At 50.4% G+C, this 140,634-nt stretch overlaps 2 protein-coding genes across 5 annotated transcripts; one reads left to right on the top strand and one right to left on the bottom strand.

Annotated features, from left to right (window-relative positions):
- Positions 1-27,679: 27,679 nt before the first annotated feature.
- Positions 27,680-113,021, top strand: MYH10 (myosin heavy chain 10). 4 transcript variants are annotated; one of them, XM_058038536.1, is made up of 43 exons: positions 27,680-27,718; positions 30,189-30,566; positions 41,400-41,556; positions 56,217-56,244; positions 65,166-65,268; positions 69,686-69,715; positions 73,230-73,322; positions 75,874-75,937; positions 77,706-77,804; positions 79,195-79,338; positions 79,615-79,710; positions 83,304-83,422; positions 83,978-84,130; positions 84,526-84,699; positions 85,954-86,127; positions 86,857-86,971; positions 87,979-88,041; positions 90,418-90,611; positions 91,709-91,830; positions 92,227-92,296; positions 92,394-92,554; positions 93,134-93,242; positions 93,328-93,459; positions 94,417-94,623; positions 95,582-95,719; positions 96,192-96,315; positions 98,395-98,566; positions 99,303-99,515; positions 99,616-99,760; positions 101,027-101,233; positions 102,159-102,263; positions 103,239-103,391; positions 103,696-103,944; positions 104,444-104,656; positions 105,597-105,809; positions 106,813-106,974; positions 107,597-107,725; positions 108,406-108,494; positions 108,783-108,906; positions 109,379-109,587; positions 110,337-110,445; positions 110,769-110,941; positions 111,457-113,021. In XM_058038536.1, the coding sequence occupies exons 2-43, from the start codon at positions 30,222-30,224 to the stop codon at positions 111,599-111,601; spliced, it is 6,024 nt and encodes a 2,007-aa protein (XP_057894519.1). In that variant the 5' UTR covers positions 27,680-27,718; positions 30,189-30,221; the 3' UTR covers positions 111,602-113,021. The 4 variants fall into 4 exon arrangements, with proteins under 4 accessions (XP_057894519.1, XP_057894520.1, XP_057894522.1 ...); XM_058038537.1 differs by lacking the exon at positions 69,686-69,715; XM_058038539.1 differs by lacking the exon at positions 87,979-88,041.
- A 1,019-nt stretch (positions 113,022-114,040) lies between these two features.
- On the bottom strand, positions 114,041-140,182 carry NDEL1 (nudE neurodevelopment protein 1 like 1). Its single transcript, XM_058038941.1, has 9 exons — positions 140,114-140,182; positions 130,135-130,232; positions 128,634-128,787; positions 127,270-127,418; positions 125,540-125,676; positions 123,324-123,497; positions 122,352-122,443; positions 120,206-120,357; positions 114,041-115,546 (listed from the first exon to the last, which is right to left on the bottom strand). Exons 2-9 carry the CDS (start codon positions 130,218-130,220, stop codon positions 115,459-115,461), a joined length of 1,032 nt encoding a protein of 343 aa, XP_057894924.1. The 5' UTR covers positions 130,221-130,232; positions 140,114-140,182; the 3' UTR covers positions 114,041-115,458.
- Positions 140,183-140,634: the final 452 nt, after the last annotated feature.

The raw sequence follows: 140,634 nt of genomic DNA, 5'->3' as shown, positions 1-140,634 counted from the left end.
TGCCCCTCTGGAAAGCAGAACCTGCCTGTGAGGGCTGCACAAGCTGCACTCTGCCCCAGCAGAAAAGGGGGTGAACCTGCTTTATCTGCTTCCCAAATGCAATCCCGAGCCACAGGATGTGTCAAGACTCAGCTCTGGGGGTCCAGACAAGGAAAAGACAGAGACTCAACAAGGGAGGACAGTCAATAGAGTCACATCCTCCTTCCTGCTCACACAGGTCTGTGTGATCCCCCAGACCAAGCCTGAATGCAGGAACTACTCCCAGCTGGGAAAAGGCTCCCAGCAGCTCCAGGGAGACAGGAAACATCTGCATTGTCACAGCTGGCGGGCGCTCTGCAAACACAGGATGTGTCCATTAAACAGCCCATTTCCCCAGGCCAGTGTGAGGTGGGCTGTGCTCAGGTGGGAACCGTGCAGCCCCACCAGCTCTGCTGCAGCTCCACTAGCCCTTCTCCAGCTCCACCAGTTCTGCTCCAGCTCCACTAGCCCTTCTCCAGCTCCACCAGCTCTGCTCCAGCTCCACCAGCTCTGCTCCAGTTCCACTAGCCCTTCTCCAGCTCCACCAGCTCCTCTCCAGCCCCAGCAGCTCCTCTCCAGCCCCACCAGCTCTGCTCCAGCTCCTCTCCAGCCCCAGCAGCTCTGGAGCAGCTCTGGGCAGTTTGGGCTCTGCACTGACTCCTTCCACAGGGATGTGGGTGATGATGCACAGGGAGCTGAGGGATGGACAGACGGAGGTCCCCAGTGCCCCTGCGTGGGCAGAGGACCCATGGTCAGTGTCCCACAGCACTGAGAGCTCTGCCCAGGCTGCCTTGGGCCACACTGAGACAGCAAAGGCTGAAACAGCCCCTGGACCTGAACTGATGCATTACAAGAAGCTCTGCTCTTGTTTCTTCCTTGGACTTCACTCTGCAAGGAGCAGAAAGTGATTCCACAGTAGGCACCATGCCATGCAGCAAATGTCCCTTTTGTCCCCACAGGCTGTCTCTCTGTCCTTAAAGCCATCTGGGAGCCCCTCAGACAGGGAGGTTTGCTTGTGGAATCCCATGGCAAAGGGGAAATGGGGACCAGGGAGGTGAACAGCAAAGCTTGACTGAGCTCATCACATTTCAGGCTCTGCTTTCCTAGTACCCCTGCAATGGTTAAAATAGCTTTTGAGGGGATTGCTCATCTCCTGACAAAGCAAAGCTGATGTCTGCACCCAGCACAGGCCAAGCTGCCCTGCTGCTCACCCCACCATGCTGGGACCAGTGTTTGCATCCCTGGGCTTCCCCATCCCATCCCATCCCATCCCATCCCATCCCATCCCATCCCATCCCATCCCATCCCATCCCATCCCATCCCATCCCATCCCAGGGCACTCCCTCATCCAGCCCTGAGCATGCCCCAGATCTGAGCTCCCCAGCTCTGTCCATCGAGGGAGGGATGTGTGGCATGCAGCTCACCCTCTCCAGAGCTAAATGGAGGCCTCTCAGTGCTCAACTAAATTAACCTTGAAAAATTCATTTCACAAATGACTGCAGCAATTAGCTGCTCTTAATGAGCTGCTTCACTCAGGCTGATGTCTGAAGGTCCTGGAGGAAATCAGAATCTGCTGCTCATGGCCCTGACAGCTGATGGCTGATAGAAGCTGGCAGCCCCTTCCCACCTGCTTCCCAGGGAGGAATTCCCACGTTTGTGCCTCCAGTTTTCTGCACACAGGTTTCTAAGCCTGCTCAGGGCTCCTGAGGCCAGAGCTCTGCTGCTGCACCACTGATTGCTAGGGACAGGGAATGGCAGTGATTTTCCATCAGGTGATGGGGGAACAAAGCATGGCAGCATTTTTGGGTCAGATACAAAGGGAAAGAGCAAAGGAATCTTGCTGGAGCTGCAGCCAGGTATGGGATGTGCAGCAGCTCTCTGCTCTGTGCAGAGGGGCAGCACCCAAACCCTGCCCCAGCCCTGCAGGAGCTGGGACTGCCCAGGGAAGTGCCCAGGGCTGGGCTTTGAGGCCTGGGCTGGGCTGGGCTGGCTCAGAGCAGGACCTTGCCCTCCCCAGCTGCTCTCAGGATGAGCTGCATTGTCACAGGAAATGTCACAGTCGAGATGGACACAACACACAGAATGTCACCATGCCATTTCAGATAGATTCAATCCATAAACAGTAACATTACATCACTTCAGAAGGCTGCAAATGTCTGCTCTTCTTGTTCTTTACCCACATGTATGTGGGTGTTCCTGCACTGCCCATTGCCATTGAGGCTGGGCCACAGCCCCATCCCAGTGACCCCAGACTGTGCCACACACAGCCCAGTGACCCCAAACTGTGCCACACACAGCCCCATCCCAGTGACCCCAGACTGTGCCACACACAGCCCAGTGACCCCAAACTGTGCCACACACAGCCCAATGGCCCCAAACTGTGCCACACACAGCCCAGTGGCCCCAAACTGTGCCACACACAGCCCCATCCCAGTGACCCCAAACTGTGCCATACACAGCCCAGTGACCCCAAACTGTGCCACACACAGCCCCGTCCAAATGACCCCAAACTGTGGGTCACCAAAGCCCTACACAAGCCCAAAGCTGGCATTTCATTGTTTGCACTGTTCCCACTTTGGCTGCACCAAAGTGATCTTTAGAAATGCTTCTGATTCTCTCCCTGGGTCTCCCTTCTTGCTGTGGCCTCAAGCAAACATTATCAAATCTAATGTGGATTTTTTCAAGTGTAACCTCCTCTTGTGAATGACCTGGACTCAAAGGCTCTCAATGTTCTGTTTTAAAAGCTATAACCCCATAAACATCTCCTGTAACAAAACCTCAAAACAGCTTAATATTTACTCATTAACCGCTGGAAGAACACCAATGTTTTATTTTATTTCCTTTCCCCACTGCAGTGTGCTCAGCTCTGAGAGTTCCCTGCCCTGAGCTCACAGCTGGGATGTCCCTGTGGAACACTGGGCACACAGCAATTCCTGCCAGGCATTCCCTGGGCACGTGGCTGTGGGATTTGGGCAAACCTTTTCCCACTGCAGCATCCCTGGCAGTGTCCATCCACAGGCACCACTGCAGGGGCAGCAGGGGAGAAAACACCAAATGTCAGGGGCAGCTCCTTTCTTAAATCCCCACAGATCTGCCACCCACAAACCTGAAAGCAGAGTGATCCAAGCCAGCCCAGGGCAAACCTGGATAGGACTGTGCCTTGGAATGTGCTGTGGTGTCCAATATTTGTGCCAGAAGTGTCAGGGAAACAAGGGAAGCTGGGGCAGGATGTTGGAGGATTTTGCTGAGCCGCATGAAAAAAAATGTGTGCAAGGATTTGAAATGTCCCAAGGCAGAATCCAGAACCCAGCCCAGCTGTTTGCCCAAAGCTTTGTCATTTCCTGGGCAGTGTCATTAAAGAGGCATTGAAGTGTTCAGACCCACTCCAAACGGGGTAGATTTTGCAATCCACCCCAGAGCTCTTTCTAAGCATTGCTCATGCTTGGCAGGCAGGAAAAGCACAAATCCTTCCAGGTCTGGCATTTTCTGCTCAGATCTGCTCTTCAGGAGCTGCTTGCCCTTCACTTCCCAGCTCATTCCATCCATGGCATGGAGGGGATGGCTCTGCCAGGGCACAGGAGCAGGCCACGGGCTGGGGCCATGCTGGGTTACAGAGGGCAGGGAAGGGCTCCTGCTTATTCCAGCCCCACACCCTCTGTGTGTGTGTGAGAGTGTGGTGTGTGTGTGTGTGTGTGAGAGTGTGTGTGTGCCCCAGCAGAGCTCCCAGCACATTCCTCGGGATTTCATCATCCTGGGGGTGAGGGGACATTCACAGGGCAGCCAGGGAGCTGGGAAAGGGAGAGGGGAGGAGAGGAGAGGAGAGGAGAGGAGAGGAGAGGAGAGGAGAGGAGAGGAGAGGAGAGGAGAGGAGAGGAGAGGAGAGGAGAGGAGAGGAGAGGAGAGGAGAGGAGAGGAGAGGAGAGGAGAGGAGAGGAGAGGAGAGGAGAGGAGAGGAGAGGAGAGGAGAGGAGAGGAGAGGAGAGGAGAGGAGAGGAGAGGAGAGGAGAGGAGAGGAGAGGAGAGGAGAGGAGAGGAGAGGAGAGGAGAGGAGAGGAGAGGAGAGGAGAGGAGAGGAGAGGAGAGGAGAGGAGAGGAGAGGAGAGGAGAGGAGAGGAGAGGAGAGGAGAGGAGAGGAGAGGAGAGGAGAGGAGAGGAGTGCCTGCATGGCCCCAGCTGGGTTATTTATAAGGGATGAGGTCAGGATCAAACACCCTCAGCTCTGCTGCGTGAGCAAACGGCTCCACAGCTGTGAGATCAACCTCCAAATACAGCCTGGTCCCACAGCCTGGACATACAGCCTGGTCCCACAGCCTGGACATACAGACTGGACATACAGCCTGGTCCCACAGCCTGGTCCCACAGCCTGGTCCCACAGCCTGGACATACAACCTGGACATACAGCCTGGTCCCACAGCCTGGTCCCACATCCTGGTCCCACAGCCTGGTCCCTGGTCCCCAGGAGCCACCCCCAGCCCAGGTTCTGCTTCTCCTCCTGCTCAAGGCAGACAGCTCTGGCTCAGGGCAGCTCCCAGTGCCTGGAGCACAGCTCTGTCCAGGGCCATAGGAATTGCACTCACCAGGTGCTTTCACCGTGGCTCCCTCCTGGAAGGGGCACTGGAGTTCCCATCCATCCCATCCAGCTGGACCTTGGCTGTTTGTCCATCTCCTGGCTGTGGGAAGGAGCTACCTGCCCTCCTCCAGGGCTGGGGCTGCCCCTCATCCCCCGCTCCAGCCCAGCTCCAGGCAGATCCCCCAGTGAATCCTGAGCACCCAGGGCACGGAGCTCCCCTTTCCCATCCTCCTGCCCTTTGCTGGGGCTGCCCCTCATCCCCAGCACCAGCCCAGCTCCAGGCAGATCCCCCAGTGAATTCTGATCATCCAGGGCATGGAGCTCCCCTTTCCCATCCTCCTGCCCTCCTCCAGGGCTGGGGCTGCCCCTCATCCCCCGCTCCAGCCCAGCTCCAGGCAGATCCCCCAGTGAATCCTGAGCACCCATGGCACAGAGCTCCCCCTTCCCACCCTTGCTGTGCCCAGGAGGAGGCAGGTGAGGGTGAGATGGAGCAGAACCAAAGGTTGCATTAATGCTGCTGACGTTTATCAAGGGCTTGCTCAGCCAGGCCAGCAAGCATCACCAGGATCTGTGGGAAAAGTGGGATCCTCATGACAATTCACACTCCAACTGCTGCCTTATCTCCTGCAAGCCTTATCTCATGAGAGCTGGAGCTATTTTCCTTTCAACCCAGTAAAAATGTGTCAGTTTTATATTTATGTATTAGGCCACAATCCCATGAGAAATTAATTTGCCCAAGAGCAGCAATGTTGTCATCGCAGGCATCAGTCAGTCTGGGAATGGGGATCTCCAGACCAGGCCCTGAAATCAGGGAAACGGCTTAAAATAATAACCACAGGAGGATGTGGGAGACTGAGCAAATTACAGCAGCTCCTTCCTGCCTGCAAATGCATTTGAGGCATTTTGTGTTGGAGACACAAATGCAGAGCCAGGGGCTCAGTGTGACCCCATCCTGGGGGTCCCCAGGAGGGGAAGGGTCTGCACAGCAATTCCCAGATCAGTGTGACTCCATCCCCAAGGAGGGGAAGGGTCCCACCCACACAAGCCAGGGCATGAGGAGGGAGGGTCCCCATTCTGTCCCTGAATCTCCTGGATGTCCCCACAGACCCCAGGCAGGGACAGGGGGTCCTGGGCATCACCACCTCCCCACCAGCTGTGCCACAGCAGCTCTGGGAGCCTGCAGTGCTCCAGGGAGCCTCATCCCACCCCTCACAGGGTTCCCACCACAGTCCAGACAGGTCTGAGAGCCAGAGGGATCCCCTGGCCCTGCTGGGACAGTGGGTGGGGGGGACAGAGACCCCTTCCCTTTGGGGCAGCTCCCTGTGGCACTGGCACTGCCTTTCTCTGCTTCCCAGATTTGCAGATAAATGGGATAAATAAATAAATTCTTCCTTCAAATCCATGGGCTTCCTTCAAGACTCAAAGTGTTCATTTGAGCCTCAAAGTGTTCATTTAAGTCTCAAAAGGTTCATTTGAGCCTCAAAACCTTCCTAGGAGCTCTTGTCCTCCCCTCCCTGCCCTGGCCATGCAGAGCACACAGGCTGGGCTCGCTCTCTATTATCTCTCCACTCAATAACACACCCGGGCCCTGCAGGTCCCATGAATAATCCCTGTTTTCTCATGGAGACACTCCCACCATTGAGAGCACTCAGGCTGGCCTGGCAGAATCCTGATTTGCAGCCAAAAGCACCAAAGCCACGCCAGCCTCTTCTTCTCACAATTTCATTCCCCTGGAGAGCAAACCCAGTGTGGGCAGCGAAGGGATGGGTGCCCAGGGAGCTGGGATGGGCTGGGGGGCTGTACAGATAAGGGGGGTCTGAGATGCAGATAGGGGGGGTCTGAGATGCAGATAAGGGGGCTCTGGGGGCCCTGAGCTGCAGTTTCACACGGGGAGGGAGCCTGGCAGCAGCACGAGGCTGGAGCAAAGTTGGGAAGCACAGCCCTGAGTGAGCAGCTCCAAGGCTGACGTCAGGACAGCCCTGGCTCTGGCTCCTTCAGCTCATACCTAATTTTCCCATATAAGGCCAAGGAGAGCAATAACTCTCCTGGCAAGCAGATCAATAAAAACAGATGGTGGGCTCACAATTAGAGATTAAGCACATACCAATCCAGAACAAACAGGCCATAAATCATACGTGAAGGAGGGTATTTATAGTTTAGATCACATTCCTTAATTAATTCAAAATGGCCCAGAAAAGAAAATAATACCAAACTGCTCTTTTTCGGCTTTGTTCCTGCCTTGCTTTTGCATTCTTTCCTTGGGGGTGCAGGGGCAGCCACGGGACAGAGTGAGGGATGCTCTGGGAGCAGGGCTGGGATCTGGGGATTGCTGAGAGCAGAACTGGGGGAACAGCCAGGCTCTGAGGGCTGGAGCACAGCTGGGCCCGAGTTTGTCTGCACACCACTGGGATGCTGTTTGTGCCCCCCACAGCACATCACCTGTGCCAGGTGGCACCAGGGAGCCCTGGGGTGAGGGTGGGGGGGTCCCACGTGTGACAATCAGCAGGGTCCTGCCAACAGGGCACTGGCTGCTGGAGGAGCCATCCAGAGCCTGGAGCTGCCCCCGGGGCTGGGCACACTCCCAAAGATGCCCCTGGGGCTGGGCACACTCCCCGTGCTGCCCTCGGGACTGGGCACACTCCCCCTGCTGCCTCTGGGGCTGGGCACACTCTCTGTGCTGCCCCCGGGGCTGGGCACACTCCCCGTGCTGCCCCCGGGGCTGGGCACACTGTCCATGCTGCCCCTGGGGCTGGGCACACTCCCCCTGCTGCCCCCGGGGCTGGGCACCCTCCCTGTGCTGCCCCCGGGGCTGGGCACACTGTCCATGCTGCCCCCGGGGCTGGGCACCCTCCCTGTGCTGCCCCCGGGGCTGGGCACACTGTCCATGCTGCCCCCGGGGCTGGGCACACTCCCTGTGCTGCCCCCGGGGCTGGGCACACTGTCCATGCTGCCCCCGGGGCTGGGCACACTCCCTATGCTGCCTCTGGGGCTGGGCACACTCCCCCTGCTGCCCCTGGGGCTGGGCACACTCCCCCTGCTGCCCCCGGGGCTGGGCACACTGTCCATGCTGTCCCCGGGGCTGGGCACACTCTCTGTGCTGCCCCCGGGGCTGGGCACACTCCCTGTGCTGCCCCCGGGGCTGGGCACACTCCCTGTGCTGCCCCCGGGGCTGGGCACACTGTCCATGCTGCCCCCGGGGCTGGGCACACTCCCTATGCTGCCTCTGGGGCTGGGCACACTCCCCCTGCTGCCCCTGGGGCTGGGCACACTCCCCCTGCTGCCCCCGGGGCTGGGCACACTGTCCATGCTGTCCCCGGGGCTGGGCACACTCTCTGTGCTGCCCCCGGGGCTGGGCACACTCCCTGTGCTGCCCCCGGGGCTGGGCACACTCCCTGTGCTGCCCCCGGGGCTGGGCACACTCCCTGTGCTGCCTCAGGGGCTGGGCACACTCCCTGTGCCACCCCATGCTCCTGTCAGACAGACAGCAATCCCAAACGTGTCCCATCCCCAGGAATTGTGACTCCTCCGTGCTCCGGGGGTGGCTGTCCCTTTGCTCTGGGCAGCAGCAGCAGCAGCTCCTATCTGGCTGCTTTCATCTGCTGTGAAATCACTGCAGGAATTCTCCTCTAGCACTTACTCATCCTCCTCCTCCCTCCCGGAAAAAAAAAAAAAAAAAAAAGCTGTTTTGTCAGTAAATGTGATAAAAATCTGCCCTTCTCTTAGATTCAAGGTGAAGTTAATCAAAATATTTACACAGTCCTCACGATAGTGCACTCACCAGGGTTTTTGTGGCGTCCTGATTGCAGCAGGTGCCCCTGGAGCATCAGCCCAGCCTGGGGAGCAGATCCTGAGCTGGTCTCTGGTGCCCAGGGGTGTCACAGGACATGGCACAGTCGAGATGGACACAACACACTGAGTGTCACCATGCAATTTCAGAAGGCTTCAACCCACACAGAGCAACACCACATCACTTCAGAGCTGGGAGAGAGTTTGGGAAAGCTGAGAATCAGGATCTAGAACAAGGCCATAGTTTTGTTTTGTGTTGTTTTGTTTTGTTGGGTTTTTTTCTGGGTTGGGTTTTCACTATAAAGAAAACCTGTGCTACTTTGCTCCTGGAGATAAGCTTTTCCTGCACCATTGTTCCAGGCTGTTTTCCTTTATGTGCTCTATTTTTGGCATATGCAAGGAGCCCTAACGTCCTTCCCTATCTCTGCGCTTGCTGGAGTTCAGTTTAAAACATTTCTGGCCTCTATCTTGGATTTTCCAGTGCTGAAGCAACACTGTCTCTCCTCTAGACCATATATTTGTCCTATGAATCACCAAGCTCTAGACAGTGGGTAGAAGAGCCCCAGTGCAGAAGCAGCACTGCTCCCTGGGCCTCCCCAGCAGTAGCTCTGGCACTCTCTGCATCCTGCCCAAGCCCAGACAGTGTTCCTGCTCCAGCATTAGCTCAGCCTCTGCACTTTGCTCCCACACACTTCTATCAAAGCTCCAGGAGTGCATTTGGAACCTCTAAATCTTCTTCTATTAACAGCCCATTTGCAGATGGAAAAGGTATTTCTGCAGTCCTCAGGGGGCAGTTTGTCAAGCAGGTTTCACTGATACTGGCTTTCTGTGAATAAAGCCATGAAACATTCCGCTGCTTTCTCCTTCCCTGGGCATTTCCAGCACGGGCTGTGTCAAGGGGGCAAGCAGGACCTTTGGGCACTGTCCTGCCTCTCACTGACCACCAGCGCCAGGGGCACTGGCTGCCCTTTGCAGGAGAACACAAGGGAAGTGTCCAAGGGGAAATTCCCACTGGAGAGTGAAAGGGGGTCCCAGCTCCCACAGCTGGCACACAGGAGGTCTCTGTGGCCCCTCTGTGGTGTCCCCTCCCCTGTTCCTTGGCAGCTCTGACCTTATCTCCTGGGAGGAGATGCCCAGTGCCCTTTGTGGGCAGGCTGAGCTCGCTGCTGTGGCACTGAGCTGCCACCCTGGGGACACCCAGCCCTGCTGGCACAGGGGCTGCTGCCAGACCCTGCCCTTCCAGCCTTTCCTGCACCACCTGCCCACTCAGGCACACCATTTCCATCATGGGTGATCTATTCAGCCCCAGCCCTGCAGCCTGAGCCACGGTCACAGCAGCAGCACACGATGCTGGGCTGGAATAGCAAAGCTCCCAAAGCCCAGTGCCCATCTCCAGGGCTGTGTGAGCAGGATGCTGGGGAGGTGAGAGGGGCTGAGAGCAGAGGGACAGGGACAGCACTGTGCAAAGCCCAGCCATAAGAGCACTTGCAGGAGCTCCTTTTCCCTGCCCAGGGCTGCTAATCTCATCCTGGCACAGCCTCCAGCCCCCAGCTCTGCACAAAGGCCACCCACGGCCCAGGAAGGCCAGGAAGGCTCATCACACCCGACAATGGCTCTTTGTGCAGGAAGAGTCTGAGCTCCTCAAGAAAGGAGTCGGCTCCTTAGTGAATTAAACTCAACAAGCTTGGACAAAGCAGCAGTGTTTGCCCGTGGGGGCATTCAGCAGGATCTGGGATTTATCCTGTTCCTGCTGGCCCGTGCTGGGTGCTGGTCCCCAGCAATGCTCCAAGAGCTCTGTGGTGGCTGCCCTGAGGGGCAGAACCAGAGCCCTGCAGAGGGATTTCATCCCTTCCCTGAGCTCTCTGCAGACACCCATCACCCCCAATGCACAGAAACTCCTCTGCTGCTTCAGAGAAGAAGAAAATGAGCCCCGGGAGGCTGAAGTGACCTATCCATGCTCACAGTGGAATGGGTCCAGCCACACCTGTAATATGGGAATTATGGGGTGCCCTCACTCTGTAGGCTGGAGATGAAATGTCAGAGTCTTGCCTCAATGCCCAAAGGCCTTCCAGTAACGGAGCAGCCCTAACGAGGCAGGCAGCAGCAATCCAGTTGGTGCTCAAGCAGAGAGCTCTCTGAAATCACTGCCATTGCTTCCAGATATTTTTCTTGCTGATCCTGTACTTGTTTCAGAGCTCCCAGGGTACACCTGCACCGAGTGAAGTGCACTAATTACTGACCTGAAACTGGTTGTGTTTAGGATCCCGAATTCATGCTGCAGGGCCCTTTCAAGTTAACTGTAACAGCCTCAATTAATCCTTTATTTGTGGAGAGTCAGCCTGGTGGAAACAAACAGAGGGGAGGAGGAGCTGGGGCACTTGGGTTGGGCTCTTTGCTCTCACTTCTGCCACTGACCCTTGGCACTTCTGGCACTGACTTGGCAGAAGAAGCCGGGCCTGGTGGAGGAGATTCCAAGGAGATTTAGAAGATCTGCATCCAGCTCCTGGCTTTGTTGCACATGCCCTGGGTCAAGTAAGGAACCTCCTTAAACCCAAAGCCTCCAGCAGCTTTTCCAGGTTTGGGGTGATTAGAGAATGTCATCATTAGGATGGAAGAGACCTCTGAGATCACCAAGTCCAGCCTGTGATCCATCACCATCACACCCAGAGTGCTTGTCCTGTCACTTCCTGAGCACCTCCAGGGCTCATAGATCTCTCTGCTCAGGGATGAGCCAATCTCTGCCTTCCTGGCATTGGGACAGACAGGGTTTGGCCGTCCAGCACAGAGCCTGAGGAGCTCTGCTGCCCTTTGGGTGAGCATCACATGATGCCCTTTGGGTGAGCATCACAGAGCTGAGCTGAGCCAGTGAGACCTTTCAGGGCTGCCACACGGGACTACATGGGTGGGACATCCCCGTGGGTGTCCCTGGTGAGGAGACACTGGTGGCACCAGCACAGAGCTGTGTGGGCACAGGAGCTGCCCCAGTGCCAGGCTGCAGTTTAGGGCAGTAGAGCAGCTCATCCCACATGAAAGCTGCTGCCAGCAGAACCAGAAAATACACTTGTCTCGCCAGCAAGCAGCAAGGCAACACCAAACCAGCTGGGCTGGATAGAAACCAGTCAGGCAGCCCTGCTCAGCCCAGTTAGGCTGGGCTGGGAGCAAGGCAAGGGACAGGTTTAGGAAACACTCACCAGGCTCCTTCTCCAGGCTCTTTGAGCACAGCCCTGGGCATGGGGACAGTGTGTGACCCCACAGTGCCAGCCCCTGCTTCTGCAGACACACAGAGTGTCCTGTGCCCTGGGAGCTGCCCCTGCCCTGGGCACTGCAGGGGCTCAGGGTGAGGCCACAGCCAGGGTGGGACAGCAGGAACCCCTGTGAGTGGGACAGGACTGAGGGACACCTGCACAGGAACCCCCTGTGAGGGGGACAGGACTGAGGGACACCTGCACAGCCAGGGTGGGACAGCAGGAACCCCTGTGAGTGGGACAGGACTGAGGGACACCTGCACAGGAACCCTCTGTGAGGGGGACAGGACTGAGGGACACCTGCACAGCCAGGGTGGGACAGCAGGAACCCCTGTGAATGGGACAGGACTGAGGGACACCTGCACAGGAACCCTCTGTGAGTGGGACAGGACTGAGGGACACCTGCACAGGAACCCTCTGTGAGGGGGACAGGACTGAGGGACACCTGCACAGCCAGGGTGGGACAGCAGGAACCCCTGTGAATGGGACAGGACTGAGGGACACCTGCACAGGAACCCTCTGTGAAGGGGACAGGACTGAGGGACACCTGCACAGGAACCCCTGTGAGTGGGACAGGACTGAGGGACACCTGCACGCCCTGCCTGGGTGGAGCTGGGTGAGCAGAGCCCATCACTCACTGCTCTGCTCAAGCTGCACTGGGCTGGGAGACTCTTTCCATTTTGTTCCCCATCCAGTGATAGCCAGGAATGGACAGGAACCATTTGGGATGGTGACTTGTCTCTGGTTGTTGCTCCCTCAGCTCCCCAGAGCTGAATTCTGCAATAGCAGCGATGCATCTGGAGCTGCTCAGCCAGGATGGAGATGGTCCAAGGGCTTGGAGAACAGAGTTACCCCTAAAAAAGGGGATGAGCCTCCTCATGTCCCCTCCACTGTGCTGCTGAGGGGCCCGGGAGCCAAAGGTAGCCCAAAGGAAGGTGCGTTCGTCCTGGGAAGGGGCTGGGTCAGGAACTCCCTGCTGAGCTTGTGTCTGCAGGAGGTTCAGGATTCCAGGAGACACTGAAGCTGCTTGAAAAGGAGATCTGTGAAGATTTGCTAAACCAACAAACCACACCAGGCTCGGAAAATCTTGCACAACAAAAGAACTTGGAGGGTGGGGAAGTATCGAGGGGACAAGTTGTACCTGGTGATACCAACCTGACCATTCCCTGGTCATTTCTGCCCACTGTTCCCATTGGATTTCTCCTTTCTCCCTCTATCAGCCATCAAAGGCAGTTTCCACAAAGAGAAAATGATGTGATTAAGGGGGAGAAAAAGAGAAAAGTCAAAAGATCAAACCACTTCAACTGGGTGACATGAGCTGGGAGCCAGGTGGCTCAGCAGGGGCTCTGCTTCAGCTCCAGGGGTTATTTCACTTCATTTCACTTCTTGGTGAGTTTTTTACAAAAATCTGGAAATGAGAGCATTTTCTTAAAAAAAAAAAAAAAAAAAAAAAAAAAAAAAAAAAGTAGCAAAGGAAAAAACATTTGGGGACAAAACTATAATGGCAAAGCTTCTGCTCTGTTCTGGAAATTGGAGCTATGGCACAACTGGAGAGGGGAGTGACAGGGCAAAGGGGGAAGGTGGAAATACCCAAATCCAGGGGAAAATATTCACCCCCAGGAATCTTCACATGTCCATGTGCCCCAGGCCAGTAAATGGGGACAGCTCCAAAGCTGGACTGAGTGATTCACATCCCAGCCTTGGCTGGGAGCTGGAGAGAGAGGAGATCTGAGGGCTGTGAACCAGGGCAGGGAGAGCAGGGCCATGGGGTGTAGCAGGAGGGATGGCACAGGGGACAGGGAGTCACTGACAGCACCGGGGGACTGCCGGGCTGCTGGGCACTGGGGACATGGGCTGGGCACACAGAACCTGGGCTGCCTGGTTCAGGCAACCTGGGCTGGTCACAGAGAGATCTGAGCTGGGCACAGAGCACCTGGGCTGGGCTCAGAGGGAACCTGGGCTGGACACACAGGGGATCTGAGCTGGGCACATGAGTCCCTGCTCTGAGCTGCCTGCCAGGGTCTCTCCAAAGGCCACTGCAGGGCCCCTGGCAGGGCTGCCCACAGGTGACAGTGGCAATGGTCAGGTGTCACCCTGATTTTTTTAGGATTTTCTAAGCCTTCTGATGTCAACATTCTTGTAACGAACTTTCTCACACACTTTCTGTAAATAACTCATTGTTTTGCATTCTTTTATGGAGGAGGAGAGAACTGGTGGACTGTTGGTTTGTCCAGTGTCATTGGAGAGGTGGCACTGTCACCCTCCAATCCACTGTCACTTTTGGAAAACTATAATTATTGGAGTCAGAAAATAAACTTCCATTCTTCACCCTGAGAGCAGCGGTGCGTGCTTGTGTTCTTTTGTGTCCTACAGTGACAGTGAGGTGTGGGGCAGCAGCTCCCGGGATGGGTCCTGGATCAACACCACCATCACAACTTCATCGCCCTCCTCCTCCTCCTCCTCCTCCTCCTCTCCAGCCCATCCCCGGCTGGGCAGGTCAGGGGAGGCTGAGCTGCAGCAGGGCGTGGGGGCTGCTCAGACTTGCTGAGTGCCATTCCCCGGCAGCAGGTGCTCCGAGGGAGCGATCCTGGGTGATGAGGAGCGGTTCCAGGCCATGGGAAGCGATTCCGGGCGATTCCGGGCGATAGGAAGGCGCTGAGCGAGCAGGGCTGGGGCCGGGGCCGGGCGGGCCGCGCCGCTGTGACTCAGCCCTGGCCCCGATCCTGCTGATTTCCCACCCATCAGCCCGATGGGCAATTCCTGCTGCCGCGGAGGAAGGGCAGGACCATGGCAGGGATGAAATCGGGTTTTGTGCAGCCTTTCCACCCCAGCGCGGCCCGCAGCCTTCAGCATCCTCCATCCCTGGGGCCTGCCGGAGCCACCGGGCCTGTCCTGCCCAGAGCGGGGTGGGAGCTGATCCACGGTGTAAAACACGGTGTAAAACACGGTGTAAATCACACAGGATCACAGAACTATCAGGATGAAAAGTCTTCCAGCACCACTGAGCCCAACCTGAGCCCGATCCCCACCTTGCCACCCCCAGGTGTTTCTCGGACACTCCAGGGACCCCACCATGTCCCTGAGGAGCCCTTCCCATGCTTGGCCATCCTTTCTGTGAAGAAATTCTCCCTGAGAAGAACTTCACACATTTCCACTGTGGATATTTGCCTTCAAGGGCTTTCAGGTTTCCACCCTTCGCCATCTGCCCCGCAGTTATTCCCAGCAAACAAACACAACTTCTGCAAGCAGCAGAGGCCAGATAAAACCCAGCACAAAGCGGCCAGGCCCTGAGTATCCTCTGGAGCTGCCTCACACCTGCTCATCCTGCAGCTCCTGGGGAGCCAAAGAGCTCTGAACCACAGTTCAGCAGCTTGGAAATCCTGGAGGGAGTTTTCCAGGGCTGAGAGAGAAAAAGCTGATGGCTGGGAGGGAGCCAGAGCCCTCTGGAGGTGTCAAAAAATCCCTGTGGAATGAGAGGCTGGAGGTGCTCTGGGTCTGCATCCCACCAAGCTGCACAACACCTGAGTGTGAGACTGGGAGAGATTTCTGTCTGGAGCCACTCCTTTCAACACCAGATCTGAGATATCACATGGGTTTGAACAGAAGGACAGAGCCAAGGCTCTGGAGGCTGATTTGGCATCAAACAAATTTAGAAGTTTTGTTAAAAAATGGCGTCGAACTGGGGTTATGGAGGGGCTCAAACAGCAGAAGTTTGGGTGGATAATTGTACAAGGTCATTGCTGCTCAATTAAAGCCAAATGTTACAAATCCAGGAAATTTGGATCTGAGGTTAAGCATCAGGGAATTCCAGGCATGCCAGGAATGCAGAGATCAGGCACCAAACACCTGTAGTAGAACCAGGGAGGGGAGCAATGAGGCAGCCCTGTAAAAGTGGATTCCACCTAATCCAGCCACATCATTCCCCTGTCCTGTGGAGCAGGGACAGCACCTCCAGCAAAGCCCAGGAAAAGGGAGGATGGAATTTGGAATGAACGAATCCATTTTCTCCCATCTCCTGGCCTGGGCTGTGTGTGGTCCAGCCTGCCTGCATATGTTCCTCCCCCTACACTTCCAGCTTTTGGTTATTCCCAAGCAGCAGCAAGGATGTTTTAGGAAACCAGAGAGTCAAGTGACTGAAAAAGAGAAAAAGAAATTAATTTTGTGCCTATGAAGGGAATACTGAAAATGTGAACAGCCAGTGTGAGTTGGCAGAGCTGGGGATGGGTGCTCTGAGCCCTGGCGTGCTGCAGTGTCAGATGGAGAACCCTGCTGGGACCAGCCCTGGCTCCATCCATGCCTTTTCCCATGGGATTTCAGCCGGGGATGTGCCCACTGGGGGACAAATACCTCTGCTGCAGGGACACAGCAGCACTGTCAGAATGGGGACTGGCCCAGGAGCAGCCAGCGGGGACAGGGGACAGCACTGTGTTGGGGACAGTGCTGGGGCTGGCTGGGAGCAGGAGCTGCAGGCACAGCCCTGGCGCTGAGGAACATGGGACAAGCCCCCCGAGGGGGTGAGTGCATGGAAAGTGTCGGATTTGAGATAAGGACCGGGAGAGATCTCTCAGCAAATACCACCACGGGCAAAGCAGGCTCTAAGTGGAGCTATTTACTGAATTTATTGCTGGCAAAATCACAGCAGGATAACGAGAAGTAAAAGAAAACCTTGGTCACATTTCCCCGGAGCCCACCCTTCCCGGCGGGCACATCTGTCCTGTGGGCAGCAGCTGCCAGGAGTCCGGGATGTGCCGGGAGCGGCTGGGCACAGCCACGTCCCCACCTCCAGGGTCACCCGCTGTCTGCAGCCGGCCCTGCCTGCGGCAGAGCACCGCGAGCGGCCCCGGGCACCGCGGGGATTCCTGGTGATCCCTGGTGACAGGAATCGCTGGGGAGCACCCTTAACCCCTCCTCAGCCGCGGGGATCCCCGGTAATCCCCGGTGACAGCTCCCTGGCTGGGGAGCGACGTTAACCCTTCCACAGCCTTGGGGATCCCTGGTGATCTCCGGTGACAGCTCCGTTAACCCCTCCGTACCCCCGGTGATCCCCAGTGACAGCTCCGTTAACCCCTCCGTACCCCCGGTGATCTCCGGTGACAGCTCCGTTAACCCCTCCGTACCCCCGGTGATCCCCGGTCACAGCTCCGTTAACCCCTCCGCAGCCGTGGGGATCCCCGGTCACAGCACCATTAACCCCTCCGCAGCCGTGGGGATCCCCGGTCACAGCTCCGTTAACCCCTCCGCAGCCGCGGTGATCCCCGGTCACAGCTCCGTTAACCCTCTGCAGCCGTGGGGATCCCCGGTCACAGCTCCGTTAACCCCTCCGTACCCCCGGTGATCCCCGGTCACAGCTCCGTTAACCCCTCCGCAGCCGTGGGGATCCCCGGTCACAGCACCATTAACCCCTCCGCAGCCGTGGGGATCCCCGGTGACAGCTCCGTTAACCCCTCCGCAGCCGTGGGGATCCCCGGTCACAGCTCCGTTAACCCCTCCGCAGCCGCGGTGATCCCCGGTCACAGCTCCGTTAACCCCTCCGCAGCCGCGGTGATCCCCGGTCACAGCTCCATTAACCCCTCCGCAGCCGCGGCTCCGCGGGTGGCTGAGCGCGGCAGAACCGGCGTTAATCACATCGCAATCCTGTTTAATTGCGGCCTGCCCGTGATCCTGGCTGCCTCTTCCAGACTGATGGAAAACGACAAATATTTATCCCCTCTCTGGCAGCGGCCCTTTGTCTTCCCACATTGTCCCCAGGCTCTCCATCAGGGAAGGAGTGTGAGCAGGCACTACAGGCTAAAACTGCTTGGGGCAGCTGGCAGCTGCTGCATTCCTGCCAGGACAGGCTGAGGAGGAGCTGGGACATACCTGGTGGCTCCCGGACAGCCAGGTGCTGCCACAGGACCTCCTGCTGTCCCCAGAGCCTGGCAAGAGCAGGTCCAGAGGGGACACCTCGGATGGGGCACAGGAAAAGCCCCAGGGATGGGGTTGGAGTAGCCCCAGGCAAGCTGTGCCTGCAGATGCTGGGAAAGAGGCTGCAGAGGGCTCTGATCCTACCCGGGATGGGATGGGATGGGATGGGATGGGATGGGATGGGATGGGATGGGATGGGATGGGATGAGAAAGGGGCTGCAGAGGGCTCTGATCCTACCCGGGATGGGATGGGATGGGATGGGATGGGATGGGATGGGATGGGATGGGATGGGATGAGAAAGGGGCTGCAGAGGGCTCTGATCCTGCTCAGAGTGGGATTGTCTCCCAGACATCCTGCAATATCTTCTCTCCTGTCAAGCTCTGCCTTTCTCTCCTCCAGCGCTGGGTCTGGCCGGGGGCCAGGGCCTCTCTAAACGTTACCAGAAGGGCTGGCAGCAATTCAGCCCTAACTCATTACAGGTCCTGCAGACGTTCAGCTGGGGGTGAAGATTGGCCTCTTTTGGGACCCTGACAGGGAATTTAAATTGAAACGGGAGGATGGAGGAGAAAGAGCCCTATGGAAAATGAAATTCCTGACAAGGATGTGTATATGAAACCCCCCCTGGCTGTGTGTCCTGCTCTGAGTCACGAGCTCTGTTCCCCCAGCATGGGCTGCCCTCCTTTACAATGCTCAGGAATTGCCTGCACGTGGCACAGTTCCCCCTTTACACACCCTAAACCAGTGGCTTTGCTCCCCCCGGGTATTTCCATGTCCCAGAGCTGAGAGTGGCCCCTGGGTGCAGTGGCCCAGTGGTTTTTGTCAGTGGTTCCTCCTTGCTTTGCTGCAGGGCTGGAATTAGGGATTAGGAATTCCAGGAATTAGGGATTCCTTCACCTCAAAGCTCTGCTGGTTCCTCCTGTGCTGTTTCATCTCCTTTGGTGTTCTTTGCACCAAGCAAACCCATCATTGCTCAGCGCTCCTCAAGCACAGCCCCTGTATGAACACTCCCCCTCTATGCTGATTTCCACATGATTTAACACTGAAAAATCCCTTGACTCTCTGCCCTTCAGGCACAGCAGCACCTGCAGAGGCTGTTCCAGTAGAAAACAACACAGGAAAAGGCCATTTTATTCTCTCCAGAGTCAGGTTTATCTTCCATCCTGCTGGTGATTGAGTAACAGCACACATACAAAATGACAGCTAAGAAATAATTAATAAATAAACCATGACAAAGAGCTGAGCTACCAAAGATACATTCATTTCAGCCTCTTTAAACCCTGGGGTGTAAATGCACGCACAGGAAGGGAGTCTGTTAAAAATGCAGCCCCAGGATCCTTCAGCAGAGCTCGGGGAGGTCCCATGGCTCCATCTGCAGATGCCCTTCAATTCCTGTGCCCGACAGGCTCATCAGACTGGTGCCACTGGGCTCTGGAGGGTTTGCACAGAGCTGGTAGCACAAATCCCAGTGCCAGGAGCAGCACCTGAACCCACCAGGGCTCATCCCTGAGGAGCAGCAGACCTTCCTGCAGTGCCCTCCAGCCAAGGCTAACATGCAGGATAATTAATAGCCTGTTTGTTTGTTTTAAAAACAGCCCTTCCAGAGGCTCAGACCCATCTCATCCATCTTAAACAGGCGAGGAAAGGCACGAGTCCAATTAAAAACTCAATCATTGAATCATTTGCAAATCACCTTTGTCTTGTCATCCTAAAGCTGAGCATGGCCTCTATGGTGCTCTGCCCTCCTCTGTCTGGGAGCAGTTACTGAGCAGCATGCGAGCTTCTCCCTGCCATTGGCACAGCCTGTGCCAGGCCAAGGTGGGATTTGGGAACACTGCCTGTGTGGGAGCAGGGCAGTGCTTGCGGGAATGGGGAGATGCTCACAGGGACAGGGACATGAAAATGTTCCCAGAAATGACCATGGGGATCAGGTTCTGCTGGTGAGAGGGGTGGGATGCCCATGCTGGCAGCACCCTGGAGCCTGTGCTCTACCCTTTCATCCCAATGCCACGCTGCAGGAGCTGCACTCTGCATTTCTGCACCTCCTTCTGTGCTACCCAACAGCTCCAGGCTCTGGGCTGTGGTTTTCTCCCACTCCTCCCATGGCAGCATCTGCATTTTCCACCAACAGAGCTCAATCCATTTGCAGGGTGGGAAGAAGCACGGCAGATATTTCAGAAGTCATTCTGTGGCTGAGCTGTCCCCGCTGGGGTTGGTGAGGGGGTTGACTGCTCACTGTGTGAAGGGGAGGCTGAGGTTGTGCCCAGCCAGCCCAGGCAGCTGCTGCATGTCCCCTTCTGCTGGGCACAGCTCACCACATCGGCAGAGGCACTGGAGCCTCACCTGGGTGTGTTCCTGTGTCCCCTGCTCAGGGTGACCCTGCCTGGCAGGGTGCTGGACTGGGGGCTCTCCAGAGGTCCCTTCCAGCCCTGATGATGCTGTGACCCTTTGAGGGCTGTGCCTGGGGACAAAGAAAAGCTGCAGAGCACAGGGTCTGGAGAGGACAGGCACTGCCAGCAGCATCCCAGTGCTCAGGGCACAAAGGGAACACAGCCTGACCCCCACAGGGACGTGCCAGCTCCTCCTCCCCTGTGAGCTGGGGCTGGGCTCTGCAGGGCCGTGAGCCTGTGGGCTGTGCCGGGGTTAACTGCTCCTCACCCTGCTCATCCTCACTGCCCCAGGGCATCTATCTGCTGGGATAAACTGGGATGTGCTGGGATCGATCCCCAGCCCGGCCAGGGCCGGGTGTATGAGTTACAAACTCAGCGAGGCTGATAGCCGAGTATTGGCTTGGTAATTAACCAGCAGGGCTCAGTCAATCATTAAATCCCATTGAGTGAGACTGAATGAGACGGTGCCTGCGGGCTGCCAAGGGAACTCCTGCTCCACACAGAGCCGGGCGCTGCCACAGGGGTGGGAGCAGAAAATTGCCCTGCCAGAAGTTATCTCCAGCTCGCAGGCACTGCCCTCGGCTGCTGGGCTCTGGGGGAGAGGGCTTCTCCAGCTGGCATTAACCTGTGTGTGGAGCTTGGACCCTCCTGCTTTCAAGCCAAAGATGAATAACCACAGAGGAGCCTTGTGAAGGTGAATGGGCTCCTCCAGGATGTGCTAAAACAAGCTGTGTGTAATAGATTGATAACAGAGACCACCTTGATCCCTTCCAGGCACACTTTATCACACTCCTCACAGAGGGGAGCTGGACCAGGACACGGATCCTGCACACCTGGGAGGCTGAAAGGCAGTGATACCCTGGATGGAGAGTGTGAGCTGCAGCAAAAGGCACATCCCAAGTCCACTGTGCCTGTCACAGTCTCTGCTGGACACAGGAGGGTGGCAGCAGCTGGCACATGCTGCTCTGCCTCCTGTGAGCTGCCCTGAGCTGTCCTGGACTGTATCTCCTGTTCCACAGCACAAGCTGTGTTTTTCCCTCTGGGAGGGTGCAGATCTCCAGGTAAGAAGCCCAGGGCCAGCCCTGCAGGCCAGTAAAGGCACCATGAGCCCAGGGAGGGGCTGAGCAGTGCTGTGGAGCAGGAGCAGGAGCTGGAGCAGGGCTGTGCCCGGAGCGGCTCACACAAACTGGTGCCCCGCTGGGCTGTGGTCAGCTGGCCATGCTCCCTCTGGCCCCCAGGGGCACCCTGAGCTCTCCAGAGCCCAGGGAGGAGCTGTGCTGCCAGGCTGCAGCTATAAAAAGCCCCACTATTGCCTTCTAAGCTGGTGGTTCAATAACAAAATGCAAAAGTAATATTAAAGCTGCCTGCTGTGCCAACTGCTGGCTGTCTGCAGCAATAAAAATGCCATAAATCAGCTCCATTTAAAGTGTGCAGAGCCTAACAGGAGGCTCCAAGAGGAGCTGGGAAAACCCCCAGCACACTGGGATTGCCTGGGCAGACCCTGCATGCCATCGCTTGCTTCGTGCAGGGCACTGGAGCTGGCCAGGGGTGCAGGGCTGGAGCCTGGCTGGGCAAACACTCACTTTGAAGTGTGAGAGGGTTGTGCAGGGTCAGGGCAGCTGGCAGCGCCTGTGCCCCTGCCCAAACACGAGGCAGGCCTTGGGAATGCTCCTCTGGGGTTTTTAGGCAGACACAAGCTCCTGTGGTCAGGTCTCAAGGAGCTGAGGTTGCTGCTGGCCCTGGACACTGCTGGTGGTGTGGGAGCTGCTGGTGCTCTGGGCAATGTCCTTGCCTTCTCAGGGGGGCTCTGAGGAGCTCACACCTTCTCACAAGGCAGGGAGACATTCCAAATGCATTATTTGTCATTATTTGTCATTTGAGAGACATCCCAAATGCATTCTTTGTCTTTAAAAATGGGGCCCAGGCTCCCAAGGCACCCCAGCAGCCATCAGATCTCCACTCCTGCTGGAAGATTCTCCTCTGGGGTCTGTTGATTGCTGTCCTCATAATCTCTTGGCTGTTTGCTCCTCAGAGGGGGCTCTGAAGACTTTTTCTCCTTTTTGGCACATGTTTTTATGTGACAAATGTCAGATAATCCTACTGGAATTGCCTGGGTACAAATGGGGCACTTCTTTCTCCATTTTATGGGGCATTATTCCCCCATTTTCTGGGGCATTATTTTCCCATCTGATGGGGCATTATTTCCCCATTTTCTGGGGCATTATTTCCCCATTTTCTGGGGCATTTAGTTCCCCCAGCAGTGTGGGCAGAGGGACAGGGGATAGATGGGGTTCCCAGCCAGGGTGGGGGGTGCTGGACCAGGACTGAGCCCTGTCAGTGGGAAATGAACATTCTAACAAACCCCACAGCCACAATGTGAGGAGGGGAATCTTTCCCATCCAGAGAGCTCTGCATGACAGGCTCATGCTGCTGGCATCCACACACCTAATCCTGCAGTTGTGCTGAGTAAAGGCCAGCTCTGGGCAAGGCTGGGATCCCTGGGGAAATGTGCCCTTTGCAAGTGGATCCATGGGACACTTCCACCCTTTCATTTTTCTAAGTCTGCAAAACCTAGCTAGCTTGAACTAGGTGATCTTATGATGCTCATTCCAGCTTGATCCACCCTCTGATTCTAAGGTGCCCAATGAAGCTTCCTTCTGGCCTTTCCACTGTGTAATAGGTAAATAATTTCCCTTAAAAACAATATTGCAAGGGAAGAGTGCTTCAGCAGTGCAGGCTGGTGTACTTGGGGTGAGAATTGAAAGCCCTCAGTCAGACACAGGTACCAGGGCAGCTTCCCAAACCTGCACATGTGGTTTTCCCAGGACATTTCCAATCCCAGGGTGTGGTGAGCAGGGCAGGAAGGGCAGATCTGACAGACAAATCCCTGCTTTGGGGGGAGAAGGGAGGTTCAGATTTCTGGAAGGGTTTAAGTTGAGATTTGTGAACGATCCCTCCTTTTCCTTGAGGGAAGAGCCCTGCACACCAAACCCTCGTGGTGAGAGTGGAAAGAAGCTGTGAAAATGTTGCTCTGCCTTCCCAGCTTCCACTCCTTGCCAGTGATGGGTGGAAGGAAGGAAGCCAGGAGCAGCTGAGCACAGGTTCCTCTGCACACCCAGGGGTTGATCCAGCATCATCTGGGATCCTGGTGCTGCTGGCCTGGCTCAGGGCTGGTGTGGCAGCAGGAGCAGGGCATGGATTCCTCCCCTGTGCCCATCTCTGGTGAGGGCACACCCCGAGTGCTGTGCCCAGTTCTGGGCCCTCAGTTTGGGCTGGAGGGGCTGGAGCACATTCAGAGGAGGGGAACAAGGCTGGGAACACAAACCCTGTGAGGAACCCCTGAGGGAGCTGGGGGTGCTCAGCCTGGAGAAAAGGAGACTCAGGGGTGCCCCCATCACTCTGCACAGCTCCTGGAAGGTGCCTGTGCTCAGCTGGGGCTGGGCTCTGTCTGCAGCAGCACTGACACAGCCAGAGCACACAGCCTCAAGCTGCACCAAGGGAAATACAGGCTGGGTATCAGGAAAAAGTGTTTTACAGAAAGGGTGATAAAGTTCTGGAATGGCTGCCCAGGGAGGTGCTGGAATCACCATCCCTGGGGGTGTTTAACAAAGCCTGGATGTGGCACTGGGTGCCAGGGTTCAGTGGAGGTGCTGGGGATGGGTTGGGCTTGATGATCTTGAAGGTCTCTCCCAACCCAGTGACTCCGTGAATTCTGTGACTCTGGGAATTCTGTGGATTCTGTGATTCTGTGATTCTGTGAATTGTGTGATTCTGTGTGATTCTGTGATTGTGTGTGTGGGGTGGATCTCAGCCTGTCCTCAGCTCCAGCCCTTCCTGCTCCAGGAGGCTGGGGGTGCTCCATGGAACGCCTTGGCTGCCAGGTGTGCTGGGAGCAATGCAGACCCCAGATCCACCCCTCTCAGCCTGGCAGGGTGCTCAGCCCTGCAGAGGGGCTATTTCTGCTGCTGTGACATCAGGGGCACTGCAGCCTGGCCAGCCCTTGTGCAATCCCCTCTGGACAGGAAGGAGCACACTTTCCATTCCTGATTTAGAGAACTTTTAAAACTCTCCAGGACTGAAATATATGCGGGGTGAGACAATGGAGCTGGTGTTTGGTGCTGATCCCTCCTGTTTGGGAACGTTTCCTATTGACACACGAGGTGAAATAAGTGGTGTGGCCGTGGAGGACAGTCTGCTGCAAGAAATAAATGTTAACCTCATCTGACTGCCATTTAGTACAGCTCAGAAAGCTTTGAAACTCAAGCATCAAGCATGAGGCTTGAATTTCCCATTCCTTTCATGCCTCTCACATATAAATGTTTATTATAAAGCAATTTTCTCGTGGAATAATTTATCTTTTATCCCTACACTTCTCTGTTTTGATCCCACACAACAAAGCAGGCACTTTGCACAGGAGCAGTTCTGCCTTTTCCTCCCCCTTCCTTTGAAGGAGTCACAGCACCCTGTGCCTCAGATGTGACCTCACCTGTACCATGGGTATGGTGACATCTCTTCCCTGTGGCCACCCAAAGTCACAGCAGCTCAGGATCTGAACTGGGAAATTATTTCAAATAGATTTTATTTAGGTGTCCCCTTGTCACCACTAAGCTCAAACCTCATTCTGTGCATATGAGACCCTTGCATTAAATACCGAATCTAAACCCTGGCTCAAAATTGCTATGGGGGACAAACCTGACCCAGAAATCCTGAGGAGTTCTGCTCTGCAGGGCTTCCTTGGGGCCAGACCCAGGTCTGTAACTCTTGGAGATGCACCCAAAATCTCCCACAGACAGAAAGGGAGGCACCAAAAGTGCCAAATAGCCAAGGAACGAGGGGTTTTGGCTTATTTGTGGATGCTGCAGGGACATGGGAGAGGACAAACAGCACTGGGGTGCCAGGGGTGTCTGTCCCTTGCAGAAGTTTGTCCTGCCTGGTGCTGTCCCTTGGGAGGGAGGGGAGCATCACCCAGTGTGGAAAGGAGCTGCACAGGACATGGCACCAGCAGCAAGACCTCTACATTAGAAACAATTGGAGCATTGTTTGCTTAAATTCTCTGTGTTGTTTCAAACATATCAAGTGCTGCTTCAGGCTCATGTGGTTCTTATTGACCTGCCTGGTCCCAGCTCTGGAGAACCCCTGGGACAGCCTTGGCCTCAAGCTTGGTATCAAGAGACTTCTGTGTAAAGGTACAGGGCCAATTTTAGGATTAATGACCAGCTGAGTTTCTATTGAAACAAAAATCCTGTATAAAGATGTTTCTCTCTGCTTTCTCCAGCTTCTCCTCTTTCCATTCTCCTGGGTTGGACACAAATATTATCTTTCTCTCCATGGGTTAAAGGCATTGAGTGGATTTGGAGATTTCCTTCCTCACAGGAGCTTGGATAAAAATAATTGTGTGATAAAAATAATAACCCAATGCTATACCCTGACACACTCCACATGGCATCTACAGGATCCTCAAAGATTTTCCATGGAAATAATTTCCTAGAAGAAACTAAACCCCTCAAACCGCTTGTGCCTAGATTAATGTTTTCTGGGTGGTGTTTCCATTTCTCTTTTAAATAGTGCTGAATGTGTAAAAAATGGAAGTTTTCTGGAAGCAGGGAGATGTGGAGGTGCTGCCCTGGAGTGTGAGGGTGTCAAGGTTTGGATGCTGCTCCATCCCCAGCCCTTGGCTGCCTTGGGGGGTGACCACAGGTGATGGTGCTGCTCCAGGTGCTGCTCCTGGTGCCTGTGATCTTTCCAAAGGGAGCAAAAACCTCATCAGGCTTCTCCACTGGAAAGTTCAGGCAGTGGCAGGGAGCTGCTGTTGCTCTGTGAGCACTGCTGAGTGCCTCATCTCACAGAGACTGATGGCTGAGCAAGGGAAACGTGGAGATCCTGGGACATGCCCGTATTTAGGCAACCCAAATCCACGTGGAGTTGCCTCACTCAGTGCCTGGGGCTGCTTGGGGCAGCGGCCACGAGCTGGAGCTGGAGCGGGAGTGGCACAGCCCTTGCACAGCCTAACCAGGGGAGGAACCAGTTGAGCCTTTGGGCTTTCATCTGCCTGCGAGTCAACACCCTGAATTTTCGGAGAAACAGGACGTGCAAGACCTCCCACTGCCATGGTAATTACCAGGGAGGCTGTCAGAGAAACCCGGGCGCCAGGGGCTGTGCAGGGCTGATCTGTGTGCAGTGATGGGCTGGGGTGAGCCTGGCACCCCTCCTTCACCTGACTGCCTCCTTTGGGGTGAGCCCAGCCCTGTGCCAGGAGCCTGGCACCCCACCTTCACCTGACTGCCTCCTTTGAGTGAGCCAGTGATCCCCTGCTCCCTACCAGGAGCCTGGCACCCCACGTTTGTCTGATTGCCTCCTTTTGAACCATGCAACCCGCCCAAAAATTTAAAAGTTGGGCTGTAAAGGCAGGTGTGATTTGAAACACTTCTGCTCCAGATCACAGACAGTCCTGCTTGCCAAGCACGGGGACAAGGGGACACATCCCTGCTCGGGGACAATGGGACACATCCCAAGCACGGGGACAAGGGGACACATCCCTGCAGGGGACAAGGGGACACATCCCTGCTCGGGGACAAGGGGACACATCCCAAGCACGAGGACAAGAGGACACATCCCTGCTCGGGGACAAGAGGACACATCCCTGCTCGGGGACAAGAGGACATATCCCTGGAGCTGTCCCCAGCCCTGCCCGGGATCCCCCAGATTCCAGCTCCGATGCTCCCTCCTGCCGCATCTCCCCGCTCCTCGCCCCGGGAGGATCCAACTCAAACTCCTTCCACACAAAGCCTTTAACGCCGAGGCTCTCGCTCAGGGCAGCAGCCCCGGGGCTCCGCAGCCGGGCCTCGGGCAGGGGCCGTGCCCACCCCGGGCTGCAGGCACCGGGCGGGCCCCGGGAAGCTCGGCCAGGGAGGAAGGCTTTGGAAAGGCCGGGGAAGCTGTCCGTGCTGGATCGGGAGCGGGGAAGCTGTCCGTGCTAGACCGGGAGCGCGGGTCCCCCGAGGGATCCATCCCTGGCAGAGCGCAGCGAGCCCCGGGCGCTCGGAGGCTCCGCTCCCGCCGGCGGTCCCGCATCCCTGCCGAACCGCGATCGGAGCCCCGGGGACACGGCTCAGGAGCGGAGAACGGGAGTCGGGCCGGACACGGGGCCCGAGCGCTGCAGAGGCGGCCCGGGAAGACTCGGCCGCGACACGGCGTGTCTGCGACCGTGCGGGAGTGACCCGGGGGCGGTCACTGAGGGCTGCGGCCGGCTCCGCGGGACGGGCCGCGTGGGGAGCGAGCCCGGGGCTCTGCGCAGGCCGGCTCCGATCCCGGCCGCGCTGGCGGTGCCTGGGACGGGGACGAGGATGGGGACGGGCGGCGGGGGCGCGCGGACGGGTGCGGGGGAGGCGCGCTCCCGCCGCTCGCCGCAGCACCGGGGACGCGCCCCCGCCGGCCGTGCTGCAGCGCGGGGCGGGGCCCGCCCTGACGGGCGTGGCGACCGCCGAATCAGAGCGGCGCTGCGGGGTGACGAGAGCCAATGGGCGCTGAGGGGGCGGGGCGCGACGCGGGGGCGGGCCGGCCCACGGCGTGCGGAGGTTGCTATGGCTGTGGCCGGAGAGCGGCCGCGGCGCGGACCAATGGGAGCGCTCGGAGCCGCTGACGGACGCAGCTGCGGACCAATGGTCGCGCGGCTCTCGGCGGCGGGGGCGGGCGGTGCGGCGGGGGGCGGCGGGGCCGGCGCGGCGCTAAAGGAGCGCGGCGGGCGCGGGGCGGAGCGGGCGCGGCGGAGCCGGCGGGCGGCGGGCGGGCGGCGGCCGGCGCTGCACAGGTGAGCCGGCGGGGCCGGCGGCGGGGCCGCGGCAGCGGGAGGGGGGCGGCGGCGGCTCGGCGGGGCCCGCCCGCGGCGGGGATGTGGCGGGGGCGGCGGGCCCGGCACACAAAGACCCCCTTGTTGGGCCGCCCGCCCGCGCCGCCCTTCCCCCCGGTGCTGGTGCCGGCTCCGGCCGCGAGAGGAGGGGGCCGTTCCCGGCCGTTTTCGGCCATTTTCTGCCTTCCCCGCGGGCCCCGGGCGGGGGGCGCGGGGCCGCGGCCGCTGCGGGCGCAGCCGGGCCGAGCCACGGCCGCCTCTTTGTCCTTCGGGCCCGGCGAGCGGCAGCGCGGGGCGGCCCCGGGGCGCTGCTCGGGCCCGGGGCTGCCCGCCGGCCCTGCCCTGCCCCGCCGCGCCCCCCGCCCCCCTTTTGTTCACAACGTGTCCGAGGGTTTTTCTTGGTTTTGGTATTTTTTTTTTTTTTTGCCTTTATTCGCACGTCGTCTGTTGGGAGTGCTGGATTCCTGCATGATAAATGTGCTCATTTGTGTGTTTCATTTGAATGCCATTGTTAGCGGAGCAGCCCTGGCTAAGGAGAGCTGCAGCTTGCCTTGCTTCTGCAGAGGGTCTTTTGTGCTGGTCTTTGTGGGGCTGGGAGCCCGGCTGGGGGAATGACCCTGAAGGTGTTAGTGCTGCCCGAGGTTTGGGTTTAGCTCAGAACTGCTCTCAGTCACTCACACCGTTGGTGTGTGACTGGTGCGTGCACTCTTCTATGAATGCGTTCATCTCCGTCTGCGCCCTTTAATTCCCTTGGGTGCAATGATGGTTCATTTCGCTGTATGAGCTTTATGTGACCTTCAGGTTCCAGGCCCCTTGGTGTGTGAAAGCGGAGTGCTGGCTGCCCCGGGCTGTGTCTCACCTGCCTGGCACCGCTCAGGAGCTCACACCGAGGGCCATTGGCTCGCCAGGATGGCATTGCCGTTCCAGGGCTTTGTTAGACCTTGGGCTGGAGCCTGGCACGGTGGGGACAGTCACCTTTCTCACGTGGGTTTCAGAGCTCGTCTGTTTCATCTGTCGGTTTCTCCAGCCAAACGTGGCATTCATTGACTAAACCGTCAGTTTCCTGGCGGAGGAGCCCAGCTATCGCTTAGAGGTGTGCCCTCGACGATTCCATCTTTGTTCATGGAAATTTTCTCTGAGAGGCTCTTCTAAAATACTTTAAATGTTGAGTCATCATCTCTTGATTTGAATTAAGCCATCTGTGCTAAGGGATCTGCTCCTCACACCTCTGAAGGGTTCAGTGACTTCAAGGCTTGCTTTGCACTAAAGTTGGACAATGTAGCAAATCTCTCTGCTTTAGCTGGAGACACAATTATCCTGTTTAATTACACGTTCTTCTCGGGAGGGTTGGGTTGCAGAACTTCCATCGGGGCGCGTGCCATAGTAGGAAAGGTGACAAATGCAGTTTGGGAACCTCCCTGGCTTTGTTCCCAAACTGGCCTTTGGGTTACCTGCTGGGAAAGGATTCCATAGCCAGTGTGGAGTTCTTCAGCAGGGAAGGTGGTGTGTGTTACAAACCAAGACGTTTAAAATCCTGAGGACCAGGGGTCAGGCTTTACCTTGGTGCTCTGTGGGCAGCTGCAGCTGGATCTGGCAGCCCCAGGAATCGTGGCTGTGATGGCAGGAGCCTCTCTGGGTAGAGGCAGCTAGGTAAAATGAGTGTGCAGGGGCTCTTGTCAGTCAGTGGTTTTTCTCTCTGCTTCAAATTACCCATGGAGCTGTTGGAAAATCCAGCATCATTCCTTGCAGTGCTTTGAGCCTGGAGGTAAGCTTGAGATCTGGAGACATTTTTTGGAATATGGTGATGTCAGCACTCAGGACTGAGAACGGGAGCAGGCTGTAGAAATGCAAAGCTTTTCAGGGAGAATATGAGCAAGGTTTAGCTGCCTGCATGGCTTGCAGAAACCCAAAGTGTCCCAAGTTCTTGTCTGTAGCTGAAAATCCATTTTTAAAACTCCTCCTTGCTGCCTTCTGGTTTTTGCAGCAGAATCCACTGAGCAGATTTATGGGTTTGTATCTATCTCTGTATTTTTGTTTTTCACTGTTCCATCACAGCTGAGTTTACTGCCAAGCTCCTGCTCTGTTTGCTCTCGTTCCTTATCTAAGCCCAGCACACAAGTGTGTGCTTTTCTTGCTGTGATGTCTTTGCAGCAGCAAGGCACAGCTGGAACCCTGCTGGCTGTCCTGCACTGGGTTTGGGTGGCACTTGACAGGTAACTGAGCTTTGTCTGCGCTGGGTTTGGGTGGCACTTGACAGGTAACTGAGCTGTTGTGTGGCACAGGTGTGTGAGCAGAGCCTTGGTTGTGCAGCAGCTCCTCCAGGCTGGGAGCGATGCCTGGTGCTGCTGGTGCTGGAGCAGGAGCTGGTGCTGGATCACTGGCTGGTGATGCTGTGTGTAACGTGCTCCTTGCTTTCCCCTCTCTCTGGCAGGGTGACTGGGAGCAGAGCCCTTCTCTTGCCGGGATGGCGCAGAGGTTGGGCCAGGAGGATCCGGAGCGCTACCTCTTCGTGGACAGGGCTGTCATCTACAACCCTGCCACCCAGGCTGACTGGACTGCCAAGAAGCTGGTGTGGATCCCCTCGGAGCGCCATGGCTTCGAGGCAGCCAGCATCAAGGAGGAGAAGGGGGACGAGGTGTTGGTTGAACTGGCGGAGAACGGGAAGAAGGCGCTCGTCAATAAAGATGATGTTCAGAAGATGAATCCTCCCAAGTTCTCCAAAGTGGAAGACATGGCAGAATTAACCTGTTTAAATGAAGCCTCTGTATTGCATAATTTAAAGGATCGCTATTACTCTGGGCTCATCTATGTAAGTAGTAATTATGGGATCCATTCTGGGTGCTAATTCAGCTGACCTTACCTGATTGCCATCCCTGCTGTCAGAGTAGGTCCTGGCTTTGATTTTGGCAGCCTAAATACTTTGTATCCCCAGCATTTGCATGAGTCCAAAGTCTTTTTCCGTGCTGTGTACAGGTCAAGAGTTCTGTCATAAAACAAATAATATATTTCTGTGAGCATCTTCCAGCCACAGAGTGTGCCATGGCAGCTGGGAGGGGTCTCCTGTGCTGCTTCTTGGAGCACTTGCCTCCTGCTGAACTGATCCACTGAGCAGTGGCGAGTGGCTTCCTTGACAAACCCTCGCTTTGCTGGATTGCTGAGGTGAACTGCTCATGTGAATGAGCACATCTCTTGTTTTAACTTGCTGTGTGTTAAAAATGGCAATAAGAGGCTCTGCTGGTATTTAAAATATGAAGTTTGGGAGTACTGCGAGTGCAAAATGTCTTTTTGGAACTGAATATCAGCCTAGTGGCCAGGAAGGGATGTGTTCAAGGGCTTAAAATAAACCTATAAGATAAAGCTTGTTTTTTTTCCAGTGGTTTTGAAGCACTGATTGAGCATCTGGCTTATCAGCATCTTGCTCTGGAGTTGGGAATCGCAGTGGCCTTGGTGCTGTGTCTGACCCTGCTCCTCCCCTGGGCTCTGTCCCAGGTCTGTGCCTGCAGTCAGAGGCAGCTCCTGCTCTCTTGTCAGCCTGGCTGCACAGTGACTGTTGGGTCAGGGAGTCAGGAACAGCTACAAGGAGACTTTCTGTCTCAAAAGACACTGGAACATCTGCTTAAATGCTTGCTTCACTTTTTATAAACACTCCATTTTATTTAGTCCTGATAGTTGGCTCATATTCCCCTCCATCTGGGGATTAGGGGGTACATTTTTAGCTTGACCCTTGATAGTATTTGGACTTATTAAAATTATGTTCAACTACAAAGTGTTTTTTCTGTATTTGTGTGTTGTTGTCAGCTTCCTCCTCCAAGGCCTTACATCAAGGTGCTCATAGCAGAGCTGAGTGAAAAATACTTCTGGAATGATTCCTGCATAAGGAAACTAATGGCATAATTAATGGATTGAAAATCAAAAGTAAACATGTTGATAGGTCAAAAGTTTCCAGTCTATGTATCAATCCTAATTATGGCTGTTAGGAAATTCATTACAATTATTATAGCCCTATTTCATGATGGAAGTTAAAAACCTGCAGGCCTTGAATGTCACAGCAAGCTCTAGTGCAGGGCCTGCAAACACAGGCCCAGGTGTTTGTCGGGGTGCTGGCACACAGGGCACGAGATGTCACTTTGGGTCTGACAGTTCCCCTGGCTGCCTGGCTGCTCCTGCATGTGGGGTTTGTGAGGTCCTGCAGGTGCCTGACCTTATTCCCTTCCCAAAGGGTTCGTCCTGCTCTGCTGGGGCACACTGGAGCTTGTTCCTTGTGTGATGCTCTGCCACAGGGGGGTCACTGCATGTGGGGTTTGTGGCCTCCCTGCCCAAGCTGGGAGAGCCTGGTTGGGCTGAGAAGCTCCAGCATTTGTTGGGCTTTGCTGAGTTACAGGGATGTTGCTGGAGGATGCTGCTCTTCCCAAGAGCCCTGGTTCAGTGCAGCTGTAACACTTGGCTCCTGGGGTGAGGTGTAACCTGGCTTGCTTGGTGAGGGTGTGCAGCAGGGCGGTGTGGGGTGTGTGGGGGATTGGATGCTGCAGGGATTCACAGGCCAGAGGGACCCTGCAGGAGCTTGAGCTGCTGGGGGCTCTCTGTGGCATCCCTGAACTTCATGGATGTGGCACTGCTGCTGCTGCTGGCACAACCCAGAGCCATTGCCCACATTCCTGTTTGCCTGGTGTAAGGAAAAGAGCCCAGGTGAGCTGAGCTCAAGTGAGTTCTGGTGGTTTGGCCGTGCTGACAGGAGCTGGTTAAAGCTCTGGTTGGATTTCCAGGTTGTACTCCCATAATAACCAAATGAAAATTGTGTATTTTGGTGTTGGTCTCAAGCAGTTGTGCAGGTGGTGAATCTGATCAGGTCTCCTGGAATTTCCCAACAGGCAGCCTGGAGTGTTGCCTTTCTAGGAAGTGAAAGATGCAAGAATGCCGGGTGAAGCAGACTGGCCACATGTTTCCTGTCTGTCCCTAGAAAGGAAAGGAGCGAGCTTTGGGTGGCTGCAGTCATCTGGCTGTGATCTGTGTCCAGGAACAGGAGGCTGACTAAGGCCCACGGTGCCCTGGGCACTGATGCTTCCTCCAAGAGTTTCATGTAACATCCAAGTAGGGGTGGCCAGCAGTTTCTGGAACTTGCAGCATCTCTGCTGCCTGCCAAGCGTGGTGATCTCAGGCTCTGAGCACCACTGCTGAGCTGGGGGAGGTGAGCAGAGTGGAGAACATGGAAGGTCAGGGATTGTGAAGGCATGGTGTGACTGCTTGGTCCAGTCCCTCTGGGGTCTGCTCGTGGCAGCACAGAGCATGGAAAGGAGCAGGATTGTACAAGAATGCTGGGAAAGGTGGTTGGAATGTCAGTTATGGTAATGCCATTTTGATTTGGAGATGAAATAACTTGCTTGCTCCACTTCAACATCATCTATTGCATTGGTTGTCACAAGGTTTATTTGGAGTGTTAGTGCTGTTTCTGTGAAGGTAGAGCCACCTACAGCAGGTAGTTTGGTTGCTTTTTTATTGTTTCTGCCTTTGCTTGGGATTTTCACTCTCCCTTGTGTTTCATGGCTGAACTTCCCCAAGTCCTGTGCTTTTCTAGGGATATCAATGTTTCTTACCTATCATTTCAGTCACTAATGCTCTGAATTGATCTTCACATCCTGCTGGAGTGGGTTTTACTTCCTGTGAATGCTTGTGAGTGTTGATTCTCCAGTTCAAAACTGAGCTGCTGGGGCTGCCCTGCTTTGGAGTGGCCACCTTTAATCCTGGCTCCAGGCTGCATTAGTGACATCCCTCAGCTGCAAATCAGGAGCTGGAGGTGGTTCACTGGGAGGGCACCCAGGAGGAATACCCACAGGCTTAGGAGGCCATTTGAAGATTTGGAATAAACATGATTTTGCTCAGACTGGTTTTATGGTGCTTCCTGAATATCCTTATCCCACGAACTGAGTTCCAGGTGACTTTCTGGGGGTGTTGCTTTAAGAAAGGAGCAGTTCTAGTCAGAGGTTTTCGCTCACTGGAATCTGTACCCTGGCTGAGGAAACATTTTTATTCTTGTAAGGCCTGCATGTCAAATGCCACTGTGGAGGTTTCTAGATATCAGCCCTAGAGCTTGGTTTGTGCTCAGGTTGTGTCTGCAGAACATGATTTCATGGGGGAAGAAGCCTTTGGGTCAGAGAATGAGATGGAGAAGTGAAATCCACCGGGAAGAGGGGATGATGAGGGTCCCTCAGCTCAGCATGCTGCTCTTTCAGGACCACACTTAGTTCTTTGTCACAAACTGTGACAGGCATTAGGTGACACTTTACCCAGCAATTTAAAGCTCTTTTGATGGCCAGAAAGACTCTTCAATCCCGCTTTTAAAAATGTATTTTAAATTTAGAAACATCACCTTATATACTCCTGTGGACAGAAATATCCAATCAAAGCCAGTGGGTCTCTCATGGCTGTGCAGGTTTGGCACAAAGTTCTGATTCTGCAGGGACTCCAGGACGTGAGCTGCAGCTGGCTGCTGTTAATGGTCTGACTGGTGAGTGCAGGTGAACATGGAGCACTTCTGGGGTAAATGCACATTTCCCACTCCCTGGGTCTGTAAATTTGAAGCCTGAGTGCCTTTTCTGATGCTCTGGCAGGGCACAAGTCTACCCTGTGCACTCAGAAGTTCCCAGTGCAGTGAGATGGGATGAAGGAATTGCTCACACACAGGGTATAATTAAGCTTAGGTATTAACCAAGGTATCCCAAATTCCATGTACTTTATAGTGATTTATTTTAAAACCATTGCAGTTGCCACATCTGTGGTAGGCCCAGCTTTCCTGGATAAGCCCTTGCCCCCAGGTGCTTGTGTGGCTTTGTGATAGCCCCAGAGATCATTGCAGCTTCTCCTTAACTGCTTCCTGCCCCATTGAGCCAGAAGGACTGAAATGAACAGAGAATTTCTCACATGGTGACTGTGCCAGTGTCCAGATGGTCCCTTGTGACTGGAGGGGGCTGTGGGGAGCCCTGGGGGGCTCAGGTGGGGACAGGTCCCCACGGTGTGTGTGCTGTGGGGTGAGTCAGGTTGGAGTGAAGAGTTCTTGAGGAAGGACAACAAGCTGGTGAAGCTTGGGGAAAGGTTTAGATACAGCTTCAGAGTCCCCCAAGCTCCAGTGAACTGTGCATTATCTTCCCTTCTCACTCCCCCATGGTTTTTTTTAAGCCAAGAGTTTTGAAAAAGCGTTGGAAGCTGTTTGTGTGAGGCTTTGAGTTCCTGGAAGCCTCCTGCTGGTTCTGCTCTCCTGGCACAGGGCTGCTGTGCTTTCTGTGCACCAGTGAAGTAGAAAACGTGCTCAGTGTTGTGCAAGTAAAGCACTGCAGCAGGTATTTGTTGGTAATTGCAACTGTTACCTCTGTAATGAGTCTGCAGCCCTGTTATTTCACTTCTGAATGTACTTTCTATTTTATTGTAGTAGGAGAGGGAAGGAATGGAGCCGTGGCACAGTCCCCAGCTCCAGAGCCTGCTGTGGGTGGCAGCTCTTACAGCCCTGCACTGGAGGAGCTGTCTTTAAGCTGTTCCTTCTGCTAAGCTGCTGCCTCCTGTGAGGCCTGAGTGTAACCTAGAACAATCTCTGCTATTATATAAGCATCTGTGTTCTAATTGCTTTAATTTTCCTGCTGGTCCAGTTGGGAATGTTTCACGTTACTGAGTGTCAAAGATTGGTATTAAAGGAAACCTGCAAGGAATGGAGTTTGTTACTTAAATTCTCTTTCCTACCACAAGCCAGTCACTGGATCTGATACCCAGCATGTGGCTGAAGTGCTGGGGTTCACTGGTGGAACTGCTTTGGCACAAGAACTTTTATTTATGTTGACTCTGATTTTTGGAAGACTCATAAATGTGCTCAAGTTGAGGGAGCTGTGTGCAGGGTTAGAAGTGTCTGAGGGACTGCAAGAAAGTGAATTGGACAAGCAGAGGTATGAGTAAGGGCTTGTTCTTGTCAAAGTGTGTTTCTGTAAAAAAGGGTGGGTAAAAAGGAGCAGCAGTTTGCTCTGTTCTCTCCTGTGCAGGTGCTCAGGGGGCTGCATTGTGCTCAGGACACCCTTCCAGCCCTGTGCCCGGGTCAGAGCTGCTGCAGGGCTGTGTGTGGGGCAGTCAGGCTCTGACATGCAGCTCTCCAGGAGCCTGGTGGGTGGATTTTAATTCTCTTGTGGCCCTGCTGCAAGCTCAGCTCGTGTTTTAGCTCTGAGCAGTGCTGAGGCAGTTTGAGCCCAGGCTGTGACCCTGAGTGTGTCTGTGTGAGAGGAGGAGCTGGCAGGGCAGGGCACTGTTGGGCTGGGGGTTCTCTCTGAGCACATCACCTGAGGGCTGTGAGTGTGGGAACTCGGCCCTGCTGAGCCTCTGCTCAGCCCCAGCTCTGCAGAACATCCACAGACACATCATCTATAGTGTGGGCTCAGCTTTTCCATTCCTGCCTGCTGGGTGTGTTGGGTTCCTTCTCTTTCTCACTCTCCTGCTGGGCTGCCCTGAGTGGATCTGTGGCTGTGATCCCCAGGCTCTGACCTGAGCTTCCCAGGCTGCTCCTTGCCCTTGCTGAGCACCCCTTGATTCCAGTGCTGTGCCCACCCCAGGACACAGCCTCACCTTCATCCCCTCTGGGGAAGAGGAGTCCCTGCCCTTCTTTATGGCTTGCCTTAGATAATTCCAGGGAGAAAAGGTGAGAAGGTGTGAGAAAACCATGTCTAGGTCAGGCAACTCAGCTTGGAGTGTGAAAGGTGAGTCTGTAACCTCAGGAAGTGAAAACCAGACAAAGAAAATGCTCTGTTGGGGCAATTTATCAACTGGAGAGTGAGCTCCACTCCCTTAGTTATGGGATAATGCTTAAAGCAGTGCTGGGCTAGGCATGGCTGGTTTCTGTTTCAGCTAATAATGAGAGCTGGCTAGATGCTTACTTCAGCTTAATTATTTATGTAGTAATAGAGTGGATCTGTCACTTTTCATATGTGAAGAATTGCAGATAAACATTAAACCTGTATTTTGGGGTTAGATCACCACAATGGTTGTTACAGTGCCCAGCTGTACCTGCATGGTGCTGGTGTCTCAGTGCTGCTTTGAGGAGGCCTCTGCATGGCCTGGCAGAGCAGAGGTGGTTTCACCTTGGAGTAACTCCCCCTGTTTGCCAGTTGTTCACTCCCTGCCAGGCTGCAGGGATGGAGTGGGGTGTGAAACAGGCCAATGCCAGGATCCTGAGCTCTGCAGGTTTGGACAGCTTACCAGAACCCAAATTACTGCATGATAAACTACTGGATACAGGCTGGAAGCATCTGGAAACCTTCAAGCTGCACATTTAGTGTCCTGGAGGGGAGCTTGTATAACCCAGCCCTCAGTCAGAGTGTCCTTTACTGCTGGTGTCTGGAGCCCTGCCTGCAGAGTGCATTCCAGCTGTCCTGTCCTGTGCTGGGCTGGTGCTGGCTGTTCCTGAGGCAGGAATGTGTTCCAACAGCTGATCCATCAGCTCAAGGTGAATCAGCATCTTTGCTTGCCTTTCAATTCTTAATGTGCTCATCCACCTCTGTCAGCTGAAAAATGAATGAGGGCTGGTTCTCCCTCCAGCCTGGGCTGTTACTGGAGCTCACCCAGCTGATGCCAGCTCTCATTCCCACCTGACTATTCCATCAGAGTGCACAGGATAGAGTTCATTCAATGGGTGTCCATTTGTTAAACAGATGTGTGTGTATTGCTGATAATTTCTCCTGGGGCTGCTCACCAAGAAGCTTTTTTGAGGGGTTTTAAACAGTCCCTACTGTTCATGTGTTTGGTTTCCATGCACAAAGCCCTTTCCTGCTTTTTTAGGCACGGTGATTCACTGTGAGACTTGCAGTTATAAAACAGCTGTGGAAGATTTTGGTACCATTTGCTCCCTCCCAATTAAATTTGGCTCATTAGAAGCATCCTTTCTTTGCTTCTGTGCCTGCCAAGCCATGAAGCCAGCCCACCAATATGTTCATGTGTTGCTTGCTGCAATAGATGACAGTCAGGAAATTGGGAAAATTCAATTCCATCTTCCTGTGAATAAATGAAGGCAGTGCAGGGTGGTGCTGGTTTGGGCAAGGTCTCATTTTGAAATTCTTCAGGGAAACAGCAGGAGAGGGAACTGGTAACACATTCAGTAGATCAGGGTGCTGTATGCAAAGAGCTGCCATGGCACAGAGGGATAGTCTGGGATCCAAGCATCTCCTTTAGATTTAGTTTCAAATAAATGAACCCCAGCACTAACAAAATGTGGAATTTTGTGCTTCATAACTTCTAATTCAGCCCTGTTCAATACAGAGCTTCTTCAATTAACCCTTTCCAGTTGCCCAGGTATTTGTTGGCCTTCTCTGGTTTGGTTATGTTGGGCTTTGCTTATTCCATTCCTTCCAGGTTCACAGGTCCATCAGCTGCTGCTGCAGGAGATAGCTGGACAGGCTTCCAGGTTAGGTGTTATCAATAGAGGTTTCTTAAGTTTATGTTTCTAGGTTATTAATTCTTTATGTAGCTAAAATAGTAACATTTACTCCATGTTTGTGCTGGGGAAATAAACTAAAGATGCCAAAGCAACTGGAGGGAGGAGAGAAGGATCATCTTCAAAGAATTGCTTTATCCCATCACTTAATTTTTTTAAAAATTATTTACCAGATCAATTTATTTATGTCTAGGCAAGGGCAGTGATTCTGGGGAAAGAACAACAGCTTTCCTTTGGGAACATTAAATGCCAAAACAAAGTCAGAGTTCTGGATGAACCTGCAGAGCTGTCAAGGTTGTGTTGGGAGGGAGTCACCAATGCAGGTGGGTTTGCAATAATTCCCTGAGAGCTTTGGGAGTTCTGTCCTTGCTCAGGTGAGCAGCAGCAGCTCAGCAGGGAAATGGCCAATCTGTGAGGATGAGGAGCAGCAGCTCAGCAGGGAAATGGCCAATCTGTGAGGATGAGGAGCAGCAGCTCAGCAGGGAAATGGCCAATCTGTGAGGATGAGGAGCAGCAGCCCAGGAGGGACATGGCCAAACTGAGGATGAGGAGCAGCAGCCCAGGAGGGACATGGCCAATCTATGAGGATGAGGAGCAGCAGCCCAGCAGGGGAATTGCCAGTCTGTGAGGCTCAGTGGGTAAGGAGCAGAGCAGAGTGAGCATCCAGACCCCTCCTGGAGGACAGAGCCCTGCTGGCCCCAGCTCCTTGTGGTGCTTTGCACTGCTCAGGGCTGTGCTGGGACAGCTCTGGGATGGACTCTGGCCCTGGGAATTCCTCTCCCAGCTCCCTCCTGAGCTGTGCCTGCACTGGAGGAGCACAGGGGAGGTGCTGCTCCCTTGCTCTGAGCTGTGATTCTGTGCTGGGCTTGGCAAACCTCTTCCTTCTTCTGGTTGCCCTGTCTGGAAGGCTGGGCTGGAACCAGGCTTGTGGCATTCTCAGAGCCTCTGTGTCACTGCTGGTGGTGGCAGAGGGATGTGGGTGACCTCAGCTGGGCACAGGGAGGCTGCTGGGAAGGGGTGCCTCTGTTGAGCAGTTAATTGACTCCTTGCATGGCTGTAGCAAGCTGTTAACATCACTGTCCTGCCTTCCCTCCCTTCCCCAGGGAGCAGGAATGGATTTGGGCAGGGAAGTGCTGCAGTTTGCAGCCAGCTCTGGGTGACATTTGTCTGCAGCACTATCCAGGTCAGTCAGGAGGGGCAGGAGCACTGATGCTGGCAGGAGGGACTGTGGTAGGAAAGAGGCTGGGGAGGAGCTGCCCACCTGCCAAGAGCCCCATGTTATGTTGAGTTAATGACTGATAAGTTGTTCTTTATGCTTGGCTCAGTTGCCCTGATAAGATGTGTTTCCTTTCTCTTGAGAAATAAATACCTTGTTGGGGTGGCAAGGCCCTGCAGTTATCATCCAGCAGATCTCACCAAAGCAGAGGGAGTATTTTCCTGCAAGGACATAAGATGTCCCCATGTCAGGACACCTGGCTGAAAACCAAGTTCTTTTTCTTTGCTGATGGTGCTGCTGGACTCAGTTCAGAGAACACCTTCTGCCTGTCTTGCCAGAGGCTGGTGGAGCTGTAGAAAGGACAGGGGGGTGCCTTTTCCTCCAAATAAAATCTTTTATACTTACAAGGGAAAAAGGAGGCAGATTGCAGCAGAAATACTTTTTAAAATGGACAAATGTTATATCCTGGGTATCCTGCTGAGTACTCTGGGCTCTCAACAGCTGTTAAAGCTTTCTGTTTATTCTCCCCATCCTTTTTCTCCTCTCAACATGCAGAGGTAAGAAATTTGGTTTTCCTGACATTCAGAAGGGTATTTCCTATTTTTGCCAAACCTGATCTCTGTTGCTCCCTTCCTGAGCTGGTAAAGATGGGAATTTCAGCAGTGATCAAAAGGAACTGAGCATTTGAGGAGACAGCAGTGAATGGAGAGATTCTGCTTTCTTCAGAGCAGTCAGGGAATGGAGAGATTGGATATTCTGCTTTCTTCAGAGCAGTCAGGGAATGGAGAGATTGGATATTCTGCTTTCCTCAGAGCAGTCAGGGAATGGAGAGGTTGGATATTCTGCTTTCCTCAGAGCAGTCAGGGAATGGAGAGGTTGGATATTCTGCTTTCCTCAGAGCAGTCAGGGAATGGAGAGATTGGATATTCTGCTTTCTTCAGAGCAGTCAGGGAATGGAGAGGTTGGATATTCTGCTTTCCTCAGAGCAGTCAGGTGTGGTTGCTGCTGGAGGGGCTGTGGCCAAGCAGATTCCTTGGACAGGGAGCACCCAGGAGCTGTGCTGTGTGCAGGGAGTGGTGTCAGAGCCCCTGATCCTGGGCTAGTCCAGGCTCCTCTGTCCTTGTCCTAACCCAGTGTCTGTGGCTGCCTGTGCTCCTCCTCCTGCCAGGGCTGTTCTGTCATGGTTCCTCAGGAATAACTGCAGGAGCAGGGATGGAGTTTGCTGCAGGAGACTGCTTGGGTCACAGGGAAATGCACCCTGCGGGCACTGCTGGGCTCAGTCCTGTGGCACTCGAGGCATTCTGGCTGATCAGAAATGTCTCAGTGAAATCACCAGTGTCCAATTTGTGTTCCTTGGCACTCTGCTTGTCCACTTGTGTGCAGTGTCAGCTCTGTAGGGAGGGTGTGAAACATCTGTAGGGCAGATCTGTCCTTCAGCTGGGCTGGCAAGGGAGGGAATGAGCCCTCTGTGGGATGAAAAGGGCTGATGGCAGGAAGGATGGACAGTTATGAGACAGGACAGCAGAAATTATGGTGGTTTGACATAAGCTCTTCCCTCATCTAGATTATTTACCAGAGCAATGGATATTATCAGTTCCTTCAAAATGAAACTAACTTGGAATGCACATTTTACTGAAGGAGGTGAACATCAAAAGGTGTCCATAGAGCTGGAACTTGGCAAACGGAAGAGAGATTTAAATGTCTGTGGGAAAGAGATTAGATACTCCTCTTCAAATTTACCTAGACTTATTATCTTTAAATTACTTTTTATGCAGGTAATTAAAGAGCCTTTTAAGAGAACTAGAAACCAATAATTTGAATATAGCATGTTCTTTGAGTTGCTCTACAAAAAGAACCTCAATTTTGTTTTAAGATAAATATTCTAGAACCTGTGAAAAGGCTTTCTGTTCTTTACGACTTTATTTCAATACTGTTTGCTAACAGAAATGTTTGTTATTTTTTTCTTTTCCCAGACCTATTCAGGGCTGTTTTGTGTAGTCATAAATCCTTACAAGAACCTCCCAATTTATTCAGAGAACATTATTGAGATGTACAGAGGGAAGAAGCGCCACGAAATGCCACCGCACATTTACGCCATCTCCGAGTCTGCCTACAGGTGCATGCTGCAAGGTAAGGAGCATCTGGGCTTGGACACTGCCTGGCCACCCCTCAGTGTCCCTGCAGCTGGGGTTTGCCATGTGCAATTGGGGTTTTAAAGAGGGGAGAGAACCAGGTTTGTAACTCCCTGAGATGCACCAGCACAGCCGGGCTGGGCCATTGCTGCTCTGGGACTTGTGGCAGAAATACTTTGTTCCTCAAAGAAAAGAGCTAATTGCATGCCCAAAGATGATGCGCACTGGCTCTGGATGAAGGAGGAGTGAAAGAGTGGGGTTGAAAAGGCAGTGCTATAAAAGTGCTGGTGTTTGGCAGCTGCCAGATAATCCGAGGTGACAATGCAACAATGGGGGCTTGAGTTCAAAAAGGGGTCAGGGAAATACTTAACCTGGAGGAATTTCTGTCTTTTTCTCCTGACTGATGTGTGTCTGTAGCAGAATAGAGTGAGTTCGTGGAGGGCTCATGGTTTGAATTTTGGCTTTAAGGCTGTGCTAGACAAACATGAAAACTGAATCTGATGTGACAGAAATGAGCACGTGCTGTTGAACTCACACACTTGCTTTTCTGACACAGGATTTTGGAAGCACAGCTCATTCCAGCACTGATTCCTGTTTAGGGGGCTGGTGGAGGTGTGGGGACAGCAGCATGTTGTGTGTGTAACCAGCTTGATCTGCACACCTTGCTCTGTGTTGTGCTGTAGCTGAGTTTGGGCTGGAAGGAGGGGAAGAGCTGTTTGACCTACTTCACACAAACTGAGGGAAAGCTGTTTCTGCTGGCAGGTTAAACCATTTAATTGTTAACTTTTGGTTTTTTAGACACTTTAAATACATCATGCAAGTCTTTGTTTCTTGATTTGTGACTTTGTCTTTAGAGCTGCGTAATAATCAACTGCAGGTTGCTGAGTGTCCTTTCACCTCAGCAGAGCTGTGCCAGCAGAGAGGTGATGCAGGGACAGGCAGGGGAGCAGCAAATTGGGGCCACCAGGAGTTGTTCTGCTTCCCATGGATACCTGGGGCTCTGTTTTCATGTGTTTTTGTCAAAGAAACTCTGACTTCTTGACCAGAACAACAACCTCTAACAGCTCAGATCAGAGCACCCCTAATAAGTGCATGTGGAATAATAGCAGGGCAAACCTTAAGATTTATTTTAAGGAGTTTATTGTAACAGTCTCAAGTGGATTGTGATTAAGTGCTTCCCAGTCTGAAAGCACCTCTTGAAATGGTCTCAAGAATGCACTGAAATGTCCTTGAGCCAAATGTCCTCTAATAAAGTAAGTCAATGTCAGCAATCACCACACTCCGGGTTGCTCCATATATTTGCTCACATACCCTGCTGGAATTCATTTGTATCTCTGGAGATCCTGCTACATGCAGAAATGTTACTATTTTTGGAAGGTGGAATTAAAATAAATGCACATAGTGATGTATGTTTGGTTACAGTCCTCTTTTCTTTTGGTCTGATGCATGGAGGTTTATATTTTGTATCGAATCTCTCTGTGCTTGCTTTTTGGTTTTGATAGCCTGAGTTCTCATCTGAACTAAGGCATAGCTTGGAATAAGAGTAGATGAAACCCATGGAATGGGATCCATTATTTAGGGAATAACTTGTTTAAGGGTAACAAAATCTGTGTTTCCAGTGCCCTTCACCTGTATGGAGCCACTCCCTGTTTGTTATTTAGGCAGCATTTGCAGGAGTTGGTGAATTTCCCATTGATGATTTGTCTGCACAGCTGCATTGCAGGGATAAATAAAAACTCCAGCCCAGGCGTGAGTGCTGGTGAGGGGGAGCAGTGAGTGTTTGTGCCAGGTGGAGTGGGGGGCTCTGCCACTGACCCTGCTGCTTCTGTGCCTCCAGGGCCCCTGCTGCAGAGACCCTTCAGGGAACTTTGTCTCCATGTAAATAAAACTTGCAGCTACAACAACCAAGGTTTTGTAGTCGTTAGAGCACCAAATATTTGTCTAAACAGTAACACGTTATTCAGTTTGTTTCTGGTTATCAGTGGCAACACAAGGTCAGCTACTGAGTGTGCCCAGGGCTTGGTGAGGATGGGTTTTCCCTATCAAGTATTTAACACAGTGTGCAAAATGTCTCTCATTACTCCTAACTCTGCCCTGTGTTTTAGTCAGCACTCAGTCTTCAATGCAACAGAGAATCTGTGTCAGGAAGTTTTGCCTGGTAGAAATGTGTCTGTAACCATTAGCTGGGTTAATCAAAACTCTTCAGATTAGTCATCAGAGGTGTCTGCAAGCATTTATGTGCAGCAGAATCCTTGGCCGGGGTGCTGTTGCTGACAAGTTACTGACACATGCTTGTAAAAGTGTTGCAGTGCAGTTCCTGTCTGTTCTGTGCACATAGCTGGGGTGGTACATACAGATAGAGGAGTTTTTCCAGGATTATTGAAGTCCTGCTTCTGCTGCTGCAGCATATCCACAGGTTCCTTTTGATAGAAATGGCTGCTGTGTTTCAGTGTTTGATGTCTGAAGTTTAATTATTAGGATTCAGACCTGAAATTGAAACCGTAGGAATGCAATTTCTTTGGAGAATATGACCTTCCCCTAATAGAAATATCCTGGCCACTAATCTAGATTAATGAAAGTGGTTGGCTGGATTTTCCTGGCCTGTTCAGTGGTATTTTGTGCAGTATAATCATGTTTACTTGCCTTGCAGCTAATCACAAACTACTCATTTCCAGGTGTTTGTGAGCTGTTTACTGTGATTAACAGGATACCTGGACCTGAGCTGTGACTCTGAGCAAGCTGATTCCTGAAACCACAATTTTACTGTGCTGAGAGTTGGGCACAGTGAGTAAAGTGTTACTCAGGCTCTCAGTGCTTTCATGCCTCTAATTCAGAGCATGGAGACTCACAGCTCAGCTTCCAGCTTCTGCTTTGCTGAGGTTTTGTGTGTTTAAATAAGAAAATGGAGATTTTCATTTAGATTATGAAAGCAAAGGGTTTTCTGGTCAGCAGAACTGGTGTGTGTGCATCTCCATAGTTATTCCTTGTGTTCAACATTGCTGGAACACTCTGATTTTTCCTGAGCTGGGGATACAAAGGAATCCCTGCAGTTCTCCATGTGTGCTGTGGTGGAAGAGTGTGTGTGGAAGCATTGCTGCCTGCCAGCCATCAACCCCTGCTCTGACCTTCGCCCCCTAAATAATTTCCTATTTGGGGGCACCTCCTGCCCCCCTGGCTGCCCAGGCCAGCCCTGCCTGTGCCCTCTAGGGAGGGAGGAATAGCTGGAAATGTGGGGCAGTGCTTGCCAAAGACAGAGGGCAGGGGCTGGGGGAAGAGTCTGACACACAGAATAGATTTGAGAGCCCACTTTGGAGGGGATGGACTCCCCAGGCACACAAAAGGATTTCTGGGAGGTGCAGGGTTGCTCTCCATGGCTGAGTGTTGCAGATGAGCAGGGATTTGGGGCAGGTTCTGCAGGGAAAAGCAAACTCGGGCAGTGCAGGGTGTGCTGAGTGCTGCCCTTGCAGCAGCAATTGCATTAAAGATTGAGTTGAAGGAGCTCTTGTTGGAGACAGGCAGGGCCTGGGCTGCATTCTAGTTAAGCCAGTCAGGGTTTCTCTTCAGGAAAAGCCTCATTACTCAGTGCCTGACCGCAGCAGATAGTAACCTCCAGTTCAGCTTTCCAGACTGGATTTCCCCTCTCTTTCCCCCAGTAATTATTTTTCAAAGTGCTGTGGTGGTAGGGTGTTACTTCACAGGTGGTTTAGTGGATTTCTGCTGCACCTTCCCTTCATTTCCCTGAGGGGGAGGAGGTGAAGCAGGGAGTACCCATGGCCAGGGGTGATGGGCTGGGCTGGCCCCACACAGCATTGCTGACATGATCGTAAGGAATTGCTGTCCTAATCCCTGGGACAATGTTGACCTTAATTCTGCTTGGTTATACAATTTGCAAGCCTTGCTAGTGTTCTTCAGTCCTGCCCAAAATTATGGGCCATGAAAATTTGCCACAGAGCAGGATTTTCTTTGAGAAAAAATGAATTTTCTAGGGCTGATAGGGCTGTGACAATACTTTACCTGCAAGGGAGATTTGATTGTGCAAAAGCAGCACTCACAAATTTTCCTCTAGTGCTTTTTCCACAGCTGACTTTCTCTTTTCCCTCTTCCCTTCCAGTTTTCCCACTGGATTTCTGGAGGAAGTGTGGCTTTGTTTTATTGTGCCTGTTTATTCAGTGACATACAAGTACTTCAGAGGAAATACTGAGGAAAACTTGTTGACTTTTTGCTGCTAAAGCCCAGCTTGCCTGTCAATATTACTCTTGTATAATTATGCTTAGTCTCCTTTTTATCCTGTTTCCCTGAGGACATCTTGATGAGCACCAAATTAGCACTGATATTTTAGGCCTGCCTTTAATCCTGTTGCAGAGAAGGTTTATCGGAAACAGCCTCAGAGGGGAAGGGAACACTTGGTGTTGGAGGAGCCAGAACTGCCTACAGGTGCAATGCTTCTGCCTTGAAAACATCTTCTTGAGCTATATTTGTAGTGAATCTTGATTTAAGTCCTCCCTTGGGGGCATAGCCACCCCCAGCTATGGAAGACAAGAATTGAAAGTAAAATAAGACAATTTTTTTTTTCTTTTAAAGGTCTATTAAATCTATTAAATAAAAATGAAAGGGGGAAAAATTGCTCTGAGACTGGAAAAGTTGGAAGTGATGGTTGGTGATCTCTGTTGTGAGGAGCAGATGGAACCTGATAAATGTGCCATTAATGTTCTTGGTGTTTTCATTACATCTTGACTTCCCAAAAGGGTCCCCAAGGCCTTTTAAGGAGTTACAGAGTGCAGGATGATGATCCCAGCAGAACTGGCTGCTTGGTAAATGTCATGTGAAGGATTTATAGGTCCCTTTATGGTTACATTGAGAATTCTGGGCTTTCACTTGGTCCACTCAGGCAGGTGTGGAATATAAATGCTCAGGTGACGACACCATTAACATCCAGATTGCTTGTACACCTCCAGGAGTGTCACATGCAGTGTGTGCATGGCTGAGTGCAGGGAGATTCCTGAAGCAGGAAACACAGTAGAAAAAACTGAAATCCATCATGCTGGAAGTCTCCTGCCTCATTATTTTTGAATTTGAAGTAGAATGATAAATACTTATGTCAGCTGAACTTGTTTTGCCAAATTTCATCTCCTTCCCCTCACCTTTGTGTTCTGGCTGTTGGTATTAAAACTGTGGGATTCAGGGGCTGGGAGTTGTCAGGATTGAAATTACTGCACCTTTCTTGGCCAGCTGTGAATGGCAGCAGGTACCTACTGAGCTTACACAATCTAGTTCTAGAAACTGCATTTTAAACTTTTTTTGTTATTGTTGGAAAAGTTTTAGTGCTCTGCTGACCTTTGTCCTTCTCTGTGTCAAAATGTGACTGGGTCCCTGTTTATTGTTCAGCTCAAGGTTGGGCACTTAATTAGCAATGATGACACTTTAAGTGCACAGCTCTCTCTGAAGGCTTAATTGCTTGGAAGTTGACATCTTTTTTATGTAATTTCAGTAACTTTGTTGTATTTACAAATGTCACAAGGGTGACAATTGTTACATAAGGAATTTTTAGTTTCCTTGGTGCCTGGGTTTTCTTCCCCCTCCTGAGGTGTAGTGCTGCAGTAGATGAGCCACTTCCATGGGCTTTTTTGGTTGATATTCTGAGCAAGCAGAGATTACTTTAATTTTAAAACTTGCTATGCAAGCTGGCCTTATAATTGAATTGTGACTGTGCCTACAGACAGGAATTCAAGGCTAAGTGCTCCCAACTTGGGAAATCATTCATGAGATGAATCATTTTGTGTGATCACTCAGTCAGCACCTGCTCCTGCACCGAAGCTTTTCTTTAAATTAAACTTCTTTTATTTCTAGGTAGTTGTGAAATGGCTAATTTGCTCCTGCTTGGCCCAAGCCTGGGATGACAGGCACAAGCAGCAATGCATTGATGTAACAAAACCTCCAATGTGCTCTAATCTCGGCAGCAGCAGCATGAGAGCTGTGCTGGGCACAAAGCTGGCGTTTGTCAGAACTGCTGCATTCCTGGGCTGCTGAATTGGGAGTGCAGCTGTACTGCCACTGCCAGCACTTGCTGCAGCTCCTTTTCCCTCCCCTTCCTCTTAAATTTGTTGGTTTTTGGCAAGGGAGCAGCAGAGCAGGGTTTATCCCTTGGCCAGTGGGGAGAGGTGAGGGCTGCTCTGTCCTGCTCCCTGTCTGGGACCCCAGAGGTGGGGACTGTCCTGCTCCTTGTCCTGGATCCCAGCAGCGCAATTGCCAATTTCTGTCTTGGTGCATCTCCAGCCTCCTCTCACTTGTCCAGGATTGATGCTCTCGGGTGTTCCTGGCAGGCTTTGGAGCCTTCCTCAAGGACTCAGGGTTGCAAGGTGTTGTGCATCTGTTTTAGAGAAGAAGGTGAATAAAAGCTCATGGCTTTCTGGTCACCCGTGGCCATTCAAATTCATCCTATTCTAGGGCTTTTTCAAAGCCATCAGATGGTGTGGAGAAGGAAAATGCAGAAGAAAAAGCAGGAAAAAATAGATGTCTACCTCTTTATGTGTATCTGCTGTGAAGTTGCTCAGGGAAGTTCTTGCAGAAAATTGGGGGAAAATAGCAGGAAATCATTCTCTGAAGGGTTAGTAAATGGAAAATACTGAAAATAGAAAATTTGCAAGAACTAAATCCTTGATCTCAGAGATGGAATAGCTGATGGACTGTGCTGCACAAAAACATTTGGCAGCAGAGCAGCCAGATGAGAGCTGCTGGAGCCATCTCTGAGGGTCCTGCTCAGAATCTGGAGACCCTGTGCTCATGATGAGCTTTGCAAAAGGAGTTTGATAACAATCCTAAGCAAAGGGGGCTGTAAGCAGTGTGAGGAAAGGCCTTCGTATGAGCAGAGAAGTGGTTAAAGATTGGTCAATCCTTCCCATTGTTTTGTGCTTTTTATGGTTTGGGAGTTGCTGCTGCAGACCCTGAAACCTGCATTCCTCTGTTTGTGCTTTTTGTGCCTGAGCATCTTGGGAAAGATGAATTCCCTTGGTAATGCTGGAGCTGCTGCTGCTTGAGCAGGAGCAGAAGGGATGAGGGGTCTGGGGACATCTAAAAGCAGCAGTGGCTGTAAATCAGGTAGAGAGTGTGAGGAGTGAGTGGGAAAGGGATCCATCTAAGAAACATTTTTGCCATAGACTGGACACATTTTCTTTCTAATACATACAATCTTTTCATAATACATACAATCAATCTATAATAACGTAATACTTTTAGAATACATAGACTTAGAATGCCAAGCACAAACACAGGTGAGAGCCCACATGCAGAGCTGCCTCCAGCTCAGACAGGACCTGGAGCTGCTGGAGCCAGGCCAGGGGAGGCTCCAGGTTGATGCTCTGAGGACTGGAGTTATTCAGCCTGGAGAAGAAAAAGCCCTGGGGAGACCTCAGAGCCCCTTCCAGTGCCTCAAGGGGCTCCAGGAGAGCTGGAGAGGAACCAGGGATGGCGTGACAGCACATAGGGGAATGGGTGTAAACTGCCAAAGCAGAAGTTTAAATTAGAGATTAGGAAGGAATTGTTCCCTGGGAGGGTGGGGAGGTCCTGGCACAGGGTGCCCAGAGCAGCTGGGGCTGGCAGTGCCCAAGGCCAGGCTGGACAGGGCTGGAGCAGCCTGGGACAGTGGAAGGTGTCCCTGCCATGGCAGGGGTGGAGCTGGAGGATCTCTAAAGTTCCTTTTAAATGTGCACTTTCTACAGCCCTGCTTTGAGCAGAGAGGAGATGGAACAGGAGACATTGAAAGAACAACCAGAATGAACAAAACTCCAGTAAGGAAATGACCATTCAGATGTAACAGGAGTCTGACTCTGAAGTGGCACAGGCAGAGGGAATGGGGAGCCTCTCCATCCTTCTCTTCCTATGCAGGAACAATCATTACTTGAAATTTGCAGATAATGTGTCCAAAACAGCAAAAAGAAGCAAATTTTTTTAACAGCAGAGCTAAACTCTGTGCCTCAGGATGTAGTGGGGGCTTAAAGCCTGGGTGAGGAACACATGGACAGGAGTGCATGGATCAGGAAACTGCAGGAACACATGGACAGGAGTGCATGGATCAGGAGTATGTGAACAGGAACACATGGATCAGGAAACTGGAGGAGGATTTGGTGGCTGCCATGAGTGTCCATGGCAGGAGGATTTGGTGGCTGCCATGAGTGTCTGTGCCTGGCCTTGCCCTGGGGGGTGATCTGTGCCCTGTGTGTGGCTGGACATAGCACTAAACCATGCCCTGCAGTGGCCCTGCTGTCACATTGCTGTCTCTCCAGGCTGTGGCTGGACACTCAGGGCACAGACCAAGGCATGGCCCTGCTGTCACACTGCTGTCTCTTCAGTGCAGTTGAGGTAGGATGAAGCAGCTTGGGAAGGAGGTCACTGCAGTGAGAGTTGCCAGTCCCCTTTGTTGAGTGCTCGGTGCTTGGTTGTTTGTTTGGAAAGGAGAAGAGCAGAAGTTAAACGAGTGAGCTTACATGGCAGATCTTAAAGCTAAAGGGCCTCCTTGAGTCATTCTCTCAGTGGACAGTGTAATCTTTGTCTAAACAGAATTATTCCACATGGGAAGTAGAACAACTTAAGCAGGGCTGATGGAGAATGGAAACCACTGCTGTGCTGAGGCTCTGCAGTCCAAATAAACCCTGTCCAGCCTGTGGCTTGCCAGCTCCTACTAATCTTGGGTTAGTGCTAAACAGAATGCAAATAAGGGCTGAAATGTAAGTGTGGGGATGGCCTGTGTGGTTTTCGTTTCTCCTGGGAGGGCTCCTTGTGTGAATGAAGGGCTGGAGGAAGGCAGGGATCTGCTCCCCTGTGTGCCCATGGCTCTGTGGGTGTCAGGGCAAGTCCTGGCAGCTCTGGCCAGGGCACTTTTCCCCTCTGGATTGTCTCTGCCCTTCAGCTGAGCTGCTGAAACCCCTGTGAGCCCCAGGGCACTGAGCTGGGCACTGTGGGCATCAGGAGCCCTCACCCAGCCCATGGAGCTCCCCTGGTTCTCTCCAGACTGCAGCTGCCCTGTGTGCTCTGCTCATCTCCTGAATCACAGCAGATCACTCTCCCCAGAGCTGCTGGGATTTGCTGGGTGAGCAGCACGTTACCCATGAACTGCTGTTCACAAACACAGCAGCTCTGCTGCAATTTCTGAATTAATTCTGCTAAAGATTCATTAATGGTCCTTAATAAAGGGAGTGAGAGACTGACAGTGAAAACTAAACCATATTTGAGGTTCTTCCAACTTAATTAGGGCTAAAAAGTCAAACCAAGTGCCAGTTGTGGCTGCTGTGGTGGGGAATGCTGCATTGGGCAGGACAGAGTCCTGTTTGCTTTGTCCTCTCTGCTGACTCAGCCCTGGCTGCCAGGCTGAGCACGGCACACTTTTCTCCTCAGGAATTTGGGGAATTTTGGGCTAATGTTGCAAATACCTCTCTCGTGATTTGTGATTTCTAAACCAGTCTCAGTTCCCAGCTGGGCCAGTCCCCCCAGGTTGGGGCAGTGCTGGGTGAGGGAAGAACCAGTGTGGCCACCTCGTGTGCTGGGACAGGCACACAATCCCTGTGTGTGGGTCACTGGAACAAGGGCAGGGTGAGCCAGGACTGGGCTTTGGGTGACCTCTGCTATGTATCCTGCTAATTATTAACCCCATGTGCTCAGCCAGCCCAGACCTGGAGCGTGGCTCTGTGATTTATCACAGGAAGGGACAGAACCACATCCAGCCAGCAGGACAGACAGCATGCAGAGGAAAATGGTTCTGATTTGCAGGTCGTTATTGGTCCTTCCTCAAACCCAAGCACAAAATTCCTGTGGATCATTCACTCTGGCACAGCCTTTCCTTTCCCTGTCCAGAGCAGTGATCAAATGCCACCCCCATTGCTGGAGCTGACATTTAAAAATTCCTGCTTTTTTGGGAGGTGGAGGAGGCAAGTTCTTTGGCATTTCTCAAACAGGAGAAATCAAAATCCTTGGCTTTCTAAAAGGAGCCCTGTGAAGGGAGCAGAGGGCTCTGTTTATTTATTTGTAGGTGGTATTTCATGCTCAGGTGCCACTCAGCCCACCCCAGGAAAAGCCTTTTTTCCCCCCCTTTTGAATAAAAGCTGTTGTTATTTTACCTTCCCAAATAGCAGAGACACCTGGAGTGTTTCCATCAGTGAGGAGGCGTTTGACTGACCCAGCCCTGGAGATGCCCTGCAGCTGGGGCACGAGGGAGATGCTGGTTGTTAAGGGTGTGTGGCAGCAGGGGAAGTGCAGGAGGCTCTGGCTGTGCCTGTGCTGTGTCAGGCTGTGTGGGGACACCAGGTGAGCACAGGGCTGGAACTGCTGGGTGATTGAGGGCAGCACTGTGCAGTGGCCTTTGGGACAGGGTTGATGGAATTGCCCATGGAGTGATGGCTGAGCAGTTTCGGTGCTCTGAGAGAAAAGTGTCTGAGCACTGATGGAGCAAAGCTGATAAATATTATTTGATAAATATTATTTTTCTAGGACTTTAAACCACTGGATACCCATGAGGAGTAGGCTGCATCTGAATTTGGTATAAATTAATGTTACACCTTTTAGGAGAAATAATAATAATTTCTGGGAGTTCATCGCTTCACAGTTTCAAAGCAATAAGGGTTGGATGTAAAACCAATATATGAATGAGCTGGTGATGACAAGGCAAGAAGAAAGAAAATAAATGTAGTCTGAAGGTGCACCAAGAGAGATGGCTTCTCATGGAGTGTCCTTGAGAATTTCTCCGTTCCAGAGTTCTTTCAGCTGCTGGAAGGATAGTGCAGTGATCTTGCTCACCTTTCTAGGAGATACCTGTGGTGTTTCCATCCTTCAGTCACCTGAGCCCTGCCAGGGAGGGTGACAGTGACACTGCTGAGTGTGTCACGTCAGGGGCCTTGGCTTCAGCTTCTTTAAAACTTTAAACACTTGTAACTTGCTGGAATTTTGGTGTTAAAACTCAAAATATCAATTTTGTGTTATTAGCAAGTGTCCTGCTGCCTGCAGAGCTCCCTGGAGTGTTGGATGGGTCACTGGGGGCACAGTGCTCATTTATTCCTGCAAACTGGCTTTATTTATTTATTCCTGCTCATTTATTCCTGCCCTGGCTTTGGGAAGCTGCAGAGCTGCACTGAGGAGGGTGAGCTACCCATGGAGCTGAAATGCAGAATAACCAGAGATAACAATGCAGAATAACTCTCGTGGTGCCCAGGAGTGTGCCAGGGCACATTTGGCCTGGTGGGTGTCCAGCACACCAACTTGTGCCTGTCACTCTTGCTGCTGGCTCTGGGCAGAGGTGTTTGTTGGGAGTCACTGTCACAGTGCTAAGTGTTTGATGATAGTTTAGGCAGTAACCAGGCAACATTTTAAAGGCAAACACAAATTATAAAGGCATGCTTCATCTCTGTAACCAGATCTCTTCTCATGTTTATCAACCCAGCAGGAAAGTTGGAAAAATAAAATAATTGGACTTGAGGAGTGGCAGGTTGGGGACACCTGTGTGCTCTCCTTGTCATGTGGCATTCATGGAGCAGTGCTGGGAGAGCTCTGGCAGCAGCAAATCTGTGCTGCTGGGAAGGTCTTTGTCCCCCAGGCACTGCCCTGTTTTCACAGAACTTGTCAGGAATGCAATTTTTAAATAACCTTGGCTAGATTGATATCTGAGCCTGTTCACCTAGAGCACAGGGCACACACACAGCAGCTCCTTGGAGCTGCTTCCACAACAAACAGGAGCCAGGAGCTTCTCCTGGGCTGGGCTGCGTGGCACCTGAGCATGAAACACCACCTACAAATAAACAAATAAACAGCAGCCCTCTGCTCCTTGCACAGGGCTCCTTTTAGAAAGCCAAGGATTTTGATTTCTCCTGTTTGAGAAATGCCAAAGAACTTGCCTCCTCCACCTCCCAAAAAAGCAGGAATTTTTAAATGTCAGCTCCAGCAATGGGGGTGGCATTTGATCACTGCTCTGGACAGGGAAAGGAAAGGCTGTGCCAGAGTGAATGATGTACCAGAATTTGTGCTTGGGTTTGAGGAAGGACCAATAACGACCTGCAGATAGGAACCATTTTCCTCTGCATGCTGTGTGCTAGCCTATTGCTTTCCCTCCAGCCTGAGCTGGGAAAGCAGATTTAACTGTTTTCACGGGGCACACTTGTTTCATTAAAGAAGGGATTGTGCGACAGTCAGTGTCTGTATAAAAGTCACTGTTTGATAAGAATTGCAATCCGAGACAGGTTCAAGCCCAAAGCAGGTAAGGCGCCTGTGGAATTGTTTTCCCAGGTCTGTGAATGAGTGATAATTCCAAAAATGCTTTTCTGGCTGGGCACTTCACCCAGGGAAGCTCTAAATGCCTTCTCCCATTCATCCCCAGTCAGTTGCTGAGGGGGATCTGGGCATCTGCAATACTTTAAATATCAGTGTAGTGCAGGGTGATTGGAGCACAGCCAGGCAGAGAGAGGTTGGGTGTCTGTGTGCCTGGGAACTGTTCTGGGACAGAGCTCCTGTGCTGCCCTGCAGACAGGCTGGGGAGAGGCAGCACCTGCTCTGAAATCAGGGCTGCAGGCACACGCTGTTATCTGTGTTATCTGGGGGAGAAGGAGCTAAAGAAACCATACATAACCCTTCCACCTTGGTCATTTGTCAGAGAGCACCTTGTTGGAACCCAGGAATTGCAGATAATTGACTTTGTAAGGGTTGTGGCAGTTTAGGCTCCTGGACAGAGAAAGTTGAAGAGCATGGCTGCACTTGCTGGGGCTTCTGGTAGTGGCAAATAAATACAACTTTCTGGACTTGTAGATTTTCTTTAAATTTAAATAGGTAAGAAAAGTCACTTATAGTGTGTATTGTGGCACAGTAGGACTGCATGGCAAATGCACAGATAACAAAAGTCACAATACAAAGCATTGACAAACTCACACTGTCTTTAAATAAATTAAACTTCAAGGCAAAGCTGTGTTTTTTGAAGTGCTAAACTGAAGAGGTCTGGTTTAGAGGAGGCTGTGCTTTTTGAGGTAATGGCCCAGCTACAGTGCCAAAATTAGCGTGAAGTTATTTCTGGGAAGTAAGAAAAGGTAAAATCAACTTGTCACTTTACAGAAATGCCTCAGTAAATACTAAAGCTAAGAAGTTCTAACTTTCAGCTCTACTCACAGTCCCAGCCTGGCTTTCATTCAGCTGTTTCTCCTGCAAGAACAAATGTTCTGTGCTATCCTGGTCACCTCGAGCCTGTGCTGGCCAGAGCTGCTGCAGAGCCACTGCCCTGGGAGCAGCCCAGGCTCAGAGCTGCACCCCTGGCTCTGCAGGACCCTCAGCTGCACCTGAGCCCTGCCCTGGCCCTGCTTCTCCCACCAAAATCTTACTTTGGACACGTCTTGCAGGACCTGCTGCCTGATATCAAACCTAAAAGAACATAAATAAATGTTTTACTAATGTTTCTCTTGTCGTACTCCCACTGCTTTTGCCCCCTCTCATCTTGCATTTCCTGCAGTACCAGGCTTCCCATTCCTTGTTTTGGTCTTGCAGCTGTAGGGAATGATCCAGGAGCATCCCGGCAGCCTTGTCAGGAGGGTCTCCAACACTTGGAATTTTTCTCCCCCACTTTTAACGATCTGAACTAATATTCTCCAGTTCTCCTGCACTAATTCTGCTGTGTGTTACCCTTAGGAGGGATTTTTGGAGCTCAGTCTGCCTACAGGACACAGCCATGGGCTGCAGGGTTTGCCTGGTGAGGCACAGCCAGTGCAGCTGCTCTGCACAGAGCCCAGCCCAGCACTCCTGATCCTTGGTACATTTGAACAGCAGGCCCCAAGTACAGCTGACTGCATGTTTTTAACATTTTTCAGCCAGAGAGCATCTCCATTTTTTGTCATCCTTGGTGTTAATGTAGTCTGGAACTTGGCAGGGGTGGCATCTGTGGCTCAGCCTGTGCTGGCACCTGCCTGCTCTGAAAGGCTTCAGCTGAAATGTTCTCTTGCTGCAGGTATATTCCCGTGTTCTGATGATAGAATTTTTAATATGGTACTGAAATACACTCTGTGAAGCTCTTGGCATGGTGAAATAGCCCTTGCAGGCTGCACCTGACCTTCAGGAGTTCTTCCCAAAGGTTGTGAGTGCAGCACAAAGTGCTGAGCAAGTGCTGCAGCATTTTGCTTTCCCTGGGTGTCCTTTAGACAAGGCTTTCATGAATAAGCTGAATTGTGGGAGCTCTTCGGGCCTGCATGTTTATTTAAAAAAGAGAACAAAATGCTGGGGAGGAAAGCATTTGTTTGCTGGAGATGGCAGTGCTCTTTCCAAGTGTGTGCTTGTCAGTGTTGTGTGCTTGAAACTGCTTTTCTGCTTGTGTAAGGGTTTATATTCTTACTGCATTCAGAATGAGAAGTGTTAGGGCCACTTTATCTGAAAATATAGTTGAAAGCCTTGTTGTGGAAGATTATTAAATTTAACCAGAATTTTGATTTCATTATCTGAAATGTCAGGACTTTGAGGAACTTCCAAGCTGTTGTTTGAGGGGTGTGTGCATGGGAAATGGGGGACATTATTAACATTGCTTCAGAGTGTCCTTCGAATTGTTAAATTGAAAAGATGAATGTTAGAAATACTCAATTAAAAGGAGCTGTTTTGCAGATCACAGAGCAGTGTAAGCAAAGCCCTATAACCATGTTTGTTCTTGTTTTGCAGACCGTGAGGACCAATCCATTCTCTGCACGTGAGTGATCATTTTTCATTTGGCACTTTGGGGAATCTGTGTTGTGAGAGGGGCTTTGATGCAGCTGTGGGAGGCAAAGCTTGGTCCTCAGTCTTGACAGGCAGTGGGAAAAGATGTAGCATGTAGTGATATTTAATGTGGGGATATAGTCAGTGATGTTTAATATGGGGATATAGCCTTTTAGTACTGTAATTCACATTATTGAGTTTCCTAGGCATGTTCTGCTTAAGAAATGTGACTTTAAAATGTCAGTGAGGAGCTCTGCATCCAACCCAGAAGCTTTAAGGAGTTCATCTCTGCACTGCTGTGCAGTAACTGCTCAGGGGGAAAGGCCTGGGGAAGACAAGACCCAAAAGTGGGTCTGGGGACCCTGAGCAGCAGCTCACTCTGGGTGTGCCTCCAAGGGATCTCTGAGGAGGGGGACACCAGGGCTGCCTTTCACCTGAGCAAAGCTGTGCCTGTAGCAGAGGTTTCCCTGCTTGGGAAGGCAGAGCACAAGGGGGGTTTGAGGCTCTCAGTGCTCAGATGGAGCTGGCAGGGGTGAGCCAGCTTCCTGCCCTCTCCCCCATGGACTGTGTGTTCCTGCAGCTTCCTGTGCTGCTGCAGGGAGTGTCAGCAGGCAGATAAGGATTCCCTGGGCTCGGGGAGCCAGGCTGGCCCAGCCCCAGCTGCACTGGACAGAAACAGCTCAGCTCAGAGCGCTGCCCTGGGCCAGCACTCCCTGTGCCAGCCTGGGCTGCAGGGGGACATTGTCCCTGCTGGGAGCAGCCTGGGGGTTAGGGGGGCTCATCTGGGCTGGAAACCTCACTGTGGCTCTATGTGCAGGGTGGACACAGCAAATGCAGGGTCTGAGGCACAGGGCAGCTCCAGTGCTTGGGGCCCTGGTGTTGGGGATGTGCTTGGGGGGACCCTGCTGCCTGGAGCAGCGCACTGGGACACTGACTGCTGCCAGCAGGCCTGGGCTCAGTTCCTTCCTGGCATAGGGGATTCAAATCTCCATCTTGTGCTCCCCACAGAGGTGCCTCAACTCCCAGAGTCTGTACAAGACTGAGGCTGGATCCTTGCAAGCCATGGATACCATGGATGCAGGATTCCCAGGGCCTAAGGACACAGAAGCAGAAAGAGTTCTGTGCTTCATATCTGGTTGACCTGGTTAACTCTGGCTTGGCTGGGTCTGTGGCTCCTGGTCCTAGCAGGACTCCTGTTTTGTGTGCTGCCTGTTCCGTGTGCTATGCACAAAGCAGCCCTCAACGCAGGGTGGGATCCCAGGGTGAGGAGAAAGGCTTTGTTCCCCTGTGATTGTGGATGCCTTGGCAGTGTGTGCTTGCCCCAGGTGAATGTTTGGAAGTAGCTTCATGTTCTGTGTCTGCCCATGAACTTTCCTCTCCTTTGCATGGTCAGCCAAGCCCACAGGGCTGGAATGGCAGCGCTGCGGGATTTGGTGAATGTCCAATCTGATAATTTACGAACTGGAAAGCCTCAAAGCTCTCCTGCCTTCAACTTTGTCATTACCTCCCCTCTAAGGTCCCTGTGAGCTCTTGATCCACCTGCACTGAGTGGACAATTGATCCCTGTTTGTGTCTGGTACAGAGTGTGGAGTTTGTGCATCACGTGCTGGGTTCCCTCTTGGCTGGGCTTGGCTCTGCCGTGCAGAGTTGGTTCCCTCTATCTGGGCTTGGCTCTGCCTTGCAGAGCAGCTGGAGCTCAGGTGATGAGGGTGAGGAGGGACACATATCCTCACATGCAGAATGCCACCACACCTCTTGAGAGAGCCTTGTTCTTTTGTAGGTCTGCATTATAAACTAGGATTTTGGGGATTAAATCCTCCTTGGGAGTGGGACAGGGCCATGGGGAGCTCCCTTGGTTGGGAAGAGATCCCATGGTTTGATCAGGAGGGGGAAAGGGTCCAGGACTGCCCTTCATTGCTGTTTCTGGTGATGAAGTAAATTTAAATTGTGTTCCCCTTCATGGCACTGGTTTTGCAGGTCCTGGACTAAGGCAGCAGTAAATAAAGTGCAAGCAGAATGCTAACCAGCCCGGAGGTGCTTTCAGAAACTCCTGTGGCACTTCATAAAGAGTCATCTTCTCATCCCAAACTTGCTGTCTCAGGACCTGCATCACCTGATTGACCCTGATGTTTACTGAGGCTGGGAGCCCTCAGAATAATTTCTCATTTCTCCAGTAGGAGTGGTTCAGGGTAGCTAATGGGGAAAAAACCACCTCGTCAGTGGTGCCCTGAGCTGAGTGGACAGTTTGGTGTGCCTGTCATTTCCCTGTCTCCAGCTGCCTAGCAGGAATTGTCTGGGACAGAGCTGTGCCTCTGCTTGCTGAGGGTCTGCCTGCTTTGCACCTTCACCTCCCTCCCCTGCCTCTGTTGGTGAAGTTTCCTGGGTTTTTACCTTCCCCTTTCCCCCCTGCCTCTGTTGGTGAAGTTTTCTGGTTTTTTACCTTCCCCTTTCCCCCCTGCCTCTGTTGGTGAAGTTTCCTGGTTTTTCACCTTCCATGGCCTTCAGAGGAGGGGCAGTCACTTCTCCAGCAATGCTATTTGAAGGACACTTTAGCAGGTCTCTGGATCCATCCCCTTTTCTTCTTGACAGCCACGAGTGCTGGTTTTGGGGGGATTCCTGGGTTTGGGGCTGTGACAAGCCCTTGGGTTCTTGTTCTTCACAGTTTGTCTCTGCAGTTTTCCAGGTGCCTTCCTTGGGTTCTGGCCCAGTGAGTGTCTGACCCCTTTGTACTTACCTTGGGAACCTTTGCACACTCTGGTCTTCAGTTCTGTTCTTCTCCCCTTCCCCATCTGCTTGTATGAGCTGGGACTGCTGAGGCCAGGGATGAAAGCTGTAGAAGGAACTTCTTGATGGAATTCTTATTATGGATGGGCTTTTCTCACAGTGAACCATATCCAGCAGCCTCTGCTGCTCCAAGGCATCCCCCTGATTTCCTCAGGAGCAGGGATGGGATTTCTGCTGTGCCCTTTGGCCTTTCACCAACTGAGAAACCCAAATATGGTTTTTTAGAGACAGGAACAGCTTCAGCGCCCAAATCCATTGGACAATCCATGGGTGAAAGCCAGGTTATTGCCTGGCTGGAGAGGAGATGGGAGGAGCTGAACAAACAGCAATGGTGAGAATTTCTTTTTAGCTTTGAAGTTGGATGGTTTAATCTTGGGCTGCTAACCACTAACAGATGGTGAGGAAGGCTGCTGGAGCTCTCCTCTGCTCTGGAGTTTGGTTCATCCAGCTTTGCAATGAAAAGCAAAGGAGCAGCCCTCACCACCAGCACTTTTCTGGGGAGCTGGACTCAACTGGCTTCCATCTCATCATTCCCCCTTGGTGGGACTGCAAATGAGAGTTTATTTTGGACCTTCTCTCTGTAAATTCTTAGTTTGCTGAAAAGAAAGGAAAATATATGTAATTCCAGAAATTTCATGTTCCTTCTAGCTTATAAGTAACAAATATATAATATAAGTGATATATTTGTGTCTAGAAGCAGTGGCTTTCAGTCTGTTGACTCAGCATTCATCAGTGGTTTGTGCAGAGCTGTGATGCCAGCACTGTAACATTCCCAGACCTTCCTGCACATTTTCCTCTTTCTGTGGGATGTGAAGCTGGGCTGAAGAGCTTTTCAGAGTGTTGGATTTTTTTAATATTTTTTATTTTATTTTTCTCTTGGAGAAGCTGCAGCTGCTATTTTGTGAAGTTTTGGTGTTTCTCTGCTCACTGAGCATGCCAGGCTCATGACCAAGATGAAGAAATTTTGTTGTGGTAATTAGGAATTTGGGAAACACTGAAGAAAGCGAGCTCTGGAAATGTGCTGCACTGCACTTTGAAACACACCAGTGTGTTCTGGAGACTCTTAGCACAGAGCTCTGGCATTCCCCGGGCTGGGCCTGGCCTGATAAAGAGGTGTCCAGCAGATGCCTGCAGCCCTACAAGGTTATCTAATCTGAGCTGCCTTCCGTGGGAGTGATGGGCTGTGCAGGGAATAGAGGCTGCTTATTAAAGGCCAGCAGCAGCAAATACCAAGCATTGCTGTATACAACCCCTGGCAGGGCTCCAGCTGGGAACATTCCCATGGCAAGTGCTGGGGAGATGATGGGGAGCACCAGGAGGGAAGGGAAGCAGCTCCAGAGCAGCCACTTAAACTGTAAAGCCAATTAATGACACTTTTCCAAACTATCAGTTATACCTCTTGCAGAAAATAAGGCAGGTGATTAAGGCACCCTTTAATTACAGGTCTTGTCTGTAAATATCTGTTAATTTGTAACTGGCAGATGATGTGCTCAGTTGTGCCTGAGAATAAGTGTCTCCTCTGTTCTTTGCAACTGCTGTTGTCACAGGACAAAAGGCCATTGTTGGGGCTCTTACAGAGGCAGTTACTTTCTCCTCCAAACAATTTAAGTGCATATTTCCATATTTCCGTGGTTTGGGGCCTTCTGTGAGTGGCTGCTTCCATGGCAGGAGGTGTTGATGGCAGGGGAGCTGTGAGCAGCAGGGTGGGCTCTTGTGTGCTGGGACCTTGCCCAGGTGCCACTTCTGCACAGGAGGACCCAGTGCTGCCACATCAGCTTCTCATCCCAGGGCTTGTCTTGACTGAAATCCCTGGGCCAGAGGAAGAGTTTGAGAGACCCAGCCATCCAAAATATAAAATCCTGATTTTGTTTGGGTTAGTTTTCCAGGAATTTAAATCACAGAGATGATCTCCAACTGCAATCTGGCCATGCTAACACATTCCACATCTTCAGGAATAATTGTTAGAATGGAGACTGTGCCCAGGCAGGGAGATAAAGCACGGCCTGCCTTGGGACTGCAAGGCTTTCTTTGGGTTTGTGTCCCTGTGTCCTGTGCTGCTCATGGCACTTGGAGCTGCAAGGCTTTCTTTGGGTGTGTGGCTTTGTGTCCCTGTGTCCTGCTGCTTGTGGCACCTTGTGGGATGGAGTTCATGGCTCTCTGGGAAGGCAGCTGGAGAGGGGCCAGTGGCCTTCAGCAAGCAGCTTGAACCTCATCTCATTTCCCTGCAGCCCACAAGGCATTTCCCAGGTCAGGGAGGGGTGGTGGCCCTGCCATGCTGGGTGCTGTCACTGTCACAAGGTGTGTGAGTGCTTCAGACCTGCCTGGCATAAGGAAAGCAGCTGTTCCACTTCTCTTTCCTTCAGAAATGGTGTTTCCTCCTGGAACGAACCCCTAGGAAGGGCACTGACCTGTTTTTGGGATAATGCCTGCCCTGGGAGTGGTGCTGTGGGGGAGAGCAGCTCCATCCCTGCTCTTTGCTGTGAGCCCTCCCCTCTGTGAGCTGCCTGTTCTCCAGGGAGAGCCCATCCAGTGTGGAAGTGCTTCTTGTACGAGGTTTGGGCTCAGGCTGCTCAGGGAAAGAGCTGCAGCTGGTTGAGTCAGTGCCTGCATTTTCCTAAGCAAATTGGAGCTGGGATGAATTTGCCTGCAGAGTTCTGGGCTTTGCTCAAAATGACACTCCAGTTTTACATGCAGTGAATTCAAAACCATGTTCAACTTTCAAGTGCTCATGCTGGCTAAACTTTTCCTCTTTTAAATGTGCATGAAGCTGCTTCAAAGCAGGAGCTTTGCTGCTCCGGGGAAGAGCTCTTGGACATGGGATCCTGCATGAATTCACCAGCCACTGGCAGGCTTGGTTTGACCTGTCCCTGAAGGTGGCTTCCAAGGGAGAGATCCCTGAGTTAGAGGATGGAATAACCTCGTGCTGCCAGCTGGAGCCAAGCAGGGTTTGCTTCCTTGGGAGCACAGTTTGGCATGGCCCATGGCTGGAGCTGAGTTTGGGATTCTGCCAGCCTGGAATGAAGGAGATGAAATCATTTAGCAGAGCTGCCACTGGCTGAGGTGAGGCTGCTTCTCAGCCCAGGGCTTTAGTTGTTTAATTTATGGCCACAGATTGAGTCATATTAAAACAAGGTTTAGAAAAAGTTAAGCTTAACTTTGTGATTCCATCCCCATTCTGTAAATACTGTATGCGGTGTTACTCAGCGTTTACCTTTTTTGGGCAGGTTGATAGAGGTAGAAGATTTTAATTTATTTTTGTAATCCGTGTGTTTGCACTCCTGGGAAAGAACCAAAAGTATGCAGATGTCATTATTCCTGTAAATGCAAAGGACTTTATCCTAAATCTTCTAATTCTTTCATAGTATGTGGCAGCAGAGCTATTTGCCATGATGCTGCAGGAAATATTTGGCATTCCTGTAAGCTCCAGGGAGAGCAGGACTGGGATGATAACATCCTCTGGTGCTGCTTTTCAATGAGCTCTTGCACAAAGACTCTCTCTAAAATACCCCTCTGATAGATTTAGAGGGTTTTTAACACAAGGAATGTGTTTCAAGCTGCTGTCTTTCCTGTGCTTGTGCTGTCTGACTCCTCCAGCCCTGTGCTGCCCTTTTCCAGAGCTGACATCTGAGCTGTATTTATTGTAGCAGCTTCTCTGCACTGCATGTGTTACAGGAGATTTTCCTCCTTTAAAATGTAATAAACTTTCTTCTTGTGATTTGACAGAAAAGATTATTTCTCCAGCTTTACAGGCACAGCTAATAGTGCATTCCCAAGCTCTGCTGACAATAAGAACAAATTGTATTGTTTTAAAATGTAAATGTATATTTTGCTGTGCTTCTTACTTCTCTTACCTGCTGGAATGGTTTTAGCATTAGCATTTTTTAATACACATCCAGAAACAGGCAAAGCTGCTTTTATTATTGCTCATGGTCATGAATTATGTTAATGTAAACACTGCAGTGAAAGGGAAATGAGAAATAAAGACTTGAGAAGCAAGAATTGGCACCTGATGGTTTGGGGCTTTTTTTTCTGCTTATCAGCATTCACATTTGCCTCATTTGTGGGGATTCTGGGCTGAGTGGAAATGGGATTTTTCATTAAGTCAGAGGGTGTTGTTCCACTTGTCCATTTGTCCCAAAGTGCACCCAGGTTCTGGGTTTCACAGTGATGCTATCTTGGCAAAAAGGAAACCCAGTTATCCATTAGCCAATTCTCAGAGTAATCTCCTTTGCAACCAGCTTTTCAGGTAGCACCTTCCAGGTTTTTCCAGGCACTGAGCAAAGCCAGCCCAGCCAACAAGTCTGCAGGGAAACTCCCCTGTCTCCCTGGAGCTTTGGGGAATGGAGGGCAGAGCTTTCTTATCTTCATATTCTCTGCTGTTTTCTGATTGTGAGGAGGATGGAACCCAAATGGTTTTAGCCAGACTGATGGAGCTGTTTCCAAGGAGCAGATGCCATCAGGAATCCAGGGACCCTTGGTTGGGTTTTAGCCAGGAGCAGATGCCATCAGTAATCCAGGGACCCTTGGTTGGGTTCCACCTCTGGAGCTGAGGCCACAGCTGGGTCACTGGGGCTGTGCACTGTCCTGCAGCACATCTGCAGGACCTTTTTGCCTGGGGTTTTCATCTGTGTCACCTGGAATTCCTGTGAAGAGTCCCATGAGTTGCAGTGAATGCAGGTTCTTGCTCCTGGGTGCAGAAATGCCCATCCCACCACGCTTCAGCAGAGGTTCCCCTCTCTTAGGGCCATTCCCTGTAGTGTTTCTGGGATTTTAGAGTTTTGGAAGGTGAGGAGCAATGAGAGTGTTTGTGTCTTGAAAATCTGGGCCAGTGTCAATATCCCTCCTGTAGTTCCAGGGGCTCTCTGCAGCTGCTGAGTGCAGGGTGAGGACAGGGATGGTCCTCAGCTCTTATCTGATCCACAAGTGCAGCTCTGGAGGTGCTGAATCCCTAAGCAAATGCAGATTAGCTAAAAACTGGGGTGTATGATGAAAAAGGCTGCACAAGAATGTGCCTGAATTCCCCTGCTAAATGAACATTTCCATTCTAAGTAGCTTAGAGGAGAAATAAGCGGGCAGGGAAAATGTGTGCTTGTCATTCTCACAAAGGAGCTGGCTTCCAAACTGTTAATTTTTGAACAACTGTTGAATGGCAGGAGTGCTTCCACTCTTTCCATGCAAATCCCCATCATAAAACCCTTTTTAGCTTCCCACACTTCAGAGCTGCTCACGGCAGTCTCTGTCTCCCTGGAAATCTGCCTTGCACTGCTTGAGCCCTGCCTAAGGCACCCCTGAATCTCTCTGGGGCTGGATTTGTCTGAAGATCAGACCTAGGTTAGGGGAAAAACCCCAAACTGTCATTTTTAGAGCTGCAGTAACCTCATTTGTGATTGCAGGGACATGAATCTGGTCACATTTCCTGCTTTGAATATCTCCTGTAAACCTCTCCATAAATTCTATCTAAACATGGTCTGCTTTAAATCCACCTCTGGCTTAAAAATGAAATGTTCATTTGCTATCTTTATTGATCTGTGAACTCTGCAGTGATAAATTCATTTCTTTATGGTTTCGTGTAGGCCCGTGGCCTTCATAATATTTTTAACCTAGCAAAGACTCTGAAGTGAGTCTGGAAAGAGAAGAATCTCTTGTTTAAGGTGTGTTTTACTGCACTCTGTTTCTGGCTCCTAAAGGTGCTGAGTGTTTCCCTTAACGTGGCAATTCCCATAACCAAACCCTGGAGTATTAAAACGGTGCTAAGTGTAAAAGTGTGTGTGTATATCTCATGATTTAAAAATAAAAACGTTTCTGCACCCTGAAAAATTCTGTCTGCAGTGATCCAGGCAGGGCACAAGTGTTTCATGTCACCTTGGCTAGCAAAGGGCTTCAGGCACAAAGCCAGAAGCTCTTAATCAAACTGATGTCACACCTTGTATCAACACCTTAAAGCTCAGGAGATCTTTGGGATGGAGGAGGGATTTTAAACAAACACCTTGTGGCTCCCTGCAGCATCCCTGCTTTTGGGTTTTGGTCTGTGCACAGCCAGAGCCATCAATGGGATGGGTGAGGGATTGTAAACAAAGGATTCTGTTGTGGAAGGTGAATTTTGAAGGAAATGTGTGCCCTGTTTTGCAGAGGTGAATCTGGTGCTGGGAAGACTGAGAACACCAAGAAGGTTATTCAGTACCTTGCTCATGTTGCTTCCTCCCATAAAGGAAGAAAGGACCATAATATTCCTGTAAGTTGGGGTATTTTCTCATTTCTTCATTGCTCTTTTTGCAAATTACCATCTTTGCATTTGAAAAAATGACTTTTTTATTGAACTGTAATATAATCTGTGCAATTTTGTCTCAACCATTATTTTCTCTTTAGCAGTGGCTGAAATGAGCAGTTACATCAAAATTTCTAGTCCATGTCAGCTGCCTAATTTCTGTTGTGAAATTAAAGGCTTTATACAAATAAAAGCAAAGCTTTCTGATGCAATAAACCCCATTTTCCAAAAAGATTCAATAAACCCAGGCAATTCTAGCTGAATTTAGTTCCCACTAGATGCAGTTTTTGGTATTATATTTGTGAACAAGCTTTCTGTGCTTTCAGAAATTAACTTGTAGATGGGAAAATCATCCAGCTTAAAAACTGCTGTAGAGGTGCTATATCTAGGAGCCAGCATCTAATTAAAAGCTCAGATTTTATTACACTATAAACAAGTGAGTATATACTTTTATATCAGAGAATATTGGCTTTTTTGGTAGCTTGAAACCAACTCTGATTTATATAGAATTTTTTTCAGATTTCCTGCCAGGCTTCAACATTTTCACTGAATTTGGAGTGATTCTTTGCTTTTAAAATCCAGGAATGTGTTTGAATATTCATTGTTAGGGTCATTTGGATATGTTTGCAGTGAAGTTTTAATTCAGCTTTGCTCCAAACAGTGTCTTGTTGTAATCACAAGTGGTTTTCCAGTAGCAATCCTGGTGTCTGTGGTGGCTGGAGCCTTCAAACTGCATTATCTTATGGAATTATAGAGTTAGAGGCGTACAGAATTACAGCAAAGAGCTCTGAGATCAGCCCAGCCTTTGCCCACACCCCATTCTCACTGAAGCATCCCTTGGAGTGTCACCTCCACTCATGTTGTGACTCTGGTGACACTGGGACATCACCAGCACAGGTGATTTTCTGTGAGGTTTGCAGCTGTGCATGTTCTTGGTAGTTCCACTGTGCAGCCCTGGACAAACCCAGTGTTTTTTCCATTTCTACAGAAGCAAAATTGCCAGTAGGCTTTAGGAGAGAAGGGAATTGTGCAGGGTTTGCACCAAGTATTTCTAAATACATTGTTGACAACATGGAATACCTCAGACACTTGTGGAAGCCTCTTGCCCCGACACCTTTCAAAATGTGCCTCCCTTCAAAGTGAGATTGCATTGCCCAATCCCCACAAAAGCTGAGTTTTCAAAATCTTGAGGGATTTTGGGGATGATGCAACTTCTCAGGGAGTCTGTGAAGGCACAGAAAGAAAAGGGAAAGCTGGGATGTGAACAAAAGGAACAGGGAGTGTCCTGAATAAAAGTCTTGGATTGTGCTCTTTATTCAATGCAGTACCATAGTGGACACTGGATTTGCCACGTCTCCATGAAAAATGCAGAGTGTTTGTCACCAAACTCATTTTGAAAATACAAATTAGTCTCCCTTGTTGTGCAACCATTAGTTTGTGTTTATGTATTGGGAACAAAGAATGTCCAACCCTCACAGTGCCACTGGGAAGGTAGGAAGGGTCAGAATGGGGGTTACAGAAGCAGCCCTAATTTACCCTGTTAGCATATTCATTAGAAAGCTGCAGAGGGCTGGTGGTGATCCACAGTGTGTGCAACCTGTGCCTTGCCCTGTGCACAAGGAGATGCTAAATAGACTTGTTAAATTAATCCATGGCTTGCAGTCTGTCTGTAGCCATCCTGTTACAGGTAGTTATCAGTGACATGTGTGTTTCTGAGCCTCTTTGAATGCCTCATTGATTATTTTTTTAAACAAAGCAATTTGTATGCTAAGCCAAGGGTTAACTGTGATTTGCCTGACCTAATGCTGTAAAAGCAGAACAAAGCAGAGGAGCCCCAGAGTGACACCTCAGAGCACACTGGGGCTCAGCAGGTGCCTCCTCCAGCTGGGGTGGAGGGGAGATGTTCAGCTTTTGTGAGAGCTCTGCTCAATGGCTGGCATCCAGCTGCTTGTCCAGGAGGCTTTTCTGTCCCCAAATCCCTCTTTCCTTAGAGCTGACAGAGTCCTGCACAGCCCTGAGCACGTGGGCCTTGCAAATGGAGTCAGTGACACAGGGCTGGAGTTCCAGCCTGAATTTCAGTGAGGATTCCTGGGTTGGGAGTGTGGGAATCTCATTTCCTGGGTGATGCCAAGGTGGTGTCCTGGGCACTGCACTCCAAGTGTGGGGAGGAGGAGAGGTGGCAGAGGAACCTCAGCACCTGTGGGGCTTGGCAGAGCCAGCTGAGGCTGCAGCAGCCCTAAAAGAGGGAATACTGGGGAGGGAGAGCTGCTGGGCAGGGCTGGAACAGGAGCTGCTCTGAGGGCTGAAATAAGGCAGGGTGCACAGTCTCCATCAGCAGAAACCTTTACATCAAGTGTAGATCGCAGAATCCCAGAATGGGTTGGGTTGGAGGGGATGCTAAAGATTATCCATTGCCACCCCTGCCATGGCAGGGACACTTCCCATGTCCCAGGGACACCTTCCACTGTCCAGCCTGGCCTTGGGCACTGCCAGGGATCCAGGGGCAGCCACAGCTGCTCCGGGCAACCTTCAACCTTCACAGGGCACAATTCCTTATTCCCAATATCCCATACAGCCCTGCCCTCTGGCACTGGAGCCATTCCCTGTGTCCTGTGCCTCCATGCCTTGTCCTCAGTCCCTCCCAGCCCCATTTTAGGCTCTGGAAGGGGCTTTAAGCTTTCCCCAAAGTGTTCTTACCCAAACTGCCTCTGTTTTCACTAAACCCAGCTCTCATGTTGCTATTTTAGACTTCATAACTCATTACTGGTACTTTAGATTAATGATTGCTTTCAGTGGCTGCCTTGCCTTGGTAGCTGAAATGCTAAGTTGCTTAATTTCTTTTATTAATTTCTAAAGGAACAGAATTAGTTTTTGAAGGACAGGATCTCAGGCAGGCTCACTCAGGCTAAAGATCCCCTGGGTTTCCCAAGTGGGTTTAACTGCCCTCATTTAACACAAAGAAGTTCAAGCTGTGCCTGCTGGTGCTCAGTTCTGTCTCTGGTAGGGCAGGAATGGACACCCAGGAGTGCAATTCATCATTTGTAAATATAAACAAACAAAACTCCTCTGAATCCTGAGGTGCTCCTGTCCTGCCCCATGGTTCCAGGAAAGCTGGTTCTCTCCTTGGCAATTTGAAAATTCACTTTGCTCACCTGAGCAAGCCAGGCCACTGCCAGCTGCCTGACAGACCTCTGTCCAAATCTGCCATCCTGCCCTAATAAAATAAGAGTCACAGACAGAGGGAGCACATTTAGCTGCTGTAAAAACCTCTTGTTGTGTGTGTTTCTCCACAATATTTTGCCTCAGGCTCTCACATATGAACCTTAAGATTATTAAACTCACAGACTGAGCCAAGGAAAAGAGTATGGAATTGAAAATTTCTGCTGAAGCTGTGCAGATTTGAATTTTGAAGGGGTTTTATTTTACTTTGTTACCTTCATGTTCCCTCTGTCCTTCTTGCTGGCAAAGTGTCCAGTGCAAGGTTGTGCTGCTGCTTGAACGAAAGAAGCAAAGGTTCTGTCTCGAGTGTGGGTTTGCATTTTTACATATTTGCAGTAGGGTGCAAATCCAGCCCCCCTGACTGCTTTGAGTGGCTCCCCTTGGGCTGTTCCACCCCTATGGGAGTGCTCAGGACAGTGATTGTGGTGTTTGAGGGTCCCCAGGACAAGGTGAGAGATGAGAATCTGACTCCATGTGCTCAGAAGGCTGATTTGCTATTTTATGATATTGTATTATATTAAATAATGCTGTACTAAACTATACTAAAGAAAGAGAAAGGAGACATCAGAAGGCTGAACAAGAATGATGAAAGTTCGTGACTGACTCCTCAGTCTGACACAGCTGATGGTGATTGGCCATTAATTAGAAACAATTCACATGGAACCAATCAAAGATGCACCTGTTGGTAAATGATCTCCAGACCCCATTCCCAAACAATCAGATAATTATTGTTTTTGTTCTTTTGTGAGGCCTCTCAGCTTCCCAGGGGAAAATCCTGGGCCAAGGGAATTTTTCAGAGAATATCGCAGTGACAAGTGATCCCTTCTCACCCCAGCCACCCCACAGTGCCCAGGGCTGGCCACAAGGGGACTCAGGCTGGGTTAATTTTGGAAGCAGTGCCCAAATAATGCAGCTCCTGCCTCTCCCTGGTTCTCAAGAGCCCTGTGCCACCCTGGGCTTCATTAACCCTTGCATAAACACAGAGTGCAGCGTGTGGCACATGCCAATAACCCTGTTCTGAAATCTGGGCAGTGTCTGTGGAACTCTCTGTGTGACTTTCTGTGAAGTGAGTGTGTTAAAGGTGCTGACAGTGCTAATGTGGGATGTGACATGCAGCTGGAATGCCTGCTTGCTAACTTATCATCTGTTTGTTTGCAATGAACAGCCCGAATCTCCCAAACCCGTCAAACACCAGGCAAGTGGTTTTTCTTAATGCTTTTCAAGTTATGTAGGAGAACTGATGTGTATTCTGCTCTTTGTGCTGATAATGTGGGAAACCTTGAAGGAACACACAGCTAGTAGAGAATTTTGGAAATATTTAACTGGCTTTGAGAGAGGGAATAGTGAGCAGCTCGTGAGTTTCTCAGCATTGCAAAGGATTTTAACCACTTTTATTGCAAAGGATTTAAACACTTTTGAGCCCTGAAATGAAAGGTTTGCCCTCTCTGCAGCCATTACTTTGTGTATATTGGGTAATGTGCTGCTGAGAGAGTGCAGAACACTTTGTAAATATTAAACAAAGCACTAAATAAAAGATTCGATTAATGGAAGCTACAAAATTCTTTTGATTAAGTGCTTTGTCTGAATACTTTTATAGCTTGGCAAATCACCAGTGAAGACTTTGATCTCAAGTGTGAAAGGCCTGGCATAACCAAAAGCCTCGAGAAATGAAGGATTTCCCCAGCCTTTGTAGGACAGGTGGTGTAAGCAGAGTGGGGTGTGAGTGAAGTGTGCTGATGTGAGCTCCAGCTGCTGTCAGTGCCCAGGCTGGCACAGTGCTGGGCACATCCCCTGCCCATGGCACACTCCTCATTCCCTGCTCTGTCTGATCCCAATTTCTGGGGCACAGAAGGGATTGCAGGGCTCCAGGTGGAGCTCACCTGGAGGAGGCTTAGGTGGAGGTTGAGGGCAGGACTGTGGGGAGGGATAAACAAACAATTGCAGCCACAGGGGAAATGCCCCAGTCTAACCCGAGCTGGTAAGGGATGCCTTTGAGCTTTTAAATAAAGCAAAGCTTTGTCCCAGCTCCCATGGGTGTGACCAGCCATGGAAACTGAAGGGTTAATTCAGCTGGGTGAATTGCCCCCTTGCATTTCTCTGGAGCTGATGAGTGCAAAGGGAAATAATAAAGGGACCTTCAGGTGTGATCTGTTGGGAGCAAAAGGCAGTGCCTGGGCAGCTGTGATGCCCTGGGAGTGTGTGGTGCAGTCAGACCCAGCTGTGGGGCTGTGCTGTCCTGTTCGGAAGCTGCAGACATTCCCAGTGGAACACTGAATCCTCCCTCCTTGCACACATCAGTCACTTCTGAGGGTTTTTACTCAAATATTTGTCAAGTCCAAGAATAGACAGAGTGGTGTTTGGTTGGACCCTCCTCTTGCTTGGAGCTGGGTGCCAGGGTGGACATGAAACATTTGCTGGTGAACATTTTGACTGTGGCTGTGGAAAATGCTAATCCCAGGCTGTTGATGCTGCATAAGGCATGGAATCATTAACATCTGTGTTTCAATGTCACTTGGAAGTGCAGAGTGGATCCCTGCTGTATGTGAGTAGCATGGAGCATCCCTGCCTGCCCCAGGCCTCCCCAGAGCCATCCCCTGGGCTGCTGCTTTTCTGGAACTGAGACAGTCCCTGGCCCTGTGTTCGTGGTGCTGCATGAGCCATTGCATGCCCTCACTTCTCCCACAGTTCCCATTCTGCTTTTTCCAAAAGTTCTGGGGAGATGCTGTGCAGGGGCTGTGCCCAGAGGCCGAGCTGGAGTTCAGTGTCTGTGTAGAACCCTGAGCCCTCCCCAAAGAGGGTTGGGTTTGGCTGAAAGCAGTGCCTGCAGAGAGGAACCCCCCAAATCAGGAGCCTTTTGCAGAGTGAGGGCTGGGACAGGTCTGTGTGTGCAGCACTGAGCTCTGCTGGTTCCAGTGGTGTTCACCCTCAGCTGAGCATCCCCTGCTCCCTCAGCCCCTCAGGGTGATGGCAGCAAGGAGCAGCCAGAGCATTTCATGGGTAAATGTGTTTATCCACATCCTCTGCTGCTTTATTCCAGGTTTATCCCAGGTTTATTGCAGGTTTATCCAGCCCTGCTGTGCCCTCCCAGCCCAGGCAGTGCTGGTGGCACACAGCCATGCCATGCAGCACTCACTGGGCACTCAGGGCATTTCTTTTCCGAAATAACATAAATGGGACATGCCAGCTGTGCCACACTCCCTGCCCTGGCTGGGCACTGTGGGTTTATCCCAGGAGCAGTGCTGATGAGGGAATGCTGCCCTGGATCTTGGTGTGCCTACAGGAGCTGAGAGAGGGGAGGGGAGGTGGGAGCATTCCAGGCTCTCTGAAGCTTTTACTTGGGAAATTTGGAGAATATAACAGCACAGAGTGGCTGTAACAGGCATCCAGTTTCTCTCCAGTTGCAGTTTTTTGTGAGTTTAAAAATGCTTTTAAGCTGTCACCTTGGCAGCCCTACCATGGCACTGCTGGCTCTGCTCTGGGCTGGGACTCACATTTATTCCTTCTGCATTTATTCCTTCTGCATTTATTCTTTCTTATCCACCCCAGCATTTAGGGAATGTGTTGTCCCAAAGGGAGAACATTTGGAACTAAGCAACTTCTGAGCAGATAACTTGAGGTCACATTAATGAAGGTGCAGCCATTTATTTCCAGGAGAGCTTGAAATACATTTCAATATACAAATCAAACTCTTTTAGGTGTTAAGTAGTGAATTTTAAAAATTCCTGTCTAAGAATTGACCCCATGTGGAAGCCTTAAGAGACTTAATGCTTCCTGTTCTTTGATGCTTGATCTGGGCCTTTATTCACCAGGACTATAAATAATTGGAAAAAGCAGGTTCATGAACACAAATGTCAGATTGGAGACTACATTCCAGACAGGTTCACTTAATTTTTTTTTCCCCACACCATCCTTCAGAGCAAGAAGACAATATATTTATATATTTTCCTGTGTACATTTGTGCCTCCTGGGCTCTTGGAAGCAGCACAGACTTTTTTTGTTACCAGACCTCCTCATGGACAGAACTTGCAAAAGCTGTTGTGCAATTTCCTTGAGATAAGTACTTCAAATTCTAAACTCATTGGCCCGAGCTGACAGAAGCATTTAACAAATGCATTAAGTACCCTGAGCAGTGCTGGCTGGATTGAGCAATTTGAAAGCAGTGTTTGTAATTGGGGTTGCTCAGTGCTGGTGTGGCCAGGTCAGAGGTGATGCAATGAGATGAGTTTCAGTCTGGCTGACTGAAGGGGAGTTTCACTCACCTGAAAGTAAGCTTGAAAATAGGTATTTCTGAGATTGGAAATAGCTGTTATGAGATAGCTGTGTTGCCAGCACAAAGTTTAAACCTAAAACCTTAAATTAGTTAAATTGCTTTCTTCCCTAAGCACTCAAATGTCTGTGCCTGATTTCATTAGCCCTAAATGTCAATTTTCTTTCCCATATTCAGTGACTTTCAACATCCATCAAGTCCTGTCTGGTCCCTGCTCTGTCTGTGTGTGTCTCTATGTGGTTTGATAAACAAACACCACCCAAATCCAGCCACGTTCACCCCTGGATGGAGGCAGCTGCAGGTTTGGGAGTGAGGGCAGGATGAGAATCCCCTTGGAGGTGGTGGCACTGTCACACCCGGGGAGGCGACTGCAGGACAGGCAGAGCACCTGGGCCCTGTGCTCTGGGTAAATGTGTTGTGTTTGTGTCTCTGTGGTTTGCAGGGGGAGCTGGAGAGGCAGCTGCTGCAGGCCAACCCGATCCTGGAGTCCTTTGGCAACGCCAAGACCGTGAAGAACGACAACTCCTCCCGCTTTGTGAGTGCCCTGATCCCTGCAGAGCCTGTGCCCCTACCCCTGCAGAGCCCCCTGATCCCAGAACCTCGACATCTGCAGAGCCTGTGCCCTGATCCCTGCAGAGCCTCCTGATCCCGGAGCCCTGACCCCAGAGCCTGGGCACCTCATCCTGCAGAGCCTCCTGATCTCTGCAGAGCCTCCTGGTCCCAGAGCCTGGGCACCTGCAGAGCCTGGGCACCTCATCCCTGCAGAGCCTGTGCCCTGATCCCAGAGCTGTGCCCTGATCCCAGAGCTGTGCCCTGATCCCAGAGCTGGTCCCTGATCCCACAGCCTGTGTCCTGATCCCAGAGCTGTGCCGTGATCCCAGAGCTGGTCCCTGATCCCACAGCCTGTGTCCTGATCCCAGAGCTGTGCCGTGATCCCAGAGCCTGTGCCCCTGATCCCACAGCCTGTGCCCTGATCCCAGAGCTGTGCCCTGATCCCAGAGCTGTGCCCTGATCCCAGAGCTGTGCCCCTGATCCCAGAGCTGTGCCCCTGATCCCAGAGCTGTGCCCTGATCCCAGAGCTGTGCCCCTGATCCCACAGCCTGTGCCCTGATCCCACAGCCTGTGCCCTGATCCCAGACCCTGTGCCCCTGATCCCAGAGCTGTGCCCCTAATCCCAGAGCTGCTGCTGCAGAAATGCCCTGTGCCAGGTGTTCTCTGATTGTATCAGGACATTTCTCTCTCCTCATCCCCCATGAATCGAGGTTTCCTTCCAATGCCTTCTGCTTTCTGGGCTCACTGAAGGTACCTTCTCACTGGCTCCTGGCAAAGGGATTTTATTCTGACTCTAGCCATCCCTGAGCTGACAGCAGCTCACAATCTGTCAAATAGAGCTGTGCTGGGCTTGTGTGCACAGATGCTGCTGGCTTGCTGTCAGGTGCCCAGGACTGGGGCACCCATGGGGCTGGCAAAGCCTGCAGCCTTCCTGTGCAGAGCCGTGGCTTTATCTAGTGCTTGGGTTGGAGAGGACATCCTGAATTTCTGCAAAAGCACACATAAAACCCATCTCAATGTCCTGATTTACTGCAGGAAAGTCAGAAGGCCACTGTGTGACCTGGCCCAGGTGGCAGGCACTGCTGTAGCTGCTCCATGTTTTTGTTGGGTCCCTGCTTGCTGTTCACAGTGTTTTGGTGGCTGATAACCACTTCTGATGGGTTCTATTGTTTTAAAAATTGTGGTGGAGCTCAGGGTGAATAAATAGCTTTTTACCACTTCTTAGAACTTCCTCTCCTTTGAAGGAAAAAAAGAGTCATCTCTTATTTCAGGGGGAAGATGTTTTTAGTACAACTTCAAAAGTGTTCAGGAGGTATTAAATCATTTTGCTTGTGAGAGCAGCACTAAAATTTACAGAACAAATGAAAGATTTCTTGTCTGCCTTTGACATTTCAACAGTTGCTTGGATTTATAATGCATGAACTCAACTCCATGATAAGAACTCTGGAAAACTGTATGACTAAATCCATCAGCCCCTTCAGCTGAGGAGGGAGAGCACAGTTCTGTGGAAATTCAGCTTTTTTAATTTTACAGCCCTGTTATTTATAATGTTTCCTGATGCTTATAGAAGCTGGGTACAGGATTTATAACATCAACAGGTTTCACTGCACAGTGATTCCCCTTTGTTACCTGTCTTGAATCCATCAGAGGCTGTACTAACTTAATGAGAATACTTCTTTCCCTAAAAGATGTCAGCATCTGTTTTGTGTTATTTTGAGCTCTGCATTTCCATCATGAACATAATCACTCTGATGGCTCCAGCTCTGTTTTCATAAAGGGACCAGTATAATTCATTCCAGATGGTTTCATCTCATGCAGAAAAAAATCATCTTTAACAGCCATTTCCAAACCTGATTTCGAAATCTCTGTCCTCCCACAAGGTGAGAGGTGGTTCAGCCTTGCCCTGCTCCTGGGAACCCAGGCAGGACTCAGAGAAGCCCAGTGGCCAATGTATTTGATTTTTTCCCCTTTTTTATTCTACCAAAGGCAGTTCTCTTGTGTTCCAGGGGATCATCAGTCTCTGGTTTGTATTGGCCAGGAGAGTGGCCTTGCTGGATTGATGTGGCAGCCCTGATTGCTTCCCTCTGATATGGCTTTTCCAAAGCCCTGGGCTCAGTGCTGTGATGGTGTCAACAGAATTGAGCCCTTAGATGAGCTGGAGAGAGACCACGGAGGCCTTTTGGAAAAGGAGGGAGAAATCCTTTGGGCCAGGCAGCACCAGAAAATGCCCCAGAGATGTGCACACCTGGAATCCCAGCCTTGCTCCCCACATCACAGTGTTTGCTCAGGGAAAATGCAGCCTCACCTTCAGCCTCACCAAATAAATCTGCCCTAGGAGTTCCCCAATCCTGGAGGGTGTTTGTGTGCAGTGTGCTCCCTTGGAATGAGCCCATGGAAGGGAAAATGTTTCCTCTGAACCTGGGAAATCCTTGAGCCATAAGTGTATTTGGGTTATCTCTGGTATGGACAGCATTGTTTTAATTTAAAAAAAAAAACAACAAAGTACTTATGAAAAAATCTTCTTTCCTTTGCAGGGCAAATTCATCAGGATTAATTTTGATGTCACTGGTTACATTGTTGGGGCCAACATTGAGACCTGTATCCTTTTTCCTGCCACATCCTTGCAAAATGCAGCTGCCCTGCTTTGTTTTGCTTTTAACCCTAGAATTCACTGGAATGCAGTGAGAGGTTGCCACACTTGGACATTCCTTTGACAGCATCCATCTCTCCCTTTGTTTCAAAATAACTGCTCAAATATCACAGACTCAGCAGCTTCTGTGTGCTCAGAAATCCTAAACTCCCAAATCCCACCCCCTGGAACCTGCAGGGTTTTCAGGCTGGCCTTAAAGACAGGCTGTGTTAGAAAGGGAAAGCATGTGAAATGTGCTTGTTCTGGGAACATTTCTGAAAATCCCCAACGCCTTCCTGAGGAGGAGCTGAGCCTCTGTGTGTGCCAGGAGCTCTTCTGGCTACCATGAAGGTTCAGTAACACAGGGCCTTCTATTAATTGTAATTAATACCAAAGCGAATTCAGTTTTAGCTCTAAGAGTTGTTCTTGTTTATGAGTGTAAAACCAAGTCAAAATAGTGGCACTGAAAGCCCTTCCCTGAAGTTGTTTTCTCTGTGCTGAAAATGTATTGTGTAATTTTGAGTTTTCTGGGAGAATAGCAGTGGAGTGGTCATAAAAGGATGGAGTTGGGAGTCTTGCTAAACAACATGAAGTGAATATTGATCATAAACAATGCTGTAGTTAAGTTTCCATTTGGTTCCTGTGTTTTGAAACTGCTTGATCTGAACATTAAGTGTTTGGAATTGTCAGAAAATGTGATTTCCCAATAAGGCTGGGAAAGATCTATAGTTATTCAAAATATGCTGCAATAAGTGTTTTTTTTTTTTTCATTCACCACAGCACAGGAATGAAGGCAGCCTTTAGGAAAGTTCAGATGAATTGTTTTGCCCAGAGCTTTGTGAAAACAGGAGGGTTTAACTCTTGGGGAATTTCTTCTTCATCACAGGAACCCATCCTTGGCATTGTCAATTCATATCCCTGTCCTGCATTTGCTTTACAATATAGGATATCAAGAAATAAAAAAATGAAATAAGATTACAGCTTGTGGCAGCTAATCAGGCACTACCTGCTGCAGAAAGGGAATCTGGGAGCTGTTGAAAGGCAATGTGGATTGTTATGGAGAAAGGCAATGCTTGGAAGGAATGGCAAATGCACTTTGGATAATAAAGGACTTCTGAGTTCAGCAGCTGCTGCTTTTTGGGATTAGGAGTTCAGCTGGGACCTCAATAGAAGTGATGATGGAGAAGGATGGAGCTCCCCCTCAGCAAAAGTGCAGCTGGTCCATGGCAGACCAGCAGCTAGTCCAGGCAGTGGTGGCTACAAGGAGCAGGGGATGCAGGGAAATGTAGGGATGGAAATGTCAGGAATTGGCTGAGATGAACAGTGGGTTTCTACCAGCTGGAAATCTCCTATTTAGTCACTAAAGTCCATGTTGGACCAAGTCCAGTCACAGAATGCCAGCCTGGTTTGGGGTAGAAGGGACCTCAGTGTCCATCCTGCCATGGCAGGGACACCTCTCACTGTCCCAGGGACACCTTCCCCTGCCCCAGGGACCTCCCCCTGCCCTAGGGACACCTCCACTGCCCCAGGGACACCTTCCCCTGCTCCAGGTGCTCCCAGTCCCAGTGTCCAGCCTGGCCCTGGGCACACCCAGAGATCCAGGGGCAGCCCCAGCAGCTCTGGACATTACTCCTACAATTCTCTTTGGTCTCAGACTGATTCCCTGGCCTGCTTTGGAGCTCTCAGTAGATTTTGAAGCAGGGATTGCAGGTGGCCCTTGACTCCAGGTGACCCCAGACCTGCTGGAGAAGTCCCGAGCCGTGCGTCAGGCCAAGGACGAGCGCACGTTCCACATCTTCTACCAGCTGCTGGCTGGAGCAGGAGAGCACCTCAAGTGTAAGCTGGGAATGTCCCTTTGACACCTCTTGGGTGCTGACTTTGTTGTTTCAAGGGTACAGGGTGGGTTTGGGTTATTCTGTGGTTGTGAGTGGTGAGCTCTAAAAGGAGAGGCTGGGTAGGTTTGTCCTGAAATCACTGCTGGGTTGTGCTGGTGTTCGCAGGGGTCCCAGGACGAAGGAAGAGATGAGAATCTTGACTCCATGTTCCAGAAGGCTGATTCATTATTTTGTGATAGATATTATATTATATTAAAAGGAAATGATATATTAAAACTATACTAAAATAACAGAAGAAAGGATTTCATCAGAAGGAGGAAAGGAAAGGGAAAGGAAAGGGAAAGGGAAAGGGAAAGGGAAAGGAAAGGAAAGGAAAGGAAAGGAAAGGAAAGGAAAGGAAAGGAAAGGAAAGGAAAGGAAAGGAAAGGAAAGGAAAGGAAAGGAAAGGAAAGGAAAGGAAAGGAAAGGAAAGGAAAGGAAAGGAAAATCTTGTGACTGCTCACAGCCTCGACACAGGTGGCTGTTATTGGTCATCAAGTAAAAACAATTTCACATGCTGGGTAAACAATTCTCCAAATCACATTCCAAAGTAGCAAAACATGGAGAAGCTGAAGCTTCCCAGCTTCTCAGGAGAAAAGATCCTAATGAAAGGATTTTTCAGAAACTGTGTCTGTGACACTGAGTTTTATCAGATGTGCTGGGGAGCCACTCTGCCATTCCAAGGCAGTGTCTCCTCCCTGCCAAAGCCCAGTTTGGGAATCCCTGGATTGGAGTGCAAAGTTCCCAGCTGGAAACAACCAGCCCCATCTCCTCCAGCCTACAGAGAAATTGAACCCAAACCCAATGAAACCCTGGGCTTTCTTCAAGCCATGGCAGTGCTGGGATGGTTATCTCAGCTCTGTTTGGCTTTTTCCCCTCCTTGGGAGTTCCTGGTGGGTTGTGATAAGTGAAGCTCATAAAGATACAGACTTCAGAGAACTGGTCCACTCCTCCTGTAGGAGATAAGCTGTGCTCATCATCCTTGATAGGGTCATCAATCCCCAGCTCCATTTCTGCCTGGGTCTTGTACCTTTCAGTAGAGATTTCCTTTTAAGATACTCCAGATGAGGATTTGAGATGGATCTGGGCACTGTTCTGGGGCTGGTTTAATGCATTAAGGAGCTCGTGGAGGTTGCTGCAGGGAGAGTCTGAGTCTGGCCTCAGCTTGGGAGGTGCACTTGTATTTTTAGGGTATTTTTAGGGTTTCAGAAGCTGCTCTCCTGGCTTGTAGCCATTTCTGAGGGACTGGTTTCCCAAAGCAGAGCTGGGGAATTGAGTGAGAACAGAGCACGGGTGGGTGTGAACAGCATTGCTGAGTTATTTTTCTGTCTCTTCCCCTTCCTCCAACACAGCTGACCTGCTGCTCGAGGGATTTAACAATTACAGATTTTTATCTAATGGCTACATCCCCATCCCTGGGCAACAGGACAAGGACAACTTCCAGGAGACAATGGAAGCCATGCATATCATGGGCTTTTCACACGATGAGATCTTGTGTAAGTTATTCCAGGTCCTTTTCTCTCTCACATGCACACACTCTGCTAATTTAGTGTTGCTTCAGTGTCTCTGACAGCCTGAAGAAAATGTTTGCTTAACTCCAACTGGAGTTAAATTCAAGCCATTTGCCCAAAAAGCACAGTACAAACTGTATTTCCTCCCTGAACTTCTTTCTCCTTGCAATCTGGAGGAAGAGTGACACAAGAAACAGGAGGAAAATGTGTTCAGCTGAGCCCTGTGCCATGGAACTGATGCAATGTCTCTTGTTATCACAGCCATGCTGAAAGTGGTGTCCTCAGTGCTGCAGTTTGGAAACATTTCCTTTAAGAAGGAGAGGAACACAGACCAGGCCTCCATGCCAGAGAACACTGGTGAGTTCCCATGTCTAGGGGAGTCCTTGGGCTTGTGCTGAGCTCTCTGCCTACCCTGCCCTGTCCAGGGCAATCTTGGCAAGCACAGAGCAGTGCTGAGCATCCTTGGGAGGGCTCTGGGCTGATGGCACCAACAAACAATTCCTAAACCTCTCCCTTCCATCTCCTGCTGCAGACAAATGCAATGTCCATCAGGGGAATTGATGCTGTTTGCATTGCTGCTAAGCTTGGAACAAGTATTTTGGTTGTAATCTTGTTTATTGCTCTCTCCAAAGATTTAAGCCCTAGCAAGAAGTTCATGCTTAAATCAGTTTGTTTGCTTTGGTTGCTGAGAGCAGTTTTGTTGCCAATGATAAGAGCCCTGGAGCCAAGCACAACTTCCCTGGTGCAGTGGCTGAGGACAGGAATGCTGCATTTAGAGCAGGCTCATTGCTGGAGTGTCCTGGCAGTGTGGCTGACACTGAATTTATCAGTGCCTGCAATGCAATCAGCATTTGGAAGGATACATTTCTTCCCCCACCCAAAAAAAAAAAAAGATGCTGAGAGGCACATTTGAGGTTTTTATTGCAGGCTGCAGTGCCAGCCCTTGAAATGTTCTCATGAGAGGCAGTTTGGAGAGCTGGCATCGGTGGAGAGGCAGGGGAACCCCCATTCCCAGGAGCTGCTGACATGGACAGCTCACCTTCTTGTCTGGTCTCATTCTGTGGCTGCCCCAAATTCCTGAGCACCTGGGTCACTTGCAAAGCCCAAAATTGTCATTTCTGAGGGCAGTGGTGCTGCCCAGGTTAAAGGTCAGTAGTTACTGACCTGGCTTGTGGCACTTTCTGTGTTGCAATGGGGAGAAAAGGTGGGTGAGGGGTTAATTTTTTTGGCTTTTCCTGCTGGTTTAGAGAATTCATCCAGGTCATGTCCATGTGGAAGGTGTGATGTGGAAAGACACAGATGCTTCCTGGCTGTCTTTAGTTGCATTATCATTGGTTTTTAGACATCAATTCTGAATTACAACACTGACTATAAATACATTGATACTCTTGGATATTTATAGTACTGGATCCAAAATTCTGACTTCTAAAGCCAAAAGGATGAAAGGCTCAGATTACAATTAAAGCATATTTTTGCCCTCTTGTGTTTAAGAATTTGGTGATATGGTTTAAGTTATTGCATCTTTCTGAAGGAATTGAGGGTAACTGATCTCTCTTTTCTTGTCACATCCCATTGTGAGGGTTTCCCTGCATTCTCTGCAGAAATCAGGGTGTTCCTGCAGGGACTGCCCTTGCTCAGAGCCTGGGTGTGACACAGTCAGGCACTGCCTCTGTGGGTGGGAGTAGTTTGTGTGGGCCTGAGATGGGAACCCATTCAAAGAACACGGCAAGCACATTCTCCCCTGGAGATGGGAAATGGAGATAAATCCTGGGCTCAAGTACAGCTGTCAGAGTAGCCACAGAGCCTTTGTGGCTCAGGAGGATGGAGAAGCTGTGCTTGGAGAGTCAGTTCATGATCACCAGGTTGGGAAGGGACCTTGCAGCGGGGAGGGCAAAAGTTCAAAGAAACCTCATAAAGTTCATGTTCACCTCTGACAGGAGCTCCTCAGTATCTTGGCTTTGTAATTAATTCAGAACTTTCTGTCCAAACCCCAGCAGTAATAAAACATGGGTCAGGACATCAGGGTTTTCTCCAGTCCCACTTTTTAAATTGTCCTTTCTCATTACAAACAAACAAGGAGGTGCCCTGCCTGTGGCAGGGGGTGAACTGGGTGATATTTGAGGTCTCTTCTACCACCTGCTCTGGATTATTGGCTGTGATCTCACCTGCTGTGGTTTATTGGGATCATTCTCACCTACTGTGGTTTATTTGGATTAGTGGCTGGGATCTCACCTGCTGTGGTTTATTGGGATCATTGGCTGGGATCTCACCTGCTGTGGTTTATTGGGATCATTGACTGGGATCTCACCTGCTGTGGTTTATTGGGATTATTGGCTGGGATCTCACCCGCTGTGGTTTATTGGGATCATTGGCTGGGATCTCACCTGCTGTGGTTTATTGGGATCATTGGCTGGGATCTCACCTGCTCCTGCTGTGGTTTATTGGGATCACTGACTGGGATCTCACCTGCTGTGGTCTATTGGGATCATTCTCACTTGAAGCACAGTTATGACTGACTGGAAAGGCTGGAACAATAAATTCCAAGCCCCTGGGTTATGCAGGGAGCTGAGTGTGGTATTTGGGGTGCCCTGGGACCCTCCTTCCTTGCACTGCAATATCCTTTACAGCATCCCCTGGCTACTTAATATTTTCAAGTTCTTGTTTTATTTGTTTGTTTTAAAGATCCTGAGAGCACTTCCTGCTTGGCCCCTGAGGCTGTGAGTTTTATCTGATGTGCTGGTGCAGATTTGTGTGCTCAGAGCCCAGAAATGTTCCTGTTTGTGGCTCAAGTGAAGGAGTGCTCAGTTTGTGACACTCCCCTGATCTCACTGCTTCTGTGTCAGGTCATGAACCCTTCTAGTGAGCATATGGCCAGACAGAGAATCTCAACATTAAAGAGCAATAATAGTTTTCTTAATACTAAAGAAAAAATAATGCAGCAAAACCTCACTTATATTAGTATGAACATCTGTTTTCCAATGCTGGTTTGAAAAAACAACTTTTTATTTTCATTTTGACAGTAAAAGAAGCTATCAGATGATAAAGATAAGGGGCCAAGTTCTTACTGGGTGGTGTGGAGAGCTACCGGCTAAAGGGCAACACTTCCCTGGACCTAAAAATACCTTCAGTGTCACTGTCATTTTTAGAAGTGTGGAGTCACAAACACCCAAGCTCCTGGGCCTCGTGTTCAGGGGAGGGACTGATGCAGCAGGAGCCTGGAGGGCTGGGGTGGGTAATGCACATTTAAATAATGAAATTACATCAGGAGGCTGCTGCTGTTGAAGTGCCCTGCTGCCTGTGGTGTTGTTCTGTGTGAAATATTGGAATCCCAGGCTGGTTTGGGTTAAAGATTATCCCGTTCCAACCGCCTGCCATGGCAGGGACACCCCCCAGTGTGCCAGGCTGGCCTGGGGAGTGCTCAGCTCCCTGACAAGGTGGCACAGCCCTGCTTTGGGCTGGCACAGCTGCCTGCCCTGAGCCAGGTTTTAAGGCACCTTTAGGATGGTGGATTTGATGTGTGATGTCCCAATCCTGTCCTTTTTTCCTGGGCATCAGAAAAGGGATCTAAATGAGCTGTTAATGAGCTGACCCCTGATGAATTCCAGCCTTTCCCTGCTCCCCAGGCACATCCAGCTGTGTTCCTGTGGAGAGCTCTGCCAGCCTTGGGGACACAGCCCCCGAGGCTGGCACTGACCTGGGCACCGACCTGGGCACCTGTGCTGGCTCCTGAGATGCCACCTCCTGGTGAGGAGCTGCTCCAGGTGTCAGGGCAGGGTCTCAGTGCTCCCTTTGTCCCTCTGTCCCTCTCTCCCTGTGTCCCTGTGTCCCTCTGTCCCCGTGTCCATCTGGCCCTGTGTCCCCGTGTCCCTCTGTCCCTCTGTCCCCCTGTGCCCCTCTGTCCCCCTGTGCCCCTCTGTCCCCGTGCTCCTGTGTCCGTATGTCCCTCACAGTCGCACAGAAGCTCTGCCACCTGCTGGGAATGAACGTCATGGAGTTCACCCGTGCCATCCTCACCCCCCGCATCAAGGTGGGCCGGGACTACGTGCAGAAAGCCCAGACCAAAGAACAGGTGAGCTCTGAAAGGGCCACAAAGCCCAGACCAAAGAACAGGTGAGCTCTGAAAGGGCCACAAAGCCCAGACCAAAGAACAGGTGAGCTCTAAAAGGTCCAGAGAGCTCAGACCAAAAAACAGGTGAGCTTTAAAAGGTGCTTTAAAGACTGAGGGAAGCTGCCTCGTCCTCATTAGCTCCTAACAAAGACAATTGGCTTTGAGTGTTTGCTGCTCTCTTAAAAGCTTCACTGTCTTTGTGAAATGTTCTTATATGGTAAAAATCATCTGTAGAGTAGAAGAAACCTTTCCATTTCCTTGACTTTCTCCTGGTTTCGTCCTTTCATGTTGTGACATTATCAAATACTTGGAGACCTTTTGTTTTTATGGAGCAGTTTAGAAAGAAATTTTTGTTAACATTGATCAAACTCCAAACCATTCCTACTGCTTGTTTTCATTCCTCACTGGTGTTAACTCCATCCAGCTTCTTCCTTTACTGAGTTGTGATAACATCCATGTCTGTGTCCTTTTGATGGCTTTTCCAGGGTAAATAAATGTTCCTGTTTGGGTTTGCAGGCGGACTTTGCAGTGGAAGCCTTGGCAAAGGCCACCTACGAGCGCCTGTTCCGCTGGCTCGTGCACCGCATCAACAAAGCCCTGGACAGGACCAAGCGCCAGGGAGCCTCCTTCATTGGCATCCTGGACATTGCTGGCTTCGAGATCTTCGAGGTACAGGGAGATGTTGCTGCTTAGGTTTTTGTTTTCCTGTTTCTGTGGGGTCAGGGCAGCTGCAGAGGCACTGAAAGCAGCGTAGCGTGGTCTGAGGTTACACATGGGGTTGGTTTGGGGTGTAAAGGCTTTGACAGCCCAAAGTTACAGTGCCAGAAAATCATAATTTAACCTTTAATCCTTCTTTATGTGTGGTAGTTGTTCCTACCATAATTTAATAATTCCTACTATAATTTATGTCAGGGAGATTGGTAGAATTGCATTCCAGTTTTCTTTGTGTTACATTCGAACTTCACAAAGTTTTGGAGAATTTCCTTATAAAGTCAAATTTTTGCCTCCCAGATCTGCGGTACCTTGTCACTAACTCATTCTTGAACACTGATGTTGTTTTGTAGCTGAACTCCTTTGAGCAGCTCTGCATTAACTACACCAACGAGAAGCTGCAGCAGTTGTTCAACCACACCATGTTTATCCTGGAGCAAGAGGAATATCAGCGAGAGGGCATCGAGTGGAACTTCATTGATTTTGGCCTGGACCTGCAGCCTTGCATTGACTTAATTGAAAGACCTGTAAGTTTGCACATGAATAATGCTCTGAGGAGGAGAGCTTGGAGTGCTGACTGTGTCTTTTGCTGCCTGCAAATAAGACATTTCTTTGTAGAGCTGTCATTAAAAGGGAATTAACTGGAATGCTGAAGCTCAAATCTAAAATACCGTGTATTGTTAATAAAAGGATTTATCCAGAGGGGATTTTGCCCTCATGTCAGTGTAAAACACTGAGCTCAAGATATGAAGCTGCTATTTTTATACCTTTTCCCCTAGTACTAATGAAGTCATTAATCCTGTCAGTGTCATTAAACTGTGCCATTGTGGTGTAGGAGCTTTTTGTGGTGTAGAAAGTTTTCCCAAGACTTGTGGTAGACTTCCTTCATTGGAAATCAATAGCAAAATTCCTGAAACTTTGTGTAGAGTAGAGTTTCACCTCAGAAAATTGCCTTGTAAATAGGAAAACAGGATCTTAAAAGTGGTTTTAGTCACTGTGGTTTTTAACATCCTCCTCTGGCTGCTGAATCCATGGAAGCTGAGGAGCAGATGGGGAGAACAGAGACTCCTGAAAGTTTGTTCTGTCCATCTCAGAACCTTTTAAATGAAACCTGGGCCAGTGCAGGTACTCTCCTGCCTGTTTCTGTGTATCCTGGGGTGCAGGGGAGCTCCCAGTGCTGCTGTGCATCCTGACCAGCAGAAAAGCTGCATTCCTGTTTCCCTGGGGGAAAAGGGAAATTTGGTTTCACTTATCAAAGGTCTTCACTTTGTGTGTGGAACTGAGAAAGTTCTGCCTCCTTGGAAGGTAAAACCTCCTCCAAAGGAGGACAAGTGTGGCTGCCCTCAGTGTGCACATGTTTAGGTGAATATCCTAAAACACCTCAAGTTATTTATTAACTTCAAAGCAAACCTCCGTACCCTCCCAGTTGTTCTGTAAGTGTGATGCTAGGTACATGGAAACATCTCTCACCAAATGGGTGAACTTTGCATTCCCTCAGAACCTTTTAAGTATAAACCTTTGCAAAGCAAGGCTCTGGTCAGCAATGACCAGCTCAGTGGTGTGCCCATGGATATTGGAATGGGTTTGTTTGAGTCAGCCATAGCATCCTTCTTGACCTGGACTCCCCCACAGCTTGTTTTAACTGAAATAAGCCTTGGAGTATTTTGGACTACCCTTATTGTGATGTTCAGTGGTGCACGGGAAATATTAAACTTAAAAAAAATTAATATATATGTATATACATCTATAAAACATGAACACGTTCCTTACCTGCTTTTCAGGCAAATCCTCCTGGTGTGTTGGCATTGCTGGATGAAGAATGCTGGTTCCCTAAAGCTACTGACAAGACATTTGTGGAGAAATTGGTCCAAGAGCAAGGAACTCATTCCAAGTTCCAAAAGCCAAGACAGCTAAAGGACAAAGCAGACTTCTGCATTATTCACTATGCAGGGAAGGTAAGGGCTCACCATTAAATTCTATTTGGAAAGATTGGTTTGGGGCAAGTTCTCTGCTTTCCTGCCAAAGCCTGGATGCAAAAATAGACAGCTTCTGCCTTGGTTGGAGCAGAACCATGCTGGTCTACAGAGATTTCAGAGAATCTCTGTAGGGAATTAGGGAATTTTAGGGCTCTCTGGGTTGGGATGAAACCCAGTGTCAGTGATTTTTTAGCTGCTGAGCTGGGGTTTATTTGGAAATCACAGGTTTGGCCCTTTAAAGATAAAAATTTGTTTTCTTTATAGAACCAAGTGTTTAAATGTAAATACTGTAGAGAAATTCTAAAAAATCATGCTGCAGCACATCCTTAGTTTACTCTCCAGTAATTTAGATAAAGTAATTGGTGTCTATCCTAGAGCTGGTTTTACATCTTCACAATGAAACTTACTTTGGCAATAAAGTGGGCAGCAAATAAATACCCAGCTGTCAGTAAGAAAGCAGTCAGATTGCTGAATTTTGAAGAAAACCCCATTTACTCTTCCAAAAGCAAACTTGTGGTACTTTGAGCTGTCCTAAGGAGGCTCAGCCAGCAAATGTGAGCACCAGGCAGGGCTGGATCTGAGCTTGGAGCCAGCCTTGGTGGTTCTGAGCTTGGGCAGTGAGAGGAAAGCACCTCTGATGTTTGATGCTGAGAAATGGAAACCTGGAGCTGGTTTTGCTCTGAGCCTGAGCCCTTGGCTGCCCTGCAGGTGGACTACAAGGCAGATGAGTGGCTGATGAAGAACATGGACCCCCTGAACGACAACGTGGCCACACTCCTGCACCAGTCCTCGGATAAATTTGTGGCTGAGCTCTGGAAGGATGGTAAGAGAGCTCTGAGCACGGATTGTTGGTGATTTCACCTTGCTGGATGAGTTGTTTGGGGTGGTTTTTTAATGCCTGTTCCTTCCTCACCCTCCACTTCTCCATTGTAAATCCCTACAGCATTTTCTCTCTTACTTAGTGCCCAAAGTCCACCAAGGAAGCTGAGTTGCACCTCTGGTCCCTTGCACATGTACCATTTCTGAGTAGCTGCTTCTCATGTTCATTACTGGAACTGATACTCACTTATTTCTTGTTTCTCTGTGTCCAATTTCATGTGGAATCTTGTCCAGAACTCTTGGTTGGGACTTGCTGCAGTGGAGTCCTGAGTGTGAACAGCTGGGGTGGTTCTTGCTGTTGGTAAAGCACTGTAAACACTGTGTCTGTGAGCACCAGCACAGTTATTTCCTGTGCAGTGGTGGGTGGTGCTCTGGAAATCCACATCTCCTAAAATTCATTGCAATAGCAGCTGTAGCAGTGCTGAGATTAAAATCAAATCCTGTTTTAGCTGCACACTGCTGCTCAGCCAGGTTACCTGCCCATCACCTGCAAGTATTTATCAGTACTTGCACCAAATGACTCCAAAAAGCAGAAATAACCACATAAATACTTAGCAGGGACTTTTCTATTCTGCTTTTTAACATCACAGTGTATATTTACATGTCACAGGATATAAACCCTGCAGTTTGTTACTTGAGGAGGAAATGCAGCTTGTGATTTAGGTGGTGCTGGAGGTTAATGCTGAGTTTCCCTCTTTGGGCAGCCACAGAGAGCAGCTTTAATGAATCTGTAAAGAACTTTTTGGTTGGGGATCTGCCCCTTTCCCACAGAGCAATTGTGTTTTGCTCCAAATCCTCACACCCTCTTCCCACAGACCATTGAGATGTGCATGGGATATGTTGTGGCACAGTGAAGTGTGTTTGCAATGGTGAACCTGTTGTTTTTACTAACTCAAGTGTCTTGTGTATCTGCTCTTCTGTCTTTGTGTTTTTGCTGTTTCTCTGCCTTAGAGATTCAGAATATTCAGAGAGCCTGTTTCTATGACAATATTTCTGGTCTTCATGAGCCACCAGGTGAATGGATATAAAACACTAGGCCTACTAAAGGCAGGGCTGTTGTACCTCCAGGAGAACCATTTTTGCTCGTAGGCTTGCATGAACTTCTCATTTCATGCTGAATTTAGGTAAACCCCCCCCAGCCCCCCTGGGGCCCCCAGTGCATTCCTGTCCAGCTGCTGCTGCACACACACAAAGCATCTCCAGTTTTGCATTGCCGATGAAAAGGTTTGTTGCTTCCTGGTTCCATGAGGAGATGTAGAATTGCCTCTAAAAGTGACAATTCTGGTAGCTGCAAGCATTTGAGAGAATGCAAAAGCTTTGGAACACTATCAAGCTTCTTTCTGCAGTCCAACATTGACAAAACTCTGGGATCTTTAGGACGTGGCTGTGTCCTTTTTGGAGGAGAACTCAAGAATGTTTTGAAGTATCAGGATGAGTGCTGCAGTTTTAGTGGGGGTAGAAAGTGAAATAAACTTCTTCCAGCCTTGTTGGAATTGTTCTTTTATTTAAAAGCCTATTAATTTTAATATTTATATAAGCTGCAGATGTTTTTTGGGGTATTGAGAAATCAAGAAGTGCACTTGGAATATCTTTGAAGACACTTTAGATATTTAATTCAACTTCCTCCTCTTTCTTGGATTCCTCTCCCCAAGTTTAGAAGCACAAGGATGTGAAGGTTGTGCCCTCAGATTTTGGGTTTATCTCTCACCACTCCTGATAGATCCCATCCTTGAGGAAACCAGGGATATTCCTAAAGGAATTCCTGCAGAGCTTTGACCCAGGAGCTCCAGCCAGGGGTGGTGGCCCAGCCATGCAGTTCATGCTTTAACCTATAGGCAGAGCTCACGTTTAACTCCAGTCATCCTGTTTCAAACATAAATCACCCTCCTAGAGCTGGAGCGCAGAGGGGAGGAGCACAAAACTGCAGGATCAGATCTGTGTGCCAAATTGTAGGAAGTACAAGGTGAAATAAAGCTGAGTGGTTGCAGTCCTTAGCGGGGCCTTGTGGCTGCAGGTTTCTAATATTGGCAATCATTTAATTCTCTAGAAAACTGACTCCTGTAGTCTCTGTCTCATGTCTGATTTGGGACTAAATTCTGCTTCGAAACAAATATTTGGGATTTGAACTTATAAACACCTTACCACCTACTTACTTCTCCAAATTTAATAAGTTTAATTCTTGTGTTCAAAACCCTGTGGAGGATCCAGACTCTGCTCTACACACAAGACTCAGATTTGCTGCCCTGTATTTCTCTGCTTTTAATTTTCCTTTTTTTTAATAGACCTTTGACCAGTTGAACATTAGGAAGAAATTAAATAGAATAATGTCCCTTAAATAGAAAATTAAATAGAAATTAAATAGAAATTGTCCCTTACTTGTCAGATAATTCTAGTAGCAAAGCGTAATTCCCGCTGCTTTGGTTTAAATGAATTTGAAAATAATGTGACAAAAGTGAAGATGTAGCCTACAAATAGATTCTTGTTTCTGGCTGCCCAGCTTGGATTTCATGGAGAACCCCCAAATGTTGGGATCTGCTCAGTCCTGAGAAGCACCAGCTGTAATTACGGAGGTGTTAAACCACCTGTGTATCTTTTACTGAACTGTGTAACCATTCTTGACTTGCACATGGAATCACCTTCATGGTTTTAATAATGGCACTCGCATTTCTAATTGTGCTTCTGAAAAACAAACCCTTGAGATTCTTGCCCAAAATGTTCCAAAAAATCAAAGACAAGTCTCTATTCTGATGCTTTATTAAAGGCAGCTTGGAAGTGCTTTGTGTGGAGTTTTCCTGGTTGGAAACTTGTCTTTTGGGCAGGGAGATTTTTCCGGGTGTATTTAAAAGTGAGAAGAACTCTCCCAAATAGGAGCTGAGCACAAATCTGGCAGACACTTTTTTCCCTCTTGTCATTGAAATAACACTATTTCCAACTCTTCTGGAAATTTATATTAAAACTATTTTTATGAAGTGAAGTCAGGTTTAAGCTATTCTATTTAACCTGTTCTATTGTCATAAGTGACTTTTCACGCACAGATGTGTAATTGCAAATGTTCAACCCATGAACACTGTGCACTGTAAGGACTCAGACAGAGAGCTGCCTGTGAACTGGCATTTATCTCTGTACAAAGTGATTTAAACACAAAACAGCTTTCCTGGTCATGTAGAACTGCAGGTAAAGAGCTGGATATCTCAGCCTGTACCTCCTGAAGCTGCACTCGTGTGCTGGATGAGTCTGTGGCTGTTGGTCCCCGAGCTTGTGTCGCGGTCCTGCTGCGCCGCCTCGCCCGCCAGCGCTGCCCCCAGCTTCTGCTGCTGCTCCCGTGCCACCAGGGCCACCCTGGCAGCCCCTCGGGGCGGCCGCTCAGCCCTTGCCTCTTGTCCTCTGCAGTGGATCGCATTGTGGGGCTGGACCAGGTGACGGGCATCACGGAGACGGCCTTTGGCTCAGCCTACAAGACCAAGAAGGGCATGTTCCGCACCGTGGGCCAGCTCTACAAGGAGTCCCTGACCAAGCTGATGGCCACGCTGCGCAACACCAACCCCAACTTCGTGCGCTGCATCATCCCCAACCACGAGAAGAGGGTAGGGTTTGCAGGCCACTCCTGGTGCCTGCTTCTCCTTGGTCTCACCTACCCTGAGCCCTGCGGCCTGCCCGGGCCTTCCCCCTCCACTCAGGGCTGTCACACTGGGCACTGGCTACTGAGAGTTCCCTGCACGTGCCCTGACTCACCCAGATGGCTTCTGGCCTGAACAACTGAAAGTACACTTTGCCACTGTAATAATTGATTTAATAATAGAATTTAATTCAATTTATAATTTATTAATTAATAATTTATAATAATTATTATAATTATTATTATAATAAATTATAATTATATGTTAATTTAATAATTTATTAAGATAATTTATAATTCAATGATATAAATTTATTTTATAATTAATTTAACAATATAATTTAATTTATTATTTATTTATTTAATTTATAATTTAATTAATTTAATTTATCATTTAATTTATTTATCATTTAATAATATAAATTCATTTTATAACTATTTTAATAATTAATTTAATACCAATTAAAAGAATCCCTGTTTTATTTTGTCCAGGCTGGAAAACTGAAAGTACACTTTGCCACTGTAGTAATTAATTTAATAATATAATTTAATTTTTAATTTATAATTTATTTAATCTATAATTTAATTTATAATTTAGTAATATAAATTAATTTATTAATTAATTTAATAATTAATTTAATACCAATTAAAAGAATCTGTGGTTTGTTTTGTCCAGGCCGGAAAACTGAAAGTACAGTTTGCCATTGTAATAATTAATTTAATAATAAAATTTAATTTTTAATTTTTAATTTATTTAATCTATAATTAAATTTATAATTTAGTAATATAAATTAATTTATTAATTAATTTAATAATTAATTTAATAATTAATTTAATACCAATTAAAAGAATCTGTGGTTTGTTTTGTCCAGGCCGGAAAACTGAAAGTACAGTTTGCCACTGTAATAATTAATTTAATAATATAATTTAATTTTTAATTTTTAATTTATTTTATCTATAATTTAATTTATTTAATTTCTAATTCAATAATACAAATTATTTTTATAATTAATTTAATAATTAATTTAATACCAATTAAAAGAATCTGTGTTTTGTTTTGTCCAGGCTGGAAAACTGGACCCACACCTGGTTCTGGATCAGCTCCGCTGCAATGGGGTTTTGGAAGGAATAAGGATTTGTCGGCAGGGATTCCCAAACAGGATTGTGTTCCAGGAATTCAGGCAGAGGTAATAGCAGCAGCAACACCCTTTTCAGTTCCTAGGAGCTAAAGTTCCTTTTTAAATAATTGAAGACCCCACATTCCTCCCTTCTCCCCCAGCACAGCTCAAAGAAAATCAAAACCTGATTGTGAGGCCTTGAATTTCATATGTTTAACTACTGCAGTTTATTCTGAAGGCAGTAGGCAAGGGGAACAATCCAAAGCTGGCTGCTGGAAAAGATTCCTGGAGGAATTCCCTAACTGTGCACTTGGTCACTGTAGTTCATGCTACAAATCACTAAGTTTATACTATAAATCACATTGCCCATTGCTGAGTGTAAAGGTGTTTTTGCATTTATAAGTTTATACTAAAATCATATTGTTTATTGCTGAATGTAAAAGTGTTTTTTCATTTGCCTTCCAGGTATGAGATCCTCACTCCCAATGCAATTCCCAAAGGTTTCATGGATGGTAAGCAGGCCTGTGAGCGTATGGTAAGTGTCCATAGCTAAATATTGTCTAAACATTGGAAAATTTGCCTAAATTGTCCTTTTCTTGGTGTAACAACAACGCCCTTGCCTGTGTGTTCAGATCAGGGCCTTGGAGCTGGACCCCAACTTGTACAGAATTGGACAGAGCAAGATCTTCTTCCGAGCTGGAGTCCTGGCACACCTGGAGGAAGAGAGGGACCTGAAGATCACAGACATCATCATCTTCTTCCAGGCGGTGTGCAGGGGATACCTGGCCAGGAAGTGAGTGTGCTCTGGGATTAGGTCTTCCCTTGGCTCTCTCAAGGCCCTCTGATGGCGAGCTGTGCTTTAAAACTTGAATTTTAGGAGAGATTTTCTGAGTGTGCTGCCTGAGGAACTGTAATTGTATCCTGGGTATTAAGAGGATTTTTGCCTGGGGAGAATTTGCACTTTCATTCCTTAAGAATATCTCCTTTCCCTGCTCTTGCCTTTGTGGCACACACAGCCCTAAACAGTGGCTGCAAATTCCTTTGTCTCTCCTCCTGTCCCACTGGAGGTTCCTGGAAGTTCTTTGGAAAGCTGCTTTTTAAAAATTAAAGTAGCTAATCCATCCTGGTTTTGTCTTTTTAAGAAAAAAACCTGTTGAGAGTAAGAGCAAACAGACTTTTTATTGGAAATTATGAATGCAGCTCTTGCTCTGACTCTGTAGGAACAAGAACTCATAAACTCACTGTAGTTACTGAAACTTATAAATAAGGCTATTTACTGTCTATAAGTGTTGTAGGGTTGTGTAACCTAAAAATTAAATGATGGTCAGCTGTATTTAACACATCTATTTATTTAACTTCTTGCTGTCCTCAGGGCCTTTGCAAAGAAGCAGCAGCAGCTGAGTGCACTGAAAATCCTGCAGAGGAATTGTGCTGCATATTTGAAGCTGAGGCACTGGCAGTGGTGGAGAGTCTTCACCAAGGTTCCTCCTGTTCTGTCTTTTCTCTTTCATTCACCTATAAATAGCTGAGGGCAGGCTCTCACATCTTCATTTCCCACCTGTGCAGGTGAAGCCTCTTCTGCAGGTCACTCGTCAGGAAGAAGAGCTTCAAGCCAAGGATGAGGAGCTGATGAAGGTGAAAGAAAAACAGACAAAAGTGGAGGCAGAGCTGGAGGAAATGGAAAGGAAGCATCAACAGGTTTGTGTCCAAGATCAGCTTTTGATATGCAGGACATGGATTATTGTGCTGTGTCCCATGTGAGGGAGCCAAGGAGGGTCAGGTGAGCTGATTCCCACTCTGCTGGAGTGTGGAATGGGAAGATACAGCACTGAAATGTGGAATCGGATGCAGGAACATGTTACCAAAACAAAACCTGATTTTGTGGCCTTCCCTGGTTTACAGGAGAAATTCAGTGGCAGTGTCATTCTGTGCCTGGGCTGGGCAGGCTGTGGGCAAACACTTGGGGCAGCTGTGCAGATCTTTGGTGGCTTTCTGTGCTGGCAAAAACTTGGTGAATAAAGGAAGAGCAGTTCCAGTGTCACCTGGAGAGACAAGGAGCTGATGGATGGACCCTCGGTGGGTGGGGGCACTCCAGGGCTGGCAGGCAGTGCCTTCATTCCAGTGACAAGGATGGGGACTGGGACTGGCCAGAAGTGCCAAGATCAGCCCATGGCACTGCCCGGCCACCCTGCAGAAAATGCTGCTGGAGCCAGAGCTGGTGTCCTCTGAACTGCTGCTAAATTATAATTATTTTTTATATTGTAGCTTTATGTCTTTTTGTAACTTTTATCTTTTTGTTTTCCTTGTGAGAGGAATTCTATGAACAAGATATGTACTAAGGTTGATAGCTACAAGGGAAATTCTGGGTGCTGCAAGAAATCATGTTAGCAATTTGGTAGATGTTTGGCCATTGTTTCCTCAAATTTAAATTAATCTCAGCATCTCAGCAGATTGTTAGGAGGCAGTCAGAGATGTCTCTCTATAAAAGTAGCAAAAGCCTCTTCTGGAAGCCCTTGGTGTGGGATGTGGACATGGGAGGCAGGAACTGGAGCACAATGTGGTCTTGAAGTTCCTCTGTGGCTGTCACAGGTGTAATCTCTCACCAGAGTCTCTGAAGTATCATTTTTAAAGCTTCACTGCCTTTTGTATTTGCAGGTGCTGGAGGAGAAGAACATCCTTGCAGAGCAGCTCCAGGCTGAGACAGAGCTCTTTGCAGAGGCTGAGGAGATGAGGGCTCGCTTGGCTGCCAAAAAGCAAGAGCTGGAAGAAATTCTCCATGATTTGGAGTCCAGGGTTGAGGAGGAGGAGGAAAGAAACCAAATATTGCAGAATGAGAAGAAGAAGATGCAGGGCCATATCCAGGTATGGTTATCAGTGACTGGAGGTGGGGAAGTGGGATGGGAAAGCTCCCTCAGCTTCTCTACAGGACAGAGGAATTTTCTCCTGAGTGGAATAAAATGATTCTCCTCTCCTCTCCTGCCCTGCCCTGCCCTGCCCTCATGTCACTTGTGAGAGAAATGTTCCTTTTGGACTGAAATCCAGGGAACATCATGAGGAAATGACTCCTTTGACTTCACTAAGACAATGTCATTTCCTCCAGGTTACTTGATTGAGGTGTTTTTGAAAATCAGATTATTTAGATGCTTCCTTTTAAATAATGGTGGCCCTGAAAAAGGGAGCAGCTGAGAACTTACCTGTCTTGAAAAATATTAAAAGTAGTTGAAGAGGGAATAAACTCCACTTCTCACAGCTTTTGATGCAATAAAAAATGTCTGTTAATCATATTTAAATGAATAATGTTTAAACCCTCAAAAGCACAGGGCATTATTGCTTTTTAACTCTTGTGTCAATAACTGAACTGGCTCAGCTGTGATACTGAAATAAGGAGGGTTGTTTCCTGTGGAATCTCTTCCCAGATCCTGCTGTTTTTCCACCAGGTGCCCCATTCAGGTGCAGTGTGCTGGGAAGCCTCTGACCAATCAGCCTGATCTGATTGGCTGTCATTAATTACAGATTTTTTATTTTATAGTTGGAATTAGGAGGGTGAAGCCTGTGGCAGTGAGTTTGTGTTTCCTAGAGAGCACATTTCACCTGAAGCTGCAATCCAGAGCATCAAAAATTCCATGTGCATCCCATGGCCCTTCATTCCTCACCAGATCATTCATCCTGTCAATGAATCTAACAAAGCAAATGTGGGTTTGGTGTGTGTTAGGGCAAAAGGCTTTTCAAAATAACACGTCTTTGTCACTGAGTTAAAAAAACCCAAGTTACCACCTGGATAACCTGGGAAATGCTCAGATGCAGTTGTCTCTGTTCCCAGGACCTGGAGGAACAGCTTGATGAGGAGGAGGGAGCTCGGCAGAAGCTGCAGCTTGAGAAAGTGACAGCTGAAGCAAAGATCAAGAAGATGGAGGAGGAGATCCTGCTGTTGGAGGACCAAAATTCCAAATTTCTGAAGGTGGGAGCAGTGTGCATGGTGGAGGTGCCAAGGGACAGCTCCCAGAGCTGCTGTCACAGGGTCTGAGGCGCCTTTGGGGTGTGAGACACTGGAGAGAAGTTGGGGCTGACATTCCAGAGGGAGTTTGTCATGCACTCTTCCCAGTTTCATGACTCTCCCAAATCTTAGAGCTGGAAAAATGGTTTGTAGCTGCCATTGTTCCCTGCAAACAGTGCTGTCCTAAAGGCAGGCCTGCTGTGTGCTGAATTGCAGGTCTCTCTTGGAAAATAAATGTTCATGGTTCCAAACAGTTCCAGTTGATCCTTGATATTGACAATCACTTGAAATAATATCTGTATCAGAAACAAAATATGTAATAGAACCTTGTGCTGTCTGACAGCCCCTGTGGGTTCTGTTCATTCCTTTATTTGCACTGCTCAGGGACTCTGGGAGCTGTGTTGAAGTTATTTTCCCTCTCCTCTCTCCTCCCCAGGAAAAGAAGCTGATGGAGGATAGGATTGCTGAGTGCTCTTCTCAGCTGGCTGAAGAAGAAGAAAAAGCCAAGAACTTGGCCAAGCTGAAGAACAAGCAGGAGATGATGATCACTGATTTGGAAGGTTTGTAGTGCTTTATTTTATTGAGCAGCCTGCTCTGGTGGAAGGTGTCCTGCCCAAGGAATGAGCTGAGCTTTAAGGTCTCTTCCAACCCAAACCATTCCATGTTTCCACCTAAAATGGTTCCATTCCTTTAGCCATTTATTTCTGGTTGTTTTGCCAGTGTTGTCACAAGTTAAACCTGACCCATATGCAACCCTTCTTGATTTGGTGTTGTTTTATTTTAATTACTATAGATACTGCACAACATTAACGAGCTGCCAAGTGAAAGTTGCAAAATAAAAGAGAAAGTTGTTCTCTGAGCCCTAATTTGGGAATGCTTCCTGCACTTGGTGTGTTGGGGCCTGTCTTGGTGCATATTTTGAGGCTGATGTGCTTCTGGAAGGATGTCAGAGTTTTACCTTATCTGTGCAGGCAGGTGCTGAGCTAACAGGGGTAGCAGTGATTGATGAGCCTTATCTTTAACTGTTCATTCAGACTCTTTAAGGTGGGTCTAAGCAAGCTTTACTCACTGGAAAATAATGCTGGAGTAGCTTTGTGCTTAAATCAGGACTAGGAACTTGACAGATGTGGTTGGTTACAGAGCTAGTCCAAGACTGATGGCCTTAGAAGTGGAAATTAAAGCTTGTATTTAAGGCATGCAATTTCTTGGCTAGGAAAGCAGAGTAAAATGATATTTACTCTTGGAGATGACTCAAGAAGCCATTAAGGTCTCTCTGCTAGAGTCTTGTCACTGCTAGGCACTGATATTTGGGGAAAAAATTAATTCAGTTTGCTGGGAACTCCCTCAATTACAAAATTGGGTCTTGTGACACTGCTCTCAGTGTCACTCATCAGGAACTTCATGTAAAAACAGAGGGAAAAGTACAAATCTTTGGGAATGTGAAACTGCTTGGAGAAAAGCAGAGTTACCTTAGGTTGTCTGGAAACCCCAAACAGCCCAGAGTGGCCCTGAGGTGGTTCCTGACCTTGGCTCCCTTTCCATCCTGTCCAGGAGCTTTGGAAAGGGTGTGAGGGAAATCCCTGCACTGAGGAGCCACAAGGGATTGAACAAGGGAATGAACTCCTGCTGTCACTCAGAATTGTACATTTGTGCCATTGATGCCCTTAGAACTGGGCTGAGGCTGTGAACATTACATCACATCATATTACATTACATTACGTTACATTACATTATATTATATTCTATTCTATTCATGCTATACTAAAACTATACTAAAGAAAGAGAAAGGATACATCAGAAGGCTGAACAAGAATGAATAATAAAAACTCACGACTGACTCTTCAGAATCTGACACAGCTGATGGTGATTGGTCATTAATAGAAAACAATTCACAGGAAACCAATCAAACATGCACCTGTTGGTAAAAAATGTCCAGCCACATTCCAAAGCAGCCAAGCACAGGAGAAGCAATCAGATAATTATTATTTACATTTTTTTCTGAGGCTTCTCAGCTTCCCAGGAGAAGAAATCCTGCAAAGGGATTTTTCAGAGAATATCCCAGTGACAGCTGAGGTTGCTGTGCCCTGCTGGGGGGTGCCTGTCCCAAAGAGCTCCTTGGGGCTGGATATCCCAGCTGCACAATAAATCCCTGGGAGGGAGCTCTCAGGGCTGCAGAGTTTTGCTAAATATTGATGGGACGTGATTAAACAGCCCAGACTCTTGTAAAATGGTTTATTCAAGTTTACTTTAAGCTATGCCATTTTCCAGCAGATTTTTGGAGTCTGGCCTAGCCCTTCCAAAGCCATGCAATTGTTCCAGCCCACAGTTTATCTTCTTTTTTGGGTGTTGATGGCTGGGATTATCTGGCCTAACAGCTCAAGCTGCTCTGTCAGATCCCACTCCTTATTTTCTACCAAGATGTTTCTGTTTCCTCATCTCGAACTATTCACAGTTGTCAGAGACTTTCCCTGACTTTCTGACTAAGTCATGCAGTTCTCCTTTGCTATTTCATTTTTCTGCCGACTGGAGAAAGAATTGAGCAGCATAAATTAAACTTCCCACCCTTCCTGCCACCCCAGAGTCCCTGAGGGTGACGAGAGGGACAATCCCACAGGAATTTAATTCTGTGCTTCCTTTAGAACGCCTGAAAAAGGAGGAGAAGACCCGCCAGGAGTTGGAAAAAGCTAAAAGAAAACTGGATGGGGAAACCACAGACCTGCAGGACCAAATAGCTGAGCTGCAAGCCCAGATTGAGGAGCTGAAGATCCAGCTGGCCAAGAAGGAGGAGGAGCTGCAGGCTGCTGTGGCCAGGTCAGAGTGGGGCAAAGCTGCTCCCCAAAGGGAATTTCCCCTGCCTGCAGTCAGGGCTGGGATAATCCAACAGCAGCCAGCTCTGGAGCCCTGTGCTGAGCACAGAAATGGCAAATTTACAGAAATTCAGGGATCCCTCAGCATCCTGGCTCTGCAAACCTGCACAAAGGAGAAGTTTTATGTGGTATAACAGTGTTTCGGCTCTGGAAGCTTTTTAATCTCCCAAATTCGGCCTCGGGAGGGAAAATGTGCATTTCTCAGTGGATCTAAACAAACTGCTGGGCAGGAGAGACTTTATCTGGGTTTGTGTGATACTCCTGCAGTCCCACGTTGTGCTGAACACCACCTGGATTTTTTTAAGTATAATTTTGTAGGAAGAGAAAACTCCAGAAATGGAACATTTCTGGGGCAATGTTGAGGTCTACAAAATTGGAATACCTGACTGTGAACTAAAGCTTGATAATCCTGATGGTGCACCTTGGTTTATCTGTGGTACTTTTCATCCATCCCTGGAGCTGTCCAGGCTGGACAGGGCTTGGAGCAACCAGGGAGGGAGGAAGGTGTCCCAGCCCATGAAGGGTGGGAATTTGATGATGTTTAAGGCTCCAACCCACCCATTCTATAAATGTTGATATTTATTTTATTCCAGTGGCAGAGCTGAGCTGTGTCTCTAGCTAATTTAAGCAGGAGGTTCTGGGGAGGGGCAGCCCCAGTAACTGTGGTGCCTGTTTGACAGGGGGGATGAGGAGGCAGTACAGAAGAACAATGCCCTGAAGGTGATCAGGGAGCTGCAGGCTCAGATTGCAGAGCTCCAGGAGGATCTGGAGTCTGAGAAGGCATCGAGGAACAAGGCAGAAAAGCAGAAAAGGGATCTGAGTGAAGAGCTGGAGGCTTTGAAAACTGAACTGGAAGATACCTTGGACACCACTGCAGCACAGCAAGAGCTGAGGTAGGGTCATGGTCTGTGTAAGAAAGCACCACTGAAATTCAGCTGTGATTTATAAAAACTTAAATGCTGATTTTTGGGTAACCCTTTGTGCTTCCTCCAGGACAAAGCGAGAGCAGGAGGTGGCTGAGCTGAAGAAAGCAATTGAGGAGGAAACCAAAAACCACGAAGCCCAGATCCAGGAGATCAGGCAGAGGCATGCCACTGCCCTGGAGGAGCTCTCTGAGCAGCTTGAACAGGCCAAAAGGGTGAGAGGAAAAGGAACTTTCTGCTTCAGGGGTTATTATATGTAGAACAGAATAGAATAGAATATATAACATATGACATAAACATATAACACAAACATGTAACATATAACATAACATAACATAACATAACATAACATATATTATATTATATTATATTATATTATATTATATTATATTATATTATATTATATTATATTATATTATATTATATTAATAGTATATTATATTTATAGTATATTATATATAGTATATTTATAGTATAATATATATAGTATATTATATTCTAAATACCATAGGCAGCATGGTTCCTTCCAGGAGACCTGAGCTGAGGCTTTCCATCATCACAGAGCTAAGCTGGCCTCTAAAAATCCATCCCAGCTCTTGAGATTTCTCATGTTGGTTTGACAATGCTGCAGATATTCAGCAGCACATCTGTGCTGTGTCCTCTGGTGACCAGCAGCAGAGGCACAGGAGGATCCCAGCTCCTGGTCTTGTTCAGAAGGAGAATTATTCCATAAAAAAGAAGTGTCTGGTTTTTGAAATTACACCTGGGGTCATTCACAAATGTGTGTGTGGACAGTTCCTGTCCTGTGGTGATGTTTTTATGTATTGTGAATACTGCACAATCTTCCTTAGCATTCTAAATTAGGTGAGAAATGTAGTAGTTAAACTATGATTTTCACCACCTTTATTCTCCCGAAAATCTTCTGCATGTCTTCTGCTCCTTATTCAATAAATATTCTCAATAAGAGCATGAAAAGATGGAAAAATACCCTGCAATCTGAACAAAGCTCCTGTGACAATCTGGTGTGATGTAGCAGAAATGACACTTAAACATCCCTGGTGCCAGTGATTGCTGTGTGAAAGGCTTCTGACAAATGTCAGTGCTGAGAATTACTTTGTTCTGCACTTCCAGGCTGCTCTGCCCACTCAAATCAGGGCAGCCTTGGTTCACATCTTCCCTTTATTTCTGTGAGATGAGCCATGCTGAGCTCTTAATGGGCACATTCCTTCCTCCTTGCAGTGCTACCAAAACAGTCATTTCCAGGGCTGCCAGCCCAGATCCTGCCCTGCTGCTCCTCACCCTCACCTGGGGCAGAGCAGCCTGGCTTCCTCAGCCTTTGCTGGCACCCAGAATGTTCCACAGCAGCATTTCACACACTGCTGAGCACCTCTGAGCATGGAACCTGATCTGCACAATCATCTGTAGCAGGAAACATCCACCTGCACTACAGAGCTGAACTTCTCCCCTTTTGTCTCCCCCAGTTCAAAGCAAACCTTGAAAAGAACAAGCAGGGCTTGGAGTCTGACAACAAGGAGCTGGCCTGTGAGGTGAAGGTGCTACAGCAGGTCAAGGCAGAGTCTGAGCACAAGAGGAAGAAACTCGATGCCCAGGTGCAGGAGCTGACTGCAAAGGTGTCAGAAGGGGAGAGGCTCAGGGTGGAGCTGGCTGAGAAGGCAAACAAGCTGCAGGTAAGGCTCTGGGAATCCTAAAATCCTGGAAAACTGTGTGCAGAAATGGCCTGGTGTGGGAGGTGGCTCAGCAAGGGCTCTCATGGACCTGGGAGGCCTCAAAGTGGTGCTGTGACATCAGTCCTGGGCAGTGTGACATCAGTCCTGAGCTGTGTGACATCAGTCCTGAACTGTGTGACATGATTTCTGGGCTGTGTAACATCATTTCTGAGCTGTGTGACATCAGTCCTGGGCTATGTGAGGGTTCCAGTGGCTTTGAAGGGTTTTCCTTGGCTGGGGACTGAGCAGACTGGGCTGAGCTTTTCCACAGGGATGAACAAAATTTGGTGGTGGCCTCAGATTTGGTTTGGTGCTCCAGGCTGGAGCCTGGCAGGGAGGGGGTGCAAGCACAGCCCCATTTTCATAGCAAAATGCAGCCATGGCTGACTCTGAGCCCCAGCAGTGAGGACTTCAGGTGAATCCAGGTGAAGCACTTCCAGCAGGGAATGGCCCTGCTCTCTGGGGAAGCTTTCAGGCTGTCTCTCAGTGTGTATAAAAGCAGTGCAACCCAAAATAATGAGCTGGCACCTGGCAGTGACCTTTCCTCTCTCAGTGTTGCTTTAGACCCAGCTGCCACCCTGCTGATCCCTGAATTAATGCTTGCATGAAATAGATGGTGCTGGAATTAAAAATGGCATTAAAGTGTGAATGCAGGATCAGAGCAAAGTGCTGAATTTTAGAGCTCAATAGCCTGGCTCTGGTTTTGTTACTGCACTTCAGGACTGACACTCAGTTTCCTTTTTTGTGGCCAAACCTCAGTGGTTTTAGCTTGCTGTCTCCCTCTGTTGGGCTCTGTGCCTGGAGTCTGCTGAGGTTCTGTGCTGTGCAGCTCCAGCCCCAGTGGGATTTGGGCTGAGCTCTCACCTTTGGGCTGCTTGCCTTGCAGAATGAGCTGGATAATGTCTCCAGTCTGCTGGAGGAGGCAGAGAAGAAAGGGATCAAGTTTGCCAAGGATGCAGCCAGTCTGGAATCCCAGCTCCAGGATACACAGGTGTGTGTGCAGCAGAGCTGGGCTGGCCATGGAGCTCTGCTCCTCAGGGAGCTGCTGACAGAAAACACATTTTCATTTCATGCTTTGGAAAGTCCCTTTGGGCAGCAGCTGAATTTCCTGCTCAGCCCAGTGAGATGGGATGGGTTGGGATGGCTCAGCCACGTGGGGAACCAAGTTTTCATTATCTGAGCTTCACTTCTGAGAGTTGGGAGTTCTGGTTTATGTCTTTGTCTCTGAGGGAGATAAGAATCAAATAAAAAACCCTTTCCAGGCAGAATTTAATGTCAATATCCTTGGGATATGTGAGGAACAGGAGTCTTCTACTGACAGCTTCAAATTCTTACAGCTCAAGTTCAAACTGTCAGATTTTGATTCTTAATTAAGAAAATGCAGCTTTGTGCAGATATTCATCACTTCAATATATTTTATCATGCCTGTATTAAAGTTCTAATGGTGACCACTTAACTGTGAATAATGTTCATCAAACTGGAGGGGTTTGTAGGGAGCAGGATGGAGGTTGCACCTTCCATTACTTTGTTATGACAGAAGTTTCCACCTTTAAAGTGACCTTTATATTGAACCAATGCAGAAAACCTGGAAGCATGCTGCCATTGCAGGATTTGCTGCTCCATGTTCTTCTCAGGTGGTTTTTAATAGGTGCTCTCTGTTTGTCTGAAAAAAGAAAAAATCCATTTTGCAGGTGACTTCTGTGCCAGTCCCTTGAAAGATGGGAAAGTATCATCCCTGAATTTCTAGAGCAGACTCTGGCAGGGGTTCCCTGAGCAGAAATCTGCTTTATGAAGGTTTAAATGTGCCCAAAATGAATGGTCAGTGGCTTCTTGAGACCCCAAATAACATATATCTTCATAAAGCATGTCCTTGTCCCCAAATCTGAGGGAAAATAAACCTGGGAGTCCCCGTGAGGAGCTGTGGGGGTTTGGGAGCCCACTCAGCCCTGCCCATGCTGTGTCCCAGGAGCTGCTCCAGGAGGAGACCCGCCAGAAGCTCAACCTCAGCAGCAGGATAAGGCAGCTGGAGGAGGAGAAGAACAACCTGCAGGAGCAGCAGGAGGAGGAGGAGGAGGCCAGGAAGAACCTGGAGAAGCAGATGCTGGCCCTGCAGGCCCAGGTAGGCTGCTGGGAGTGGCAGCCCTTGTGTGAGGAGCTGTCCCAAACTGGTGTCCCAGAGCTTTGGGGGACACATCATGGCACTTCCACAGTGCTGGGGCAGATTTTGGAGCCAAGTTCCCATTGAAAATTCTGTGTCCCCTGAACTGTGATGGGCAGGGCTGGGGCCTCTGGGAGCCTGAGAAGTGCCAGGTTTGTGTTCCCTTAGCCTGCAGGAATTGCTCCTGCTGCTGCACTGTGCCCCTGTGCCTTTGCTCCCCCTGGTGATGCTCTAAGGGGCTCCACTTGCTCTTGTTGAATTTCAGTTGGCCGAGGCCAAGAAGAAGGTGGATGATGACTTGGGAACCATTGAAGGGCTGGAGGAGACCAAGAAGAAGCTGCTGAAGGACATGGAGTCCCTCAGCCAGCGCCTGGAGGAGAAGGCCCTGGCCTACGACAAGCTGGAGAAGACCAAGAACCGCCTGCAGCAGGAGCTGGATGACCTGATGGTGGATCTGGACCACCAGCGCCAGATCGTCTCCAACCTGGAGAAGAAGCAGAAGAAGTTTGATCAGGTACTGCAGTCTCCTGCCACCTGCCTGGCTTTTTGGGAGTTTTAAATGGCACCTGGTTATTGCTGCTGAGCCTGGTGGGAAGGAGGGTCTTGCTGTGGTTATTGGTAACTCTGTGAGCAGCTGGCCTTTGCTAGGAGCAGGCTGTCACTCCCAGTTCTGTGAGCCAGGTGCCATCTCTGAGGCTTGTTAGAACAAGTGATCATGTAGAAAAAGAAAATTATGCTGGAACAGAAACTTTAGAGTTTTATTGTAGTCCCTCAAGGTAGACTAAAAAGGATCTGAAAGATGAGACTCATGAAACTCCAGTATTGATGAGTGGCTTGCTCTCCTCCTCTCACCCCAGAGCAGCTGTAGCTGTTCCCTCACTTGCACTTTGATCAGACAGCTCCTGAAGGCCAGTTAAGCACTGAACATGAACCTCTTCCTGAGTAAAACACCTGAGGCAGGGAGGACCTGGCTGTGGAGCTTAGGAGATGGATTCATTGTTTCTCCTGTCCAGATGCTGGCAGAAGAAAAGAACATTTCTGCTCGGTATGCAGAGGAGCGGGACCGTGCTGAGGCAGAGGCCAGGGAGAAGGAAACCAAAGCCCTGTCCCTGGCCAGGGCCCTGGAGGAGGCCCTGGAAGCCAAGGAGGAATTTGAGAGGCAGAACAAGCAGCTGCGGGCAGATATGGAAGACTTGATGAGCTCCAAAGATGATGTGGGCAAAAATGTGAGTATGGTTCCAAAAATGTGAGTATAATTCCAAAAATGTGAGTATGGTTCCACAGGCTGTTTGTTCCAGCCTGGGGATAGCAGGGAAATCTCCCTGCCTGGAGAAGGGGCTGTGGTGGTGTTCACAGGGGCTCCAGGACCAGGGAAGAGATGAGAATCTTGACTCCAAGGCTGATTTATTATTTTATGATATATACATTATTTTAAAACTATACTAAAAGAATAGAAGAAAGGATTTCATCAGAAGGCTTGAAAGGAAAGGAAAAGAATGATAATAAAACCTTGTGACTGACCAGAGAGTCTGAGCCAGCTGACTGTGATTGCCCATTAATTAGAAACAACCACATGAGACCAATCACAGATGCACCTGTTGCATTCCACAGCAGCAGATAATCATTGTTTACATTTTGTTCCTGAGGCCTCTCAGTTTCTCAGGGGAAAAATCCTGGCAAAAGGATTTTACATAAAATATCATGGCTACATGTCTGTGCACTAGAGCAGAACTTTCTGAAGCTCACCCAAAATGCTGGAGGAATTAATGCCCAGCATAATTGTTAACATTTTCAAGAGCTGTGTTCTCACCCTCACGGGGATCCCACATATCAGTTTTGTACTTTAGGGTCAGTGGAGGTGGGACTGCAGTCAGACAGAGCTGGTTTTGTGTTGCAGCTGTGACAGATCAGCCACTCCCGATTTGTGTGTTGCTGGGTATATTTATTGTGTGTAAATGAGGGATCATGAGGATTTCTGTTACCTTTGGTCAAGCTGAGTTGCAGGACATGGTTGGACCAAAGGCAGAGCAGAACTGTGACCCCTTAGTGTCCTCCCTGCTGCACCCAGCTGAGGCAAAGGGACCAGGGGAGCCACTGCCCTCCCTGCTCTCAGAGCTGCTGCTGGGAGAGCCCCAAGGACAGCTCTGAGCAGAGTTTGTGCTGCAGGTCCATGAGCTGGAGAAGTCGAAGAGAACCCTGGAGCAGCAGGTGGAGGAGATGAGGACTCAGCTGGAGGAGCTGGAGGATGAGCTGCAGGCCACAGAGGATGCCAAGCTCCGTCTGGAGGTGAACATGCAGGCCATGAAGGCCCAGTTTGACAGAGACCTGCAAGCCAGAGATGAGCAGAACGAGGAGAAGAAGAGGATGTTGGTGAAACAAGTACGTGTGCTTTACTCTGTGTTGTAGGCAGGAGGGGAGGAAGGGCTTTGAGCACAATTCTGGGCCTCTGTGCTACCAGAAAAATAAACCCCTTTGCTTAAAGACTCCATTCAGTGGAAACCCCAAACCAGAGCATTTTTACAAACCATGAATAGTTCTGGCTGAGGGGTGGCCACTGTCCCCAGGCAGGGTCAGGTGGTGCTGGTGGCCTCCAAAGCCACTCCAGGAGTTTGGCTGTTGCTGCCTGGGTGTATTCCCAGGACAGGGATACCTCAGGTGCATTTTTAAGCCCATCCTATTTGATGTCCAGCAACAAATCCATGGATGCTGAGATAGATTTTTAACAGTTTCCTAAATGCAAATCATGGCAGAGCTTCCAAGTTTCCAGACTTGAGAATTCTGGGAACACAGAAATCAGAAAAGCCTCAAGAAATGCCTTTAGGGGACAAAGTTGTTGTTATCTGAACTGGACAAGAGCTCCTGACCTTGCACTGGGAGGGAGATTTGCTTCAAAACAGAATATTCTTTCATGTTGGTAACCTGTGGCACCTGTGGCATTTCTGGTTCAGTTTGTTTTTGCATCGGTTTGGCCCAGCCCATGTTGCCTGGCTGTTCACACACTCTTGTTTTGTTTCATTTTGGGAAGAGAAGTTGCTGGTGTATGAGTGCCAGTAACAGGGTGTTCAAAGGGAATGCCTTCATTGTTGTCTTGAGACAATGAGGTGATTCTACTTCTTATTTTCCATCAGAGTTAGCTCCATCTGCCCTGGAGCCATCCCATGGGGTGGATGGCAGCGTGGGCACGAGGGCTGAGATGGAAATGCTCCAGAAGCTGAGTCCCTTCCTGAGGTTTCCCTTGTGCTCAGTGCACAGATCTCTCATCCATTTGGGACCTGGCCTCGGCTGCCTTCCCTTGGGCTGTGCCATGGGGAGGGGTCCCTGGATGCCAGCCTGGCCCTGCCCAGCCTGGCAGGGGCTGATGCTGGTGCTGTCCCCACGCCAGGTGCGGGAGCTGGAGGCAGAGCTGGAGGACGAGCGCAAGCAGCGCGCTCTGGCCGTGGCAGCCAAGAAGAAACTGGAGATGGACCTGAAGGACCTGGAGGGGCAGATTGAGGCTGCAAACAAGGCTCGGGATGAGGCCATCAAACAGCTCAGGAAGCTCCAGGTAGGCACAACTGGTCAGGGGGCTGGGGCTGTCCTGGGGGGTGCCCAGGGGCTGCTTCTATTCAGTACAGCTGCAATTGAGGGCAGGAGGAGAACCAGACTCCACTGATGGGTCTGAGAGTGTCCAGCCTGGATTTATCATCTGGGCAAAACTCATCCTTATACAGAATCACAGGATGGTTTGGGTTGGAAGGGACCCTGAAGCTAATCTTGTTCCTAACTCTCCTGCCACAAAACCACTTTCCACATCTCTGGCAGTGCCCAAGGCCTGGCTGGACAGGGCTTGGAGCAGCCTGGGACAGTGGAAGGTGTCCATGCCATGGCAGGGGTGGCACTGATGATAATTAAGAGGGTGCTTCCAGCTCCGGTAATTCTAAGATTCCACTCTAATTCTGTGGAACGCTTGAAGTCTTGGAATGTGACATTTCTGACCAGGCTTTGAGGGGTGGAAAGATGAGAAAATGAAATTTAAGAATACAGAATAACTGGAAATGCCTTTAAGTGAGATGTAGCCACTTTGGGAGAACAGCCTTATCTCTTAGGGGCTGAAATGCCTCAGAGCTGGAATGAGCTGATTGTCTTGATGCAGTCTGGCTGTGCCTCACCCTGCTCTCCACCTGCAGGCTCAGATGAAGGACTACCAGCGGGAGCTGGAAGAGGCCCGAGCATCCAGGGATGAGATCTTTGCCCAGTCCAAAGAGAGTGAGAAGAAGCTCAAAAGTCTCGAAGCAGAAATACTCCAACTCCAAGAGGTGAGATGGAAATCCAAGAGACTGGTTTTTCTTGTCCCTATGCCTCTCCTGTCTGCTTTAGCTGCAGGGCAAGGCTTGCAGCAGTTGCCCAGACCCACCACACTTCCCTTGGATCCTTCACAGATAACCTGGCACTGCCTGGAGCTTCTCCAGGTGGACTTGAGTGGCCTTCAGACCTCAGTGTGGCACTTGTGGAGCATTTCATTGTCCTTAGGAAATGCTTGAGTGTTTCTGCCACTTAATGCAGATATATAATCTGTGGTTCAGTGCAGTGTGTGCTGTTGTGCTGAAGCTTTTTAACTTTTATGCTCCTTGTCTTCATGCTGAGAACTCTGTGAGAGCCTAAAATATTTGCTTAATTTAGCTCCTACTTTACAGTGACTGTGTCTATCAGAGCGTGGAGCACAGTGGTTTCTTCTGCTGCTGAGGGCTTGAGAGTTACTGATCTCCACAGATTTTTTTTCCCTTTGCCTTGGGTGGGGAACATTTCAGGGACAGGGAGAAGTAACTGCCCTGCAGTCCCAGGGCAGTGAGGGAACATCCAGCTGAGTGTCCTGCTGCCTTATCCATCAAACCCCAGGGATATCCCAGCTCACAGCCTCTCCCAGGGGCTGTTGAGGCCGTGTCCCAGAGGCTGGGGGTGCTTGGGTCTGCCCTGACTCTTTCCCCCACCCTGGCAGGAGTTTGCGGCGTCGGAGCGCGCGCGGCGGCACGCGGAGCAGGAGCGCGACGAGCTGGCAGACGAGATCGCCAACAGCGCCTCTGGGAAGTGAGTCAGGCTGGGCTGGGGCAGGGAACGGCCTGGGCTGGGCCAGGATGGAGCTCAGGGAAAGGTCCTTCCCCCAGAGGGTGCTGGCACTGCCCAGGCTCCCCAGGGAACAGCTCCGAGGCAGCCAGAGCTCCAGGAGATGCCAGGGTGGGAGTGTTGGGGTGTCTGTGCAGGGACAGGAGCTGGATCCTTGTGGGTCCCTTTCAGCTCAGGAGTCTCCCTGATGCTAAGTGACCTCCCAAGGAGCTCTGTTGGTTCTGGACACCCCTGACCCCTTCCCCTGTGCAGGTCAGCCCTACTGGACGAGAAGCGCCGGCTGGAGGCTCGGATTGCCCAGCTGGAGGAGGAGCTGGAGGAGGAGCAAAGCAACATGGAGCTGCTCAATGAGCGCTTCCGAAAGACCACACTGCAGGTGAGCCCGGGGCAGCTGCTGCTGGCTCTGACATGCACTGAGGCCCTGGTGGCACTGAGTGACCCCTGTCCCTCCCTGTGACAGCGTTCACTGGGGTTTTAGGATGAGGGAAGAGATGAGGATCTGACTCCATGTTTCAGAAGGCTTGGTTTATTATTTTATGATATATATTATATTAAAACTATACTAAAAGAATAGAAGAAAGGATTTCATCAGAAGGCTAGCTAAGAATAGAAAAAGGTAAGAAAGAAAACAAAAGCTTGTGCCTTGGACAGAGTCCGAGCCAGCTGACTGTGATTGGCCATTAAGTAGAAACAACCACACAAGACCAATCACAGATCACCTGTTGCATTCCACAGCAGCAGATAATCATTGTTTACATTTTGTTCCTGAGGCCTCTCAGCTTCTCAGGAGAAAAAAAATCTTAAGGAAAGGATTTTCCATAAAATGTGTCTGTGACACCTCCCTGCAGGTGGACACGCTCAATGCGGAGCTGGCCGGCGAGCGCAGCGCGGCCCAGAAGAGCGAGAATGCACGGCAGCAGCTGGAGAGGCAGAACAAGGAGCTCAAGGCCAAGCTGCAGGAGCTGGAGGGCTCTGTCAAGTCCAAATTCAAGGCAACAATTTCTACTCTAGAAGCCAAGATTGCACAGCTTGAAGAACAGCTCGAGCAGGAAGCCAAGTAAGGGGACAAGACCTGGTTGCCTGTGGGGGTTGAATGGCTGGAAGTTCCATGCTGGATGTTTCTGAAGGGCCTTGGGTGTATTGTCTGGAGACTCCTGTTCAGGGAATAAACTTTAACAAGGCAGCTGTAGAGTAACTGGGGCTGGGAGCTCCAGAATGGATTTGCTTCCTAACAGCTGCATGAACTCTGCAAGGTGTTGATGTCCCAGAGCCACAAGGTGCTGCAGTAGTTTCCTGGGACAAGGTGAAATGTCCCCTGGGTGCTTGGTTAGAGGAACAGCTTATGTTGGACAGCTTGAGATGAATCCTGTGCTCTCTAGAAGTCTTTCTTTGGTGAATTACCCATCTGTCCTTGAATCCTATTCTCCAAATTCACCTCTTTAGCTGGTTTGCTGGTGGAGCTTGTCCCTCCACCACCTCTGTCCTTTCTGTGCTCTGGGCTCTGCAGCAGGATTGTGTTACTGGTTAAGCAGCAACTTTAAAGCTGCTCTGTCCAATCTCCTTGTGAAGGCAACCCTCTGAGTCCTCTTTGTGCCATGGTCACATTGCCCCAGGGCTAAGGCTTTGTGCTCTGAGAGCTGCATCCCTGTATTTCTGCATCCCTACATCCCTGCATCCCAGCCAGCCCCAGCACATGCCTCAGTTGCATTGCTGTGTCTGGCACGCCCAGAGCTCTGTACCAGGGGGCAGATCAGGTGTTCCTAGCCCTCAGGCAGTGGCACCAATGCTGGTTTTGGGCTGTTGCAGGGAAAGAGCAGCTGCCAACAAGCTGGTGAGGCGCACGGAGAAGAAGCTGAAGGAGGTGTTCATGCAGGTGGAGGATGAACGGCGCCACGCGGACCAGTACAAGGAGCAGGTGGGTGGGGGCTCAGTGAAACCTCCTGGGGTGGGAAGGGCTGGTGAAGAGGAACTGTAATGGAAAGGGAATTAGAGGGGTGATTAAAACAGCAGGGAAAGCCCAGCAGGGATTGTGTGTGTGTGTGTGTGAGAGCTCTGCTGGGACAGGCTCTGTGGTGTTCCAGGGTCCAGGCTGGAGCCTGAACGAGTTTGTGCTCCATCCCCAGTGAGAGCTGTGCTGCATCCCCAGTCAGGGCTGTGCTGCCTCCCCAGTCAGGGCTGTGCTGCCTCCCCAGTCAGGCTGCAGCTCTGGGGTGACCCCGGGTGCTGGTTTGGTTGCAGATGGAGAAGGCCAACGCCAGGATGAAGCAGCTGAAGCGGCAGCTGGAGGAGGCAGAGGAGGAGGCCACGCGCGCCAACGCCTCACGGCGCAAGCTGCAGCGCGAGCTGGACGATGCCACAGAGGCCAATGAGGGGCTGAGCAGGGAGGTCAGCACCCTCAAAAACAGGCTAAGGTCAGTGCCCTGGAACGCTGGGACTGAGATTGACCTGAGCCCACAGAGCCCCCTGGGGAACATCCAGCTGGGGAGCTGCTGGGGTTAGGGATGGCTCAAACTGGAGCCATGAGAATGAGAACCAGAATAACCTTGTTCTCATTACCATGGCTCATTACCATGAGCCATCAAACTGGAGCCATGGTAATGAGAACAAGAATATTCCATGGGGATATTCCTGACAGCTGCAGGGATGGGTGGGATATTGGGAAGGGAGGGTGGGCAGGCCCTGGCAGAGGGTGCCCAGAGCAGCTGTGGCTGCCCCTGCATCCCTGGCAGTGCCCAAGGCCAGGCTGGACAGAGCTTGGAGCAGCCTGGGACAGTGGGAGGTGTCCCTGGGACAGTGGGGGGTGTCCCTGCCATGGCAGGGGTGGAACGGGCTGAGCTCTAAGATCCCCCCAGCCCAGCCCGTGCCGTGCCCCTGGGCGGGCCCGGGCGGTGCCGGAGCCTCTCCCAGCGCCGCTCTCCGTCCGCAGGAGGGGCGGACCCATCACCTTCTCCTCGAGCCGCTCGGGCCGGCGGCAGCTGCACATCGAGGGTGCCTCGCTGGAGCTGTCGGACGACGACGCCGAGAGTAAAGGCAGCGACGTGAACGAGGCTCCGCCAGCCCCCGCCGAGTAGCCCCGGCCCCGCCTGCATGCAGAGACCTTTCCAGCCCCGCAGGAGCGCCCCAGGAGCGCCCTGCCCTGCCCTCGGAACTGCCTTGTGGCCGGAAAGCTGCCTTACGACCCTCGGCATGTGCTACAAGGTTCCTTATCATAGGTCAACCATGTCTTAAGGCTCTCCAGCCTCACCACACTGTACCCTGCTTCAGATATAGGTACAACTGCTTTTTTATATATAGTAAACAACCGGGATCGTCTCTGTTCAGTGCATCTCTTTTCCAGATACTCATTGTAAAGCCATTTTATAAAGCATCATGTGAAGGATGAAACTTTTTTTTTATCGATCCAGAAGCGTCATTCCCAGCGGGTGGGGGGCCAGGACAGACCCCTTGCCGTGGCTGTGCATGCCTTGTGTCCAGCAGCATCCTTCAGGCTCCGGGCTGGCCGCAGCCTCTCGGATCAGTGAAGACCAAACCGCTCCCGTTTCTTTCTTTTCTCCCAATTGTTGTGATCCGCACACGACCCCTGAGTGAACTGTGAAAAACGGCCTTGGGAAGTGTTAGAGGGAAGTGTAGGGATGAGTGAGTAGTGTCCGTTTTTATCCTGCAATCCCATTTGAAGTGTTCTCAGCTCCATCCGTTCGTGTCCATGCAGTCCAGGCACACTGAGGTGGGTCCCGTCCCTGCACAGCCCGTGGAGCTCAGAGCCCCCCGGGCTGGGAGAATGTGAACACCAGTGGGAAATAAACACACAGCACAGGCAAAACTAATTTATTAATGTGAGGCCGAGCCAGGCCGTGGGGGCCCTGGGTCCTATGGGGCTCCCGCCCTGGATGGATGGATGTTGCCTGCCTACAGTTAACATGCCAGTGGATGTGAATCCTTTTTTTTTGTTGTTGTTGTTTTGTTGTTGTTTTTTTTTTATTTTGAGCAGTATTACAGTGAGTAGTTAGCGTTTTTTGTTTAAATAGCTGAAAACTGACATTACAGAAAGTGCCTTAGACACTACAGTACTAAGACAACGTTACATATATAATTTGCCTATATAACAATGATTTAATGTATTAATTTTGACTGTGCTTCATATCATGTACCTCTCTAGTCCAAGTGGTATTATTGATATTAGTGACAATGAATCAGTGTTAACTAGAAAACTTCCTCTGCCACATGCTCAAAACCCATGGATTTCCCTTTTTGGTTAAAAGCTTTAACATCTGTCGCAAAGGTTTTGTTGTGTGTATTTGGATATTTTTAATCAAACTGGCTGTTGACCACCAGGCGTCTGACTGCAAATATCTTGTTTTCTTGTATACCCATATTTCTAGACAATGATTTTTGTAAGACAATAAATTTATTCATTATAGATGCGGCCGCCTGCTCTGTTTACTTACTCTCCCGAGGCTGGCATAGACCTTAATAAATGAGATATGACTGGAAGCTGCATTTTCCCTTCTTCCTCTTTTGTTTGCTTGCTTTTTTTTGGTTTTTTTTTTTTTTTTTTCTTTTATTTTGACCTAAATACAGCATCAATGGCTTGGTCTGAGCTGAGCCTTTGCCTTTGAATTCCACTGGCAGGGCCCAGCTGGAGCACAAAGAAACTGAGCCGTGGCACAGAGTCTGGGCTCCTGCCTCCTGCAGTTACATCCCATATTTTGGGGTCTTGGGGTGCAGAACCTGCCCTGGGGCTGGGCAGGAGCTGGAGTCCAGGGTGAGAGGTTTTGGCTGGGTTTGGGACGAGGGTGGGACAGATGGGAGGGGAGGGCAGTAATGGGGAGAGGGGGTGGCCATGGGGAGGGTTACCCCACTGGGCTGGGGGGTGAGGCTCTGGCAGGAGCTCCAGAGGAATGGGATGGGCTGCAGGGGTGTTAGTGTGGGGCCAGGGACTCCAGGACAGGGGCAGGACACGGGCACAGCCCCAGGCACTGAGGGGATGGAGCAGCCCTGGAAGGGAAGGAGCAGGCCGGGAAGGGAAGGAGCAGGCCGGGAAGGGAAGGATGGAGCAACCCAGGAAGAGATGGAACAGCCCAGGAGGGGAAGGCGGGAGCAGCCTGGGAAGGGATGGAACAGCCCTGGAAAGGATGGAACAGCCGGGGAGGTGATGGAGCAACCCAGGAAGGGAGGGAGCAGCCCGGGAGGGGAAGGAGCAGGCCGGGAAGGGTCCCAGCCCAGCTCCCGTGCACAGCAAACTCCTTCCAGCTGCTCTAAGGAAGTCAAAATCCCCCGGAAGGCTCAGCTGGAGGCTTCCAAGACTTCCCCAAGTGAAATATCGTGTCTCCTCCTCAGTGCCAGCAGCAAGGCTGGGATGGCCCCAGCAGTGCCCGGTGCCCTGTGTCCAAACTGAGCAACATTCCCAAGGGAAGGGGTGTGGGATAATGTGGCGCTGCTTGAACACTGCCCTCCCCTCCCCAGGGCTTGGCAGAAAACCCTGCTGGACAAAGTAAGAGCCACGGCCACTGGTTCTGCAAAATCCACTGATTCCACATTGAAAGAACTTTATTTTTGGAATATTACTCTCATTTGTTTTCATTCTTTTGAAACCACATCATGTCAGTGGCACCAGGGTGGAACGGTACATCCTATGGAAACATGCCAGAGAGAGGCTGAATAAATAAAGCTACAAAGCCCAAGTTATGTACAAAGACCTCAGGCAAAGGTATTATGTTTACAAATCTATGTACAATAAAACAAATGTAAACAGTCAAATGCAGCAGAGGATGCACAGGAAGGAAGGACCATACAAACCCTAATGGCAAAGGGACAATCCCACCTCCACTGCTGGGCCAGTGGGGTTTTTTTCTCAGCATTTAATTCAACCACCTGGGAGCTGCAGAGCCCCTGACCGATGACTGCTGAACCCTCAGCTGCAACCCTGGCTCCATTTGCTGGATCAGAAAAAAAATCCACTGACTCTGAGGCACATGGACAGAGAAACCACACAAATGTGCTGCCTGAAAGACCCACAAGGTTCAGTCGCCCCAAAGTGTCAGAGCAGCCTCCAGGTGAGGCTGCACAGTCCAGTCCTACAGCACAGGGGTGATGGACAGGGGGAGCAGCAGCTTGCCAAAGCTCCCATGGGGTCGCTGTGAGTGGGGTGAGGGATGGAGGCCAGCAGGGCCAGGGAGCTGTGGGGCAGCCCTGGGCACACCTGAGGGCACAGCCCTGCCCTGGGCACACCTGAGGGCACAGCCCCTGGCCACAGCACTGCCCACCTGCTCCAGGGAGAACAGCTCAGCCATGCCAGGCCCAGCTGGGGGCTGGGATGGGCACAGTGCCTGGCTTTGTGTGTGTGTCCAGCTGTCCAGCGGGGATGGAACTGGCCTGGCCAGGCTGGAGCTGCTCACCCAGCCCTGCTCTGGCTGCCCCTGAGACAGCACCTGGGGCTGATCCCAAGTGCCAATGGCCCCAGGGCCACCAGTGGCCACCCCAGGGCACTTCCACGAGGTCTGAGAGCAGCAGCTGCAGGGCCTGGCAGGGGACAGGGCAGAGGAGGGGACAAGGCTCTGTCAGACCTCAGTGAGAGGAGAGGGAAAGCCAAGGGGGCAAGGCTGGGCCTGGCCCCCAGACAGAGCAGGACTCAGTGTCCCCAAGCACAGCAGGACTCACTGTCCCCAAGCACAGCAGGACTCACTGTCCCCCAGGCAGAGCAGGACACTGTCCCCAAGCACAGCAGAGGTGGCAGCTGGCGGGGCCGGGGCAGAGAACGTCCACTACAGCGAGAGCAGAAAACAAACTGTATTGACAGGACATGGAGGGCCGTGGGCCCGGGGTCTCCTCTCAGGCCATGTTCCAGCAATGGGGTGGCAATGGGGAGGAATCAGGAGCAGTTCTTCTCGAGGTGGGCTGAGAAAAGCATCCAAGTCCAAGCCCTGGGGGCTCATACGCTCAGGGGGAGCATTCCCGGTGCCGAGGACGGGCGGGAGCCCCCCAGGCCAGGGGGGCCTTGGTCAAAGCCATTCACTGCCCTGGGGACAAGAGACAGCCCGTTAGGGGAGCAGCAGCCAGCACAGTGACCCTGCTCCTCCCTCCTGCCCTCCTCCATCCCTGCCAGCAGGGCAGGATGGGCCCAGCTGGATGCCCATGCCAGGGCTGGAGCTGGCACGGCCTGGCTGAGGTCACTGTGCCAGGGGGACAAGCAGCCACAGAGCCTGAGCCTGCTGGGGCTCACCAGGGGCTGGGCAGGGTCAGGGCAGCCCTCAGGGCATCCCCACCTGTCCCTGCCCTGGCACTGAGTGCTCCGTGTCAGAGCCCAGCCACAGCCCTGTGTCCCCATGCCCAGGAGGGGACACACAGACACAGACACAGACACACAAACACACAAACACACTCACACACACTCACACACACAGCAGTGTCCCAGCCCCGTGTCCCTGTGCCTGGGAGGGGACACACACACACACACACACACACACACTCACACACTCTCTCAGCAGTGTCCCAGCCCAGCAGAGCTGGCTCTGTGCCCCACAGTCCCCACAGGGCTGCAGGGGAGGCTCCCAGTGCTGAACCACAGGATGCAGCAGCTCCCCCTCCCCAGTGTCCTGCTGGAGCTGTGCAGCTCCTGCCTTCCCACAGTAGCCTGTGGGTCCAGCAGCTTTTCCACATCTCCAGGAGCAGCATTCCCTGCTGGAAATGTCCCTGCACTGGCTCCTCAGGGATGTTTCTGGCTGCCTGTCCCTGCAGTGCCACAAGCTTTGTGTCCATGTCCAACCACTCTCTGCCCTGATTACTAATTTGGACTCATTAATCATTAATCTGCGTTTCAAGCTGTATTTTGTACTTAGCACCTCACGCCCAAGACTCCCTCAGCTCTAAATATCCAACAAATCCTGGGTGGAAGATTTTCCTGGAGCTGACCAGCCTGGCCTGAAGGAGAAATGGACCTGCTAAAGCACACCTGGAACTGCCCCAGGTGCTCCCAGCTGCCACAGCCGGGTAGGGACAGTGACACCAAGCAGGGACAGTGACACAGAGCAGGGACACTGCTGTCCCCACCCACACTGTCCCCTTCCTGTGCCCTTGTTTGCTTTCCTGCCAGCCACAACCACACCACTGCACATCAGCAGGTCAAGGACCACAAAATGCTGGAGGAAAATCCCAAGCAGAGGGCAAACCTTCCACATGAACTCCATCCATGAAACCTCACTTCCCCTACACCCCTGCTGTGACCAGTTCCATCAGAAACATGCACTTATGGAAGTATTAAACAGAATATTAAACAGAATTAAACAAAGCAAGCAGCACTAAGGCTTATGTTTGCAACAGGTCACAGCAGCAGAGAGGTTTATTTCAAGTCAGGAGAAAGAGCAATTGCACTCAGGCTTTGACCAGGGCCCATTAGTGTGGCACTACCAACTAGCTCGTGCAGTTAGCAGAGCCCCAGCCCTGCCCCAAGCCCCAGGTTACACCACATGCAGCCAATCAGTGCAAATGAATTCATTTACCCATGACCAAGGTGGGGAATATGACCTTCTCACGCCTAGTGGAGAGAAAGGGAAAGTTTATGCACACAAAAATGACATTCCTGAGCACAGAGCAGCTGGGGCCAAGCAAAGCTCTGCTGAGTGAGCTCTGCCCAGTGAGGCTGCTCTGCAGGGGCAGCACAGCACAGATCACTGCACCACACACAGCTCCCCTCTCCGAGGGAACCTTCCAATGGGTCAGGGACTGGGAAAATACAGATCTCCCAGCCTGGAAAAACCCAGATTTCCCAGCCTGATATTGTGGTCAGGGCTGGGGGTACCAGTGCAGACACCTCTGAGTGCTGGGTGTGAGCACAGGCACTTCTCACATTGAACTTCAGCCCCTTCATTAAAACAAAGCCCAATGATTCACAAAACCAGCCAAGAATAAACATCAGCTGTGAGGACAGTCAGGACTGCAGGAGGGGAACAAGCACCTCAGGCTGGCTGTCCTGCAGAGCCCAGAGCAGTTCTGCTTCCTGCACAAAACTGGACTGACAACCAATTAACAATAATTACAACATCAAGATACAAGTATCCATCCTGAGGATCATCCTCAGGTGCTGTTCTGGCATCTGGACAGAACCTGCATGTTCCTGAAGGGACAAATCTGCAGGAAACTCATCTTATACCTGACACTGCTGAGTCTTTGCCCCAGGTCTGCAGCCAAGCTCTGGTGCAAGCCCTTGCTGTGCTCCAGGCCTCCCCTAAAGAGGGGGTGGACAAGAGCTGGAGACACCTCAGAGATTTCAATGAAATGGCAGAGCAAACAGAGCTGTAACAGCTGTAATGGTGTGGCTGAGTTATCTGTGCCCAAGCCAGCACTCAGCCACCAGCTACTCCTGGGGCAGTGACTGCAGAGTGGAGCAGGGCTGTGCTCACAGCTGGGGCAGAGTCACATCTGGAGCAGGGTTACATTCACACCTGGAGCAGAATTACACCTGGAGCAGGGCTGCACTCACACCTGGGTCAGGGTTACACTCACACCTGGAGCAGGGTCACACTCACACCTGGAGCAGGGTCACACTCACACCTGGGTCAGGGTTACTCTCACACCTGGGTCAGGGTTACACTCACACCTGGAGCAGGGCTGCACTCACACCTGGAGCAGGGCTGCACTCACACCTGGAGCAGGGCTGCACTCACACCTGGGTCACGGTCACACTCACACCTGGAGCAGGGTTACACTCACACCTGGGTCAGGGTTACACTCACACCTGGAGCAGGGTCACACTCACACCTGGAGCAGGGCTGCACTCACACCTGGGTCAGGGTCACACTCACACCTGGAGCAGGGTTACACTCACACCTGGGTCAGGGTTACTCTCACACCTGGAGCAGGGTTACACTCACACCTGGAGCAGGGCTGCACTCACACCTGGAGCAGGGTTACACTCACACCTGGAGCAGGGTCACACTCACACCTGGGTCAGGGTTACACTCACACCTGGAGCAGGGTCACACTCACACCTGGGTCAGGGCTGCACTCACACCTGGGTCAGGGTCACACTCACACCTGGAGCAGGGTTACACTCACAGATGGAGCAGGGTCACACTCACACCTGGAGCAGGATCACACTCACACCTGGGTCAGGGTTACACTCACACCTGGATCAGGGTCACACTCACACCTGGGTCAGGGCTGCTCCCCCAGTGCAGCTGCCAGGGCCCAGCCAGGCTTTCCAGAGCAGCACTGGAGCACAGCACGGGCACTGCCAGTCCTGCTGGGCACAGAGTGTCTCAGGGACAGCCTGGGAGCAGCCCAGGGGCTGAGGGGACAAGGACAGGACAGGGGGCCATGCAGCACCTCTGGCCACTTGCAGATAAGCACATGAACACTTCCAGCCCTGTTCCTGTCCCTGCCACCCTCAGCTCTGCTGCAGCATTTCCTTCCAGGCCTTCCCAGCCTGCTCCTCCCTCCAGGCAGCCAGCCCTGGATAAGGAGTGTGATGACAATCTGCATAATTAAAAGTGACCCCCACCCTGAGAGCAATCAGCTTATTGTCCCAGCACACCTCAATATAGCCTTGCTGCCTGCCAGGAGCTGCCATAATCCCTGCCCAGCACCTCCCTGCAGCTGCAGGAGCACTGCTGGGGAGGGACAGCCCACCCTGCAGCTCACACAGCCCCAAAGGCTCTCAATCCTTCCTTTCCAAACACCAGCAGCTGCAGAAGCTCCCAGGGCCAGTTTTTAGGGTGCAACTTGTCCTGTTTCCCTCACAGCCCCGCTGAGGATGGATATGGGGAGCTCAGCTGGCTGCTCTGGCACTTTCAGGTTGAAATATTCTCTAAAATAAATGCAGGATTGGGGAAGTGCTGACTATGAGCACTGAACTGCACTGAGATTTAACATGCAGGGAGCATGGAGGCTGTTTGCCCTCAGCACCACTGGAGAACCCTGTGCTTTCCACCTCTGTGGCCCTGAGCAGTGAGGAACTGGGGAATGCCTCCTGCAGCAGCACTGCCAGCATCCCAGAGGGAGCTCTGAGCACACACACACACACGGAGTCCTTGTTCCCAGGATGGCCCACAGCAGGGAGAAGCCAAACTCCATCACCAATGGTTCATCCTCCCCTCCTGGAGGGGGTGTGAGCTCCAGGACTCCCTCCCTCCCTCCAGGGAACATTCCTGCCTGCCCTGGCTCTGAGGGGGAATCTCTACTGTGGTTGTGCACCTCCCCAGAGCACACCTGCAACTTGGGCACCCCCTCCTCTGCCCCTGAGATGCCCATTCCTCAGTGCCTGGGGTTGGCACAGCCACCAGATCAGGCAGATGCCTTTAGAGGGCTCATTCCCCACTTCCTGGGCTTGGTACAGCCACCAGGAGATGGGGCAGATGCCCATAGAAGGCTCAATGGCACTCATTCCTCACAGCCTGGGGTTGGCACAACCACCAGGTGATGGGGCAGGACTGGCACTGCCACTCCAGGGCACAGCAGTGCCTGACTTACCCCTGGCCAAGGCAGGAGAGGGCACAGCAGTGCCTGATTCACTCAGCCCTGACCAAGGCAGGAGAGGGCACAGCAGTGCCTGATTCACCCCTTGCCAGAGCAGGAGAGGGCACAGCAGTGCCTGATACCCCTTGCCAAGGCAGGAGAGGGCACAGCAGTGCCTGATTCACTCCTTGCCAGAGCAGGAGAGGGCACAGCAGTGCCAGACTCACCCCTTGTCAAAGAAGGACGTGTGCCCTGGGTGTGGGTACTTGGTGCCGTTGCTGCTCAGCACGGCGCTGCTGACGTTCCCTGAAATGTAGGATTTCCGTGATGCCTGGTCCTTTGCAAAGTTCCTGCAAGCAGCTAATTTGGATTCTAAGGCCTGTGAAAGGGGAGGAAAGGACAGTGTTAAAGAAGTGACACCATGAAGAGGGAAGTGTTTTGCTGCTCGTGAGCCTCAGGTTGCCATGATCGGGACTCCAGTGTGATCACCCTTGGCAAACAAACGGGAACAAAGCTGTCATTGCCTCATCACCCCACCACAAAGGAACACACAGATGCTGATGCAGACTGCCAGACATTACTCAGCTCCACGAGGGCTCAGATTCGAGAACAGACGAACTCTGAAATAATTACCCAAGATAATGAAGCCAAATCCCAGCAGAAGTTACCCAAACTTCTTCCCTCTGCAGCTGCCCTGAACTAATCAGAGCACTGAGAGCCTAAAGCAGAATCCTCAAGCTTTGAGAGGGACTGTGCATGTGGAAAGTTATTTTTTTCACCAGGACAATGTCTCCTGGAATTTCTTTCTTAATCTTGGCTGGCAAAATAAAGTCAATTTCTAAAGTTTCACTGCCACCCTTCCAAAGAGGCCTGGTGAGGTTTCTTTCCCCCCATGTAAAGTGCCAGTGACTCCTGGAAGGAGGAGCAACATCCTGATTCTGTCCTTTAGTCCAGAGCATCACCTGCCCTTTCTGCCCTCATCAGATGCTGAATATCCACCTTATCCTGGAGATCCACGTGGTGTACCAGACAGCCCTCATTCATTACAGCTTTCAGAACATTGCAAATGCCTGCACTGGGGACTGAAATCCATCTCCCCAAATGTGGGCTTTGCTCCTGCTCTGCACAGAATATTGCATTAAGAGGGCACTGACATGCTGCCACCGGTGAGTGAGCCCTGGGCACACTCCCATAGGAATCCCTGGAAGTTTATTTCGGGGTTATGGACTATGCAGGCAGCTGTAGGCAGCTCTGGGTGTCACAGATTGTCCCCTGGCCACAGGCAGTGTCACCTGAGCCCTGTCTCAGCTGCAGGCAGGGGAGCAGAGGGGAAACCTCCTGCAGAGACAGGAGGACAAAGCTTGGGATGGGGCACAGCCAGACCCCAAAGAACTGAGCAGCCCCTAAGTGCTCCAGAGCCCTGCCCCAGGGCCAGCGTGGCGCAGGCAGGCTGGAGAGCAGCTTGCTTATTTGGCATTTCCTGTCCTGGCAGAGTAATCACAGGGATTGGCACTAAGCTCCCCAAATCCCCTGCAGCCTCTTGCTCACAATGATCCCCTGTGAAACGTGTCACTGCTAACCCCAGTTGTCCTGCTGCCCTTTCAAACCAGGCTTGAGCTCCAAAGGGGAGCAGCCAGGGCATTTTTCATGTCCAAACCTGCTAAAACAACTGTGTGAGCTGTCTGCAGTGCAGCTCCTGGCAGGCTCCAGGGGCACAGCTGCCCTGAGGTCCTCTCACACTCCAACCTCCGCAGCTCAGAGCAGCTCCTGGCAGCTCCAAAGTCATTTCTGCTTCCACAGGGAGAGCCTGGGTCCTGAGCAGCACTGCAGCAGATGTTGAGAGCAGTTCTTCTCTGCTGACAGTGTAATCCCTTTAAAGGCTCATGCATTTCACTTCCCCACCAGGCACAGATGGGAGCATTTGGCTTTCTCCTCATTTATTTTCTCACTTTCTTACCAAAGGTTTTCAGGCTGGTTTTTCTTTCAGTGTCTGTGACAGATCTCAGTGGCAGAGGAGCTGTCCCACCCTGGCAGGGAGATCCCAGCTCCTGCTCACCCAGGGCCTGAGCTCCAGCTCTGCAGCCCAGGCAGAGGAAGCTGCAGGCCAAGCTAAAGTAAGGACAAGCTGTCCGTGTCTAACCCAGCACTTGAAAAACTGTTATTCCAAATGTGAATTTTGTCATCCCAAATTTGATTCAGAACCATAGGATCGGGCTTTAAAAATCAAAATAATTTTAAAAATAAAGCATTGTCAAATACTAAGCAGTGAATGGATGATCTGGCAGCTCCAGAATGCAGCCAGCAGGGCCCAGGCTGTGCTGTGGCTGAGCACAGGGACAGCAGCCCCAGGGACAGGCAGAGCTCAGCACTCACCCCCACTTTGCGTAGCAGATCTCCCACGATGTTGAGTGCAGATATTCGAGCTGAAGGAGTGAGTGGGCTGGTTCCAAACCCATTTGGTATAGCTGCAAACACAGACACCTCTCATTACTTCACTCCTCCACAGCCCAGGTTCTTCAAAAATTTAAATACATCAGCTTCTACATTAAAAACAAACCCCAAACACATCTACAGTCTTGCTGCAGACATTTCATACAATCACCCACAGTAACTGCAGGATCACTAGGCAGGGAGGATGATAAAGTTTAATTCCTGCCCTGGCTGCCATCAGCCCCCCCCAGCAGAGTTCATGCCCTCTCCATCAGCAAGGCTACTGACTGCCATCCATCCCAGCAGCCAGAGCTGCCTCTGAAACACGCACTGTTAATCCCTGGGACAGCCCAGAGCCCTCCAGATGGAAAAGGGGCTGGGCTGAGATCCCACTGCCCCACACAGACCCCTGGGAAGTCACTGTGGTGACAGAGACTCCAAATTCCTGACCAGGCTCACCCACCACTGCTGCTGCACATGGAGCAGAATTATCAGTCCCTGCACTCCCCTGCACTCCCAAATATCTGCAGGGCCCCAGTGCAGGGTGCAAACCCTGCCTGCCCCCAAAGGCAGTCCCCAACCTTCACTGTCCTCTGAAAGCCATGAAAAGCTTCTTTGAAAGGAATAATCAAAGAAACAGGAGAAAAGGATGAGAAGAACACGATAGCATCTGGCTCTCAGAGATGTACCAAGGATGTGGGAAAGAGCCAGCCCAGAGTTCCTTTTCCCCCAGCCCAGAGCTCCTTCTCCCCTCAGCCATGTTCCAAAGCTGAGCATTAATCAGTAAATTTACTCCTGAAATGCACTGCTGCTACCCTGGGATCACACACACACTTGGAAATGTGTGAGATCCACACCCCATCCACCTCTAGTTCCTTAAGGAGCACAACCAGACCCCATTCCTGTGGATGGTACCTTTTGGGGAAGGAAAACTATTTTCTGATCCTTTTCCAACGGGTGTGGCTGGCAAGGAGAGAGAGGCCTGGACAGCTGAGTCCATCTTCTCACAGTCCAGAGTGGGGGAGCTGGGAGCTGATTTCCGTGTCACCTCCTGCTGCCTTTCCCTCACAGCCAGCTCCTGCCGCAGGTCTGAGGGTTGAGAGAAGGAAAAAAACCCACAAAATCCCTTATTAGTGATTGACAAACTCACAAACAGTCTCTCTGTTCATTTGGGAGGGGCAGCAGCAGGAAATTCCCACCAATCCTGGGTTGGTGCCTGCTGCTGCTTCCCCCAGGAGTGGAGACAGTGCTCAGAGCAGCCCCATCCCATTATCCCACCCCATTATCCCATCCCACTCCATTGTCCCACCCCATCATCCCCCCATTGTCCCACCCCATCCCTGCGTGCCCCACACAGCTCCTGTCCCTGGCATGGGGGCAGCTGATTTACATCAGGATTTTTCCCCATTTGCAGTGTGAGCTCCACATTCCCAAAACTGCAGCTGGACACAAAGAGGAGCTGCTGCTGCTGCTGCTGGGCCCAGCTCCTCCTCAAACCCAGCCTGGGAGAACAGAGCAGTGATCTGTTCCTGTGCTTCCCCTTCCCCGCATTCTCCTCCCAGTTAATAATGCACACAAGCCAAAGGCAGTCCAAGGGTTGCAGCCAATTCCTTGATGCCCTGACAAGTCAAAGATCAGACTGGAGGGTAGTCTAAAGGACTGGGCCTTAGAAAAGCCTGGCTTTATTCCCACTTCCTCCCCAGACTGCAGCTTATCCCTTCCCCTTTCCCAGCTTTTTGCTACCAGGAACACCCAGCCCAGCCCAGCAATGGATCTCTCAAATCCTCAGAAAGATGCAAACAAACATTCCAAGTGAGTTGTTCCTTTTTGGGCCAGAGTAACTTCACTTTCACAGAACTCCTATTCCTTGCCTCAGTCTGGTACAAAAGCAAAATTACCTGCACATAACAGCTTTAAAGCTGTAACAAATATTTAGAGCTGGTTTTAGGTAAAACAGCAGAGCTGAAGTGAAAATCTGCCTGGGCTCCCAGAAGAGGATCTGAGGCTGTTCAATCAGAAATGTCATACTGGAGTTGGACTGTACCAGTTCTTTTAGGATCTGAGGCTATTCAATCGGAACTGTCATATTTGATTTGGACAGAACCAGTTCTTTTAGAGGCTATTGTTCCTGCTTACTGCCAGGGGGAATAACTCACAAATGCTAAAAATGTCCAAATGACTCATCTAAGAAACAAGATGTCTGTTTTACTGATTATTCTGGTGTTCTAGAAAACAGTCCCCTGGGTTTTGCTGGTTTTTCCAGTTTTATTGCTCTAATATCACATTACAATACATATACTCCCTCAGAAAATTTCTTTCTTCACATTTATTTCAAAATCCCTGTGCTTCCAATACAATTTCTGGAGCACAGATTTGCTTCAAAAAGGTTAACAGAGGAGAAAACCAACAAAAAATGCCAGCCTGCTGTCAGGTGTGTTCTTACACTGAGCTCCAGGCCTTAAATGAGGAATATTTTAGAAAGCTTCATTTAGGGAACAAAGTTTCAAACCACCAACCTCTAAAGCCATTATTGGCTGACACAGGCTGATGAGCAGAAACCTCCACTGTTAGAGAAATCAGTTTATAGCACCAGTAAAAATGCTTCCCCAGAATCCTCAGTGTGAAATCCACTGGAGAACTCCTGATCTTATCCGAGGACACCATCCCAAATATTTCCCACAGGTTTAAACACAGCTTTTACCAGAACATCTTAAATAATACATCCAAGGCAATTTCCAAGGGGCTTAGAAGGAACACAGGAGAGATTTTTTTAAGAGTTACTTGATCATTTGTCGTGTATTTCCCTGTCATTTCCTGTGCTTTCCCTTCCTGTAAACCCACAGCAAGAGGAACTTGTGAAGCAACTTCCTCAATTCTCTTACATCTGTGGAACAGAGTATTTTTGTGTTAAAAACCCTGAATTCATCAATTGTTAATTCTGCCCTAAATGAGGAATTTTTTCTTTTTGGCTACACTGGACATACAAAGAACACACTGTCAGTAAAACCTGAAGCATGCAGTTCAAGTCTCATCATGTGAGGCTTTCTAGAAACATGAGCTCTGCTTGTTGCACATCTCCTTTAGCAACCCAGCCCTGCACCAGGAGCCAGAACCAACCAAACCAGCCATACCTCTCGCTTCATCCTTTAATCTCTGTACAGAAACCAGCAATGACTCCTTGTCATCCAGTTCACTTTCTAAAAATGCATTTCTCTCAATAGCTTGGTTCAGCCTTTGTTCAAAGTCTTCCAATGAAACTATTGTTGCCCTAGAAACAAAATCCAGAATATTAGGTTCTTCAGCTCAGCCAGCATAAAAGCTTATTCAGAAGCATAACAGAAGGAAAATGTTAGCAGGGCTATGTTCAAGGGAAGCATCTGAAAGGCATGGAAATGCTGCTTAGGAAGGAGTAATCAAAGAAACAGGAGAAAAGGATGAGAAGAACATGATAGCATCTGGCTCTCAGAGAGGTACCAAGGATGTGGGAAAGAGCCAGCCCAGAGCTCCTTTCTCCCAGCCCAGAGCTCCTTTTCCCCCAGCCATATTCCAAAGCTGAGCATTAATCAGTGCACCAGTGTCACAGACATATTTTCTGAAAAATCCTTTCATTAGGATCTTTTGTCCTGAGAAGCTGAGAAGCTTCAGCTTCCCCATGTTTTGCTGCTTTGGAATGTGATTTGGAGAATTGTTTACCCAGCATGTGAATTGTTTTTACTTGATGACCAACGACAGCCACCTGTGTCGAGGCTGTGAGCAGTCACAAGATTTTATTATCATTCCTTTCCTTTCTATTGCTTTCAAGCCTTCTGATGAAATTCTTTCTTCTGTTCTTTTAGTATAGTTTTAATATATAATTATAATATAATATAATATAATATAATATAATATAATATAATATAATATAATATAATATAATATAATATAACATAACATAACATAACATAATATAATATAATATAATATAATATAATATAATATAATATAATATAATATAATATAATATAATGTAATGTAATATAATATAATATAATATAATCAATATAACAGAACATAACATAATATAATGTATCAGCCTTCTGAAACATGGAGTCGAGATTCTCATCTCTTCCCATGTCATGGTTGCCTGCAAACTCTACATTTGGTGACCATGAGTGAGGAAAATTGGCACACCCCAGCTCAGGTGGTGCTGTGCTCTCAGGGCTCTGCACAGGCCCAGCCCAGCCAGGTGGGCAGCAGAGCACTGGGACATTACCTCAGACCCAATTCCTCCCAAAACCAGTGCCAAAAGTTAGTCACGGGCTTAAGAGCCTTGTGCAAACAGGGCTCAGCTCTCAGACCTTTTCTCCAGATGGCCAGAGGCTCATTGCTGCTCTCCCTGAATCAATGGCAGCATTCCCACTGAGCAGAAGGGAAGCATGACCTCCTCCCAAAGTGGGTGTTGCCAGCTGCAGCCTGCTCATTGCAGCACTAGGACAGGGCAAGGCTGCTCCCTCCAGCTGCTCTGCAAGGCACCAGGACACTCCTCTGGCCTGCCTGATTGAACAGGACTATGGAAAGCAGGAGACTCTGACTTCAAAGGGGCTCTGAGGCAGCAGCACCACAAAATACCAGTCACAAATATCGGGGGCAGTGCAGGGGCCTGGCTGGCTCTGGGCACAAAGCACACTTCCCCTCCTGCTGCAGCAGGAACCAGCTGGTGATGAGGGGCAACTGCACTGCTCAAAGAATCCCAAATCTTGGGACTGTTTGGGGTTTTTCTGATATTTTCCCTTTAAGGAACAATGAAATGCTCGAGCTGAGTAGCAAAGAAAAGACCTTTGTGGTGAAAATTCAAAGGGAAGAGAGGGTTTGCAGCCTTCACCTCTTGGCACGTTCCAGGTCATCGTTGGCCTGCTCTAGCTCCCTCACATACTTGTGCAGCTGGTCTTTGATGGCCCTTGTCTGGCTCAGGTCATCCTCCAACAACGACACCTGCTTGTAACTCTGGGCATACTGGTGCTCCAGTTTCTCCTGAAACAAAGCACAGGGAGATAAATATCAGCTACTGGCACTGACCAAGCCATCAGCACAAAAAGGGGACAAAAAAAGTGTCACTCTGTGTGCAGCATGCTGGCTTGGGAGTGCTGGTAATTCAGAGCAGAAACGGGAGAGGGAGAAGGAACAGGCTGTGAGCCTCAGAGCTGGCCCCAGTGCAGAATGGCACAGCTGCCTGTCAGGAATGCAGCCCTGCATCTGCTGCCATCAGCCTGCACTGACAGCTGTTCCAGGAGGGCAGGGAGACATCCAAGTGCCCTGCCAGCCTCCCCTCTGTGCCTCTACCCTGCCATCTCTCTGTGCCCCTGCCCTGAGAGCCTCCCCTGAGTGCCCCTGCCCTGCCAGCCTCCCCTCTGTGCCCCTGCCCTGGCAGCACACACCCCAAATGCAGAAATTCTGATGTGTCCATTGGCAAAAATGGGCCACTGAAATTGTCACAAAACCTCCAGGCCCACAGAAGAATTCACTGGCAAAAACCCTCTGAGGGCCTATGGAAAAACTCCTGAGCTCCTAAAACACATCCTGACCCTGCAAGTGCAGCTGGGACTGGAGACACCAAGCAATCCCATAAACCCTCCTTCCACTGAGTGAATTTCTAACCTCTGTCTTCACTAAATAAGCCAAGACTGCCCAAAATGATTTTTCAAGATTACAAGAGAGGCAAGAACCTGTTAGCACAGAGGCATCAATTGAGAGCCACCTTTTGCAGATCCTTCAGCAATTCCTGGCTCCACAGATACAGCTGTGAATGGACTGGAGGCTCCCTGAAAATGGGCACAAATCACCCAATTCCTGCTTTCTTTGGGGTCTCATGAAACCAGGGAGACCCTGAGGGCACCAAGACTGGTTTGCAAGGAAAGGTGACAAGGCAGTGGCCTGGCAAACCCCCTGTGCTGTGCCCTGTTGCTATGCTGCTGTTCCCTGTGGAACAAATAAAGCTCCTCCTTGGCACAGCCTGGGGAATTCAAAGCAGCACAAACTCCAGGACCAAGTTTCATGACGTGAACGAGAAAAATTCCGCCAGAAACGTCCCTGGCCTTATTTGGGTACATGCCATGCTTCAGTGTGGATCTTAACCAGACATCTCCTTTTTAATTTGGATATTCAGTGTCCAAGAGCAGCCCAGACAATCCAAGAAGAGATCCAAGACGAGCTGAAAGGAAAAGCAGCGCTACCACACAGAAAACCTACCTTTAATGTTTCCACTTCATATTTCAGTCTTTGGTTATCTGCTTGCAAATCTCTGTTCCTCTGCTCAGCTTGTACTAGCTGTGCCTCCAACTCAGCCTCTAATTCCCTGCTTCCCTCCTGGAACTCAGCCAGCTCTTCACGAGCCTCCTGGAAGCTGCAAGGAGAGGATTGCATCAGTGGCAAAGCCAGCATCTCCCAAGTTACAACAAAACTGCAGCTCTTCTCAAAGAAAAAGCTGAAAAACACGAGTTTTAAAGCACTTAAGTGTCAGCCATAGGCCTCTAAGGGGGAAAAGAAAAATGGGAAAATAGAGAAATTGCATTAAGCTAAGCTATTGAAGGAAATTAATTCTCTTACATCAAACCCAGCAGCCACCTGGAATGCCTGTGTGGAATCAAAGCTATTTACAGCATTCAAGAGAGCCTGAGCAGCACTTTGTGCTCCACTAGCTCTCACTGCTGGCAGACTTTATGGAACAGACAATGAATTAAGCAAACATTTAACCAGATTTTGGTCAGCAGCTGAAGAGAGAACAACATTTTCTGCATCTCTGCACTAGATGGAAAATTCAAGTTAGTAAAAATCCTGCAGAGTCAGGAGGGCAGGACATGCCTACCTCATTCCACCGTGAGTTACTGAATACCAGAAGTAGCCATCCCACATACTTTCCTTATTAAATTTGCATCTTTACCACACATAATGGCTGAGCCCTGAGCAAGCAGCAGAGAAAACCACCGAGGCTCTGGGCAACAACACATCCAGGGGTGCCTCAGATGGAATTCCTGAGCCACAAGAACAGTTCAGGGTTGTCCAGACAGACAGGCCCCTCCACATTCCCAACACAGTCCCAAAAAACCCCAAACCGAACAAGAAACCCCACTTGGACCTTGGGCTCTGTGGGTTTGAGAGGGATTTAACTCCAAATAAACCTCAGCCCATGCCCCAGTCTCTCCAGATGCACAGCACTGCTCCTGAGAGCAGCTGCAGTTTCTCCTGGCACTTTGGGTGCCAAAGCTCTGTAAATTATGCAAACCACGGGCACAGGCAGGACCAGGAGCCATGGAACACTTGGATAAAATGCAGCAGAGACCAAATCAGGCACTTTTCATACCAGTAACTCCACTACAACAAGATTGAGGGAACAGGAATGATACAAGGCAAGCCCAAAGGCACCTTCTTGTGATAAAACACCAAGATACCACTCAAGGCAGCACTTTAATTACACAAGATCATAGAAAGGCTCTGCTCTTGCTCAAACATGCTCAAAACATAGCCTGCAGTTCTTGGCATGGTGACACTGGGCAAGGAACACTCAGCTCCCACAGAGATGGAAATTTTAAAGCTGGAAATCCTTTCCAGAGAATTCTCTTCTCACAGGTTTTCTCTGAAGTATCTAATAACCATCTTGGTGTGGCCTTGCAGAGGAACAGATTAAACAGCCATCATTAAGATCCAAATCCTGGTCATTAAGAACCACATTCAGCTTGCAAATCCACAATACCTTTGCTTGTACTTCAAGGAAAGTTCTTTCCAATATGCAGTTTCCTCCTTTGGACTCGAGAAAGTAGGAATTTCTTCACTGTCCATGATCAACACAACCTGCAGGACACAAACACAGGGATACACTCAGGACAAACCCAGGCAGATCACTCCAAAATCTCTGCTCAGTCCTTTCCAGGCACCAGGATTGGCACCCACAGGCAGATGCCAGGAGTGCCTGCAGGGCTCAGCCAGCACTCAGAGCTGCCCCAAGGAGCCCCAGGGCTTTCTTTACCCAGCCTCTAAAAGGGCTCCTGGAGCAGCTGGAATAAGAGCAGAAGGGCTGGCTGTATTTTGTAGCTGCCACCAAAATTCCAGTGGTGCCACAATGTCACAGACATGTTTTATGAAAAATCCTTTCCTTAGGATTTTTTCTTCTGAGAGGCTGAGAGACCTCAAAGACAAAATCTAAACAATGATTATCTGCTGCTATAAAATACAACAAGTAGATCTGTGATTGGTCTCATGTGGTTGTTTCTAATTAATGGCCAATCACAGTCTAGCTGTCCAAACTGTCTCAGTCAGTTACAAACCTTTGTTATCATTCCTTTTTCTATTCTTAGCTAGCCTTCTGATGAAATCCTTTCTTCTATTATTTCAGTATAGTTTTAATAGTATATATATCATAAAATAATAAATCAGCCCTCTGAAACATGGAGTCAGATCCTCCTCTCTTCTCTCATCCTGTGAACATCACCACAATTAGTGACCCAAAGTGATGAAGAATTCCCACACCACAAGCCCTCTCAGGCCCACAGCTGTCACACACTCAAATTCACAGCTATCAGTTTCCACTTTACCCCACTAAATGTTCTGAAGAGATTTTGCCTCCTGCCACCACACAGTAACTGCACTGAGGCTGCTTTCAGAGCTGCAAGGTGAGCAGGGAAGGAGGATGAGCACTCCGGGTGAGGTAAGCACAAACAGCTCTGTGTGCACATCAAAACTCAACTCATTCTTCCTGCAGCAAGTCCTGGTTAATTCCCACTTGTGTCACATGCAGGTTACAGGAATTATCCACGTGGTCCTGCTGCCTCAGCCAGCCACAGGAAGATCAGGCTGTCCCAGAAATGACATGGTCACATCAAAGAGGAGTGTTCAGAGAAGCTTCCCACATCAAGGCACTGGAGATCCCCTCTCCATGAGGATCCTGCTTTCTTGGACTGCCCAGGCTATCAGCCAGCACAGGAAACACAACCCAACATACCTCTGGTGTGGTTTTATAGTTTTATATGGTCTAGAGGACACATCAGAGGCCTCAGCACACACCAGGTGTCAGAGGTGATGAAGGAGATAAAATGCAGAGCAGGACCAAGAGAATGCTCAGACCCCTCCAGGAGATGCACCATTGCTGAGCCCTCCCCAGGCAATCCAACAGCTCTTTAGGGCATATTTTTTTCTCCTTACAAAGCCAAGCCTCAAATTCTGTCCTCACCACCCCAAAAAAGAAGGGGGTGAACCCAAGCTCCAGGCAGAGGCTGTGAACAATGCCTGCACCGAGCCCATCGATCGGGAGAGCTGACCTAAAAGTCCTGACTCTAACAGCCATCACTTCCCAGCCAAGCCTGTCCCCTCAGGCTAAAACTGTCACACTAATGTGTTCTGTATCTCAGTGACCCACATTCCTGACACCTCAAAGTGGGCCAGAACAACCCCCTGCTTTCACCACAGGGCAGCCAGGCCAAGCACAGCAAGGCAGAAGTGGCACATTGGCTCTGCAGCTGCCACAAGCCAAGAGCAAATGATCCACTGAGTGCCAAGCACCTCAAATCCACCTCCAACCTCACACTGGGTTCATTTAACGGCACAGCTTCGCTGCACAAGCAAACGTGTCATGGCTCAGGAGAAGGAATGGGGTTTCCTCTCCTGCACTGAGAAAATGAGAGGTACCTGTGGAGCCATTCCCATGACAAATTTCAGACAGGATTTTCTTTGGGAGCACTTGCATCAGCCGTTACCAAGGCAGCTCAGTCACTCCACAGGGACAGGTCCCAAGCCCTGTGCAGAAGCTGTGGATGTGGAGCTCAGTATTCCTGCCTGGACTGCTGCAGTCCCACAGTGGGAGCACAGAGGAGACACCTGGCACAGCTCAGGTGTGCCCAGCAGCTCCTGGGCAGTGGGAGCAGACACCTGGCACAGCTCAGGTGTGCCCAGCAGCTCCTGGGCAGTGGGAGCAGACACCTGGCACAGCTCAGGTGTGCCCAGCAGCTCCTGGGCAGTGGGAGCAGACACCTGGCACAGCTCAGGTGTGCCCAGCAGCTCCTGGGCAGCGAGAGCAGACATCTGGCACAGCTCAGGTGTGCCCAGCAGCTCCTGGGCAGGGGGAGCAGACACCTGGCACAGCTCAGGTGTGCCCAGCAGCTCCTGGGCAGAGATTCCCACTGACAGGACAGGGCACTGCTGGTGCTGTCCCCAGAACTTATCAACACTGATCCAACCCTTCCACAAACCCCTCCAACCTTTCCCTGACTAGCTCTAAACCAGAGAGGCTCAGAGCAGCAGGGAGCACATTCACCCCAGAATAAACCAGATAAAGCACAGCACAGGCTCAGCTACCACAGCTCAGGAGCTGGGTTCAAAAGGTGAGCAGCCAAGCGGGCTGTCAGTAAAATTCAGGATGTGGCTAGAAAAAAGCTTGTGCAAGGAAGTGTCTTACATCATTTCCTAGAAGCAGCTGAGATAAGGCACAAGACTCCTTCCTGTCTGCTCACACGGGGCACACCCTTGGAGATCAACATCCGAGGGATCCCTGCGGGCACAGCAGCTTGTTCAAGGCCGGGAGGGGCTGCCTGGGGCTGCCAAGGACAGGGGGTGTGTTTGCCCCCGACTCCTTGTCCAGCACCTTCTCCTTCCACACACCTGAGGGAGGAGATTCAGCTGCCTCAGGAATTCTGGGCAGGAATTCTCCCTTCCCAGCCTTCCCAGATCTTCCCCAGCTCTCTCATCCTGCTTGGTGAGGGGTGTGGTAGGTCATGATTGCCCCTGCTCTGTGTGTCCCACCATCCCTAATGCCACCAGCAGGGATTTGGGATTTGCTGATTTGGGATCAGCACATGAATCCCTGCTGCAGATGCCAACACCAGTGTGCACTGCTGAGCTCCAGCACTCACATCCTGCTTTTTGTATTCTTTATTATTTTATTTCTATTTTATCCTGCTTTTCGTATTCTTTATTATTTCATTTCTATTTTATCCTGCTTTTTGTATTCTTTATTATTTTATTTCTATTTTATCCTGCTTTTTGTATTCTTTATTATTTTATTTCTGTTTTATCCTGCTTTTTGTATTCTTTATTATTTCATTTCTATTTTATCCTGCTTTTTGTATTCTCCATTTTTTTATTTATATTTATATTTTATCCTGCTTTTTGTATTCTCACAAGGGGCAGGACAAAGGGATCAGAGCACACAGCCACCCTGCAAACCAAAATATCAACCTGGGAGCTGGGGCATGCTGACACTTCCAGACCTGCTCCCAGCACATATGTGGCCATGGGAAAATCCTTCACTCTGCCAGCCTCTGCCCATTCCCTCAGAATGATCCACAAAAAGATGGATTGTGCAAGCAGAGAGCAAATCCCAGGAGTTATCAGAGCCCAGCCAGACAACCCCGCAGATCTCATGTGTGGGAGAGCGGAGGCCCACGGAATACCAAGAGTTTAACAAAAAGTGCTTTGCCTCAGCCTGCTGCCTGTTGTCCTGGCCCTGGGAATTCTGTCAGGAGCTGAGAACCAGCACGGCCAGTCCTTCCTATTCAGGGCTTCTTTGCATACGTGGCACTTGCAGAATCCAGCCTTTGACAAACAACACTGAGGCTTTCAGGGAGCAGACAAGACAATGCAGCAGCGTCTTCCAGGGAAAATGAGAGCAGGCTTATGCTGCTGCCCCCTCAAATTCATTCCAACACAGCTTAGCATTCACACAGTGCCCTGGGAAAACACGGCTCCGTGGGCACAGTTCCAGCTGCAAAGCTGCTCCCAGACAAGAACTACCCTCAAACCACCGGGGCTCCTCTCAAACCCCCCCGACAAAGTCAGCAGGACCCAGCAACTCTGCACTGAGAAAAGGAAAGAACTTCTCCACGCTGCAATGACTCTAAAAAAACACAGTGTGGAGGTTAAGAACTTGTCTAAACCCAGAGGGGTTTGTACAGGACAAATCTGTTTTCCCACCTCGAAAGCATCCTTAAAACGAGAGGAGCAGTATCCTGCAGATATCACGAGAGCCAGAGGCTCAAGAATGCACCAGAAATAACCAAACTAACATGCAAACAGGATTTTCAAAGTAATTTAAGCAATCTTGCATTCGAAGCCAACCCCAAACCTCTCTGGAGCCACCTTCAGCTAAGCCATGAAAGCACAAGCACAGCTTGAAGTGTAACACATACCTTAAACAAGCTCCCCAGGCTCTCCATGTGACTGCAGCGAAGCTTGGGGTGAAATCTAAGACCAAAACACTCAGCCTGAAATCCAACACGGCTCTCAGCTGGGACCCACCCCTTCCCACAGAGGGGAATCCACTCCTCCCGGCTCTCAAAGTCACCCAGTCCCTCACACGTCATGGCAGGCATGACTCTGAGCACTGCAATTCACCCCAGATGTACCTGCAGCATCTCAAGTGGCTGCAGAAAGAATTCCTCCTGATTTTAATCGCCTCACACTCTCCCATTTAAAACCAGCTCATAAATACTGCCCTATAAAGAGAATTAATATTATTTGATCTTCATGAATTTCTGCTTTGTTCCTCGCAACCCCATTTGCCCAAGATTTTCAGACACCCAACATGAAAATTCAAGCAGAAGCAAAACAAGGCCACTCAAACAGGACCAACCACAGGGTTGAACTCCCCCAGCCATGCTTGGCTGATCCCCCCTCCCCTCAAGACACCACAAATATCCACTGACCTTTGGAATTAAACAAGCAACCAGCTCAAACAGGACCTGATCAAGAAGTTCTGCCAAGCTCACATGTGGCCTTCAGCTCTGGAGATAACAGCCCACTCTGGCTATCACAAAGTGTCCAAGTGCCTGCTGGCTGCCAGTCCCCCCTCTCGGAGGCAATGACGCTGTCACGGAGGGCTGGCACCACCCAGAGCTGCCAGCACAGCAGCAAGGACTGTCCACAGCCAGCTCTCCTTCCTCTTCCTCCTTTTTGCTGATTCATGGGCAGAAAAGCAGAAGAAATCTTGTTTCCATCATTCTTCACCTTCTCAAACCACAAGGACCAACAGGTAACCTCCAGCTCCTGAAGATATTGATTTTCCCCCTGCAAACCCAACCAAGACTCACAGCAAGGCAACCAGAGCCCTTCAGCCAAAACTCAGAGCAAACGTGCACTGTCTTATTCGAAGATGGAAAACAAACAAACAGAAGGCAGAGATCAGATGTCACCAATCAATTTGGGCTTGTTCTGCCCCTGCTGGAACAGGAGCCGGCGGATTTCCATCCGTGCCTGGATGTGTGCCTGTATCCACGGCTGGGATGGAACTGAACCTCTGGGAAGTGAACCTTCCCCTGCAGTTCTATTTCTGAACTGAATGTTCTCAAGTGAACCACAACAAATGCCTCCCTCTCTCTTACAACAGCAGCACGGGAGCTGTCAGCAAGAGAAGAAAGTCAGCAAGCACAGCATCAGCACAACGCTCCTCGCTCTGCTGCAATAATAAATAAATCCTGCATTTCCAATTTGGGCAGCACAGGAGGCAGGAGATAACCAACCCTACCTGCAGAACTTGGTGCCAAACTCAGAAAAGCCTTTAAGATAAACCAAGCACCACACAGCAAAGCCTTGTTATCTCAACAAGCCTCATTAATCAAATATAACATGTCTGCTCTGCACCACATGGCCAGGACTCATCTGTCTGGTGAATATTTGATATCCAGTCACAAGAAAACCCTTGAAGAGTGAGGCAGCACTGTGTTAGAAGCCTTGAAACCAGAAGAAAGGGACTGATGCAAAAAGCCTCTTCTCAGAAATCAACCTACGACTACCAAAAGTATCAGAATTTTCTATTAAAAATATTTATTGCTTTCACAAACGTGGGAAGTTTCAGACATTTGACCTCTTCTTCTTCCCAAGTAACCTCACAGAAGTGACTAAAAAAGGAGAGGTTGGTGCTTCTGCTGCAGGCTCAGCAACTGCAGAGGTGAAGGAAAGGCTCCTGGAGATGTCCCTGTCCCAGAACAGCCTGGCCTGAGCACAGGGATAATTTGCTCCCGGCTTCATACCCAGGAACTCCAGAGGGATGAACCCACACAGAGAGGAGCAACCAGCAAACTGAGCAGGAGATTCTGCCTGTGGAAAGGGTTTGCTTGTCTCTGCCCCAGCCTCTCCCCGCTCCTGGGCAGGCTGAGGTGAGGTGTGGTGGGCACCAGGAGCTCTGATCCTCACCTGTTGGAACCCAGAACCTCCCTCTGGCTGTCCAGAACAGCCCAGACCCCTGCCAGGGGGCTCAGAGGCCCTGGCACGGAGCCCAAAACACCTGTGGGTTTGATTATGACCTGCGGAGCAAATTACCAACCTTGGATGAAGATCAGCAAGCCACGACAAATTAAATAGAATGATAGTGAATTTATCACGGGGTTAAAAAGTAGATTTTGGGGTTTTTAGAATGGGGATTCAGGAGGGCAAGATGGAGGGGTCTGGGTGTGTCCAGCCCTTCTTCTTCTTCTGGGCCTCCATCTTCTGCTGTGATGGTGGCACTTTTGGATTGGTTTAGAGTAGAAGCTCACTATCTAACATAGGTGATAGGTATTGGGAAGTAATTGTAAACATTGTACACATAGTTTTTAGTATAAAGACATAACACCACCCTGGGGGGAAGCAGAGTGCCTGGAACTGCCCTGCTGGATGGACCTCGGCAGGGCAGGAGAAAGAGTTTTATAGATAAGGTAAAACTAACAACCTTGAGACTAAGATATGAAGAGCCCTGACTCATTCTTCAAGCACTGGGCTGGGAAAAGAGACTTTCCAACTTTTCTTGTGGTCACTCTGACAAGCTAGATATCCCGACACTCACCCACAGCAGGCTGGCAGCTGACACGGGCTGCCAGGATCTGAACCCCTCTGAGACCACCTAGCCACCTCCATCTTCAAGCTCTGCTGCTTTCAGTTTCAACCTTGAGGAACACCAGAGGAACGCCAGGGCATCCCTGGCAGCAGCAATGGCTTATCTGGGAGGCTGTGGCACACACAGCCTGCACCAGGGACAGCTCCAGGTCCCCTGGGCCTGCCTGTCACCCCAGAATCCAAACCATGATGACAACATCTCCTTGGAAGGCAGTGCCCAGAGGGTGACATGCCTCTGGACACCACACAGTGACCAAGGAATTCCAAGGGAAAAGCACTCATCAGGATTTCTGCCAAAATGCATTATGTTGCTTTAACAGCTTTGAAGTTCTACCAGTGCTGGGAAGAGGTAAAATGGATTTGAAAAATAACCCCCAAAATGGATCCCAGACCAGCTCCCAGCAGAGAGGGTCTCTGAACAGAATATTAAACTGAATAATAAACAGAATATTAACAAAATATTAACAAAATATTAAACAGAATAATAAACAGAATAATAAAAGTATCCCCCCAAACTCTATGTTGATCAGGAGAAGGAACCAGCACAACCTTCCACTGAGCTGTGGGGACAGAAGAGCCCTGGAGGGACATGAGCACATCATGAAAAATCTGCTCTGATGGGCCTGGCTTTGCCTGGGGTCAGGGCAGCACAGCAGTGCAGGCACTTTGTGAACACACTCCCTGGGTTATCTGATGATGTTTGCAGTGTCACAAACATCAAGAGCTGCAAAAATACCATTTCCTTTCTGCAGTCTGACTTTCCTGGCACCTCAAAAAACCAATGTAATGGGCTGAGGGCATAAACTGTGCTTTGTTCCTGTACTTCTTGGCAGCCTGCTGCCAGCAGCAGAGACAAGATTCCTTGTGACACCAAGGTCACAGACATCATCAGTCTCGTGCTTTCTCTCCACTTTCTTATTTTCCTTTCCCTTCTCTGTCCTTCTCCACCAAATGAGGAATTATGTTATGTATCTGGAAACTCAAAAGAGTCAGGGGGAGAAAAGGGAGGGTTTTCTCCTGAAGAGGAAGGAAGGCTGACAAACACTGAGTCAAACACTGCCTCTTCCTTCACTTCTGGGACTCCCAGTGACAAGTTTAATTAAATTATTAAACCTTCTCACCAGGGCTCTGCCTCCACGTATACAACAACCCCAAAATGCACAGCCCAGACAGGAAACAGAGCAGATCTAACACTATTAATCCCAGATCCACACTCTTTACCCACATCCTGTGCAGCCACAGTTAACTGGCACCATCAGCCAGCCTGTCTGTGCAGTCACACTGCAAACACATCAAACTGCCATTTAAATAAATAAATATAGAAGCACAGAGTCACTGAGGTTGGAAAAGACCTCTGAGATCATCAAGTCAACCTCTGACTAATCACCACTTTGTCAACTAGAGCAGAGCACTGAGTGCCTCATCCAGGAGCTCCATGAACACCTCCAGGGATGGATAGGGACTCCACCACCTTCCTGGGCAGCCCTTTCCAAAAGATCTAAAAGCTTCCCAGACTCTTTTCTGCCTTGGGACAGCTTCTTCCTCTTACAGTCACTGATATCTCCAACAAAACACTGACCTTGGAAAGGCCACCAGCTCTCAGCAGGAACAATTCCTTCCTCAACAAGGAATTGTTTCTTGGGAGGGGTTGGAAAAAAATGCAAAGGAAGAAAAAAAGTATCTGAAGTATCCAGTATTATCCCCTACAGCAGTTTCTTGTATTTAACCACCTCTCAGGCAACAAATGCCACAGGCAGCCAAAGCCCTGCACTTGTGAGCAAGTCAAGGCAGGGGGAAGAGAGAAGCCCTGAGTCACTCCCAGCGCAGAGCTGGCTGCGGGTGGGAGAGCTCAGCTCTGCTCTGCTCCCCCTGGGGACAGGGATGTGCCGGTGGGAACAGAGCTCTGCTCCTTCTGGGGACAGGGTTGTGCCAGGGGGATGGCTCAGCTCTGCTCCCCGGGAAGGACAGGGATGTGAGCGGGAGCCCGGGGCTCTGTGCCGGTGGGAGCCCGGGGCCGGCTCGGGGATGTCGCCGCTCTCCTCCCAGCGCATCCTTCCAGCCCGTCTGCTGCAATTCGGGTCACGCTCATCACCCGGGAGGGCACATTCAGGCACAGCACACGGGGCTCTCGGGGAGGATACCAACCCCGCAGAGGAACACTGGCGGAATGACGGACGGAATGACGGACAAACACCCAGCGAGACCGCAGAATGACCTGTGGGTCCAGCCCGGGAGCAAACAGCCGTGTCACCCAGCAGGGCACAGAGCTCCACCGCCTGTCCTCAGCACCCCGGGGGAAGACTCCATCACCTCCTCCCTTCCCCTCCAGCATCCCAGCACCAATTCCGGGAGGAATTTGTTCCTGAAAAAGACGCGGCGCCCTGGGCATATGATCGATCAGGGATTTTACAAGAATAGACGCAAATCACGCGTCTAGCTCGCTGCCAGTGACGGGAAAACGCCCCGCCAGGGCCCGGGACACCTCCGAGCCCCGGCGGGCAGGGCCCGGGGAAACTCCGAGCTCCGAGCCCCGGCGGGCAGGCCCGAGGCAGCTCCGAGCCCCGATCCCCGGCCCCGCTCCCGCCGCGCTCCCGGCGGAGGGACCGGGGTCCGGCCAGGGCGGCCGAGCGGGGCCGCGCCGTGACTGACACCGCCCGCGGCCAATGGGAGATGGCGCCGCCGCGCCCGCAGCCAATGGCGCGGCCCGGGGGAGGGCCTTGCCCCGTTGTCAATTTCCAGCCAATCGCGGCACGGAGCGGGCCCGCAGCACCCCCGACCCCCTCCCCGCCCGGCCCGCGCCCCCCGCCCGCCGCGCCGGGCCCCGCTCGCTGGGGGCACCCGGGGAGCCCCGAGCCGGGCCCGGCCCCGCCGCTCACCGGAGCGCATCCCCTGTCACAGCCGCCGCCGCGCGCGCCCGCCGGGGCCGCCTCATCCGGGGACTGGGGGGCGAGGCCGGCGCGTGATGCAAGAGCCGGCGGGGGCGGGGGCGCTGTCGTCACACGAGGGGCGGGCCCAGGGGCGGGGCCGGGGCCTGGGCGGTGCCGCTCCCCGGTGCCAGCTCCCGGAGCCGGTCCCCGCTACCGGCCTCCGGTGCCGCTCATTGGTGCCGCTGTCCTGGGCTGCTGTCCGGGGCCGCTGTCCGGGGCCGGTGCTGGTGCCGCTGTCCGGTGCCAGTCCCTAGTGCCGCTCCCGGTGCTGGCCCCCGGTGCCAGTCCCCGCGCCGGTCTCCGGTGTCGCTCCCCGGTGTCGGTCTCCGGTGTCGCTCCCGGTGCCGCACCCCGGGGCCGCTCCCCAGTGCCGCTCCCGGTGCCGCTCCCCGGTGCCAATTCCCGGTGCCGCTTCCCGGTACAGCCGCTCGCCCCTTTAACCCGCGGACCCCGCCCCGCCGGCGAGGGGA

This window comes from Melospiza georgiana, chromosome 21 (assembly GCF_028018845.1).
Source record: "Melospiza georgiana isolate bMelGeo1 chromosome 21, bMelGeo1.pri, whole genome shotgun sequence".
Classification (NCBI taxonomy): Eukaryota; Metazoa; Chordata; class Aves; order Passeriformes; family Passerellidae; genus Melospiza; species Melospiza georgiana.
The sequence above is the reverse complement of the archived record's forward strand: the minus strand, read 5'-3'. Positions and strand labels throughout refer to the sequence as shown.

Excerpts from the sequence above, each read along its gene's own strand:
- MYH10 (XM_058038536.1), top strand. The coding sequence starts at position 30,222 with ATGGCGCAGAGGTTGGGCCAGGAGGATCCGGAGCGCTACCTCTTCGTG. Across the intron at positions 88,042-90,417 it reads TGGTCTTCATGAGCCACCAG|TGGATCGCATTGTGGGGCTG; the intron begins GTGAATGGATAT and ends TGTCCTCTGCAG. Across the intron at positions 101,234-102,158 it reads AGAAGGCAAACAAGCTGCAG|AATGAGCTGGATAATGTCTC; the intron begins GTAAGGCTCTGG and ends CTTGCCTTGCAG.
- NDEL1 (XM_058038941.1), bottom strand. The coding sequence starts at position 130,220 with ATGGACAGTGAAGAAATTCCTACTTTCTCGAGTCCAAAGGAGGAAACT. Across the intron at positions 128,788-130,134 it reads TCCTTGAAGTACAAGCAAAG|CTTCCAGGAGGCTCGTGAAG; the intron begins GTATTGTGGATT and ends CTCTCCTTGCAG. Across the intron at positions 127,419-128,633 it reads ATGAAGTGGAAACATTAAAG|GAGAAACTGGAGCACCAGTA; the intron begins GTAGGTTTTCTG and ends GCTTTGTTTCAG.